Source organism: Pagrus pagrus, assembly GCF_965226575.1.
Source record: "Pagrus pagrus genome assembly, chromosome: 15".
Taxonomy (NCBI): Eukaryota; Metazoa; Chordata; class Actinopteri; order Spariformes; family Sparidae; genus Pagrus; species Pagrus pagrus.
The window spans coordinates 28,304,110-28,408,508 of record NC_140199.1 but is presented as its reverse complement, the minus strand read 5'-3'; the positions used below and the strand labels follow the sequence as shown (position 1 = coordinate 28,408,508).

At 42.2% G+C, this 104,399-nt stretch overlaps 3 protein-coding genes and 1 long non-coding RNA gene across 4 annotated transcripts; 2 read left to right on the top strand and 2 right to left on the bottom strand.

The window, feature by feature from the left end:
• Positions 1–20,612: 20,612 nt before the first annotated feature.
• Positions 20,613–47,382, top strand: LOC311270050 (B-cadherin-like). Its single transcript, XM_084374679.1, has 18 exons — positions 20,613–20,946; positions 23,089–23,203; positions 27,986–28,074; positions 28,544–28,759; positions 30,832–30,969; positions 33,358–33,513; positions 35,695–35,839; positions 36,206–36,378; positions 37,041–37,169; positions 37,613–37,798; positions 38,524–38,768; positions 40,826–40,968; positions 41,126–41,217; positions 41,443–41,575; positions 42,473–42,688; positions 43,360–43,490; positions 45,935–46,078; positions 46,366–47,382. Exons 1-18 carry the CDS (start codon positions 20,896–20,898, stop codon positions 46,576–46,578), a joined length of 2,715 nt encoding a protein of 904 aa, XP_084230805.1. The 5' UTR covers positions 20,613–20,895; the 3' UTR covers positions 46,579–47,382.
• Positions 47,383–66,805: 19,423 nt separating this feature from the next.
• On the top strand, positions 66,806–68,579 carry LOC311270055. Its single transcript, XR_014624177.1, has 4 exons — positions 66,806–66,887; positions 67,003–67,113; positions 67,240–67,516; positions 68,458–68,579. It is a non-coding gene; the product is annotated as an uncharacterized lncRNA (long non-coding RNA).
• A 481-nt stretch (positions 68,580–69,060) lies between these two features.
• On the bottom strand, positions 69,061–71,665 carry LOC311270052 (G2/M phase-specific E3 ubiquitin-protein ligase-like). Its single transcript, XM_084374681.1, has 7 exons — positions 71,481–71,665; positions 71,038–71,140; positions 70,748–70,910; positions 70,511–70,614; positions 70,084–70,228; positions 69,856–69,982; positions 69,061–69,371 (listed from the first exon to the last, which is right to left on the bottom strand). The coding sequence occupies exons 1-7, from the start codon at positions 71,590–71,592 to the stop codon at positions 69,076–69,078; spliced, it is 1,050 nt and encodes a 349-aa protein (XP_084230807.1). The 5' UTR covers positions 71,593–71,665; the 3' UTR covers positions 69,061–69,075.
• Positions 71,666–72,324: 659 nt separating this feature from the next.
• LOC311270221 (uncharacterized protein) lies at positions 72,325–73,120 on the bottom strand (the record flags this gene model as incomplete). The annotated part of the gene is made up of 4 exons (XM_084374965.1): positions 73,056–73,120; positions 72,667–72,950; positions 72,499–72,561; positions 72,325–72,405 (listed from the first exon to the last, which is right to left on the bottom strand). Exons 1-4 carry the CDS (start codon positions 73,072–73,074, stop codon positions 72,325–72,327), a joined length of 447 nt encoding a protein of 148 aa, XP_084231091.1. The 5' UTR covers positions 73,075–73,120.
• Positions 73,121–104,399: the final 31,279 nt, after the last annotated feature.

The window sequence follows — 104,399 nt, the reverse complement described above, 5'->3', positions numbered from 1 at the left end:
TGACACTGAGCAGGTACTGCAAGAAATTGCAAAGGCTCAGAGAACAAGGCTCAAGAAAGCTTCCCAGTGTGGGCTGTCACAGAAGTCAAAAAGTCTTTGATGCACTGCAAGAGGAGGTGTTGACTGGTTACTTGATTGAGGCAGCAGACTTGTACTGTACTATGGACTCTCATCCCTGACATGGTAACAGTGGTTCTTTCCTTATAATCATTCAAATCTATGAACAATACATTATTTACAAAATGGATGACTACATGTTGGACTTTAAATTGCAAAAAGAGATAAAAAAATCTAATTTGCTTATTCTTAATGTTTTATACCTCTACACAGTTGGGACCCGCTGTACTTGCAATTACAGTTGAAGTAAGGGCATGACTGTTATCATTTTCTCATGTATTCCTTCATGTCTAATGCTAGCAAACCACTAGTCAGGAGCTTTCCAGAGATAAACAGCAGACAGACCTTGTCTTGGGGCCGTCTTTACCTTTTCAGGTATTAGAGAGAATTCTTCTAGTGTGTAGAAGTTATATCATTTTCAGGTAGGGAGAAAATACTGCTCAATCACAACTTTGAAAATATTGCTTAACCCAAGACTGATTTTTGTCCCCAATAACCTTCTGCGAAGTAAACGTGTACCATCAGATGAAGATATGAATCATCGGCTGTGTCCAAATTCAGGGGCTGCAGCCTTCAAGGACGCGGCCTTTGCGGCCCACGGAGGCCGGGTCCTTCGGAGAGACCTTGAAGACCGCGTCCACCGTTGTTAAATGGGATGGTCTAGCCCTTGGAGTATTTTAGTGTTCATGCATTAAAGTCTGTTTTGGTTCAAATCTATCAAATGTGTACATTCATTTGCGTGTGTACAATGTGTTAAATCTAAATTGAATTATCAACATTACAAAATAAACATTAACCCTTTGGTGAATAACAACTATATTTACCATAGCATTACCAGCGTCACGTATTTTAACTGAAAGTTGAAATTTGGAGGTTTTATAGTCCCTTGAAGTTTAACATATCTGGTGTTGGATGTTCAAATGACTAAAAACCGAGTATAAACCCATTACTTAAATTTGAATGTCATGTCTGCGCCACTTGATGTCGCCATTTTCTCTTGCTTCCTCTTCTGTTTCGGGACTGAGCAGCAGTGCGCAAAGGATCTTGGGATATAGCAGGCTGCGAAGGATAGTAGCGGTGTGTCCTCCAAAAAGAGGGAAGTGCAGGCTGCATTTGTGGGCTGCATATGAAGGAGCCTTTGAATTTGGACAGCCTTCGCGCAGCAATGTGACGCAATTGGGCTTCAAATGCGCCCTTCGCGGGCTGCAGCCCCTGAATTTGGACACAGCCATAGACCCTTTCACAGCTAAAGAAAACATGACAGCAGAGGTTAAATTGAAAGCTCCCCGAGGTTTTAAATGGCAAGCCTTGTCATTTGAACCCCAGTGACACATTGGAAGTGAGAACATAAACTGACACAATATGCTGTTAGCACATGCAGCTTTCCAGCAGTACTGAGATAATGCTAAATGCCAGTGGAATCCTCACCCCAATTCTCAGACAAAGCAGAGGGGGACAATGTCTCTTCTCCAGTAAAGAGGAAACTGTCTCCCTTGTTTTGTGGCTCTTACCAGGGGCAGTTCAAGGCTCAGTGGAGAATCAGGACTTATCCCATAAATCTTGGAATAAGTCTGGGGTCACGATTCAATCAATAAATGCATTGCCTCTCAATGACACAATAAATCTAATAATTCAATAAGAGACAGCAACAATCATTTTAAAAAGCCACCAAGGCTCACATTAGAATAAGTATAATTAGGATTTGTAAAATTTTATGGCAAACATAACAAAATGCTCTAATCCAGGTTTGAACAAAAGCCTCCAAAATGTGTGTTTGGACACTGCGCAAAAGGGGTCAATGTGACTTCCTTTGTCCACTGTGTGGCTTTAGAGAACAGTCACTAATGACACGTTAATTCAAAGTATATCAAGACTAGAGCACACCATGAACATTTTATTTAAATCAAAGAATGATTGACACAAAAGGCATACTTCTTGTTGCCAGTAGATGGTGCAATGACTATACTGCCTAACTAGCATTTAGATGTGTAATGGGTGGGACTTGATCAAACATGTGACATTTAGGAAATATTGGACCATTTACACAGGAGTTAAATCCCTGTGTAGTGGCAAACTATAAGGACCTTAAGCAGTGATGGTAGAGGGACAGCTATGGCTTCGGCCAAACATTCCAACTGGTTGCCATAGTAGTGGAAAACAAATACCACCATTTGCTGCAAAACCACACCCACACCTTCAATGAAAACGCAAGCTGTTAATAACTTTTCATCCCAGAGATCTTAAGATTTCCTGTGAAAATGTAATTAAAATACAAGTGCAAACTGACAAAAATGAGCTCTAAATTAAAAATGGCTGACTTCCAGTTGGGTTTAGGTCATGGCACCAAGATACTTTTTTGTAGGTAGACATATGTACTGAATTTCATACATGTAGGTGAAAGTAGTCCTGAGGGCCATTTGGCCCCACCCATCATTGAAAGCCATAAAATGCATATATTTCCACCACTGTGCTAAGTTTGTACAAATCTTCATGAGTATTTGAGCATATTTAGGGCCTCAAAAAGCTATTTACTTTGACAGAAAGAAAGAATAACAATTCCCTACATTTCAATACGGAATATAAGTACAATGAAGAAGACCTACAAACTGACTTTTTGCCATTGTTGGGCCTGATACTGGCATATGGGTGAGCTATGGAGCAAGGTATTATAAATAAAATAGCAATAGCAAGGTATGATATTTTTCAGCTTGTTCCTGGAACATCATAATTAATGTTTCTCCTGGACCATTATTGCAACTCACTAGTTAAGTTTATGTTATGTGGAAAAATACTGAAAAATGTAAAAATGTTAATACTAAGTGAACGGTATTAGTTCATGTTTGTACACGTCTCAAACAGGATAGAAACCCCAGTCACCTGGATGAGAATCCTGTACTTAACCCATTCAGCCTTGCTCAATAGGTGGACTTTGTCATAACCTTAATGTCCAGGACTTCCTTTCATAGTCTTTACGTTCTATAATCCGTCCGCACATTTAACAATGACTGCACACACAAGAGATGCGGTGCCTGCAGTAGTAATGTAAAGATATACAATGATACCAATTTGATGAACAATTTTACAGCTACAACTATTTTTAGGTTTAACAGCTAATCTAAGCAAGCATAACTGTCTCTTGTCTTTGGTTTATTTTACTTGCTGAAAAGTTTCAGGGCTTAAACCCTTCAACTTCACCGCTGGCACTGCCTTTGCATCTTAAAAAAAGTATTCCAAGTCTAGCCTGAACGGTCTTATCGCTGCCACCTGTGGCCAATGAGGAAAAAAACACTGTTGACAACAATTGGTTGTTTTAATTCAACTTCAACTTCACCCCTGGCACTGCCTTTGCATCTTAAAAAAAGTATTCCAAGTCTAGCCTGAACGGTCTTATCGCTGCCACCTGTGGCCAATGAGGAAAAAAACACTGTTGACAACAATTGGTTGTTTTAATCCCATTGACCACAAGGGTACACTTATACCTGTTTTTCCATTATATCTGCTGGCCTGGCTCTACTCAGGTTGACTTTGGATGGCAGCCCGGGCAGCAGAGATTTGCATTTCCACCAGGGCAACCTGCTTGAAAGTGTCTTAAACCAATGACGCACCTGTCTTGATCCCTGCAGTACTATCGTTGAATCACTGCTAACAAGTGGCTCTGCTAATTCAGTTACAAACATGTTTCATTTACTATAACTTCTTCAGCTAAACATGACTCCTGAAACACCTGAAAGTGAACACGATGTTACAGTAAAACACAGCAGATGTTTGAAAGAACAAACAGGACGAGAGAAACTGAAGAGGTTCAGTTAAAAGCTACAAAAGTACTGAGAGCTGAACACAAAACATCTTTCTTCCAGGTGTCCTGCACAGACATGAGTTGAGTATCGATTTGCAACACACACTTGTTTGAGGGGGAGACAGATGTTTGTTACGGGTTGGTCACAGTTGGTAGACATCACTGCGGCCCGCTTGGAGGCGGTGGTTCAACTCGGTGCAGCCAAAAGTGCTGGTGGAAAATGGCATAAACCTATTCAAAATTGCTGCCCCAGAATTAGGTGAAAAAAATGGCACTCAGTAACTTACTTAATAATTACTTGGATGAGGAATAAAGGGCAAAGCACACGGAGAGTGTTTTTATAAGCATTTTTGATATTCCTATGAAACAATAAAAGCCAACAATACATGAGTCCTTCTCAAATACTGACTTTTTTGTTATACCAGGAACAGGAAATAACCCTACAACTTAAGGGTTTATAACCTGTGTGGGAATAGGCACAAAATAGGTATTTATATACTGTTTTTCTTAAGAGTCTTAAGACTACTCAAAGCACTCTACAACACAGGCCACGTTCACCCACTGATCGCAAAGGCTGCCATGCAAAGTGCTGTCCTGCTTATCAGGAGCAATACAGGGCCTTCCATTCAAAGCATCTCACTATTTTTTCTCAGCCAATCACAGCCGGATCTGGGGATCAAACTACAAACCTGTCACAAGCTGTGTCTCAATTCAGGGGCTGCATCCTTCGAAGGACGCGGCCTTTGCGGCCTCCGAAGACGAGGCCTTCGGCGGTACCTTTGAAAGCCGCGTCCACCGTTGTTAAATGGGACGGTCTAGCCTTCAGAGCATTTCCTAGTTGCGTCACCAGATGTTCCCGCCCCTTACCCTTACGTCACGATTTCTGCTGCCCAGGCCCGCGAAAGTGACGATCTACACCACTTGATGTCCTGATTTCCTTCTTTCTTTCTTCTGATTCGGGTGCGCAAAGGATCTTGGGATATGGGAGACCACGAAAGATAGTAGCGGTGCGTCCTCCAAAAAGAGGGAAAAGAAGGCCGCATTTGTGGGGTGCATTTGAAGGAACCTTCAAATTGGGACAGCCTTCGCGCATCGTTGTGATGCAATTGGCCTTCAAATGCGCCCTTCAAAGGATGTGGCCCCTGAATGGAGACACAGCCACAGTCTGCTAATTCAGTACTCTTCCTCTCACCTCACCTCTGCCCCTACCTGCCAGCCAGCCACACCCACCTCATTGCCTGACTCACCCCACCTGGAGTCTCAGCTGCAGCTTATCTGCAATCAGCCTATATAAAGACTCTTATGGCTCACTCATTCAGTGCTAGATTGTTCTTTGCCTTCATGACAGACTTTCCAGCGTATTTCCTCGGAGGGATTTCCTGGCTTCGACCCTGCTTTGTCCCGACTTCTCCGCCTCATCTCTGCCCTGGTAAAGATCTTCGCCTTCTGTTCCCGACCACAATTTTTGCCTGTGTCCTGCCAGTTTCCTGGTTGCCTTTTTCTGCCTCGGCTAAGCTACAGGAGGCTCCAGCTAAAGCTCCAGTGGGTTTCTTCTCCCTTGAGACTCAGTGATATTCCCTCCCCGCTCACTGGGTCTGCTCTGGAGTATCGATTCACTCGGCTGGTTTTTCTGCTAGCAGATTATTTCCTGAGTTGTTCCCGGTGTATCATGTTATTTGGTCCAAACCCGACAGATTACAAAACCAGACCTATTCAACCGGCAGCCCGTGGGCCATATGCGGTCCTTTAACAACCTCATTGGGTTGGGACTGATCCTTTTACGAGGGTCAGTGTCGAGGCAAAGCCAGCTTTGTACTGACCCTCGTTACTGAAGCAGTCCGATGTGAAGTGGTTAGCACACACAAACAGACTTACACGAACCGTAGCCGGCACGTTGTCAATAAAAATGAAACACAACCACTGTCTCTTAGGTTCTTCTGTAGCGGGGACAGAATATAGGCACTTATGTTGATTTTTACAACCAACAACAGAGCAATTTGCGTGGGGAACTGCCTGACATTCCGAAACACCTCCATTCCGAAACCCCTCCATCCCGAAAGACCCCACTCCGACACATCGCTGTTCTGAATCCGACTTTCAACTTCCAATTACTTCCCAATATGGTAAGGGTTAGGGGTTAGGGTCAGGGGTACCACAATAGCCTTTTCGGAATAGCGGGGTCTTTAGAAAAAATGACAAAACCACACCATTACGATGAATGGAAGTCTATTTTCGGAACAGCGGGGTTTCGGAAAGGCGGGGTGTAACCATTTGCGTGTCTAGCTCTGAGCGACGACATTGCGAAACACTGCTAGCTTACTGCTGGACACACCGAACTTCACCTCGGGGATGAACGTCGCCTCTCGGGTATCTCCAGGGAGAGGGGGGAGTGTTTTTCGCGCAGAGGAGCCTGGCCTATGAAAGTCACTCCTCCTTTTGTTACGTAACGAAAGGAGCTGAATCTGAACAGCCTGTAGGAGCCCTGTTTTACCAGTGGGTGGGCTGCAGAGACGATGCAGGACTCGTTTGCTTTGAGTTGGTAGGCTCAGGGAGGACCATTTTTTTATATGTAGACACCAGAGAAAACGTGTTTTTCATAATATGGGACCTTTTAAAAAGTTTGAACGTAGGATGTTTTTTTGAGCAGAGGGAATTTGCAAAAATCAAACTGACAACTTACTTCTAAGATTAAAAATGTGCATTGTTTTTTCCCTATAATATTTATTTCTTAATTGTGAAAACTAATAAACAAAAAGCAAAGAAATTTTTTTTAAATCAGGTCAGACATAGGGAATGTAAAACAACGGCCCCTTGGCACTTCACTTTTTTCAAATCTAACCCTTCAAAAAAGTTGAGGTTGAATAGGCGTGCCATAAACCTTATGATTAGAGGACAACCTACTCTGCCCCCTGTCTTCATCTGCTTATGTCATAGTGGCTGAATCAACATTTCCAGTACATCAACTGTTAGTCATGTGACTTTTGGCAGACAACCAAGCTATTGCAACTGGAAAGCGAAACAAACTAAATACAAAGATGCAGCTAATATGATTGATGATCAGATTGAATGGTAATTTTGTACCATGGCCATCAGGTCAATTCAAACATAGTTTTTAATAGTTTCTCGGTACAGAGCAGGGTTTCGTCAGTAAACAATGGAAAACAGATTATGTTTGTGGATGAAATGAGAGAAGTCCCCGCCTGCTACAAGAGGAGGTGGGAGAACTCTTTCAACAGTTTCAGTCTGAGTTCCCCCTATCACAGCATAACTGACAGACAGACTCATCACAGCATGACTTACAAGGCCTCAGGGGCATGACGCGCACACACACGCACACACACACACACACACACACACACACACACACACACACACACACACACACAATTGTGGGAAACCGGAAGTTGCACAATATCACCAATGTGAGAAAGCTCTCTTTACCATCATCCCAGTTTTTTTTTTACTACTCTTGACTATTTTGTACAGTATTCTATGAATCAGGTTTCTGTTATTATGATCATTTTAAACTTATCTACAAATAAAATAACATGGAGATAAGTGCTGCCTGGGCTTTGTGTTGGTTGCACCAACCAAACTTTAACCTAGTCAGTACCTAGTTAGAATAGGCCTGGTTGCAATTGGATAACTTTATTGGCTACAAAAATGCAGATGAAAGGTTTGAATACCAGGGTGGAAATCCCCCAGGAACCGATCGAGAGGCCGGCGGCAGACACTAAAGCCCTCTGGAGGCCAGGCAGGAGGCCAGTGGCGAAGGCGGAAGCCCTCTAGAGGCCAGGCAGGAGGCCAGCAGCGAAGGCAGAAGTCCTCTGGGTGTCGGCCAGACCGCCGACTGAGGAACAGGAACAGGAGTCGGCTGGGCTGCAGACCGAGGAACAGGAGTGATGTCTGCTGGGACCCCCGACACTGGAACAGGAGTGGCGTCAGGCCAGGTGGCTCCTGGGCTGAGAATCAAGCAGACAATCAAGGGGAGACAAGTCCCACCCACTTTTTAAAATTACTAGTTTTGCCCCGTCCACTTTTACCATGTTGAACATCAGTCAGTCTATCCACTCTGCTCTTTACAGAGCACTGCATCTGTGCTTCATTTGCTATTAAAATTCATTCCGCTTGCTCACAGAGAATTCCCAATTTAATGAAACTCCTTATCACATTTTCACTGCTACCTTTCGCCGAAGCAGACTGACCAGTTATTATGGATCTTACTCATCTTCTTTCAAGAGCCGCCCTACTCCGCCTCTCACTTAAGTTGATATATTGCAATCATAACTTCATTCTGTGGAGAGTTCAATTGGGAAGAGCTTTTATTTAAGTGTCTTGCAGTTCAATGCACCACCATTTTTATTTAGAAAAGCTATTTAAACAATTATAAATTAGTCATTGAATCAATTTACATACTTTAAGTTTTTTAATATCTTCAAATATGTGATCTGGGGCATTTCCAGTGGATGAAATTGTAAAATGTAGGCCTACCAATAATTTCTCAGGCCAAATCAGGCCAGGAAGCACTTGAGTGAGCAGTGGAATTTGGTTTGGTCATGAGGAGCAGCTGAGAGAACAGGTGAGAGGAGTTGGCCGATTAGGTGAGAATGGATGGTGACAGGGCAGGCAGAAATGAGCAGTTGACCAATACTGCAGAACTGACATTTATAAAGTGTTTTTTTTCTACATTTGTGGACTATGGTATTTTTATAATGGATAAAATGTAGTAATGTAAATAAATCACATTGATTCATGTTATGGTGTGGTAAGTGCGGTGCTCACAGTCCTGCCCCGTATCAGATTTAAGGTGTACTGTAATCTAGAGTTGTGTGAGTATGTAGTTTAATCAGTACATATGCACAACTGGATTTTTTCTGAAATTATTCCTGATACTACTGTCAATGAGCGAGAACAGAGGATAGTATTGCAAATGAGTGAAAAAGTGATAAGAAAGATCTACTGTGAATGAGAAAGTATTTCAGAACATTTACCATCATGACCTTACATGGACTCTGCAGACAGTGTTGATGAAATTAAGTTTTCGCTTCCCGTTTTGTCACAGCTTTATAAAATCTATTAGCAGATTCAAAAACCTATGTGTGCATAGTTCAGGTGGAAGTTCAGTTACCAGGAAACTCAAGCTTTCCCTTGATGGAGCAGTCCCTCACAGGTTTAGGAGACATTTGGACATTTCACTTTGAAGGAGAAACTCATCTATGTTCAACCTACGCCTCCATCCATGAATACTCACCAGTAATTTAATTTGTCTTTGTTTAGCGGTCAGGCAATTGAACAAGAATGTATTGCAGCAATTACTCAAGAGGAGGAGACAGGATGTGTCACCCCTCCTCTCCTCTGTCATTTACTCCACTGCATTAATGTGACTCTTCAGGTGAACCACAGTACAAAGACATTCCAGGAAAAAGAATCATGACTGTCCTGCTAACACACACACACACACACACACACACACACACTCTAAACCAATCCCTGCTATAATTTAAATTCTTGTCTATTGTGAAAGCTGAAGTTGTTTGTGTGAATGCATGCACTGTGATCATGTGACTGTGTTTATGTCAGTGTAGTGAAGCTCTAATCAGAAAGTGAAAGGCCTCCTTGCCATAAAGACCTGATGGGAACTAAAAGCTTATGATGGCCTGATGATGGGCTTTTAACAGGAAGTCCAGTATTACTGGATGATGGAAGTGCTTTTATGCTGTAGTCAGCTTCAGACTTAGTCAAGTCATAATAATAATAATAATAATAAGGTCTGAGGGAAGACTGAACCTGCCCTAACTATAAGCTTAAGCTAAAAAAACAAACAGTTTTAGCCCTCCCCATAAACATACATAGGCTGTCTGCCTTTTGTTCTGGATTTTATAGAGAGCCAGTGCAAGAAGCTAATGTGGGAGAAATATAATATGAGTTCTTGTCAGTACAAGTGCAGCAGCATTCTGGATCAGCTGGAGAATCTTTAGAGACTTGTTGGCAGTTTGATAATAGGGATTGGCAATAATCCTGCCTGGAAGAAACAACAGCAACATATTAACAAATAGATAAAGAACACTGGACTCCTCCACAGCTCCACCAACAGAGGGACACAGAGAGCCTGTGTTCTCTACTGCCTATGGAGCATTTCCTGTAGTCCGCCTTTGTTCATAATCACTGGAATGGAACTGTGAGCTGAGGTGCACACTGCTTCACACTATACAACCCTGATTCCCAAAAAGTTGTGACACTGTCTAGAATGTAAATAAAACAGGATGTCATTATTTTGCCATTTTTTGGGCCAGCAAGTCAGACTGTGATTGTACTGTGTTGAGTAGCTTCCAGGTGTAAACGTGTTACTGTTCCTAGCCCCGTGTAGTCATATCCTCCATGTTATCAGTGGGCCTTTACCGACTGTCCGAAGAGGTGATGAGAGATTCAGCAGATTGTACAATTGGTGAACTTTATTGATAATTTCAACATTTTCTGGGAACGCAGACACCTCTTTAAGGCAGATGGATTTTGCCTTAACAAGTCAGGAGTGAAACTGTTCACCTCCAACATATTTTACTTTGTGCATCACACATCAGTTCCTCCTGCCAAGGACAAAAGGCGAGACAAACCAAAACAACTGATAAGACAGCACTCTTGAGGAGAACTGCTACTGCCTGAGATAAGCTCTGAACATAGAAGACCACTGAGCATAGGCCTCCTGAGGAGGAGTCTCGCCGTGTTCATAATAAGAGCTACGCGATTTTTATTGTTGTCCGCTCCGCATCATGAGGAGATATGAGATTGAATTCAACCTGCAAGTCGAGTCGCTGTTTAAATAATTCAGGGAAGGGATTTGAAGAACACTTTTGGTCGAGCTGGAGTATCTTGGATGTGAGCTCACAAAGCCTAGTTTTGTGTTCTTTGTTTGCGTGTGCTGAAATGGAGATGATTTGCCCTCTAAGATATGCCTTTAGTGACTCCCATATTAAGGCACAGGACGTGGAATCATTCTGATTTAAAGTGAGAAAATCATCAATAGAATTTGAGATAAACTTACAGAAGTCACTATCAGATAGAAGTAGATGGTGGAATCTCCAAAGAGGAGGGTTTCTGATGTGACATTTGACATCAGAATTTGACATTTGACATTTGACAAGAATAAAGGGGCATGATCTGATTTAACGATGCTTAAATATTCAGAGGAAATTACACATGAATTCAAAGAATGGTCTCTGAAAAAATAATCAATCCTGGAATAATGATATACATGGGAGAAAAAAGAAAATTCTTTAGATGTGGGATTACGGAATCTCCAAGGATCGATAAATCCATTCTGATTCATAAAATCAGAAAAGGATTTAGACGTATTCGATTGAGAATAGTTGCAAGGGCTAGAATGATCTAAAGCAGGATTGATTATGCAATATAAATCGCCCTCAAATATCAGTAATTGAGTGTTTAGAAAAGGATGATTGCTCAGTTATGTGTGAGCAAAGGTGATGTCATCAAAATTCAGGGCACAAACATTAACAAATAACACAGGGGTTTGATAAAGACCTCTTGAGTGGGTTACCCATACCTTTAATGTTCCTGATTATAAACCTGACTGTACCTGTACCACCTGTGTTGTGATTTGAGATGTGACCTCCAAAACCCCCACCCTGCTTCCTACCCCACCCAGCCCTAACCACCCCCCACACCTATAAGCCCTTTTCAGACTCAGCATTATCGGGCGTAGCGAAGGCTCTGCATTTTTCCGCCTATGTTTGTTCACACTGAACCAAGCAGCGCCAGCGTAAAGCCGCACCAGTGTGTCAATTCATGCAGGGGCTGAAAAAAAGGCGTGATGATACACATCATGACGTTGAGATCCATGTGGTTTTTTCAACGCGTTTCCCCCGGTGTCCACCTGTTAATCTAAACATGTATCCACGGACTGTTTATAATCATATGGATGCTGTTATAATGTGTTGTGATTGAGATCCTGACCCACCATGCATCCTGGAAAGTGACAAAGTTACATTTTTTGCTCTAAATGACATAATTACATAATCACCATCAGTAAATAGAGGACCCTGTCTGACTCTCACTTGCGGGGAGGGATGCTGTTTTCTGGGGAAAGTTCACTGAAGTCTCGATCAGGAGGGCCGACCGTTGCTGTGATTTTTTTCTATATAAGTTTCCAGAGACATTAACTACAACAACACAATAGTGGAAGGAGACAGAGACATGGTGAGTTTTTTGCTCTAAATGATGTCACATAATCGCCACAATTCAAGTGCAGGAGCTGCCTGGCTCTGCTGCTGTAGACAAACGCTGTTTTTTCAGGCAGAAATGTGACGAAGAGTCGGTAGGAGAGACAGGACGACAGAGGCTTTGAAGTGTGGGTCATTTCTCTTTTATTTGATGAGTCTGATCAGTTATCAGACTGTGAACACCATCAGACCGACACACACCTGTTCCGTGCTGCCGACTTTTCCATTCACACAGACGCCGTCTCGCCTCTGCTGCGGCTCTGATACTACCTCCGGAGGCAGATCAGAGCTAGAGCGAAACTGTCCCCCCTCTCCGCATCTGAAACTTTCACACAGACGGCGATGCAGACAATCAGCGCATGATTCCTGGAATGGAAGGGCAGTGTGAAAGGGGCAATAGTCTCCCTGACCAGCACTGAAGACTGCAGTGTATGCTCCCTGGGAAGTCGTTTGCATACAAAAAATGCAAATGTCTTGAGACCAAGCTGAGCTAATGGAGACCCACAGACTACAATATATAAAGTGAACTGAACGCACAGGACCCAATTGTAAGCAAATAATTAAATCTAATATAGGATTAAAGAAGATAGTAACCACAATGAGCTGATCAACAAAAAGAAACAGCCCCTCTCTGACATCTCGGTCAGAACTGAGAATAAATTAACTGGAATAAACTGATGTTTATTTGTGACTCAGCTTATTGTTCTGAAAGTGAAGCTGTTAACATATGTACTGTTGCTTTAAATCCACCAGTTTCTGTGTTTCACTATTGCAGTCAGCAGATACTAGACCTTCTAAACAATGACCTGGTGGTTAATAATTGACATGGTCTCCCTTTAGCAGCCATCACTAATGGCCTTGGCAGAAAGTCTGCTGGGCAGTAAAACAGATAAAGGACCCCAGTGTTTATTCCTGTCAACTGAATCAGTTATTGTGGTCTTTGTTATCATTAGTGTGAGAGCTGGATCTATCTATCTATCTTAATTATGCAGAACTTTCATACAATTTAAACAAGATAGTAGTATAAAAATTCACCCCCTGTACAGTTGTCAAACTGTTTTTTGTATCAGGCTGTAAAAATGTTTATTTCTGCTGTAAAGTTGGGCATTTTAACATGGGCTGTCAGAGCCAGCTTTAGTTGACAGACTGTGAGCAGCACATTTGCTCCACGCCATGGACCAGGCTAGGGCCCCCTGCAAACAATCTGGGACACCACTCAAAGTAACAAAGATTGAGGCCGTTCAAACTGGTCGTAACAACATACATTCTTTCTGGACATTTTGCGTAAACAGTGAGAACAACAACTCATTAATTGGACAATAAAGACAGCATGTTAAACAGTACATTAACCATTTGGAGGCACTTTTATTTAGTAAAATAAACTCACTCATTAAATCCCACTCATTATGCTTTTGTTGTCACAGACAGAGTAAAGTACTGAAAAAAGGTACCATTTGTTATCAGTATCGAGTTCTTGGTGCTGGTATTGGAACCAGCGTAGGTTCAAATGTGAACGTACCCAACCCTAGATAAGAATACAGTGTAAAATTAAAAGGGAGGTTTTACTTCAAACAATCCTGTACACCTGTGCATCTACCTCTGAAAGGCACAGTCACATAACTCATCATAACTTGGTGTCCACTTGGTGTGAAACGTGCAGCAGGAACTTAACTTTAACCAAAAACAAAAATGTGACAATAATCAAACTATACACATAGACAGACTGTCTGCTGAGAACACTGATTGGTTCAAGATGGCCGCGAACAGCAAAAAGCCAGCGTCTCTGCGCTCTCAAAATAATAAAGAGGATTATTCTAATAAACATGATGACATCCTACACGCGATTGAGAGTATGGAAAGTAGAATTTCTAACAACATCAAAAGTTTGGAGGAGACGATTGCTGATAAAGTAGCGGCTGCTGTCCGTGAGAAAATGGAGATAATCCGGCAAGAATTCAAGGAAGACATTGTGGATCTCTACTGCCGGGTTAATAACTTGGAGGCGATCGTGAAGGATAACCCCCTCCTGGACCCTCAGTTGAGCTCAGAGGTGTGTGATTTTAGTGCACGTTTGAAAGTTTTGGAAGACGCCGCGGCCGCTACACCGGGCCCGAGCGCACCTGGAGTGAGGAGTGATTTAGCGCTTAACGTGGTGATTAGAAATCTTCCACACAGAGTGAATGAAGTCACGCTGAACTCTGTGAACTGTCTAATTAAAGAAGGACTTAAAATCAAGGACATTGAGTGCGTGTCTGCAGAAAGGAAACAATCACGTAACAACAAACCGGGGGTTATAATCGCCAAGTTTGGCTGTCATGAACACAAGAAATCTGTAATGAGTAAAAAAGCAACATTACAGAAACACCCGGAGTACAAGAAGGTGTATATTAATCATGACATTGCCTATGAACAGCGAGCTATTGAGTCCAGCTTCCATGCGATTTTAAAGGAAATCGGTACGGATAAACTCGCTATTCGAGGCGGGCGTGTTGTTAATACTACCCGGCCAACACGCAGCAACACCACAGCGGGGGAAGCAGCCCAGCGTTAGGTTTCGTGCGGGTTTTGGAATGTACAAAGCTGGAACATCGACACATCATCAGAAAATAATAAAACACGTTCACAGTGTATTAAGCATCTGGGTTTGGATCTAATGGGAGTGGCAGAAACTCATTTGACTGGTGTACAAGTTGCATCTGCTGCTGGATACAGGTGGTTTGGGCAGAACAGAACCAGACTGCATCATCGGGCTCGCTCTGGATCAGGGGGAGTGGGACTCTTTATTAGTGACAGAATGTGTACGGACTACAACTGTGAAATCCTTGATGACTCCGTGGAGGGTATATTGTGGCTGAAACTGACTGCTAAGCCCCACCTCAGTATAAACCAAGTGTTTTCTGTTGCTGTTTGCTATTTACCACCAACTAATTCCACCAGGCAGGTGGATGCAGCAGCCTTTTATGAGAGCCTTCTTTCAAATGTATTTAGATTTCAGAAACTTGGTCCCTTTTGCGTATTGGGTGATTTCAATAGCCGTTGTGAAAATGTACAAGATTACATCGAGGGGGTGGATGCAATAGATGAACGAAATATAGTGGATATTGTATCTAACTCATATGGGGAATTACTTATTCAGTTTCTTATCAGTGCAAATTGTTGTATTTTAAATGGGAGAAATTACCATAATAATGATTTTACATGTGTATCATCGAAGGGGCTGTCAGTGGTTGATTACATACTAGTGCCTTATGAAATTTTGCACTGGTTTAGTGACTTTAGTGTAATCAGGAGTAAGGACCTCTTTACACAGGCAGGTTGTGTCTCCACTATTGACACATTCAGAGCTATTCCTGACCACTCTTGTCTAACATGTTCTATGGCCCTTACTGCTGGACTAATATCTCCTTCCATGTCTACCAACCAGAGGAATGAGGATATGGTCTCGTTCACTGCTTTTGATTTATCCAGCATTCCTGATCATTTTCTATCAAGTGTCTCATGTCAAACAGCACTGAGGGACTGTGTAGCACAGTTGGGGGACCCTGCCGCCTGCCAGCTTGCTGTGGATGCTGTGTATACACAGTTCTGTGACATTTTAAAAAAGGAGATGCGAGAACAGATTCCTCACAGAGATGTCATTATTCAACATGGCTGTTCTAACAAAAAGAGGAGGAGTAAAAAAGTTTGGTGGACAGAGCAACATTCCTCATTATGGAAGGCTTTATGCTCAGCAGAGAAGGAATGGACATCTTGCCCCACTGGTCCAGTTAAGACACAGGCTAAAGCTGTAATGAAGGACATTCAGAAGCAGTTTGACCGTTCAGTCCAAGCTGCTAAAAGACGGTACTGGAGATTACAGCAGGAAAACATCCAAGAACTAGTGAGTAACGACCCAAGGGCCTTCTGGCAGCAGGTTAACCAGCTTGGTGTTGGTAGTGAACGTCACCCGGAGATTCCCTGGGAGGTCTTGAGGCCTGATGGGACCGTACAGACTGATAAATATGCTGTTTTAGAGACCTGGAGATGTGAGTTTGCCAGCCTGTTCCAACTTAACAATCACAGTGACCCTTCCAGCACAGTTAGAGTTACTGCATATGCACATAACCAGGGCTCCTTCATGAACCAGCAGATTACAGAGCATGAGATTATAAGGGTTCTACAAGCAGCTAAAAAAGGTAAAGCTTATGGATATGATGGGGTGCCAGTTGATGTATTGAAAAATGGTAACACACTGAATATTTTATATAGGCTTTTTAATTATTGTTTTTTAAATGGTGTGGTACCAGAGCTCTGGAAATATGGTATTATTAACCCTATCCCCAAAGCTGGGGGAAAAGATAACAGAATACCTCTTAATTACCGGGGAATCACTTTGACATCTTCTGTATACAAACTGTTTTGTTCTGTACTGTATAATCGTATTGCTGAATGGGCTGAGGCTAACAATATTATAGTAGACGAGCAAAATGGGTTTAGAAAGAAACGGAGCTGCCTTGACCATATTGCTACTTTAACTACAATCATAGACACAAGGAAAAAGTTGAAGAAAGCTAGTTTTTGTTCTTTTATTGATTTTTCTAAAGCTTTTGATCATATAGACCGAAACATGCTCTGGAATAAGCTGTCTGCACTAGGCCTACATGGTAATATTTTTAATAGTCTAATTGCTTTGTATGAAAATGTCAAATGTTGTGTTCGGGTTAATGGATGTCTCACAGATTGGTTCCCAGTTGAGATTGGAGTTAAACAAGGGTGCATCTTATCTCCCATTCTGTTTGCCATGTATATAAACGATCTGTCTTTAGCAATTAAGGCCTCAGGTAAAGGTGTCTCTATTGGTGATGAAAAAATATCCATACTGTTATATGCAGATGACATTGTTTTGATTTCTGAAACTGAGGAGGGGCTTCAGGAGATGCTCAATCTTGTCCATAGCTGGTGTCTGGACTGGAAATTGAACGTAAATCCCGATAAAACCAAAGTGGTGCACTTTAGAAATCCATCAATGCCCCTGTCTGAATTTAGTTTCTCCTGCGGCTTGTTCTCCTTGGAAACAGCTAAAGAGTATAAATACCTGGGTTTGATGTTAACAGAATTTCTAGATTATAATAAAACTGTCAAGAATTTAGCAATGCATGCGAATAGAGCTCTAGGTGCAATCATAGCAAAATGTAAATGTATGGGTGGTTTCCCCTTTAAATGTTATACTACATTGTTTGAATCCTTGGTCCTGCCTATTTTGACCTATGCTGCTGCTGTCTGGGGTTACAAAATGTATTCTGCTGTTAATGCTGTGTTTAATCGGGCATGTAGATTTTACCTACTGTAGGTGTGGGTAAATACACCCCAAATGCTGCTATACTGGGTGATATGGGTTGGAAAACTCCATGGCAACATCAGTGGTCTTGCATCTTTAAAAACTGGCAAAGACTCTGTGGTATGCCTGATAACCGATTATGTAAACGTGTTATTCAGTGGGCGGCTCATTTGACAAATGTAAAAAATTATGTGCAAACGGTAAAACGATTTTTTTGGTTCTATGAATTTATCTCATCTCGCTCGTACAGATATGGTTTACTCAAGTAACGACCTTAAATGTTTTGATATGGCAGTGTCAAAGGCAGACGAGGAATCATGGCTACAGTTAATAAACAAACCAGAAGGGAATAAATTACGCACTTACTGCCTATTTAAGGGTGCATTTGAGACAGAGCCGTATGTAAAAAATATATTATCAAGACAACTTAGAAGTGCCCTTTCTAAATTTAGATGTGGAGTTGCTCCTTTAGCAATAGAAACTGGTAGATATACGAACATCCCAGTGGAGAGACGCTACTGTACTTTATGTGATACTGGCTCCATTGAATCAGAAGCCCATGTTCTTTTACACTGTGTTATTTATATGGACATTCGCGCTGAACTATTTAGTACACTTTCTAAGTATGTTAACTTTAATGATCTTGATGATACAAATAAATTGTGTGTCATTTTAGCTGGTAAACATTGCATCAAGGAATGTGCCAAAGCCTGCCACCTCATCCTTCATAGAAGATTGTTTTTCATGAGCTCCAGTTTATAAAACAACTGCCTTGTGTTTTTGTCTGTATGGTACCATAATGAACGTTTTTACGTATCTTTTTCATGACTTTTTATTTTTAGTTGCTGTCTCACAACTCTTTTTTGAGTGGTCCCCAACATTTTTAATTTTGTCAAAGGGGGGGTTATCTATAAAATGAAAACTGTATTTTTATATTGCCTATGTATTTTTAATGTGTGTTGTGGAGTGACACCGAAATAAAGTTTATCTATCTATCTATCTAGACATTAAAGGCATGATTACAACTGAATCACTCACTCTTCAGACTCACGGTCTATCAATGTAATCTGACACTGCTCACTGCCTTCTTCCCACTCAGCCTCCTTCCTTCACTGCCTCCTCATTACATTCCTCTTTTTTCCTCTCTCCGTCCCTCATTGACCCTTTTTACTGGCTAAGTGGTGGCCACTGTAAATTGACCAATCTTTCTTCTGCCCCTGACATCTCTCTGTCTTTCTGTGGGAAGGATGAATGACTGATGGAGAGGAAGAGCAAAAGATTACATCATTTAATTGCTTTTTGAGAAGTCCCCTTCCTTCACACTTATACCCTCTCAAGCTGTAGAGGGTAAGATTATAGACTATGGTAGAACTCCCATGATCGAAGGGACAATTGAAGTGACTGTTAATCTTGAATGTTACTTATGACCTAAAATCTTGCACCCGTAAAGTTAAATGTGGCAGCTCTCCTTCTTGCTTTCGTTTTTACTTTCTTGGATTTATTCCTTGTGTTCAGACCAACCTTTTCCTATCCCTCTAGGACCCTGACAGTATTTCACAACAGTTACATTACTTGCCCTCCAAAATGACAAATTTGGCTCCTCCATGTGTTTGTGGCTTAGATTAATACTTAAAGCATCCAATTTTATAGTCAGTATAGCCTACTGTATGAACTTCTGGGATAATCGCCAAAATTAAGGTTTTTACTAAAATAGAATGAACACTCTTAGTAGCATACATACACCACAGGAATATTTAAAGGTACAGTTCCACATTCCTTAGATTTAAAGAGTCTATCATTTTTAATCTAATCAATAAACAAGATTTTATTTAAATAACCATGGCTGTGCTCACACTGGGAAAAATAAATTGCGATAAAAAATGTGGACTGATATGTTGATTATGGTTCTCAGTCATCCAGGTCATGGTAATTCTAAGTTACTGGACTCGACCAGTTCTCAGAACTGAAGAAGCCTCTTGGATGAGAGGTGAAATGTCTGATGTCCAGCAAAAGGGGTAAAAGTGGAGGGGGACACACCTGGAATGTCAGGTGTCACCATTGAACCTCTAAAGGTGTCGTGGGCCTATCCACAAAACACTGATGTAGGAGGGGGCCCACCTGATGACGCCGTTGAAGGGATTACCCCTCCCCCACTCAAGACACCAGACACCAGGCAAGTGCTGATTATTCTAAGGGATTGAAACAACAAGTCCTGTGAGCTCAATTTCCTAATTCATCAGCTAACATTTTGCTTGTTACCATGCTAATTTTATCATAGTAATACCTATCCAATATTGTCTTTCTTTAAACCTATAAATGAAAAAAATGTAAAAATGATGACAAATAAATCAAATCAACTTTATATATATAGCCCAAAAATCACAATCACATCGCCTCAGTGGGCTTTACAATCTGTACAGTGAACAATATCCTTCATCATTAGAACCTCGATTCAAGTGAGGAAAAACTTGCCCCATTCAGAAACCTCAGGAAGAGCCACAGAGGAGGGACGGACAGACATGCAATAGATATTGCCAGTATAGAACAGAACAACAAAATCACACGTTGACGGAAACGGACACACAAGATAATTAGCAATAAAATAGGAAACATCAGAGTGAAGAAACATAAAATAAACAGAATAAGTAAGGCACTCATGTAGTTGTACAGAAATTGGGAACTTGAAACCTCTACTGGCTTTTAGGAGCTGTTGGGTGGTTTTCATTCTGGTTTCACACTAATGACCAAACAAGCACTGTCATGTTGTTTTACAGTAAAGACTTTACAAATATAAAATCCTTTCCCAGTCCTCCTCAGCTACTTACATATCTTTAGATCGTCATTCTTGATGAACAACCACCATATCTCTAATCAAAACAGAGAACCTAAAACTGATCAGATATGTCGATATTAAAGGAATGTTTCGATTTTGAGAAAACAATTCCGGGATGTGAGTATGTGGGTGTGAGTGTGTGTGTGTGTGTGTGTGTGTGTGTGTTTGTGCGTGTATCTGTGTACGTGTGAATGTGCTTGTGTGTGTGTGTGTATGTGTGTGTATGTGTGTGTGGAAGACGTAAAGTTGTAGAATGCTGCTCTCTTAGCTCAGATAGAGCTCAGGAAGAACACTCAGCATACTGGTAATGATGTGCTGAAGAAATGAAAAGGAAGTAACAGAAACTACTGCTGTGTGTCTGCCAGGCGGGTTCAGCCTGATATGGTCACAGGAACACGGAAATCGCGCACCTGTAAACTGACGTCATTCGCTGAAAGTACCTGCAGTAACTCGTCTGAGCTCACTCAGTTACTGAAACTACCTTCAAGAGACAAGACGAGGAAGCCACCACGAAACGTCGCACAGGAATATATAAATAGTTCGTTTTCAAAGTTTTTTCACTTTCATAGCAGGAATATTGGAGACGTACAGACAGATGGGGACGGCTCGGTTCAAGCTTTGGGCAGTTTTAATCGTCGTTTTTCAGGTGAGACTTCCTGCTGTCGTTGTTAACTCTTGCCCAATCGGCTTCCGCCCATTTTTGTGCCATCTCATCTCATTTTCTTGTCCACTTTTCCCTGAGGGTTGTGGGGTGTTGCCGCTGTATCCCCCCTTTCGGGGGGTTGCGGGGCTACTGGAGCCAATCCCACTCTACATATGGGCGAAGGCCAAGGTATATCCCTGGACGAGTCGCCAGTTGGTCGCAGGGATCTCTCTGATGGCAGAGGCTGCCACACAGGGTGCCAACTGCACGTCAGGAGTAATTTCGGGGTTCAGCATCTTGCTCAAGGATGCTTTGGCATGTAGCTCAGTTCCGCCCAGGGGAGCCGGGGGTCACCTGCTCTACCCACTGAGCTACAGCCGCCCTCTTTTCTCATGTGTAACTTAAAATGATAGTAAATGTTGTCCCCCTACTTACTCACAACGAGTGAACCAGTTTAGTGTTTTTAGAAATCTTCGCTACTTCTGACAGTTTGTGAAGTGAATTTGTTTTTATGCAGCGAGCAGCTTGTCACCTCACAGAAACCTCTTTACTTTAATCAGTCGCACCACTTGCCGTGGCCCTGCCCAGTATTTAAGTGAGCGGGCACCGCAGGTTGGGGCCGATAGTAGGCTAATGGCGAAGTTGTTTGTTAATGAGGGCTCTTTCGTGCGTGTAACGAGGCTGAATCGAAGTGGAAGTGGTAAATCACATGTCATTTAAAAGTATTGTCGACCATAATTTGTCAAACTCCTAAAACACAAGACAGTTTCGATCGCCATTTTTTTAGAATTGGAGTCTTCCTCCCCTCGAGGAGTCTCTCCACGGGCCTCGCCCTGTTCTGTTGATGACGTTGTCGGCAGGTGAAATTCCACTTTTGATCGCTTGTGTAGCACGGTTGTCATTTAGCCACTTTATTTTTTTAATGTTTTTGAGCACATCATAGTTCTAGTTTTTACAGAATCAGACTGAATTGTGATTTAAGACCCCAGAGCTCCAGTGGTGGGACATACTGCTGAAGATGCAGGTTGAACTGAACTTAATTAAACAAATGTGCTAGTTGTAGATTTGCAACTGTGAATTTGCTGCTTTTTCTGCCTTTCTCTTTTTAAATTGACTGCCTGCCTTTTGTGTGTGGGTCGACAAAACTGACACATTTGAGGACAGGAGATCTCACTTAGTTATCACCTGTCTTGTATGTTTCACTGTTTTGTGATATTTCATGGACAAAACAAAAAATATCTTATCTCATTTTCTTTTGCCGCTTATCCGTGAGGGTCGCGGGAGATGTTGCCGCTATATACCCCCCCTTTCGGGGGGTTGCGGGGTTGCTGGAGCCAATCCCAGTTTCTTGTGGGCGGAGGCTAGGGTATGTTAAAGGCTAGGGACAAGTCGCCAGTTCATTGCAGGGCCCTTCTGGCATCAGAGGCTGCCCCACAGGGTGCCAGCTGCACGCCAGGAGCAGTTTTGGGGTTCAGTATCTTGCTCAAGGATACTTTGGCACGTAGCTCAGTTCCGCCCAGGGGAGCCGGACCTTCTGGTCGCTGGCCTGCTGCTCTACCCCCTGAGCTACAGCCGCCCCATAAAACAAAAAATATTGAGAGATAAATTGATCAAGACAACATTCGTTAGTTACAGACCCAGATGGCTCATTGTATTTTCAGTTTCTTCAGCAGTTGGGGATTAAATTTAAAGAAGAATAGAATGTTAATGAGCAGAGAAAGATCTTCATTGGCTGATCTTCTTCTGCCTAAACAAACTCTTTGTTTTCATGACTGAATAAACAAACTGACCTTAAAGAACAACACAATTTATACTGTTTTACTTAGTTTATATGTGGCGGACCCTGCCACCTTTCTAGCTTCGAACAGTGTTCTGGGACATTTTTTTCCTCTGAGAACAGCTTTTTGATTCACTTATGGAAAAAAATAATATTTCTGAGTTTGTACTTTCACCTCAGTAACGTTGTAAATATCCAAATTCTGAGTTTGAATTTCTTCTCAAACTACATAGACCCCCTTTAATGTTCATGAAATACTGTGTTTTGTTCACACAAACTGAATGCCACTGTGAGTTTCCTCAATAAAACCAGAAATTTGTCAGACATCTGGATTATGATTAATTTAAAAGCTATTTTTCCTCTCCTAGACCTCAACTTCAGCGACTGCTGAGGAACCAACATGTGTACCTGGATTCAAGTCAAACATGGTAACGTTCAAAGTGGACAAAAAGCACCTGAGGGAAAACATGACACTGGGCAAAGGTAAGCACATTCTCGGAAGCTGTTGACTCATTAATGCACACCCAGCCAGCTGAAATAAACTGTGTGGTTCATTTCCACTGTTCAGTATCATTATATGGACAATTGTTAGATTGTAAAATGTATTGAACACATTTCAGTTATGGAATGTAGACCTAAGTTGTAGTCATAAATGTAACATACTCCTCTGCCTCAGATGGCCTTCTACAGATAAGCGGTTCACATTGTTCTCACTTAGCCCAAACAATGTCAGGTCTCAGCTTGCACTCACTCCACACCTCATGTAATGCTGTAGGGCAAAACAAAGTCCTCAAGCCTGTTTTGCAGACCTCAACTTTTCAGATGTTGCCAAATACTCAAAGAAAGTCTTACTTGATTTTATTTTTGTGTCAGTTTGACTAGAATGGATTATGTATTTCCTATGTTTTCACTGGACTGTAACTTTGACAAATCGATTTTTAAAATGCTACTGTAGTTTTTGTGTCAGGTCAGGAAAGTTTTCCACCATTTTGTTTTTTTCAGCTGTCTCAGCAGAATGCTGTGCTGTGGTGTAGGTGTTTGTCTGATTGTCTCATCGTTGCTCATCTTTCACCAAGTTAAACTGCTGTAAGCCAGGCTTCTAGTTTGCTTTAGTTTGCTCGACGTAGCTTAAAGACTTTCAACAACAGTTAAGTTCTAACCTGTAGTCTTCTGAAAAGTATGCGTGTAGAGGAAGTGTCTTTTGTTATCAGAAGAGACGGACTGAAAAACAAATGCAGCGGTCAAGGTGAGCTTAAATATGACTTGACAGTGAACTTTGTGCCCGAGTATAACTTGCCTGTTTCTTGGAGGAGGAGCAAACGCAGGCACCCAGACTGAAAAAAAACTGTTCAAATGCAGACTGTCCTGTGCAGGGTCACCGGGGACTATCCCAGCATACATTTGTGGAGTCCACACTGACCATGCTGACATATACACTGTGGAAACTCATCTGGGACAACCAAATCAACAGTACAGTTGTCAGTTTGGTGCTTGGACTTGATCAGCTGTTTTACGTCGGCACAACCTGTTTTAGTGGCTGATGCATAATAATATCCTGTGTTTATCTTCAGCGTCTTTCTCAGCTGGAGAGTTCTAAGAAGGAAAGGGATGCCCCCTAGTGACCAAAGGACAACATCTAAAATCTACATCACAAACATAAATGTACAGTAATGTGTATTTTAAGGAGTAAATAAGGCCTGTCTTCTTCTTTTTATTGTAGTTGTAAAATTATAACTCAGGCTGATATGAATTCAGTTATTTTCATACTGTACAAATGAAGAACAAGAACTCAATCAACAGAACAGGAACACACAACACTGACTCCATGTCTGGGGACAAGCTACCATGTGCTCTTTCACTGAGCCTAGTCTTGGTCTTTCTTGAATACTGAAGACTACAGCTGCCGCAACGAATTTCGGAAGTCGCATATAATTTGAATAGTAAAAAAAAAAAATCCAAATCAAATCCTGAAATTACTATTTGTTTTTATAAGTATGTTGGCTTAAGTGAGGGAATCTTACTCTGCCGTGCCCAAAGGAGAGGAAGTGCTTGTGCAGTAAGAGGGGAAAAAATGTTGAATGTGGTTTTTGATTGACGTTAGCTAGATGGCTAACTTAACGCTAGGTAAACTCAATCCCATTTTCAGTTTTTACCCCCACCCATTGGTTTCATGTGACCCCCTTTGCTCCTCATAACAGAGTTGCAAGGGGTAGTGTTGTAAATCTTCTATCAAATGGGACAACCCTTCAAGACCCTCATATATCATTAGTTGACGTTGTTTCACCAAAATTGGCAAAATGGTATCTTCCACTGTGGTGATTTCTCACTGTTGCAATCCAGGTATTATCACAATGCCATTTTTAGGAGCCTTAATGCAGATGCAGATTTTATGCTTGTGTAATTGGCATTTAATAATTTCATTTGTTACACAGAAATTTACATAATTAAGAAGGAAGTGAAAAGAATATTCACATTACTTCCAGGTTGTTGTATTCACAGTTTATTTTTACAGTAAGTTAAAATGTCTTAAAATATGTGGATAATTTGTTTTTAAAATGTGTAAAATCCAATATTTATTGCATTTTTAATATTTGGAAGTAGGTAGCTACTGTATGATTCATTTCATTTCCTAGTAACTGAGCTAGTTTATTTTGAAAGTCTTGTGAGAACAGTTTGGTTTTCCAGGTGGTTATCCCCAGTGCAGTCAGGAAAGAGGGGAGGGGAGCCAGATAGTTGTTAGGCATCTATCTGTCCAACCATTCTTGCTTCAGTAATTAATAACTTTTTGTTTTTTTTGTGTTGAAGTAAAATGTGAATTCTTTTTGATGTGGATGATAATTTTTTGGAAACCTTCACCATTTGCCATTTACCTGATGCAGATAAAAAAGCTTTGATGCTCGCAACTCGTTCACAACTTCATGCTATCAATCAAGTCATCAAATTAAACAGAACTGCATTGTTTCCAGCCGCTGACGTTAAGTGCTTTATAGGCTAACGTTAGCAAACCATGCTCATAACCTGCTAGTCTGCACTGATATTAGAGGAGCGCTACCAACTGCAAAAACTTTGCTGCTGGACTTTCGTTAAATTTCCCCTCAAAGGGGGTGATGCAACATTGAAATGCGTCAAAATGTGGGACTGTCATGCACAAATCAGCAATAACAATGTAACTGTAAATATCTATTGAGTTGCAGGGAAATTTGCTGAAGATGGCATGCTAACCAGCTAGCTTCACACTGTACCTCAAGAGGTGGTAGTCTGACAGTAAACAATACCAACAATCCCCGGCGCTCCAAGATCCCAGTCCCAACATAGTCGGCTAATACGACTGCTAGATGTATGGTTAAATTAGCCAGCAGCAGCTACAGTTAGCAGTAGTTAGTGGTTACAATGGTCATATGCTGCCCCCTGTTTGTTTGGGGTATGAACTTGCAAGTAGCCAATTCTTACATACTGCATTTTTAAACACGTGGCGGGTGACGTCAGAGATGAGGACTCGAGGAGCACTTAAGTCGTACACTCAGACTTGAGACTCAACTCGGACTCAGGATTTGGGACTTGTGAACATTTTTTAATTTTTTGGCGCATCAACATTAAGAAAATGTCTGAGGAGCTGAAAGTCAGTCTCTCATGCGTAACCTTATTCATCTGGTGCGTGCTGCACCCGGCCAGAGATAACAACACTACAACAACACTATGGCAGCGAGCACAACTGCTGCTGCTCTCCTGTTTGTCATAAGCTTTGTCTATAGGACCTAAACACAAGGCGCAAACAAAAGAATCACCAAATGCAACATTTGTGGAATGAATATAAAGGATGCTGGATCGACCACGTCAAACTTGACGCATTAGTTGTTGCGTTAGGGCAAACCTGAATAGGTCAGTCATTTGGTAATGTAAAAGTTACTGCAGTGCCTGCTACATGCGTTTAGTACAGTGACCTAGAACTGATGGCTAGCAAAAAATCTTAGAGAAAAGCATGGTTTTGATGGGTTTCATTCCAAAACACAAACATTTCTTTCAGGAATAACAGTCAGCTGATGTTTACTGTTAAACAACACATACAGTTGTATCCACAAAAATGGTCTGTTGTGTAAGAAAAGTACTTTATAAACCAATAACTCCATTGATATCTCATCATGAGTTTTATATTCATGCAAGGAATCGTGTTTGTCACACAAAGAAAGGTGCCAAAAACTGTTCTTGTTTTAATATCAACAGTTTATGGAGTTGCAGTTTATTTCAGATCATTGGCAGCAATAGTTTTACATTATACATTTAGCTACTGTAGCTGTGTATTTATGTTGCAAAGCAAAATGCAGTTATTGATTTTGAAGGAAAGCTTTCATTTTTTCATATTGCATTGCAGTAGCCTATTTTAAAGTGATAATATACCAAACAACCAATCAGTGCTGATAATACTCTGTGCTAATAGATAAAGGAGTGATGATAATACATTACATGCTTTGAATTCCTTAGATATAACTGTGCAGTGTCCTAAGCAGACCGGGTGGCATGCAGCAGATGATAGAACGCTCACTACAACCATAAGAGACTTGAGACTTGACTTGAACTTGCAAAAAATAACTTTTGAGCATCTCTGGGTGACGTTCAAGTCCCTGAGGGCTCAGGGTTTAAGACTTTAGGTGTGACACTGGGATTGGGCCTAACGTTTAATCCAGGTGTTTGATTTTGACTGATTGAGCTGCTTGGGAGAAAAAAGCTTGAGCCCACTTATTACCGCCTGCGACTATATTCTTTATGTTTTATTGTTGTGGCAGTTCAGAGTGAAAACACAACTTCAGGTATTTCACATGATAAACAATCATGGGGGGTATATTTGCAAGTCACACAAGTCCTCCTAGTTATAAAATTTAGTCACACTGTGTACAAAAATGGTAGCAAAACCCATGTAAATTGTCAGTCAGGAACCCTGATAAACAACACACAAAAAGCTGAATGACAAAACTTGCTTAAGAGGTCCATTAGGGACTACAACCATTGGATCAGGTCATACTAATCTTGAAACCATGCTGATGTGTTGAAGATGTTTGTCCACATTTTAGGATTTGTAGCTTCCTGATGTTCTATCTATGAATATGTATATGATGTAGGTGCACATGTAATCTGTTGCTGTTTGCCTGGAAGAAGTAATGACACATTTGTGCAGGATGTGTGGTTATGTACTGAAGACTTTCAAACTCTTGTCTTGTCTCTGTATGTCCTGCATTTCTAATGGATAAATATTTTTCTGTCCTATCCTAGTGGGCTTCACTGACTGCACAGACCACACAAGATTTCTTTTCAGCAGTGACGACAGCTATTTCAGCATACAGACAGACGGTACATTGATGGTCAGTAAAATTTAACACTTGATAGTTAAACTAATTCTCGTCTCTCCCAAATCGTCACACATAAAGCCAGCCTTAAAGCCTGTATGATTTTAAAAATGATTTGGTAGACTGCTTGGGTAATACAAAGTAAAAGGAGTGGAGAATTTTCTTATAGTACTATGAAGGATGTAATACTTGCATGTCATCGTGGTTTTCTTATTGGGAAACCAAGGTGATTTTAAATATGAATTCTTGACAACAATTCAGAAGATTTCTGAAGATTTCTGAATTGTTGCTGAACCCATCACAATTTTTTATGAGATTAAGCTGAACAGCATAACACTATTGTTGTCCACCGTTTTCAATCTACCCCAAACTGCCCCAGCAGTTCAGTTTGCCCAAGTTAGATTGTGACATAGAGAGCTTTCTTAAATCTAGAACTGTTACTAGCATGTTCGCCTTTTCTGATAAGTGTATTTAATTCCTCCAGGTAAGGAGACCGGTTTTTCTTCATGAAGGACAGCAGGACTTCACCATCCACTCCTGGGACTCACAAGGTTCCAAAAGGACTCTTACTGTCAGGGTACTGCACCATGTGAATAAGCATGTGAACCACCACAAAAATGTTGAGCTTCACCATGGACAAAACAAACACCACAAACATCAGTACCACCCTACTGAAGAGGACCTTGCTAATAACGCTGAGGTAAGATTAGAGACACTGCTGAAAGGGCTTGAGAGAAACTTCTAACCCCATTTGTAGTCTTAATAAAGCCTCTCTATGGCATGTCTTTATGAACAGGGAAAAACTCATTGCTTTCATAAACTTGCCATGTCTTTTTCATGGCTATAACAATATTATATGATGTGAACACTAGTGAGATGTCAATTTTCAAAGATTTTCTTGCACAGTGTCATTATTTTAGTATTAAAATGTGACTTGATTATTTATGACAGCGTCTATGTAAAACTTTACAGCACCTACGTATTTTGTTAAAGCCAGAGTAGATGATATGAAGGCTGCAATAGTTTTCTTCTGGTTCTGCAGGGCTCTTTGGAATAACATTATTGTTCATAAATATTATGGACAAATAATTAGTGTATGTAGTTATTAACTTTTTCACAATTATCTTGGCCTTATATAAATGACAAGTATTTCTCACCCAGTCTCAGTGCCGGCCCAAGCCTTTTGGGGACCCTAAGCAGAATTTGATTTGGGGCCCCCCTCCACCACCGCGGAGTCACTTGTGCTTGACAATTATTGACACAAATGTCACACTATAATGTTACTTTATAAATTGTATTAATACAGGGACGGATTATCAACTACTGTCCTCCTGGGCACAGATGTGATTTCCTGTATTCTGGTGCATTTTTGGGATGGCCAGCTGGAGAAAGGCAATACCTAAATTCGTTCAGATTCATAGCCTTTTGCTTTTTGACTTATTGAGGTAGTTACTTCACGCAACGACTTGGGCTTCAGGGCCCCTTGACCTCTTGGGCCCGGTAGGCTCATTCAGTAATCCATTGCTCACATGCCACAAATGTTTTGGGGCTCCTGGCCCCTCTAGACCTCTGGCCCCTGGGCTTGGTAGACCCCTGTATTAATATAGTTGTTATTTACACCAAATCAGTCACCTTTTAACCTTAGAGGGTGCAATTTTGAGGATTTGAGGTAATCAGTATTAAACAAACAAAATATTTTTCCTCACGGTACGTCACACTGACGGTAAACCTCAGTTAGCTTATGAACTTCAAACACTTGTCACTGTGTCTTAGACGTTTGCTCTAGTTAAAAGTGACTCTAGACTTGACTAGACAACTGTAGTGGCTCTTTCTGAATAAATAAATTAAAAAACAGAAAAAACAAATCATCATCTTATTTGCTGATTCTCGCAACCATTCTTGTGCTTTATCTATGGGGATATTTTTCACACGTGTAACTAACTCTGCACGGGAACGCCGTGAATTCCCATCTGCTCCCGCGATCTCGTGCAACGTACTGCTGCGCCGCTCTTAAAGTGACAGTGTCACCTAAACAAAAAGAAACTGCTAACGCAGTAATAATTCCCTAAAGAATAATAAAACACTGTCTTAACAGTCTGAAACAGTATTGGTCTCTTGTTTACCAGGCTACACAAGTAAAAAATACATACATTTTTTTCTCATAGGGACAAACAACATCCATTATCCAACCATTACCCATTATCTATCCATCCATTATCTATACCTGTTTGGGAGCAGGGTTACTTAGGGTGGTGTCTATTCCAGCTGACATGATTGGGAGACGGGGATGATGCCTAGTGGAACATGTTGGACAGTTGCACGGCTGTGATGAGCAAATAAAGCTTTTTAAGCTTATACCTGAAATAATATTGGTGAATTACTTTGCAGTTGGTTTATTTCTAGAGGTGTTCTGTACTTAAACTATCTTGTTTTGGAGAACAAATTCAAACTCAGAATTGACATTTTTACAATATAAATGAGTATATGTATGTTTTTCATAGGTGAATAAACGAGCTGTTCTCAGAGGAAAATAAGGTCCCAGAACACTATTTGAAGCTAGAAAGGTGGCAGGGTCCGCCACATATAAACAGTGTAAAACAGTATAAACTGTGTTGTCCTTTTTAAGGTTTGTTTGTTTATTCAGTCATGAAAACAAAGAGAGTTTGATTGAGTTTGGGCAGAAAAAAAAGCAGCCAATGAAGAACCCTCTCTTCTCGTTAACATTTCTTCCTAGCAAAGTGCACCTTTTAATAAGTGTTTGTGTTTTCCCAGAGTGCAACCGATGCCGTGCCCATACTGCATTTTCCCAAGTCTGGTGAAGGGCTGAGGCGGAGGAAGAGGGAATGGGTTATTCCAGATATCAGTTGTCCTGAGAATGACAGAGGACCCTTCCCCATCAAAATATCTCAAGTAAGAGGAATTAAAATCCCTTTTGGATTTGGTGTGAACTGAATTTTGAATATGTGTTTGTCAGTGTTCGTTTCCACTGCTGTCATTAAGCTGATTTATCTATGTTTGAGCTTTATCTGATTATTTTTTTTCAAAACTTCTACAGTATGTTCAAATGGAGCTACTAATTGTCTTGTCTCTCTCCCCTCTCGCCCCTAAGGAAAGCATAGTTACAATGATTTAACTTGATATAAAAAGTTAACTTCCTTGTTTTCTTGGATTAACAAAGGAGATTTCTTATGGCAATAATTTAATTATCTTGTTATGGGAAATCCAATTGTTTTTTCTTTCCAATAATGAGGGCGCAAGTTGTTTTGAGGCATGCCATCGCTGACATGATGAAACAGCACTGTTATCCAGACATCCCACAAGCACCGACTTGAGAGATCAGAGGATGTAGAATAGTAGGCCAGTCAATCTAGCCCAAAAAAACTAAACATTTGCAAAAGAAATGTCTCATAGTTTTTATTGGTCCTAATACCCTCCTGAATAAGATACTAAAAGTCTACCACCGTAGATGGAGTGGAACATATATATGCAAATTAGGCATTTCTTCATAAACTGTACCATCATTTGCATATATTACAAAACACAAAATTTGAAAATCGGATTAAGCCAAATTAAAAATTATGTTTCATTGTTGACACATTAGCAAAAAAACAAAATTAAAGAAGGGACTGTGTCTATGTTTCTCTATCATCCCATACATTAGAAAATACTATTTAGAGTCATCAAAAAAATCTATTTTCGCCATGTTTTTGATATAAAATGTAGAAAATATCAGGCTATTGAAAATATATCAACAGAACTCCTCCCTAATCAAACACAAAGTATAGATAGGAAGAAATCTGTAAAGAATAGTTTATGTAGGTGTTACTGAAGTGGAGATTTCTCCTCCACAGTGTACGAAAACCTAATTTTGAGAAAACACCCTTTAATGATTATAGTGAAAGGGAATCAATTTTTCAGAGGAAACTACTATTAACAGACAAATCATTGATATTGAAATCTATAAATGGACAATACGTACCCAAAACCACAACTCAAGAGACAGATGTAGAAGAGAAAGCCCAGTAGGCACTTTAATATACAAGATAGGAGGTAGGCCATAACACTTATAGATTTGACTCTGTGGCAACAACAAAAAAAGTTCAATCCATGTTCTCATCCAAGTTTGCCGACATATTTGCACACATGCCTCTGCACTCTGTGCAAGCTAGGGAGCAGTCGAGGCCTTGACGACGGCAAATGCAGCGCATTGTGCTGCAATTGTCAGACTCCCATCAGATCAGGAATTGTAGCCTACTGTGTGTGGGTGGGCAGTGTTTAAAACTAGGTGGACTATTTTTCTTTGTTTCGTTTTTAACCAGTTTAGATGCAGATACAACCATAGGACCATTACTTTTGCAATTTATTCTGGTTTTTAGTCAAAAAACTTTTGTACCAAAAACATGACAAACAGATTTTTTTGATGACTCTAAATAGTATTTTCTAATGTATGGGATGATAGAGAAACATAGCCACAGTCCCTTCTTCAAATGTGTTTTTTTGCTAATGTGTCAACAATGAAACAATAATTTTTAATCTGGCTTCGTCCATTTTTCAAATTTTGTGTTTTGTAATAGGCTATATGCAAATGATGGTACATTTTATGAAGAAATGCCTAATTTGCATATATAAACACAAATTCTCAAAAACTTGCAATACATTTTTTCTTTGGTATGATGTCACTAATCGAGACGTTACATAGTGATAGCTATTTATTGAAAATGTTCTCCTATTCTACTCAATTTACTTAGAGTATTGTGCACAACTTTGGCTTTTTAATCTCGAAAAAAAATATGTTCCACTCCATCTACGGTGGTAGACTTTTAGTATATCATTCAGGAGGGTATTAGGACCAATAAAAACTATGAGACATTTCTTTTGCAAATGTTTTGTTTTTTTGGGCTAGATTGACTGGCCTAGCAGTAGAATGAGTCTCCCTGTGATAAACCTTTCTCTTGCTCTGATTAGGAATTTCTCTCGTGGATCTCCTGATTTCCTAGTGATGATTGCACTTTGAGCTATTAATTAAGGACTAATTAAAAATAATTGTACTTTCCCGTCCTGGTATTAATCTGTGGCGTAATATTATATTGGGATGGGGGCCATTTGCCATTTTCCGAAACCCCCGAAAATGTTTCTCTTTTCTCACATCTTCATTAATGTTGCAGGTATGGCTTCTGTACCTCAGAAATTTAAATAAATGACCTCTGCACTATTTTCTAAATGAAATAGTTGAATTTGCAGTATTGAAATGATTGTTCTGGTCAGAAATTGTTGTATAATCTGGTGTGTTTTGTCCAGATCCGTTCTAGTGAAGATAAAGTAAAGAAGATCTACTACAGCATCACTGGCCCAGGAGCCGATCAGGATCCTGTCGGTCTTTTCACCATGGACAAAGACAATGGTAATCTGTATATTACTCAACCACTGGACAGAGAGGAAAGAGACAAGTATGTGGTGCGTATCCTTTCTGCTGATAGTTTTATACATATTCTCTTTGTCCACTTGTCAGGATCAGACAGGAAGTTGTGGAAAAAATGAAACACTTTGTACCCCCTTTCCAACACTGAGTTACCAGTTTGTGGCCAGGGGAGAATGTGACTATTCTTCACAATTGGTCGGATATGAATTGGTGACTAGACTGTGGTTATTTTATTGTTGCAGCACAAAACAAGTGAGGGTTAGGGTTAAAAACAACAGTAAAAACACCATGTGAGAAACGGACATTAAGTGCAATCAATGAGGAGGGCAAAAAAATCAAGACATAACAAATGTACAAACAAACACGCAGACTCATGACATGTTAGGATTTTGTATGTTTCACCTCCTCACCTGAGTTTGTTTTTTTCCTTTTTCTCTTTTTGCCCCTATTTGTCAGGTTTTGTTGCATCGCTAACATCTTATTTTTAATGTCTTAAAACTATCTTGGATGGAACAACAGTAATTTTAGGTGGAACAAACTGTAACTGCAGTTCCATCAGTAGAAAAATAAATGAAAAGAAACCTGGCCTTCCCCACTGTACCGAACCTGTGCTGAATAGTGACCGCTGTACTGAAGTATGCGATGAACTGTGACTTTTGTCCCGTTACATCCCTACAGGTGATGGCTTAAAGAAAAAATATATATTCATACCTTTTTAATTAGATTCCTTCAAAGTCTTAACTAAGTATATTAAAAGACTAGACAGACATTGATGTAAACTTCAGTTTATTGAAAATTCTGCTGCTACAAATATTATTGTCATATTACATAAGAGTGCCTGTCTCTGTAAATGCCTGCTAGTCTGAGCAGAATGCGAGTTCAGCCTCCATAAAATAAAACGCAACAAAAACTACATCAGAACTACATGACACGGTGACGCAAACTTAAATGCTTTGGCAAATAAAAAATTATTGAATCAGTATAAGGGATGTCCCGCTCAGGTTTTTTTTACCCTGATCTCGATCCGAGTCATTTAATATTTAGTATCTGCCGATACCGAGTCCCGATCCGATACTCAGCCCTAACTAATATTTTCCTATATAATACAGCTGCATTAAGAAAAATATATATTCCTTAATAGGATTTTTTAGAATTAAATACCTTCATATGGCTCTTTCTTATTCTGCATATGCTATTGCAACATTGGTTTTCATTTGTTTTTTTAACAAAAACAACCAAGTAAACAAAGTCAGTAACTAAAAAATGTCTTTGGCTCTTTTCAAATTAACTTAGTGCAGCTTTGTAGTAAAACGCTCATCTGTTAAATCACCTCGTAGGTGGTCACGAACTTTGCTGTACATCTCCTGTAAGGCGGTATCAGAAATGTAATGCCGAGATGGTAGGGCATACCGGGGATTCAAAAACTCCAGAAGACGGCGAAAACCCTGATCCTCTACCACGGAAATGGGCTGGTTATCCAGAGCGATGAATTCAATGACCCTCTCTGTAATATTTTTGGCCATGTCACTGTCTCGAGGATATTTCTCTTTCCTTTTGAAAGTATCCGAGTGTTTGTTACTTCCGAGCCTTTGCCTGTATTGCTTGAGTGAACTCGTTGTATTCCTTTGAGTGTTTGTTTTTTATGTGCCGTATAGAATGTAGTATTAAATGCAGCTCTTTTGTTACCCCCTCGCAAAACGGTCGTATTGCACATGTTACATGTCGCCATTGGACTGCTTTCGCTTTCTAATTTAAAATATTTCCACACTGCAGACATTTTATCCACAGGGTTGCCAGTAACACTATGTTCGCGTCTGCGTTCTGCCACAAATTGTGCTCCTTTACGACAGCTGACGTTAAAGTAATCGGGCTTGTGGCAAAATGCCGATCCCGATCAGTGAAACAATGCCCATATCGGCCCCGATCCCGCAGATCGGCTCGGGACATCCCTAATCAGTATTTATCTTTCTGTTTGACCCATGCTCAATTCTGCAGATAGTTTTGTTAAAAATGCATTCTCAGGAAACTGAATGCCCACTGAATTAAAAACTGACAAGAGATTTCACCAGGATCCTTTAAGACATTGATTAATGCAGGCTGTAATCTCAGTATGGCATAGCTCTCTGCTGTAGTGATATGGAATGAAAGCATCTATTCTGTGTGTGTGTGTGTGTGTGTGTGTGTGTGTGTGTGTGTGTGTGTGTGTTTGTATGCAGTTTCAAGCGTATGCTGTGGCAGATGGTTCAGGAAATGCTGAGTCTCCTATGGAAGTTAAAGTCTTTGTAATTGACCAGAACGACAACAACCCTATTTTCTCTCAGTCAACATACCTGGGAGAAGTTGCTGAGGCCTCACCAGAAGGTACTGTCATTGGATCTAAGCCTGAAAAAGATGTCCACTCTTGTTAAAAAAAAATAATAAAAATGTCCACTACTAAGTGGATGTGCCAGTCCTGAATGAGACGCCACTAGGTCCAGTGCAGTCACAGCAGTGTGCAGAGTGGCGTACTCAATCTGTGCTCAACGTAGGGATAAACCGCCATGGCATGGTGCAAGCCAGTGGAAATTATGAGTTTCAGAGGACAGTGGCGAGATTGTGTTGTGTCTGAAAGGGGCTATAAGGTTGGAATGAAAACTAGCATACTCTTGTCTTTGTATGCCTCTATCTTGTAAAAGACTTCAAGAATGTTCTGAACTTAACTTCCACTTCTTACTTCTTTTTATCCAGGTTTTGAGGTGATACAGGTCGTGGCGACAGATGCTGATGCACCAAATAATGATAACTCGGAACTCCGTTACCGTATTAAAAGTCAGGACCCAAAGTTTCCCAGTGACAAACTGTTTGCCATCAACCCAAACACTGGAGCCATCAGGGTCAATATGGGTGGGCTAGACAGAGAGGTAAGGGCTTTGAAAACATATATTGCCTGTCTTGGCAGACTTTCAATGTTTATTTTAACTGTTCAAATGATCTGCGTTTGAGCCAGACTCCTGTTTTCCCAGTTTGAAACAAATGTGTAAAGACGGACTGATAAGGTGGTCTTTTCTTGAGTGTATGATTACGCCCACTGCTGTTTAAATGGAACAATACAATGACTAGGAGAGAGAGAGAGAGAGTACACTGCATTCTCTTTCCCTTGTTAGATCCATGAACTTTACAGGCAAAACAATCACGTGATATGTTGGTACATATCATCACAGTCTCACAATGGTATCGCGGCATGTTTTCAGCACGATAAAATTGTGTGTATCGTAACTTCTCTGGCTATTATTCAACGCCATTAATCCAGAATAGAAGCATAGATTGTGACCATATTTAACATTTGGTTGAGTACTGAATTAGTGACAATAATCTTGGGTTTCTACCTTGAAACTGTAGTGATTGTATTGATTGACTATGATGCTGCGTTGAAAATGTGTGTGAAACATACATGTTTTGGAAATTGGCCGTTTAGTGAGAAATGTCTTCAGGGATTCTGCTCCAACTAAATCTGTGAAATTAAGGCAACATATTTAAGCCTTTCAGTCGGTGTGCTAAACTCACTGTGTGTCTCTTCCAACAGAGATACCCTAAATACACTTTGGAGGTTGAAGCAGCAGACATGGTGGGAAGAGGGTTGACTGGGTTGACACAAGTAATCCTTACAGTCACCGATAGCAACGACAATGCTCCATCCTTCACCCAGAGTTCCGTAAGTATAATATATGTCCTAACATATTTACTGTCAGAATTTACGGCACAGTCCCCTGTGGTTTAGCAACCGCAATGAGGCACAGCAGATCTATCTAGCTAGCTAGATAGCTAGCTAGATAGATAGATAGCCTTTGGAAGCTGCTTTTGTTTACTTTGTGTAATATAATTGACTCAAATGACTTTGTATTCCAATTGTAAATCTGCCATTACTATCCATGTAAACTGCATGCATGTAGCACAAGAATGAAAAGATTGACAGACAACAGTAACTTGGGGAGGAATGGCTGAGAAAACTCAGCTCCTATGTGATAAACTTCGAGGCTTTTTTTGTAATATAATTATTCTTATATCAAGCAAGGAACAACAACATCCTTTTATGTAATCCTTGTTTCCCTGTATGTTTTACTCCCACACTTCCAAACATCCCATGCATTGTCCCAGTATGAGGCAACAGTTGCAGAAAATAAAGTGGACGCTCGGGTGGCCATGATGTCTGTAGAAGATGGCGATGACCCACATACGTCAGCCTGGAATGCAAAGTTCAAGATTGTCGATGGTGATCCTGGAGGATTTTTCACCGTGAAAACAGGAATAAACAAACAGGAAGGAATCATTTCTACAGCCAAGGTAGGAAGTAAACCAAGAATTCTTAAATTAGCCACTAGGGGCGGGCGATATGGCCAAAATCTGTCACAGTATATGTCATTTTATATCCAGGTAATAGTTATTAAGAAATGTTTAAATGTCCATGCCATAACAACAACTGCCTCACATACTAATAATAATACTCAATCTCCTGTTGTGAGAGGGCAACTCTGGACTCAGTGTTTATCTGGTCAGACATGTTCTCACCCACTGGGAATACTCTATTTGATTTAGTAAGGGGTGGCGTCAGGGTAGAGTGTACAGGAGGAGGACTTGTAATGATGACTGTTTTTATGTTATCTGTACTAAATGTATTTGGACGTAGGCGCAATATCGACGATAGAGAGGAAAGCAATATTCAGGCTAGTGGAATACCAAGAAGATACACTCTGAAACTTCATCAACTTGCCCAGTGCTTGCTATTGATTCTGACAGTGTTTGTATGAAAGGTACTCAAGGGATAGCTCCTGTGGTGCAAACAGAATTACCAAATCTCTACAGGTGGACAAAATTCGCCCCAACCCTACAAGCCATAATGTTGAAGTTGTGACATTTGTGATAAATATTTGTTTTAATATCCTATTACAGTTTTTCAAAGAACAATCACTGTTATGCAAATAATTCAAGTAAATACATTTTGGAAGGAATCTGGGTTTTATTTTAGTCTGATAAATTGTGTTGCTGTGCTTTTCCCTCCATTCATCCAGGGTCTTGACTTTGAGAGGAACAGCAAGTACACTCTGTTGGTTGCAGTGGAGAATGAGGTTCCTTTTGCTATTCCCTTGCCCACTGCCACCGCCACAGTGGTGGTAAATGTGCAGGACGTCAATGAAGCTCCAGTCTTTGATCCAATTGAGAAGCTTGTGTCAAAACTGGAGGACCTTCCTGTCGACAGTGATGTAGTGCAGTACACTGCTTATGACCCAGACACTGCACGTAAACAAAAAGTCATGTAAGCTCCGAATCTGTTGTGCCTTTTTACTTTTTATTTTTTTTGTTCATGGTATGTCTATTTAAAGTTTTTTTTGTTTGTTTTTTTTCCTCTTATACAAACAAAATAGAAGATACAAGATAGGGCCATGAGGAAAATTAACAAGGATGACAACAGCACATATATACAAACAAAAGAGAAAGAAATGTATATAAAATAAAATAATAATAATACTAATAAATAAATAGACAATACTGACAAGTATACATCAAAGCACATACCACAGCAGTTACATGAGGAAGTGCCTTTTAACTTTTTAATGTGTTGAAGCAGAAGATTATCAATGCTAGAAACCAGGAAAAAGAAAATCATTAAATAAGCATTAGGTGACCCTCCCTCAATTATTTAACCTTAGAAGTGCATGTTAAACAGAGAGTTTAGAGAGCATGAGAAAACTTATGTAGAGCCTCCAATCTGTAATTCCCAGCACATCCTATGCACAGTATTTATATTTCTGCACCATATAAGCAATCATGTAGTTATAGTCAGGCAGAAAACCTCTTGAGGCAATGGGACAGTAACGTACACTATGTAATTTCTGCTGCTAGGAGCCTCTCTTAAAACCAAAAAAACAAAACATTTGCCAAGTGTTGTGAGAGGGGGAGCTAGCAGCTAGCTCTTGGGGAGAGAATCTGGTGCAAAGCCTGACCTCGGGAGGAATAAACATCTTGAATCACATCAGATTCTGTTGTGATCCAGAGACATTATAGATAGCTAAACAGCTTTTGGGATCAAAAAGGGTATTTATATTCACTCCTGTTTATTAACCTGACTGCAGCAGCAATCTGCTAATGTGAGAAGGGGGAAACAGGTGTTCAGTGTGACTTTAGCCTTATTCGTAACAAACTTTATCAGGGGACCTCATGTGATTTAGAAATTACCAGCCCTCGTTTGTGTTTTGTGTGGCGCATTGGCGTCTTGAAGTCTGTATTTTGCTTGTATTTACAGACATTGTCTCCTGGATATTGTGTCAACTTTATTAAATTTGGAATGATGTTCACAGATCTGAACTTCCAGGATCAGTGACTAAGAAAAACGTTGTAAAAACACAAACAAACCTCATTTATTCGAGCTACAACCTAATTTTCATGCGAACCAGCTGGACAAATAACATTGGTAGCTTTCACCACAATGACTTCACACATCCATGGTCTCCCCTTGGTTTGACAACAGAAGGGGGGGTTAGAACTTTGTCTTACAGCATAGTTGTTGACTGTTGTTATAAGCAGAGATCAAATGTAATAATTGTCTAGTTGTCTGACGGCAGAAAACAGTGGTTTAAAAAGAAATACAAATTATTTTCAAAGACATGACTATTTGCACGGGACTAATATCACAGGACCTCTATGTTCATATTGTAGGCAATATTCTGTGGAATTTACAGATTACAGACATGGCAGATATGCGTGGGATTAAGATCACAATTATTACAAATTCCCAGAGGTCAACAAGTAATGCTAGTCCTGTGCAAATAGGCTTTTATCCTGGATTTAAACACACAAACATCGCTGTCTGAAAACGGCTCATGACTCAAGGATGAACTGGTTAGAATTTGGTGGTCAGAGCTGAAGGTCACTGTGAGCTCACAAAATACATTTTTGGCCATCTCTCAAGAATTCCTACAATAAGTACAATACATTTGACATACAAATGTCTAATGGGACAAAATAATGCAACTATGGCTCTTGATATCCAAAAGGTCAGAGGTTAAATGCACTGTGACTCCATAATATTCTGCAAAAAAGGTTCTGGCTATTATTCAATGCCACATCTCAGGAGCAGCAACTTGACTAATGCGGGGACACATACAACTGTGATGCGATAATATTAGTTTAGTTAGTTTTATGTGCAGCTTCCAAAAAGATTCTGGAGCACTTAGCAAAAACTAAGAACACATTCAGTATATATAATAAATAACAGCTGCATGTCACTCAAATGATCTGGTGAATCTGTGAATGCACGAGTGAGAAGCTTGTTAGTTGAACTCATCTCGCTTTGATTGTCTTGTTTATATCCAGGTATAGAATCATTAGAGACCCTGCTGGCTGGCTTAATGTGGGAAAGGACACGGGCCTGATCAAGGTGAAAAGTCAGATGGACAGAGAGTCCTCCTTTGTCAAGGACAACAAATACACAGCACTTATTGGTGCATTTGACAATGGTAGGTTGAAGGCAAAACTTACATTTGTAAAAACTCATCTTGTTTTCAGTACTGTTTTAGGGCCAAAATAAGTTATCGAAATAGGGATTTCCCTTGAACTAACTGTTCTTTGCTCTCCTGATGTGTGTTTGTGTGTGTATGTCTGTCACATGTACAGATGAAGTCCCAGCCACAGGAACTGGTACTCTGGTGATCCAGCTTGAAGATGTCAATGACAATGCACCCACCATTGAGAAACGTTCAGTCATGGTGTGTCTCCTTTCCCAAACATTTTAACAGTTGTCATGTTTTTGACTAATTTTAATCCAGATAAAATATAAGATTGACATTGACTGGGTTTTGTGTGGTTCAAAGAAATGCTGTTTAAGACTAAATAAATAAATTCAAATCAGTAATTAAATACTAACCTAAGAAGTTATTGTAACCAAAAGCTAATGTGAGATAAATAGTTGCTTGAATCTGTTGTTTTCTCAGCTGTGTAACAAGGAGCCGGCTCCTCAGCTGCTGCTAGTAACGGATAAAGACGGAGCAGGCTTTGCCGCTCCATACAGCGTCTCCTTACAGGGCACGTCGAAGACCAACTGGACGGCTAGGATGAACGAGTCTAGTAAGTCAAATTTTACAATTTTACAACTGGAAATTAAACCTTTTGTGCTACTTGGTGAAGTTATTTTTGCATATAGCGAGCCACAAACTAATGCCATGCAATCACATAGTAAGTCCCAGACGAAACTCAGAGGTCCTTAATGGAAAAAAGAACCCATTCTTTTAGGGGGTGGATTGGCTCAGGAGGTAGAGAGGGACATCCCTGATGGAAAGGTTGGTGGTTTTGATCCCTGGATCCCCAGGCTGCATGTCCAAGTATCCTTGAGTAAGATACTGAACCCCAAGAGAGAGAGAGAGAGTAGACATATTGTGAGGCACTTTGGTTAGCGCTGTATCACTCCTGATGAGCAGGCTGGCACCTTGCATGGCAGCCTCTACCATCAGTATATGTGTAAATGTTATGTGAAGTATTGTAAAGCAGTTTGAGTAGTTGGTATAGAAAAGTGCCATATAAATGCACGTCCCATTATCAAGTGCAGAAGATTTAAAAAGTCAGCAGGAGAAACCACACTATGTAAGTGGGTGAAGAGAGGAAAATGATTTTCAATTCTTTGTGTTATGAAAGTTTTCCTCATGGTCTGTTGCTGGTACTCTGCTCTGATAAACATAAAGTTTCCAGAGATGCTTCAGTTTAGAAGTAAGAAGTTAATTGCTGAGATTTGAATGACTGGAGTGAATTGGAGAGGCAATGCACAGCATGGGAGGAAGCCATGCCCCTCATGGAACAGAATGCTATTTTATTTCGGCGATGATGCGTTTTTAAACCATTTGTGGGAACTAGAGGCACTCAGAAAATGTGTCCTCCACTTTGAGCATTTATGTAAATATGTTTATTTATGTACTCAAAACTCAAACAACGGAGGGGTTATAAATAAAAGTTCCTTTCTCTTTGTTGCAGAAACGAGCATCATTCTGAATTTAGCCACTGAGCTGGAGAGAGGAGTGTACACTGTGGTCCTGATGGTTTCAGACAACCGGGGCCTCGGGCAGACCAGCACCGTCCAGGCCGAAGTGTGTGACTGCAAAGGGGAACAAGTGAGCTGCATCATACGTGAGGCAGGCCCCGGACTGCCTGTAATCCTGGGAGTGCTGGGAGCAATCCTTTTGCTGCTCAGTAAGTCTTATAATTGATCGAGCTTAAACATGGAAGAATGTTTATAATAATTCCTCAGACTGGAGATGTGAACTATAACTTGTGATGCAAATGAATTCTCTCTTTGGCTCCCAGCTATGGTCGCAATCCTGTAAGATATTTCACTCATAGTTCAGCAATACCAAATAAAAATCCTAACCTGCAACTGGATGATTACGATGCAGTTAGAATGCAATCAACCTGGGTCTGTATGACACTGCCCAGCTGTGGGCAGTGACAAAAGCTCTGAATGCTCCAGCGATCTCAAAACTGCTGTACAGTTTTTGCCAAATAACATGAGCCGTACATTTCAGTATTATGATTATGTAATGTTAATTTGTGCTTCATACACCTACGTTGTTGTGATGAGTTAATGTAGGCAGACAGTATATACCTACACTGACAGGTTTGAAGAATAAGGCTGGTTAATTGTTGAGCCCTATGGCGGACAGGAATATGACATGGCGGGCTTTGATACCAACACTATACCTGTTAGAAGATGATAACTATGGTTAACTCTTCTGCTAATGGGCTCAGTTCTCACCATTTGACCTTAGCTTTTGTTTTTCTGCTTGGTAGAAACGGGTTGACTTGTGGAGACTGAATCATGTGGGTGTGTTGTCATATGCTTTGTTTGCTCCCTGTATGTTCAGTGGTGGTGTTGCTGCTGCTGTTGTTCGCGAGACGGAGAAGAGGGGAGAAGAAGGAGCCTCTACTGCAGGATGATGATCTCAGAGACAACATCTATTACTATGACGAAGAGGGAGGTGGAGAGGACGATCAGGTACTTATGTCCTAAGAGTAAAAACTGACCCACCATTATGTGTAGTAATGTCTTGATACTAGGGCCGGACTCAGACTACAGGCGTATGGGGCCGATTTGCCCCTCCAGACAATTGGAGGACAAATCTGGGTGGAGAGCTTGGTTGGTCCTGGAGGTCGGCCCAGATTATCTGGTAATGTGAGGGGTGCACAGATCCAGTCTTAAACCTCCTGAACTGCTCCAGACTCAATGGAGGCCGCCTCAATAAATTTCAGACGTGATTGATATCAAGAAATCAACAACGTAATGGTAAATAACCCTAGCGGCTAACGTTAGCTAGCACACTTCTGTTGACTGGTTGGAAAATAACGCCTCCTGTTCTCACCGGAGAATGGACAGCTATGTTGACCGCCTCTCCCCGACCATTTATTCAACCAGACTTGTTTCTCCTTTTTTTTCTCAGGTGAAAGTATTAACGTTACTACAGCGAGTTGTCTCCATTTGTTTTTTACATTTGAGATGACATGACTGTAGTGTGAGCATTGAGCAGTGACTGAACATAATGGGAAGACTGCAACTTATGTGGATTTTTTATTTACATCGCTCTCTTGCATTGAATCGTTTGTGAACACTAGGCTAACATCAAGAGTATCGTGGAGAGAGGCAGAGATCAGCAGGAAGTCGTTAAAAAAATGCATCCTGTAGTTTGCAAGCAGAAATTTGGGCAAATGTTTGATTTTATGAACATGCTGAGAAGCATGTGCTTTCGCTCTGCAGGTGACACCGTCTGATATGCTAACACATATCAGACAGCATCATTCAGACGTTCTCCAGACACTAACTAAATAAATAAATAAACACAAGTCCAACAACGTCCCTGCTTTTTTTAGCAGCTTCTAGATGTGAAAGCAGACGGGGCAAAAGACATTGACATGTTCACTGTTAGCTGCAAACAAGGTGATGCAGCTTTTAATTTCTAGTGTATGCTCCCCACCTGTGGAATAGACTTACTGAATACCTGAGGTCTGCTAAAACGGTCAGCTCATTAAAATCGGGGCTTAAAACATTACTGCTTTCTGTGGCTTTACAATAAGTTGAATACATTACCTCTTAATAAAATGCAATTATTTATTTGCTTGCTTTTTTAAATTGTCTTCAAAGGCAGTTTCTTTCATCTTAAAGGAGCATTTTGTAATTCCCAGCCACCTGCTCCAAACGAATAGGGGGAGTATGCAATGTTTATTTCAAACCCTTTTTGTTACGTATTTGATATATGTTGGGACATATATATGGGACATGTCCCTTGTATCTAGTTAAAAAAAAAAACAACAAAGTTGCTCACAAAACAACATTGACTTGAATTAAAGGGGCACTATGTAGAAATTCAGACTCAGAATTTTAATATTTACAATATTAATGAGGTAATTATACAGAAATATTTATTTTTTCCATAACTGAATAAACGAGCTGTTCTCAGATTTAAATAAGGTCCCAGAACACTTTTTGAAGATAGAAAGGTGGCAGGGTCCGCCACATATAAACAAAGTAAAACAGTATAAATTGTGTTGTTCTTTAAGGTCAGTTTGTTTGATTATTTTGTTTTGTTTTAAAAAATCAGTCTAAGAGGCTCTTTCTCTTCTGATTTAAAAATTCTTCCCCAAAACTACAAAGTGCTCCTTTAAGTGAAATTACAACACAATTCTTAGTAATACTGAAAATAAGACCAACCAGATCATGAAGCTAAATACAAGATTGTTATACTTGGTTTTGGTTGGATCTTTAGTTTTTGCATTGTACCTGTCATAAAAATATTCTTCTTATTGAGTGATTTCAGCTCATTTACCAAATTCTGGAAGAATGGCCTGTGGACCACTGGTGGTCTGTAAGTAAATTTGCTGAAATGGCTCATTTCAGATTTAATTAAAGTATAGTGAGTAGAACAGATGGGTTTTATGTTAAATTAACTCAGATGTAAATTCAACTTTTTCTTTTTTAATTGGCTGTTTTGCTGTGTTTTTATACTTCAGCAATGTAGCCAGACCGTTTTTGCGACATTTGCCTGCGTGACACAAGTATGGCGGTGATGCAATATTTTTCAAAAAATGTTGGTTTTGTGAAACTGAAATTCTCCAATTTGGAGCCAGACATTGCCTCACTGATGTCTCAGAAAAAACAGCACAATTTTTCCCATTAACATGGCAACAGAGACAATGATGAGTGAGTAGGCTATGTTATTTTGTTGGACATTCATCTAATCAGGCTGTCATGTGTAATATACTGTGGAACTAGGCCACTTGATTTGGGGAAAATTTTGAAGTTAGGTGGTCTGTGAAGTTTTTTTTATTGGTTAAGTGGCCCTTGGTTTGAAAAAGTTTGAGAAACACTGTACTAAATGCACTAACAGATGTTTTCGTTCAAATGAAAATGCAGAAGCTTTTGCTCAACCCCAACATGTTCTCCCTCAGGACTATGATCTGAGTGTTCTCCACCGTGGTCTGGATAACCGCCCTGAGGTGTTCAGGAACGATGTGGTGCCAAACTTCATGCCGGCTCCTCAGTACCGTCCTCGCCCTGCCAATCCGGAGGAAATTGGCAACTTCATTGATGATGTGAGTCAAAGACTCAATATCTGATACAAATTAAAACATAAAAAGTGTGTGCTTTGCCGTATGCATGTGAATGACTGCAGTATTGTTTACAGCTGCAACTTTAAAGTGACAAGATGACAACTTGAACCACGCCAGGGTACATTAAGCCCTGTTTTAATTTGATTTGGTTTGATACTTGATGCATCATCCTCTCTATCTGCACCTCTCCTGACTTGATTCTGCAGCATATAAGAGAAGACAGGTTCTATGAAATGATAACATCGAGTATATACTCTGCTCCTCTGCAGAACCTGAAGGCAGCTGACAATGACCCGACAGCGCCCCCCTACGACTCCCTGCTGGTGTTTGACTATGAAGGAGGTGGCTCTGATGCAGGAAGCCTCTCCTCTCTGAACTCGTCGAGCAGCGGAGACCAGGACTACAACTGCCTCAATGAGTGGGGACCCCGCTTCAAGAAACTGGCAGACATGTACGGAGGAGGAGAAGATGACATGCTGTAAATGTACCAAAGAACAAACAATAGGGATGGGTGGATGCACTATGGCTGTGTATGTTTTGATTGATGTAAGCATGAACTGATAAATTAATGTATCCCAAGGAAACAGCTGTCAGCTAAACATCAGTAGGCCCACAGATGTTTGCTTTTTCTGTATGTGGGCACTGTGCTTTATACCTTTCAGTCCAGTTCTATGAGCAGTTAACAGCCACTGCTCAAAAGCCAAAGGATGAGTTTGTTTTTTTATACATTAGTTACCCATTTTGAATGACTAAACTCTGCCTGCCCATCTTTTAGATCCCTGTTTGACTTCTAGGCTAAAGAATAATTGTGCCTTTTGGTTATTTTCTGCTCATTTGGTTCTGGTGCCACAAAGTATGTCTCAGTGTTGATTTTTGGATTTTGTGCAGGTAGTTTAGCCCTTCTTGTAGCTTACTGGGTGACACTGGATATGCACACAGATGCTTGCAGTTGCACTGGTAACATTTGTCATTTTGGCATTGTATGGTACATTCATATTTTCCATTTTTTTTGTACTACTGTGTCAGTTAAATTGCTTTGTTTTTGTGTTTCTGTTTAAAATGACAAATGATGAAGATGAAATCTAGGTAGCCAGTCAGCATCACACTGAGGATGTGGTCAGTAAGTGTCAAGTGTCAATCAATGCTTTTTTTAAAAAAATACTGTCTGTTCAGTTGACGTCTTTAAGTGATAATGTCAACACTTTTTTGCAGTTACCTCCAAAGGTGAATTATTACAAATGCTTTGTTAATTTTGAATTTTTTATAAAGTTATCCTAATACAATGATGGATTTGTTAATGGTCTTTTATTTCATGAGCAGAAATTAATCTTACATAACATACACATAAAACCAGTTTCTCTGCCCCATTTAGGTTGCAGTCAAACAGACACGAATGCAGGCAAATGAAAATCACCTAGCAGGACTGAATCTGGACTGTGTAGGGACATGGCTGCAATTTCGCCAGTCAAAGTTCCCCAAAGTTGGATTTGCTTCGCAACCGCATGCAAATGTTTGTTTTTTGTCCTTTCTCCTAGATAGAATAGGAGGCGAACGTTACATCCACATGTCTGTGAACACAGCCTTATACTGTCCTGGCAATGAGTGGCCATATTCAAAGCATTTCATTCATCAGATCATTTTTCAGATCAACAAAAATAAAAAGGATTGGCGTTAAATTAATTTCTCACTTGTAAAACTGTGACAACAGAAACAGAATAGAGCTTTCAGTTCCAGTGTAAAAATATACATTTCACATTCAAAACTATTGCAATGTGTAACATAACCAATTTCCGTTCTTAACATTAGCAACAGATCCTGTATTGAATAGCGACCAAAAGGCTAAATCATAACACGTAGCTTTTGCTGATTTGAATAGCATATCGGCTGTAATAACACGAAATCAAAGCATCAATACACGTCTATAATCAAGCATCTTTGCACTGAATTTACAGATTATGACCTTCTCAAGCGCAACAGGTGAGGAAAACAACAGACTTCACACAGGAACGACATGTTAGGAGGGCTCGGCTATACGCAATCTCCCGATACACACTCACTTCCTGCTTTACGCCACTAGATGGCAGTGATTGTCAACAAACTCAAAATCCACTTCTCTTAAAGGCACAGTTACTGGATTAAAACAACAGCAAAATAGCTGGAATGTGTCACAAAATAAACCTCAAGTGCAGAATATACTAACAAAACAAGACTGAGAGACAGAACAACATTTATTTTCAATCCGTGATTCGTTCGTTCATTCGTTTTTCAAAATAAAAAAACAAAAAAACGACTCATATTTTCAGTTTTCATTTTCATTTTCAGTCTCCTGTTTCCAAAACCAAAATGAAAATTATAGCTGCTACGCAGCGATGGGTCGGTCCGGACTATGTTTGGCAATTCTTAGCAACAAACAGGAGAATAGGAAGACAAGACAGTTGACAACAATGTTCATTTTGGACCACTTGAGGCTTGAACCCACAACTTCTGGAACCAAAGACTGTCATCTATCACTCTGAGCTGACTGGCAAGTGGCAATACAACAGTGGCTTCACAAGTTGAGTAAGCCATTCACTGTTGTGCAGGCAGATTTGAAACCACTGTAAAAAATTCAGTTATCAAGACAAAAATCTGAAAATACACATATTGCAGCATGGAGATGTTGGTTATTTTGAAAATGATTGATTTGCTCCATAAGTGAATACCTGATGTTTAGCTATGTCATCATTGCATTAACTCCAATTGTTCACATGAAAGAAAAAATTTAAATGCTGTGAAAAATTCAGTTTTTGAGGCTCAATTTGTGATAAATCAAAGGAGGAGAGAGGAAATAGGTTTAAGAAGTTTTACAGTTTTTGAAAAAAAACAGTGATGTACTTCATAATTGTTTCTATCATATCAACATATATATATATACACACATATATACTGTATATATATATATATATATATATAATTTACAAATTTTTCTATTACATGAAAGCAGTTGCCAACAATGGAATGTGGGACCAAATCAGAGTGGATCATGGCAGGGAGTTTTATCTGACCCTGTACATGCAAGAAAAGCTGTCTCAACACAGACATAACGTCAACAGGCTACCTTATGTGCAGACAACTTCTTCAAGGGTGAATTTTGTCCTAATGATTACATATAAAGATAATAAGTATTTTCCATTTCATTTCATTTGTTTATGAAACAAGCACCATGCACAAATACATTAATCTCAAAATTCTCCGATTCCAGCTTCTTATATAATATTTTCTGGTTTCTCTAGTCTATGACAGGAAAGTGAAGATCTTTGGGTTGTGGACTGTTGATTTGGACAAAACAAGACATTTGAGGACATCTTATTGGACTTTGGCGAACAGTGATCAACATTTTTCAACATTTTATAGACCAAAAGCCGAACACATGAATTGTTTTTATTTACTTTCTGCATCAGTAGCAGCAAAATATCAGCAGCAAAGTTGATTAAAAGATGCAATTTTCAATTAGGTATCATCTTTCTTGTGTTTATTATTGATTTGGACATAATCAAAGCGACCTTGTACTAAATTAAAAAGCTTATAGCTAAATAAGAGTAATTTAATAATTATGCGATTCATAATCTGATTAGTCGACTAATCATGTCAATAGTCGGTGACTGGTTGACTATCAAAATAGTCATTAGTTGCAGCCCTATTCAGCAATAACTGGGTTTCCATCCAAATGTATCGAATTTAAGAGCGGATTTTGTGAAAATGTGCAAAAAGCGAATGCGAATTTATGCCCGTTTCCACTCGTTATTGTTTTGCGATTATTGGGAGAGGATGAATGCGTCGCGAGATTACGTCATAGGAGAGCGTGAATGTATCCATGACAACAGTTGACACTCAGCTGACATTTGACACTCAGCTGATACTCAACATCATGGACAATTTAGTGGTGAACCTGTCGGCTCTTGGGAGAACATTAGCTACAATCTTGTCAGTGTTCACTGAGTGCTGTCGGAGTTTGCTGGGGAGACCGCGTCGCAGCACTTCACCCACAAACTCTGGCTCAAACATTTTCGGGTGTCAAGGGCCACATTTGAAGATCTGTGTGCTATAATCGGGCCATTTGTGGGACCACTTCTCCCGAGCAGTGTGCGAAATTAACCCATGAGAAAGCCTCAAAAGCAAAATTTGAAGGGGGTCTCACATTGTGTCAAAAAAATATATATATATATATTTTACTGTCACTAATGGTCACTAAAATGTGTTTAAGCTCACCATGTCCAGTATTCAGAATTCAAAACATGTATTCACAGATAGCCTATGTTGTATTTGTTGACAAGCGGAGCAGCCGGTCCTGCGCACATATGCAAATTAGCCATGTGCGCCAAACAGAAGAAAGACGTAACTTTGAGAAGTCATACTGAAAATAGCTAGCAAGCGAAAGCTAAACCAGAGTGTATCACTCACACACTTTGGGTTCACATCCAAAAAGGTGCCAGTCTCCGACAGACTATACCTGGCGTTTATTCAGTTGATTGCTCTTGTAAGTGGCCAGATTGGTGCTAATTATTGTCGTGTCTGCATTGTAGGTGGAGTGAGTATAGTTGAGACGTGTACAGTTGAAACACCCTTAATATCTTGCCCATACTGCAAGGCTGAGCTGCCATTTTTACTCAGCACATGCATATTAGCATCCTCTTTGGTGGTGGAAAATTTGAGGAATGTTAGCATCTCCAATCAAAAGATATCTGCAAAAGTCTTTTTACTGAGGTAAGAATTTGACTTTACCTGTCCCTTCGACAATGAGTAGCTTATTGTCCTTTTGTGACCATCAGACATAACTTAAATCATTGCAAACGTTATTTTGTGACCTAAAATCTCACATACTTCATGCTATCCTAGCATGTTAGCTCACTGCACAATCTAGAGAAATACACAAAGTGGTTAGCAGGGTACAGTTGAGACACACCGTCTCAACTGTACCCGTGGTAGAGTTCTATTACATCACATGCTGTTAAGTTGTGCAGCGTAACGATAACATGTTATAAGTCATAATAAGACCACAAACAAAGAAAATGAAAATAAAATGTAATATTTGTGATACTTGAACAGTATTATATTAATGGACAATTTTTTAACCATGAAAGATAGAAGGATAAGTTAGCATGTGGTGTAATAGACAAGGTGGTAGAAGGGGTACAGTTGATACAGCCTTAATGGGATGTGTAGCCCAGCCTACTTCAGAGTTAAGAAATAAAAAGGCATGCAGTGTGTGTGTGTGTGTGTGTGTTAGCTATGTTGTGTAGCTTGTATGGACTTTTTATTTATGTCTATATTCTTGTGCTATACCTATTGCAGGATGCCCCGCTTCAGAGCTAGGACCACAAATAGGGGAGTGCCAGCACAGGGCTTAGAGAGGGCCTCAGAAGTGGTGCAGGAAGGGAGGTCAATTAGGAGTGTAGCGAAGGAATTTTGCATTCCTGTTCCTTCACTTGCCCGATATGTCAAAAGGAAGAGAGTATGGCTGAACGGGGCTCAAGCATGTTGCCCTCAGTAGGGTACAGGAGCTGCAATGCAGTTTTTACTGCTGAACAGGAGCTCAGCCTGGTAGCCTATATCAGAAATGCAGCAGCCCTATACTACGGGCTACCCCCGAAAGAGGTAGGATTGTACTAAAAACACCTGTAGGGAGAGACAAGGTCAAATACAATGACAGATAAAACAGTATCATAATACATAAAGTTGTTTCGTTGCACAAAACAACCCTCTAATTTTTCTAACCCTAACCCTAATTTCAATAAAAGAGGAATGAATTTATATTGAAATATCTTGTCAAATTGTCATTTTTTAAAAAAGTTTATTGCATTTGCAATTGATGTTCAGTCATTATTAATGGGTTTCAATGGGTGTCTCAACTGTACCATGGTACCGTCTCAACTGTACACCTATGGGGTATGGTTGAGACGGTACCATGGTAAAAATGCACCTCATGTTTATAACCTGATTGTGGAAAAAATAAACAAATAACAAATAATATTCATCAATAATAACTTAGTATACAAACTAATTAAACAGCATATGAAAAATCACTTATTTTCTGTGTATAGTTTTTGTGCAATATCTGTTCAAAAATTGAGAAGCAAAAAGTGTCTCAAACGTACTCGGTCTACCCATGCACAACTTTGCCTCTCCTTGTTATAAAACAACGTGCATCCAAACAACTTCAGCCAATGCAGCCTCCTACTGTATGTCAGTGTTGCTTTACGAATAGTTCGGATTAATTAGAAGTGTGTGCGTGTGTGTTGTCATGTAGGCTATAGACTGATTGGCTTGCATCCATGACATATTGTAATGTTATAGGCCTACTGCATAATGAGAAAATTTAGATCGGTATTGCGCAACAATCGGGAGATGGGGACCCCCCCGAATATTGACGGGTACTTCGCACACTGCTCCCGAGCCACCGACCACCTGTGCCGACAGAAAAAAGGATTGCCATAGCTCTGTATAAAGCTTAGTTTATGCTTCTGCGTCGCGGCGACGGCGGAGCTACGTCGTCGACCCTACGCCGTCATTGAGCATTCGAAGTTCTGCGTCGAGGGAACGCGTTGGTCTGCAATTCACCGCCAAGCCGATGGGGGGGTTCGGGGGGTTCTTGCTCTCTTGCACTGCAGTTGCGGTCAGAGCGGATATGCTGTGTAGCATTCTTGTCAAAGTGTGGGGCTTACAAGCTACATGCTGCACAACACCAATACTCCTCCTGCCCTGCTGGGATCTCACAAAGCATGGAGTTCACAAGCAATAGGAGACAAGCATGCAGGCAGCAGAAGTAACTGGCGGTGTTGTTATACTGTTGACCGGAAAAGCAACTACCGGAAATTACGGTCTGAGCGGACCAATCCCAGTCCTTGCCGTTCGCGTCTCGACGCGTCGACGTGACGTGTAGTCAGGATTTTTTGGAGGCGCACGTCAGGCTACGGCGCAGGGTCCACGTAGGGGTCTGCGTCGACGACGTAGCTCCGCCGTCGCCGCGACGCAGAAGCATAAATCAAGCTTAAGCCTGCTTCATGCGCGGAGTACCGGGTCGTCGGGAAACTTTCAGCGTGAATAAGTCCACGGTCCATCGTTGCGTGTAGGCCTACGCGAAATGTGACACAACAGGGTTAGTCATGATTTATTCGCAAAACCTGTTTCCATAACAAAAAGTCGCATTTTCCTTTTATCGATAGGCTGACAAATCCAAAATGACAAATGAAGCCACACAGCAGGTCTCACTTCCAGCCAATTAGCTCAGTGAGTTAGGAGCTGGTGCTTGGTGTCAGGGGTTGTGGGTTCAAGACCTAGCAAGGATGATGATGATGACAACAGATCAAAATATCAGATGTCCTCAACATGAATCAATTGTCCTGACGGTGGCATCACAGCAAGCCTCTAAATTAAATAAAAACAAATAGCTTGGACTGGACCATGGATGAAAGCTGACCAAATTTCCAGTCTCATGCCAGAATACCTCAGCTGTAAACCCAAGCCAATAGTCCTGATGGTGGTGCTACAGCAAGCATCTAAAGTTCAAAACTTTGAAAAATCATAACAAATCAACCATACTTGCTACAGCTTCAGAACTTTCATCAAACTGTAGCCTCAGTATTGAAGAAACTTTTGTACATTTAAACCTATTAAAAATTATGAAGTACATCACTGTTTTTTTTCAAAAACTGTAAAACTTCTCAAGCCTATCTCCTCTCTCCTCCTTTGATTTATCAAAAATTGAGCCTCAAAAACTGAATTTTTCACAGCATTTTACATTTTTCTTTCATGTGAACAATTGGAGTCAATGCAATAATGACATAGCTAAACATCAGTTATTCACTTATGGAGCAAATCAATCATTTTTAAAATTACCAACATCTCCATGCTGCAATATGTGTATTTTCAGATTTTTGTCTTGATAACTGAATTTTTTACAGTGGTTTCAAATCTGCCTGCACAACAGTGAATGGCTTACTCAATTTGTGAAGCCACTGTTGTATTGCCACTTGCCAGTTAGCTCAGAGCGATAGATGACAGTCTTTAATTCCAAAAGTTGTGGGTTCAAGCCTCAAGTGGTCCAAAATGAACATTGTTGTCAACTGTCTTGTCTTCCTATTCTCCTGTTTGTTGCTAAGAATTGCCTAAATTTGCCAAAAATAGCCCGGACCCGGCCCATCGCTGCGCAGCAGCTATAATTTTCATTGTGTTAGAAGAGGGGAAGAAGGAAAGGAAAAAAAAGGGAGGAACGAAGGAAGGAAGGGAAGAAAGAAGGAAGGAAAGGAGGGAGGAAGGAGGAAAGAGGGACGGAGGAGAAGAAGGAAGGAAGGAAGAAAGGAGGATGGAGCAAGGAAGGTAGGAAGGAGGGACAGAGGAAAGAGGGACGGAGGGGAGGGAGGAGGGAGAGAGGAAAGAAGGAAGGAAGAGGGACAGGGGAAGAAGGAAGGAGGAAAGGAGGATTGAGGAAGGAAGGATGGAAACGAGGGGGGAAGGAGGAAAGGGGGACAGTGGGGAAGAAGGAAGTAGTAAAACAGTGCCAACCTTTGCAGACAAGACAGGCGAAGACCATTCTTAAAGAAGCTACTTCAGCCTCTGAAAGAGACAGGGTCGTTGTCATTGTGGAATGTGCAGATCCACTTAAATCCCTGATGATCTTCGATACTTCTCGTAGTCCCTGGGCTGCTTCAACAACCTCCTCAATGTCGGCTATAACCTCTTGAAGGCCAGTATCTTCTTTTTGACTGAAAAACATTTACATTTTTTTACAATGTAACATTTAATTAGATTTTAATAATTAGTTCACACACTATGCATACAGTAGTAAGAACCACTGTAGCTTTGCTGACATGTTGTCCAAAAAAAACCACAAGGTGTGCAAAAATTTAAAAAGTGATAAAATAATAATATTCAGTTCAGTTACCTCAGCCTCCTTCTTTTGTTGGCTTGTAGCAGCTCCATCTGTGGTTCGGGCACTGCAAATACCTTTCTGGAGTTTTGCTTCCAGTATGCTGACCCTGCCATTTGAAAATTGGACAAGATGACTTTCTTATCTTTCAACCAAATATTTTCTGTATTGTTGAAAACTTATATCCTATAGGTTGTTTAAGAACTTAAAAACAGGACACTAAAAACAGATTTGAAGTGCCCAAGCTAGCTATGAATGCAAAATGTACTTTAATGTGAGAATTACTCTTTTTAAGTGTTAAGTTTGTGAGCTCTTTGTCCAGAAAATAGCATTTACACAGAACTCATTTCCCCTGGTTCCATCAGAATCAACTATTTTGTTGCCCTGACTATCGGTCAAAATAATTGACTCCTGCTGTCCAAGGGCTTCTGTCACTTTATTGATGATTGATTGCACACAAGCCTCAAACTCTGAGAAGCGGACTGTCACCATCTTGTTGGTCTCCAGCTTTCCATTCACGACTTCAGCAATGAAGAAATTCCTGAATATTGATGAGCACATACTTTTTTTTAGAGATGGTGCCGATCGATCGGTAACTGATCGGATCGGGCCGATATGGTAAAAAAACAATCGATCGGAAATCCGATAAAAGGTTAAAATCACCGATCCGATCGCATTATATATATATATATATTATACATGTGCTTGTGTTTGTTACATTCCGGATCCAAAGGGGGCGGTAGTGCGCCAAACCGCTGCCACTTCAAAACAAAGAAGAAGTGTTGTGTTGTGGTCACACTGCCTGCGTGCACTGCTAACATGTCAGCTATATGGAAGTTCTTTGAAATATGTGAGACAGATGTCACACACGCCAGCTGTAACGCATGCAAGCGTTTAGTGCCTCATGGGGGAAACAAACCAAGTAGTTTTAATACTACAAATTTAATTCGGCACTTGAAGTCGTTTCACAGCAAAGAACATAACGATTTCCTGCAACTAACTAGCGAAAAGAAAAAGACAACGCCGACCCCACAGGCACTGCTGCAAACAACATTGGAGAGCATGCAGCCCTACAACCCTTTTTTATACTTTTTTATGCAACAATACAGCTATTTAAAATTTAAATAGCTGTTTAAATTTTAAATGGCCAATATCAATAAATGATTGAACTTTCAACCTTCAGCTCTTCTTGACTGCCCTCTAGAGGCCATTTTGGCGTATTGTTTTCCACAGTGCCACTGCTGCTATGAAGGAATATTGAAGTTACTGTTATGCAATAAATAAAGGTAATCTAGTATAAATAAATAATTACAAGGTTAACATAAATGAAAGACTATAGGCCTTTGCATGAGTGGATGAATTAATGGGGAAAAAAAGAGTAAAATAATATAAATATTAATAATATCGTTCCACGTGATCGATCGGTTCTGATCGGTAATCGGATCGGTGAGGCTTTAGGTGATCGGTGATCGGTATCGGTCCCAAAAAACCTGATCGTACCATCTCTACTTTTTTTATACATACACAGCCAAGTATATAACAAATAACCAATATGAAAAATATGAAACAATATGTCATCTGATGCCAGGTTCAATGTCACATGCTGTTTTCATACTAGGAAAGGCTATGTATTACAAGTAATTAATCTGTATAATGAAGCATGGTTAGGCTTTTATTTATTTACTGATGTTATTTTTATTATTACTCTGTCAGAGGGTGTACAATCCTGCTCGCTGACATCATCCCACTGAAAATAGCCATGATTTTAGAATGTTAAATTCATGATGGTAATTGAAATGAAATGTCATTTTTACATTTATTTTTACTGACTGAAATACAAAACTGATGATTATGATGTTGTTGGCCTCATGTTCCTTCATATCTTTAGGATAATCATCTCCAAAGCAGTGTAATGCTTCACTTAGAATGTGATGCTGTGACACATTTTACCTTCATCCAAAAACTGCAGCTCCTGTGATTTGGATATTGCACTTAGCCATATTACAACTACGATAATATTTGGATTAACTATTGAACCATAATGTACAGCAGTTGTAAGTGGAGCAGTGAGAGATATTAATAATGCAGGAGATTACCAGCAAACAGAATTGGACACACCTCTGCAAATAATGTAGCACAAAAAAGTAAAAGCAAGAAGTAAAAGTTTTCTTTCATCACCTCACAAAAGTTTTAGTGGTGGTGCTCCTCGGAATTGGACAGGAGGAGCTTGTGGCTGTGCTGGGTGGGCAGTGAAAAGAAAAGCAGGCAGGCTGGCCAGTGGGAAGTGCCCCAGCCAATTTCTCAACAGCGGTGCTGTCACCATGCACTTCATAGTGACTTCTGGCGATGAGGTCAAAGGAGCAGAAGTCACCATCAGGTCGGGGAAATATGGCCACGTTGGTGTCGTCTGTCAAATAGACAGTTTCCTTTTGGACCTATGACAGGTGTTTAGGTTAGAAGAGGCACTGTTCTTATTCATATGAACACACATGCAACCACACCAAACATTGATATTGCCAGTTTCTAAGTTATATAAGGTCACAATGTAACTTTTTAAATACATCATCAAAGTCATGTAACCTCGCTCTGCAGATTCCCCACAAGGAGGGATCAAACGGCGCTAAAACTCATGACTTTTAAGGTTCATAAACTATAGCCTTCGGATAATTAACATTATTATTACTATTTGTAAAGACTAGGCTACTGGATCGCTTGCAAGCAGTAACTTATTTTGCTTTAGAAGTAAGAATAATGTTAGCTGTTGGTAGTTAGTTATAGTTTCTGTTAGTAATAGTTTCTGTTTGGCAAGTTTGCTAACGTTACCTACACAAGCATTGTTTTAATGTAACTTAAATACCACAAGTCCAGTCTATCATCACTTTATTGTTTTAAATAAAATAAAGATTATACAACACGTAGATCTGACTGAGAAATCTGATTTGTCTGTCTATCAGACATTTAGACTGTGCTCAAATGAGCATGACAGCACAGCTAGCCATGCTGAAATGAAAAATGTCTCATCACTGAAAATATTTCTGCGCCTGTATATTCTTTATATTATCACTTTGTACTCTGCTCACGCAGTACCTCTTTGTCTCAACCCTCGCCTAAATACCACCCTCACCGTATACGACCAGTGTGATTTGCTCACCTGCCAATCCAAGCTTCTCTGCTGCTTGGTGAGTGATATAATGGGTATCGGAGGCTAAATCGATTAGGGCTCCAACCCAGTCTCCTTTCTTGGTCATGACCTCCACCAACATCATGAGGACCGGGTGCTCCTTCGGTCCACTCTCGTCCACCAGATCTTTGCCAGCACATATTGTCTAGGACACCTTATTTGTGCAGGCCTTACAAACAGGGTCAGACCTAGACTAGCAAACAAAGCCTCTTGTTCTTTGGTTGGACCACGGGATTCTCTCCTCTTTTCCCCCTTGGTCTCTCCCCTAGTGGTGTCCTTTTTGGCTGGTGATTTGAGGCACAGGAAGAAGTGGTGATCTGGAGGGGCGTCACCTCTTTTACATTCGTCATTGCGACACAGAAAGTTTTTATTACACGTACCTTCCTTCCCATGGAGACCCAAGCATTTGGGACAGGCTTTTGTCCTTTTTACTTGAGCCCTCCGCTCTGATGGTTTGGCTTTCTTAAATGTCTGACAGTGGTATAAACGTCCAGTATGCCCCTCTTCGTCACACATACCGCAAGGATCTTGCGATGATTCTCCTCTCGCCTCACTTGCCGTGGCCTTGGTCAATGAACGTCTCTCCTGCCTTCGGTCCCCAGGGGCCTCATGTATCAATGTTGCGTACGCACAAAAATGTAGCGTACATCATTTTCCACGGCAACGTTCAGATGTATTAAAAGTGAAATGACCGTGGAAATGTGCGTTGCCCCACGCCAGCTTCATGGCTGTTGTACGCACGTTTCTACAGCTATTGTTCCTTTGGCGACACTTTGAGGTGATGCTAGGAAACTGTTAATTATGTGAAAACAATTAGTCCTCAGAGTAATGTGCAATCAGAGACATGGACAATTAACACACACGTTTGCAATCATATGGATCATAAATCATAAAAGCATGCGCAAAGTGATGAAAAAATGCCATTAACAATGGCAGCCTTGGCCTTGTTAGAAGACATCGCAAATGGTAATATCAGACGTGAGAGGGTGTTTAGAGAACGGGAAGATCTGTTGGCAAATGACGACAACTGGCTCATGAGTCGTTTTAGGTCGCCGAGGCCAGTGTTACGGGAGCTGTGTGCAGAGCTGCGGCCGGCCCTAGAACAAAACACAGCCAGGAGCCAGGGGTTGTCCGTGCCCACACAGGTGCTGACCACTCTGGGGTTCCAGGCCACAGGAGCCTTCCAGAGGGAACTTGCTGACCGGTCAGGAGTGTGCCAGTCCACTCTGAGCCGAGCCATGCCAGCTGTGTGGGACGGGATCATAAGAATGTCATCCAGGTACATCAAATTCCCATACAATGCTGTTGAACAGGCCAACATTAAAGCGCAATTTGCAGCAAGAGCCAGTTTCCCTAATGTAATCGGAGCTATTGACTGCACACATGTTGCTATAAAAGCGCCATCACAGGATGAATTGTTTTTGTCAACAGGAAACATTTTCATTCAATTAATGTTCAAATAATATGTGATGTGCAAATGCAGCTCACCAACATCGTGGCAAGGTGGCCTCGTTCAACGCATGACTTGTTCATTCTTACCAATAGTATGGTTGGCAACAGGCTGGAGGCTGGCACGGTTTAATTGCGCCCCGAATGTAAACCAGCACAATGCCCATTTGGGCACGTGCATTCAAATATGTGCATTTGTTTTTCCCTGGTGAAAATAGAGTGGCAGAGCTATCTAAGAAGCCCTATATTGTCTCCTTGTGTTCAGTATTTGTGTCATTAAACGCGTGCCTAAAGTTGGAAATGTCACACTGCAGTAGCCACGGCGCACTTCTGCAGTCATTAATATAAGTGTGATCAGTCTTGTCAATCCTTGTAATGAAGTTGTTTTGTCCTTCTGTTTGTTTCCCACTAACGGTAGCACGTATATATATTATTCCTTTTGAAAAAAGTAATAGTGATTCGATCAAGTGGTGCATGAACAAAGGAAACTAAATCTATTTCATGTTATTGGGCAGAAATCCTCCACTTCACCTCCACCTTCACGTCGGACCATTTTTTATTTTTAATTTCAGTGAGTGTGCGCTGCTCCGACCCCACAGCGTTCACTGCCTCACACACACACTCCCACTCACATTTCTTTTTTTTGGTGTTTATCCCTGGCGAGAGGCTACCAAATAATACAGATCTTCGCGTCTCGACTTTATTTAATAGCGTTTCGAGCTCAGACTCAGTGAAGTTGCGCTTCTTCCCTTTACTCATTTTGTAAATCTGATGGTGCAGAGAGGGGAATCCCCGGTGTAGGCCCTATTTAAATTATTTTGCATATTTAAATGAGGGCGTGGACAGGGAGGAGTTTAGCACTTCTACATGTGCGCTCAATTCCACGTTGATTGGGATGTACAAAGAAAAAGTGCTTGGATCAATGCGTACGCACACTTTGATACATCTGATTATTTGTGTGCGTACAACAGTTTCTGGATTCTAGCGTACGCCATGTTTCAGTAGAAAATCCATGCAAGTCTTAGTACATGAGGCCCCAGGTCTTTCCTTTGGCTTTTCGTGAGGGCTCGGTTCACCTGCTCTGGCAGAGTTTGGTCGTCTGGTGATCTGTAAATGCTCCAGTTGCACCAGAACCGTCTTCTGGCCGCGTCGCACCGGTACAAAAGCCACCTTTCCTTCATACTGTCCGGCAGCTTACTTTCAAGTGACCGGATCACCAACTGTTTTTTTATGGCGTCCTCACAACCCAAGCTCATAAGGTCCAACAGTGCCCTTTCCACCGCTTGGATCAACTGCAAAGCCTCCCTTGGTTGGTTGTTGCGCACAGCTGGTAAATCCTGTTGCTCCAGTACGATGTTGTCCACTATTTGCGACATGTCCCCATTACAGTCCTCCAAAACCCGGAAGACCTCCTCTGCAGTACGGCAATGGGACAGCCTGAGTTCGCGTTTTACTGCATCAACGATGCTGTCCAGCAGGTGAAAGAGCCTACACTCCGGGGAGCCTGTGAGTTCAGCTAATGCCGGGAGGGTCCCCCAGTTACTCTTTCATCGCCAATAGCTTCTCCAGTCTCCAGCGAACTTTGGTAGGCATAGGGGTGCAAGCACAATCCTGGGCCCGATTAACCAATGAAAAGTGGCAGACATTCTCTGTCCTGCTCCAACACTATCCGGTAGCACAGCGTGGGCCCCTCGCTGCTGCCACGGTGTGCTATAGAAGCCGGGGTCAAATGTTGGGCTCATGGACCACTGTGGTGGATGCCTCTGCGGTGGCGCTTGGGGAGACCCTGATGGGGGACCCGTGCCTTGTGCCCCATCAGGACGGTCCACATTATCATCCAGAGCACTGCCAGTCACAGCAGCGGTTGGTTTGGTGGCTGGGCCTGCACCTGCACTTTGCATCCCATTCTCCTGTGCCATGCCACTGTCCCCACCATCGTCCGAAGGCCCACTCGGTTTATCAGCAGTGGTCGTTCCTCCACTGTCCACACCGCCTTGTCCATCGTCTCTGCTTTCAACATCCCCCTCGTCCTCTTCATCGCTTGCCAGGACACCAAGGTTGCCATGCGCTGACCTTTTGCTTTGGTGCATGTAGTTAGTCAGTGCAACTATAGTCATTCTTCTCTTCTCCCTGTAGTCTTTGAGGCAAGCCCGCATGTCATCCACCTCTTTTTCCGGGACGTAGCAGTCCTAGCCCTGCATGAACTCCTCCAGTGCTTCGACTCTGCTCCCTAATGCTGTGTGCACCAAATCATACTGCTCGTGGGTCAAGTGGCCAAACTGGAGCGCTTCAGCCTGACCAAACACGTCTTTGAGATCCGCCTTCAGACTGCCAAATTGACTCGATGCACAGCGGGACCACAATGTCTTTTTTACCTTCATCTCTGTGTCTTGATACTTTGTGCGACAATCACGCAGCCTTTTCTTCACATCAGCTACATCCATTTTGTATCCACTTGCGTCTTCCTCTTACATAACAGCAATGTAATCAAAACTGCTATCACAGATCTCTTCATAACTGCCCTTGAGTGCCCTCAGTTCAAGTTTGAGGTCATGTTCATTTAAAAGGTCCATGTTAAAATCAATGGCATTTGCCCTATTAAAAACCCCTTGTGCAAAGGTTTTTTTTGTGCAAGGCTTTTTCTTTAATTCTCCACACTCTGCCATGCTGACTTTTTGCTGTCCCTCTCTCTTTCACTCTTTGTTTTGATGACGTACTTCCGGTCCCCGTACAGTACCTGTACCAAGATGGCGGCGACCCACTTCCGTTAGCTTAGCGGCTAGCTACCGTGCTAACACAGCAAATTTGCGACGATCGGCTTATCCTATGCCGTTGCGCTAAACAGTCACAATGAAAGTCACTCAAGCACAGTCACAGACCAAGCAATACCCTCTCTGTCGAGGGCTTAATTTGAGTCCGAGGAGTTGTCGATCGGCCGGGACGCTCCCCCGGGTTTTCGTCTGCACGTCAGCCTCCTGCAGTTTGTTGTAGTTGACACTGTCCGACCTCCGCTTCTTCGTCACGGGGCTGGCTTAGTGTTAATTACTGTACGGTTTTATTAAACTAACTACCTTAATCTACAGGCATGCAAACAGGTCAGGGCTGAAAAAGGTGAGAAGGATATTGGTGTGTGTGTGTGTGTGTGTGTGTGTGTGTGTGTGTGTGTGTGTGTTCTTGCACAGTGTGCGGTCCACCTCCCTGTACTCCATAGCTGACTTTTTCCTGGACTGGAGGGTGTACTTGACAGTTTGAATGGCATTGAATGTTGAAATGTTCATGTTTCCACTTCTATGGTCAATGACGTCATTCATCAAGCTAAAAGAAGACTCGACTCTGGGTCCATGAAAGATGCTGTATACATACTGTATCCAACGTCACCATTTTAGTTGACGAAAAGTCTGTGCATTTTAGTCTAGTTTTAGTCAAAGAAAATCCAAAGTATTTTAGTCTAGTTTTAGTCAATAGTCTTTTTTTAGTCTTTGAAAGCAAATTGACAGTAATGTTTATCACAATTAATCTAGTCAAACCACTAGATTCATTTTAGTCTTTTCCTCACTCATCTCACAAGATTTATGTCATTACTACCTGATGAAGTAGCTCCACATGTTGAATGATTAGGAATGCTACGTTGCTAGAGGAGCAGCTGCAAAGACACGTGTTGCTGCTTTCTGTCGGCCACACCGACGTGAACCAAAAACACTGCTGACCTGATGTCTGAAGTAAGATAGGTAATAGGTTGCTAAAGATCCCACCAAATTGTATTTTTTTAAGCAGGTAAATCGACCCAGCTACGACATCTCAGGAATAATGAGTTTTATCAGGCAGGAATACATTTATTGAAACACGGGTTAACACATGAAATTACTCTGTAGCTTGTTTCACCAGAGAAGCTCTCTTTGTACTCGCCGCACTTGGCACAGAGCACCGGTGTTGTGTGTGCTCCTCACTCAGGCACACACACACACACACACACACACACACAGGCACCCTGGCAGCAGTGCAGGAGGAGAAAAAAGCTGACGCGCATCCAGTGAAGGCACTTTTTGGATTGTAATTTAAAAGTCTGTGACGAAAAAAGAGACACATTGTATTAAGTTTTTATTTGATTAAGTAGATTTCGTCTTGTCTTTTTTCGTCAACAAAAAATGCGTGTTAATTTCGTCACAGTCAGTGTTTAAGGGCATTGATTTCGTCTCGTCATAAACCATTGTTGACGAATATTTTTCGTCTCGTCTGACGAAATTAACCCGACAAGACTGGAGGAGTACCGGGCAGGCACTCCTCTATGGAGTAAGATAGCTATCAAAACGATGTGTGCATGATTCTAACCATTCGTATTTGTAATGTTAAACATTTGTATGTCAATAAAATTGTTGTACACAAAATTCTGCTGTCATATACGCAAGTCTGAGAAATTGTTTGGGTTAGGATTGTTTTTATGTGAGTATGAATCTAAAAGCTGTAGTTACAAAGTCTAGTGAATACAACTCTAATTTCTATGACTACGAAGTCTTCACTGTGAACACGAATTCAAGTTTGTGGGTACGAGTAGAAAAGTGTTGAAATGACGTCACGTAGGTCACAGGCAGGTCACGGGAAAATAATCGAACCCCGATTCCTCCAAATGTGCATGCGCCAAAGGCAAAGATGGCTGACAGCAGTGGACCGTGTGGAGGTGCCAGCTCAGGTGAAGCATCGCAGGTAAAGTCAATAACGTGTATATCCAATATTTATTTCATGAAATTGTACTATTTAAAATAATATACAGTCCATGGACTTACAGACTTACTGCATTAGCTTGCAAGCTAACGACATGGCGGTGACGCAGTTAGTGCTAGTATTACTAGCATAAGAAGTTGGCTTGTGCTAGTTAATTAGCACTGACCTGCAAAATATGAAATAATTAATTTGTGACATAATGTTGATCAAAATACGACTTTTATCGATTTATAAATTGTGTCAATTGGCGTACAAATCTGTCCTTCGTATAAGTCCGGTTTCTTTTCCTCTTTGCTAACCCTCCTCTCGGTCATGTGCATTTGTTTACAACGAAGCCGGCGGAAAATCAATCAGTGGATCGATGGATTATCGTGCACTCATTATGACGTGTATATTTGTGTAGTCTTATCTGTCATAAACAAGAGGTTACGGGTTACGGGGTGCGTTTGTGTTGCGGTGCTGCAGAGACGAGAGCTGGGACACCGGGTCGGAGGCTCCATTCTCCATGTAACAAGTTACAAGTCGTTTATTTAACCAGCACTTTAACTCTGAAGCTGTTTAATTAAGGTAAAAATGAACCATAAGGCAAATATCCCGCATAGTTCCTTTTTAGCCTCTTTCCATCTGTGCTCCTCTGATCAGAGCGGCGTCCCTAGCAACGGTCTGTTATACAGAAATAACAGACCGTAAAATGCAGCGATTGACAACATTCAATAGAGCCCTATAATAATTAAGAGTTATTGTTTTAACCTGCAAGCTAATGATTGGCATATTCATTTTGCCTAAAAATACAAAAGTATTTTGAATGTCTGTCCAGCCTATGTGGAATTGATAGAGTACTGTATGTTGTTAAACGACTAAGTTAACAGTGGCATTTAATGCATCAAACTTGTATTTTGTCGTTTACAGGGACCAGTGGCTACTCAGTTATTGGAACGTCTGAAATCGAGGATTACAGATGTGTTAAATCAACCGCACTTGAATTTGGACTATTTGCAGTACATTGTAAATCAAGAAGCATTTATTCTGACGGCTGCCTCCAGTACTTTAAACATCCCAGGTGAAATTGTGGAGTGTCTTTTATCCCTGCAAAGTAAGATCCACGCAGCTGTTTCCCAAGAGAGTCCCTGTGCTTTTATTAGAGCTGGAGGACGAGGCCGACCAAAGTTCATTTTTTCTGAGGAGCTTCTGTCCCGGCTCATCAACTTCCCCTTACCAGTGTCTTGCATCGCAAATCTGTTGGGTGTCAGCCAAAGCACAATCTTCCGGCGTATGCGTGAACTTGGGTTGTCCACAAGGTCTACATACAGCAGCTTAACTGATAGTGAATTGGATGATGCTGTGCAGTCCATAAAAAGCAGGATCCCAAATGCAGGATATAGAATGGTTAAAGGCTGTCTGCAAGCAGATGGGCATAGAGTTCAATGGGATCGCATCAAGGAGTCCATGCACAGAGTTGATGCTCCAGGAGTTTTGGAAAGGATGACACGGCTGGGGTGCATAGTAAGGAGGACATACTTTGTGCAGGGGCCTTTGTCATTAGTCCATGTGGACACAAACCATAAGCTTATACGGTAAGACTTATTTAAGATTTATTTACGTATTTATTCATGGGGGGGGAGGGGTGACTGCTCATTGTCATTTCATATTTTGTTTTCAAGGTACAACATCGTCATATTTGGTGCAATAGATGGGTACTCGAGAAAGGTTTGTCACCTTTTATTACAGTGCTTTATTATCTCTGTACATGTTTGTGTTCATGTATTCACTGTTCATAAACTGCATGTTACCCACATGGTTCACACACATTATTAACAATGAATTTTCAAAACTTTTCATAATGTTTATCATATTTTACTCCATCACTTTAAGTAGATACACCCAGATGGCAATCATAGGGAGCAGTACTGACTGGCCAATCATATGGAGAAAAAATATGACGGGAGGAGGGAGGGGAGGAGGAGAAGATAATGAGAAGAAAGGGAGGAGTTTAAAGAGAGGTCAAGAGTAGCAGGAGGATGAAGAAGGCAGGTGGGAGGAGACAAAGGAGGAGGTACAGGAGGAGAAGAGCAGGGAATAAACATTTTAAAACATTGTATATTCAGAACTTTACTAAACATTTTTTTTAATTCCAATGAATTTCCATGTCTGTCATGACTGTAGAAACCCTGTACCCAGAGAATACATATGCCAATCCAGAAATTTAGGGACATAGTGCAGATGTAATTTGTCAGAAAGCTTATTTCAATTACTATCAATTTTTTTATTTTATGCTTATGCTTGCTTATGGTTCCTGACTTTTATCTATTGCTGTTCCTGCTTTTACTGCTGTTGCTATAATAACTCCTGAAATTTCCCCTGGGGATCAATGAAGATTATTTATTTTATGTGTTGTAGGCCTTAATATTTTGCTTCTGCAGATTCAAACACTGTCTTTCTATACAGATTTTCTATCTGGAACCTGCAACAAATAACCGCTCAAACACTGCTCATTCATTTTTTCTGAAGGCAGTGGAAAACTTTGGCTGGCCGTCCAGGTAAACAATGATATAAACTTGGGCTATTGTTTCCATGCCCTAATTACTCATTTCAATAATATTCAGTTTGTTGTAATGAATATGGCTGAACATTTCTTTCATGTATTTTTTCAAGGGTCAGGGGCGATGAAGGCGTTGAAAACGTCTCAATTGCTGAAACCATGTTCACTGTTAAAGGCGCTGGAAGAGGGAGCTTCATAGCTGGGCGGAGTGTACATAATCAGAGGTAACAATAAAAAAATCACATAATTTACAGTATATCAATAGTAAGATGTAAAATGGGAAATTATTGTTGTAAAGTAGTAATTTAAATTATTACTTTTCAGCTGAATAAGTCTTGTTTCTGATCTAGAATAGAGCGCCTGTGGCGAGACGTCTGGACCAGCGTGACACACCTTTACTATGAAGTTCTTCACAGTCTCGAGGAAGATGGCCTGTTGCATTTGGCAGATGTTGTTCATCTGTTTTGTGCCCACTATGTCTTCCTTCCACGTCTGGCAGAGGCCCTTCACACCTTCACAGAAGGCTGGGACAACCATCCTTTACGGTCTGAAGGTGGACTCTCCCCAAACCAGCTCTGGGTTTTGGGTCACATGAAGAACTCTTGTGACCCGAACGAAGATTTGCAGGTTTGTTGAAGCTTAAACTCGAGGCGCTGTTTACAAAGGCAAAGTGCAGTTGACAAGTTTTGAACCTGAATATGTGGAGGCTTAGGTTTAAATAAAAATGTTATTGTTATTTGAATGAGGTCAATATCTTCAACCGTGAAGAAGGAGTAGAAGGTTAAAATTCAGGAGTGATCACACAAATAAAGTAGGTCAGCAAAGCAAAATTTATGATAGATGTACTCCATGTTCTGATTGCTTGAACATTATACACATTTTATTCTCTGGTTAAATGTTTTCTGTTGTCACTGCACTATGCCTGTGTATGTCAGTGTGTGCTTTGGTATGTTTTTAAAATATTTATAAATCATTAACCTTATAACTTAAAGTTGTAGTTAGCAATGTGGGAGAAAACCAGTAGAGGTTGTTGATATTTCAAGTGTAAACGAATACAGACCCACCCCTCCCTTCATACTCCACCCCGGGCTCCACCCCCGAAGTTCATGGACGCGCATTGTCATGGAAACGGCTGTAGAAACAGCATAGCTGACCAACATGGTGGAGGCCGGACTGTCCAATGCTCGAGGGGGTGGACCCATGTTTTGCTGGCTCGGTCCGAGCCACATATTTATAAGATGAAATTCAGAGCCCAGGCTGTGTATTGAAACTGGATTTTTTTTTCAGCATGCTCTTAGAAGTGACAGCTTGCAGATAGTGAGGAGAAATATGGTGATTTTGACAAAAAGTGCATCGGATTATGATCGCTAACTATACCTTTAATTGCCTAAGTCATATTTTGGCTAAATTATGATATCTACCTAGTTCCCCTACCACTGCTGATTCACTGTGCATTATGGAGCTAAAATCTTAAAATATGACTCAGGCAGTTATTCTGTCAGGCTAACAAATGCTGTTTCGTACAAAATAATATTAAAAAGATTTTTTTTTTTTTTTTTTTCCCCCAGAACATGGAGCTATTTGGAACTGACTGGGAGATGTTTGATGCTGTGCATGAGGAACCATATGGAGTTCAAGTCCAGGAAATTGAGTGCCCTCTGACTCTGTACATTATGGAAACTGTACAGTCCATGATAAATCCCTTGGCCTCATCAGAATCATTTGGCAGAGACATTTACATAACAATGGTTCAGTGTGTTGAAAGTCTAATGGTAACAAGAAATACCTGAGATGTAACACGACCTTGCAAAAGATTTAATGGTATAAAGTTAAACATTTGCAGACAGTCTACTTGTTTCAAAAAAGGCTTGCTCTGACATCTGTTCAATTTAATGAGACAGGAGTCCCCAAAATTTTTATGAAAACTTTCCCATGAAATTTGCATTACAGTCATCAGAATTAAATTTGTGACTTTTCCAAAACTTGACTCCAAAACAAAAAATTACTGTGGGTATTCTGAAGAGTAACATGGAGGTAAAAACTAACTTTGGAGTAAACCATCATTAACAGAACAGCAATGGTTTTGTAACAGTGAAAACAGGAAGTTGTCACAGAAAAATGACAAAAGAATAAAACATGATCTGACATGTCGCAGTTACCTGGTTGTTTTCCTTTACACTGAGTGGTTACACCCTGTCAAAAGTTTGCCCGTGGCATATGGCTAGTGTCAAAATTTTTTTGAATTCACTGTATGTTTTCAGGTGAGCTGAAGGGAATGTGACTGTACGACTGCAGGCGCTTACAGTTGGAAAACAAACAGTGTGTTGTGTGTCACAGTCATGATGGAATTTCATATTTATGACAAAGTCCTTCTTTTCGCTTGGCAGAACAGGCTTGTGTCGTTGTCCAGTCATCCACTGCATGATGCGTCCTACAGTCAAGCCTTCTGGAGTAACGCTGTTGTTGCTGGGGCCCTCTTGTTCTTAATGAAGAGATTAACACAATGTTAGTCTGAATTGAAATAATACATTTTAGTTTTCAAGTTGATAAAATCCCTTACATATACACAAATCATATTGACCTTTTTGAGTATAAGAACATTTGATAAATCAAAGCAGAAACTACATAGATATTTTAACAAAAGCTGCATTTGTTGTGACTGGATGACAGACATTCTGTTGTGGCAATTGTTCAGACACCCTGTTACTGTCAATATAACTATGCAAGTCATCCATCTGTTAGCCCTCCATGTCTAGTTTAATGAAACTGTTATCCTAGAGGTCACAATATTACATTTAATCAATTACATTCATTTTAAATAGTGACATCAAGTTTCCAGAAACGCTTAGATTTAATGGGTTGTATAGTTTGAATCAATTAACCATTTACACTGCACTATATAAAATATACAGCAGGATAGCAGAAAAAGTTAATCTCTTTATTACCCTATCTTGGCTAAAACATACCAGAATCCTCAATTTCCTGAAGGTAGTCCTGGAGAAAGTTCATGATGTTTACTTCCTTTTGGTGCTTGGCAGAACCAATCTCACTGAAGACAGGACGGCTCCTCTCCAGAAGGAAGGCTGCATCTGCCTTTAAGAAGAAGGAAGTGCATTTCAGTCTGCATAAACATTGTAATTCTTGCAAAAGACATTTATGCTCAATTAAAAGCAGTCTAAAACGTAACAATATACCTCATCATCTTCCCCTGGAACAAACAGTGGTAGGCAGAGGTCTTGATGAGTCTTCATGATTTTTGGTAGGTCATACAGCTGCAGGCCTTTTCTGAGCTGGTCGAGCATTGGGATGACTCTCATGGTGGAGTGAAGTACGACAGTTCTAATGGACAAAATGTTTCATCAGGAGAATATACTTTAGTGGTAAACCTGTTGGGTGTAGGGGGGAAAAAAGCCAAAACTACTATTTAAAAAAAGAAAATATATATTATTATTATTTGGTGACATGTAAAGAAGTTTAACAACACAGCTTTGCATGAAACCAATGCCATGTTACTTGTAATCCATGTTTTAGACATGGCCAAACAAGTAGCCTAATTCAAGTCACAAATTCTTGTACAATACACCCTTGCCTAAATGAAACCCAAAAATGTCACCAACATACCTTATCATGATGTCTCTTTTTTCCATAGACACGATTCCAGTGTATCCGCAGGTCACAATATCGTCTACCAGGTCACTGATGTTGTCATTACTGGCGCTGTTTATCTGAAAACAGAGTAGTGAAATTAAGTTGCATTGTATCATTGTTCCCTAAAGGCAACAAACCAAAAAAGTAATTGTGCACGCCATATCATAATGCGGTTAATGCAATTACTAACTTTGTTAAAGTTGTATTTACCCTCTCAATAAGCTGTGACAGTTCGAAATCTGTTACATCACTGGCAGACACTTGTATGCTGTCAGAGTCACCGGAGCAGAGATATCTGAAGCACCACTCGCGCATTAAGTTAGGACAAGGTCCGCCTTGTGCCAGGCTAGCTGCCATGACCTCTCCTGCACTCCTAACCAAAACAAAACAACACAGCATATAAACTGCCTGAATATATTTACAATGATATAAAACAGGGTTAAGAAGTGTTGCAATTAATATGCTAAAAGAAAACACACAAGAGGAATTTAACTACACACCTGAAGTAGTTAGAGTCCAAACTGTTGAGACAATAAACAGGATTCTTCCCTTTCTTATCTGACCCTCCAACAAAGAGTCTGTTTTCGATCTCTGCCAGCATTTCTGCAAAACAGCAAATACAGGAAATTCAAAAGGTCTCTTCTGTCTCTCCCCCCCCCCCCCCATTTAATTAGCATTTGAGCCCACTACACCACCAGAGGCCCCCTGTTGATGTTGACAGTGTGTCAAGTGTGTCTGATTTGACAAATATGGACAAACAGGAAAGAGAAGAAATTATACGCACATCAGTCCAATAAAAATTCTCGGAACTATATCCAGTGTGCGGATAATTCCTTTCCTTTTTGTTCTCGATTTATCTTTTATTCTGCACCTGGCCTTGTAAGAATTTGATGTGCACAAATTTTCTCTTATTGTGAAATGAAATATAGACAAACATTTGTACCTGTGAGGAATTCTCTGCTAAGGGCCCCAGTATCGATGCCTGCCTCGCCAAAGAATGTGACCTTAAGTCTACATTTGGGCGATGTCTTCTTCTGCCGTTGCCACTGTTGCATGCCTCTGCTGAAGAGGTCAGTTCGCGACACACAGATGGAAAATGTGTTTGTTTCATTAACTTGACAAGCGAGCCAATCCAAGATTTCCTCAGAACTGGAATTAAAAATAAAAGACAAAAATTAAACATTAAAATAGACACCAACATGTCTTTATTGCTTTATTTACTTATTTATTTCTTGCTCAACACTGAGCATTTGAATAAAAAATAAAATTAGACATGGTTATACTGTCTGTATAATTTTATAGCTGTTTGCTACAATTATTCCAGGTGGTTGTTAGGGTGTGGCATGGTACAACAATTGCCACACCTCCTATACTGGTGAAATTCTAAGGGGTGAGAGCAGGCCTCATGTAAGTCAAGATAAGAGCAAAATATGTCACAAAAATCACACTCCACACATATTACAAAGCTTTTCAACAGGAAAAAGATGACTGATACTGCAGTATCTATTTAAAGCGTATATTATCCAGATGAAATAATTTGCCACCATAATTACCTGATGTACAATATTACCTTTGAAAGGTACTGATTTGACTGACTGGTACTAATCCACTTGACTCACGGCCGTAATTATCTGAAGGTCTGCACACATAAAGAAAACAGCTTGTCCTAAATTATCTTGACATAAACAATTGCATACATATAACATTTTGCAAGGTAATCTCCTTATATGTAATTTGTCAAATGAACGTAGGTATACATTAAAAAAGTTACACTAAAATCATTAATATTACCGTAATCCGCATGTGGCTGCATGGATCTCAATTACGTCAACTTGAAATGCATTGTTGCACACAGGACACTCTGCTGTCTTAAAATAGAATTCACAAGGCATGTGAATAAAGCCTTACATTATTCCAGAGATTAATATCTTAATTTACCAGGAAGGCACAAACAATTTCACCTTGTCTGTCAGGTTGCAAATAGAATCTGGGAATTCATCTTCATGTTCTTCATTGCAGCTTTCCTGGGGGGGGACAAATAATAATAATAGGCAAGTGTTTAGAGCATAATACAGAATAACATCTCATTTTTCAATATAAACAGCTGTGAAGCTGTGACTTTGACATACCTCTTCAGCAGAATAGGACAAATCTACAAGTTCTGTCTTGCATTCCTTGATGTGTACTGGAAGAATCTGAAGTGGAACCATTTTCTTGCAGGTTGTACACTGGGCTTTGGGCATGTTCTCAAACTCCTTTGCTTCAGGTGGTAATGGAATTGTATCAAGTTCTTCTTGTAAAGGAGAAATGTACAATGTGTATTTTCCATTCCCGCTCACTGCTTTTAGCTGCTGGCCAGTGTATCCATGTAGATCTGGAGGTATAACAACCAAGCTCCGCCGCCCACCCCCACCTAAAATTGAAAAATTAGAGATACTAAACAAACCTGAATATACAGTAACTACTCATATAGAGAGTATTTTGAAACAACATTAATCCAGTGTATACGCCTACATACCTGTGGACTTGTGCAGCATCCAGCCACCACAGATATTTGCCAGTCTTGGATATGCACTTACAAGCAAATCTGAAAACTTAAGAAACAAAAGCATAGTTAAAGCTTTATTGCAATGACTTATATTCATGAACTGCTGTGTATTTCATCATGCAAATATTAATTAAATCATGCGTCAAGATGAATTCTAAGATGGGTGTTTTTCCCTTGAGACATGACTTGACACAAGGCAGTAAATGAATGGTAGCGTACCTCTGAATGTGTCATGTTTTCATATATGGATAGTGAACGTTTTCCAAGGCCAGCCAGCATGAGTGGCAGTTCCTCTTCTCCTTTTGGTGTTTTTTCATACTGTTTTTCAAGAAGAAAAAACCTCACCGAAAAGCTCTTCCCAGATTCTTTTGCCCTAAATGGTGCAAAACGCCTTTTGCCTCTTGCCTCCTTTTGAAAGAATCCTGGAAAAGACCTAAAAAGATAGCATACTATTATTCTTATCTTTTATATTCCATCAACAAAACCAACCTAACTCAGAAGACATCTACATTCTAAATGATTCTGTTAGCTTATGTAAATTTGTTTTATGCAATAGTTTACATGGTGATGGTCTGAAGCTCCAGAAAATATTCTAAGGTAAATAACAGAATTTAAAACATCTGCAGCTGTTTCTCTGCCTTCTGCCTGAATCAGAATCAGGGACCTAGTTTGTCCAAATGTGCCTGAAATGGGAGTGCAATAAATGACCCATGTACCCTACCGCGCCATTTCTTGTTTCACTGACAGTCCAGGGCCATTGTTCTGAGATCTTATAAGTTGTTGCACTGCCTGCTGAGGCCTCAGTGTTGGAACTGACTGCGCTTCCTGTCTGACAGCAGCTTCTCCTGTATTTTCCTGTCTGACTGGCCTGACATTCGCTGGTACACTGTTACTTAACATCAACACCAGATTTTGTGCTGTGTTGATGATGTCTCTTAATTGGACCTGAGTGAGAAGAAAGACATAATTGAATAGCAAATGTTACAGACATGGGTATTTTTCACGATTGTACAGAATGCCTGCAAACTAACTTCTTCTTAAAGTCTGAGCTTGGGTCAGCATCCACACCAAACAGCAAGCCAGTCTGTACCCATGCAAACCACACTTGTGCGCCTGATCTCAAGCAACTGACTGCAGGCAAATAATAATTATTATTATAGGGCTCTATTGAATGTTGTCAATCGCTGCATTTTACGGTCTGTTATTTCTGTATAACAGACCGTTGCTAGGGACGCCGCTCTGATCAGAGGAGCACAGATGGAAAGAGGCTAAAAAGGAACTATGCGGGATATTTGCCTTATGGTTCATTTTTACCTTAATTAAACAGCTTCAGAGTTAAAGTGCTGGTTAAATAAACGACTTGTAACTTGTTACATGGAGAATGGAGCCTCCGACCCGGTGTCCCAGCTCTCGTCTCTGCAGCACCGCAACACAAACGCACCCCGTAACCCGTAACCTCTTGTTTATGACAGATAAGACTACACAAATATACACGTCATAATGAGTGCACGATAATCCATCGATCCACTGATTGATTTTCCGCCGGCTTCGTTGTAAACAAATGCACATGACCGAGAGGAGGGTTAGCAAAGAGGAAAAGAAACCGGACTTATACGAAGGACAGATTTGTACGCCAATTGACACAATTTATAAATCGATAAAAGTCGTATTTTGATCAACATTATGTCACAAATTAATTATTTCATATTTTGCAGGTCAGTGCTAATTAACTAGCACAAGCCAACTTCTTATGCTAGTAATACTAGCACTAACTGCGTCACCGCCATGTCGTTAGCTTGCAAGCTAATGCAGTAAGTCTGTAAGTCCATGGACTGTATATTATTTTAAATAGTACAATTTCATGAAATAAATATTGGATATACACGTTATTGACTTTACCTGCGATGCTTCACCTGAGCTGGCACCTCCACACGGTCCACTGCTGTCAGCCATCTTTGCCTTTGGCGCATGCACATTTGGAGGAATCGGGGTTCGATTATTGTCCCGTGACCTGCCTGTGACCTACGTGACGTCATTTCAACACTTTTCTACTCGTACCCACAAACTTGAATTCGTGTTCACAGTGAAGACTTCGTAGTCATAGAAATTAGAGTTGTATTCACTAGACTTTGTAACTACAGCTTTTAGATTCATACTCACATAAAAACAATCCTAACCCAAACAATTTCTCAGACTTGCGTATATGACAGCAGAATTTTGTGTACAACAATTTTATTGACATACAAATGTTTAACATTACAAATACGAATGGTTAGAATCATGCACACATCGTTTTGATAGCTATCTTACTCCATACTCCTCCACCACGTCGATTCACCACGCGAAAAGCTCCTTCTTCTTCTTCTTCTTCTTCTTGGGAGACTCCGGATGGGAGTTTCCCCTTGCTCAAAGTTGCATTCTCTCTCTCGGACGCTCCATCCAATCCCCTCGCTCACTCCCCTGCTCCTGGTGTAACGTGGGGCTGGAGGAAGGCCTAGCCACGGATGCTATTTAGCATAGCTCCAGTAGAGAATAAAGTTGAGGCTGGAAACAAAGTGGAGGGATTTCCACACTGTACGTTTATTTTCACAGACAGACCATACAAGCCAGGTCTCATGGCATAAACTACAGTCATCAATGAAAGAATAAAGAGAGGACAGAAAAGTTCGTTGTCCTGCAGCCTTCAGCAGCGTCCACATTACTTGGGTCAAAAGGATTGACTGAGGGAGAAAGGTGATATCAAGTGACCTAACAAAAAGGAGGCGCCACCGTGTGGCGTCAACTGGTAGTGCTCCGTTATACTCTGACTGTTACACTGGTCACGCCTCGTCCCAACCCACTTCCGCATTTGAAACTACAAGTGGGCAAGAGGTTTGTTTGGCCCTGAGCAGGTAATCTTTCGTCTTTATTGTGGATGTTGTGACACAGATAACTTTTATGCCGATGCTGGCTTATGACTGTGAAAGCTGCCGTTAGTTTTTTTCTGTTATTAGACGGCGTCGAAACAATTTCTGTCTCTGCAGTATTGTCAACACTTGTTTAGTTGTTCGACAGAGACGTTAGCCTCTATGTTAGCATTGTAAGCTAAAATTGCTATCATGTTTACACCTAATCTGCCTATTTATTTGCTCATGGCAGCTAAATGAAGCAGCAAGTAATGCAAGTAAGATGAATGAATGGATGAATGAAACCCTCCGCTTCGCATTGGGGTTTCATTCATCCTGTCCGGATTTATTTCTCCATAACAACCTCTTGCTCGGTCTCTTGCCCGGTCTTGTCCATTTGTTTTTAACGAAGCCTTTGCTAAATCAATGTGATGGATTATCATATACGCGTTACGATATGTGTATTTGTGTGTCTTATCTGTCATAAACAAGAGATTACGGTTTACGGGGAACATTTGTGTAGTGGTCTGGTGCTTCTCAGACAACAGCTGGGACACAGCTGGTCCGAGGCTCATGTAGGTTTAGTTTTCAGCCACAATGTGGAAGCGATCGTTGTGATTAAAGCTAACGGCAGCATCTGTTAGTCTCTTGGCTCCAGTGTTGCCAGGTGTACCATAATTATCGTATTTGTACGATAATTTTGCCCTAATCCTAATCCTATAATTTGACCATTCCGTGAATGTGTGGTTGTAATCGGTTGTAATTAGCCTGCCACAACTGTCTGTCGTAGTTTTTTTGTGAACCCTGAAGGCATCTGTTTCCGTGTGACAAGTTTCCAGCCAATCGCGCTTTTCTAAATGTGAGCTACGGGTGACGTTCATGCGTTTGCCTCAGAACAACTGTCATGATTGGCTGAATGGTCTGCTGCGCCCGCCCCATGAGACGCTCCACTCGGTCCGGAAATCGAGTGAGGAAAAGTAAAAAAAAAAAAGAAAGAAAAGAAGAAGAAGCAGAGTCTGTCTGGAAGAAGCGCAGAAAAATGAGAGAACCTGGGGGGGCAGAGTCGAGGTAAGCAGCATCGCCTACAGACATAGAAAAGAGTGGGAAAGCCAATTTGAAGGGAAATTGAGACCTGTTGCAGGCTGGGAGAGCAAAGCTTTCTGCCGGTGTTGCAAGACAGAGCTGGTGGTCGAAATAACAGTATTAAAAAACCATAGCAAATCCAAAAAACACAATAAGAAAGAAAAAAAGGGGCAGGGTTTTTAGCAGAGCACAACATCGCAATGAGGGCCACAGACCATCTGGTGGATGTTATCAAGGACATATTTAATGACTCAAAAATGGCACAAAACATGTCACTTGGCCGCACAAAGCCATAGCAAAGCATGTTATTGGTGACTGCTATTTTGAGAGTCTGTCAGAAATCCTGATGAGAAAAAAATTCAGCATCCTGATTGATGAATCAACCGACATTGGAAATGTCAAAACGCTCTGTGTTGTCATTCGTTTTTTTGATGAGGGCACAAACAGGGTTCAGACCCACTTTTGGAAGCTGGTGCAGATCTTTTCAGAAGAAAACAGACATCTTGTCAGAGAAGGAGCCACCGCAGAAAGGCTATTCAAAGAAATTATGAAATCATTCACAGAGGCAGGCGTCCCACTTCAAAACGTTGTGGGGTTTGGGTCGGATGGCTGTAATACCATGATGGGACGACACAACTCTGTCTCCAGTCGTCTAAGAAACAATTTGCCGGGGATCACCATACATCGCTGCATCTGTCACTCCTTACACCTGTGTGCCAGTGAGGCATGCAAGCAGCTTCCTCGCCAGTGCGAAGATTTAGCCAGAGACATTTATGAATATTTTAACAACAGTGCTAAACGTGTGGCTGAACTTTGTGAATTTCAGGATTTTTGCCACGTTAAACCCCACAAAATACTGAAGCCCTCCTAGACACGATGGCTGTCACTGACTGAAGTTGTCAAAAGGATATCCGCCCAGTGGGAAGCCCTCTGGGGTTTTTTCACTGACCAGTGGATTGATGCCAGATTGAATGCTGCTGAGAATATTTATCATGCACTCAACAATGAGTCTCTCCGGCTGTATTACCACTTTCTGGAGTGGGCTCTGCCCAAATTCACAGACCTCAATCAATATTTCCAGAGTGAAGGCGTGATTATTACATCACTGAGGAGCAAGATGTGTGAGACCTACAAAGATCTCCTACTGACCTTCATGCAACGGGACTACGTTTTACACACAGCCCTGAGTCAGATCAATTTCAATGATGACTCAAAGTTTTTACCACTCAACACAATGTACCTGGGTGTAAAAGTGATGCAGAAGGTCCAGCAGTCAAAATTCACACCAGCCACCCTGACAGATTTCTATATGCGCTGTCAAAAATTTCTCTGGGTTGCCTGCGGAGAAATGAAGAAACGCTTTGACTTTGATGATGCCCTCTTGGTCCACATTGCATGCCTCTCTCCTGCCACAGCACCCAATGCAAGAGCACGAGCTGGGTATCCCTCTCTGTTTCCACTCATGAGAGTATTGCCACGTCTGATTGACTCAACAGATGCTGACCGTCTCCAAGCCATCGATAACCAGTGGAGGAGATTGCATCTTGTGACCCTTAATGAAGACACTAAAACAATGACTGTGGATGAATTCTGGCACCATCTCTCCACTTTGGAGGACCTTGGGGCAAGAAGGGTGTTCAGGGAACTGGGAGAGTTTGCCCTTGATGCACTAGTGTTTCCTCATTCAAATGCATCCTGTGAACGTGTGTTTTCCAAGGTAAATCTAATCAAAATAAAACCACGAAACCGACTTATCACTGTCACGCTTAATGGGTTCATGCACACATCAGAGTGTGTGAAGATGGCAGGTGGATGTACCAATTTTAAGCCAACAACCACAATGCTGCGCTCCATGACAACATCAAATCTATACCGTAAAAGGACTGCCCCCACCCAGCATGATGCAGCAGACTCAGACAGTGACTCAGAGCTGGAGATTGAACCTTAAGGTAAGCATAATGAATTATTTAATTAGCCTAGCTGATGGCCTAAACTGTTTCTTGCACATTATGAACAGGGTTCTAGTCATCTATGTCATTACATCATGTAATGTAAGATGTAATTAATCTAAACAATAGTCTCCTCTCTGCTCTTCTTCATTTCATTCAGAAAATTGCGGAAGGCGGAAGTGACGTGACATGACTGACGCAGACCAGACAGCTTATGAAGACCGAGGCGATTAGGGCTACACACCACTTAGTTTTTTGTCAACATTACTCTGGGGAGGTTGGGGTTTTGGTGAACTGGAAAAAACAAAACATGTACCCTTGGCCTATTGTTTTTTTCATTTATTTATTTTTTATTATTAATTTGTTATTTTGGACAGACCTACCTCTTTTACAAGATTGTTATATGCACATTATTTTAAGTTATAACCTGGCAAAAGGCACTTTTAAGTTTGTCAACATTACTCTGGGGAGATTGGGGTTTTGGTGAACTCTAGAGGCTCTAGAGGCTCAGCCAGCTGCTGCAGCGGCTAGTAGCTGTTAACTGTTAGCACGTCGTCCCCTGCAGCGTCAGAGCTCCGGACTTCTGTGAGCCGAGCTGCTTTCACCAGATGTGAAAATGACCCAGTGTTTCATTTTTCAGCTCGTACGGTTCGCGTTTACACACGTTTGTTTTCTCCGGTCCAAACAGTAGATTACAGAGTATCTTTGGTAGATCCGTGATTGTCACGTTTCCATGACGACTTCCATCAGTCAATGGTCAGGGTCAGGCCCCTGGCACCGGTGGGCCGCTGGTGGGCCACCCTACCACCGGGCTTAACAAGTTTTCTGGGGGAAACCCTGGTCACTGTTTATTTTCTGGTCGATCAGCTTGTGTTCTTACACAAGAACCTTGAAATTCCCAAATGCTGAACAGTGAGAAGTTATGGCTTAGGTCAAACTATATATTTCCTCACTCTGAAGCTGATTGTTGATGATGGTGATGTTGAACTCAGACGGAAGAAGTTGTTTGCACAAATTTGGTAGTAGGCTAAGCCTACACACTTTATTTTTGGTTTACATTACAATGTTTTTCACATCTTGATATTTTGTTGTATGCAGCCGACGTGATTGCCAGATAGGAATCTCATCTCAGGTATATAATTGTCATTGTCTTAAAGCTGCTAAGCTGCTGTTTTGTTGAGAATAGTTGCACTTGACTTTACTAGTTGCACTTGACTTTACGGGGTCAAACTAGCAGTAGCTGCTACAGGTAAACAAGCCGGCTGTCGCGGGTGCGCGCGCAGCTCAGAGACGACATCTTCCAGGTCAGAGGTAGTAGGTCAACCTACAGACCCTGGATGTTGACAATAGACGAGCCCGGACTCAGAGGGGAATAGCACGAGCGTATCGTAACAAAATATTGGTGTAATGAACTAGTTTTGTGGCAGATAATGTGTTATATAGAGGCTGTGTGTCGATGCCCCGTTACTCGCATTATATGGATATATCGGTGCTACACTGGATCTAATTTCGTCCGAACGACGCCGAATGACACCAAAGTTATCTGGGTGAGTAAATGACCATATATTTTGCTAGAAAAAAGGTCCAGGTTGTAAAAAACGGTTGTTATCCTTTAAAGTTGTGTGTTGTAGTTCAAGTGTGGTCAGCCCCAATCAGACTCGTTGGCGGGGGGTTAGTACAGCAGTTATAGAGGAGGACCTGCTTAAACCAAACTTATGCATGTTTTCTTTTTGTTTTCTTCCGTTTTGGTTTGAGTTTGCAGTTGATTTGTATATAGATATATTGTTTGGTTTCGTTTTGAATATTTGAGTGTGCAGTGACCTCTGCTACAGCTAGCTACTTAAATGCCTCTCTTCCTAACTGAACCGCTGTGGGTTTTTGTGTTGGCTGAACATAATCTTTGGAAATAAAAAGAACTTTATAAATGTTTTTTTTAGAGAAACTTAATTAAGAAATTATTTTATTGTGAGTAATAATATTTATAATATAGTCAATATTTTATTGAGGACAAACTGTAATTCATATAAAGCGTTAGCAGAAACTGAAATATGTTACTGTGACATTAAAGAAAAGCAAGTCAACAAGTCCTTTAGTTTTATGGCAAAAATAAGTGCTACCAGGATAGATAATGAAAAAACAGTTCAGATCTCTCAGGATCGTCTCATCAATTATCTTGGCTCGCTACAACTGCTGGACTCTACCACCATGGTTGAAACTCCTGGTTTCTGTACATTTTTCCTGCAGATCCACCATGCACGATAGCTATTTTTAGATCAACGTACTGCCAAAGAAAGGTGACTTTCTCCACCACACTCTTCATTTAACCACAGTATCTTCACTAAACTAAAGTAAAATAACTTCTCCAGCGTAATCCACCACATAATCTTTGGAGTAATCCAACGTGTGTCTGCTCTGGTCTCGTTTGCGCGGAGGAGAATCAACTGAGAATGGGAGTGATTTTATTGACGCAGCAAGTAGCATTCTGATTGGATGGTGAAGTATATCAGCCCAGTATCACGCATATATCACAAAGTCACCCATTTTAGTGCTATCCTACTCCATGTCACCTGAATCTTTAGAAATGTTGCAAATTAAGCACATTCACCTCACTTTAAATTACATAAAAGATCTAAGAGCCTTTTTCAGTGTATTTATTTATTAATGCACTAAGTGTGTCTTTTTCAACTCTTCTAACTTATTTCTGGCATGAAAAATGTTCTTTTGACCATAATAATTTATTTGCTGACTCTTCCTTCACTACAGTCTCATGGACTAACAACATGGGTTACACCTGCTCATTCTATTCACACACTGGCAGGATCTGAGACTCTTTAGATTCATCCATTCAGAACGAGTTATTCGTTAATAGTTTCTCTCTCTTAAGGAGGGAAAGAAATAAACATGGCAGTGGTTAGCAATTTTTGTGCAATGGCATCTGCTTGTTAAACATTCTGCATTATGCTGAATGATGCAGAAGCACTGTGGGTTCAAGTGCAACTACCCCACCTGAAACCAATAGTAGTGAGTTGCTGCTACAGAACTGACTACCTAACCCAACTATGTGAAATGTTGACAGACCCTATGTTTCAATACCCATACTACCATACTATTTAGTATTATGAAGAATGTGAAATGCAGTATGCCAGAAATACCCAGATGTCCTTCTACATCCAGGCGCATTTTGCAGTATGCAAGCCAGCATGCTTTTCTGGTTATTCTGACCCATAATCCTCTGTGCAGTGAAGGATATGTCACATATGTCATGGTGTATCATGCAAATATAAGCATTGCCGAGAGAACACAAACTATTGGATAGCTCACTAACAGATGACAGCTCATTTGACTATTTAGTCATTCATCACACCCCAATGAGAGATGAAAGCACATTTAAGTGTAAGTCCTACAGTACGTTCTTTGCACTCCATAATTTTGTGCCAAGGCTGCAATGGATATAGGAGCAAGAGGGTCAAAGTTCAAGGCGTACTGTCATGTCAAAGTAGTATGTCCCAATTGTATGCATACTGCCTGCAGATTGTTAAAACGTATTAATTCTTTCATTATCAGTAAACCCACTTATCCTTTACAGGGTCACAAGGGGCTAGCACCACTCCATGCTGACATTGCGCGAAAATGTATTAACTGAATAAATAAAACGTCACTCCCACGCTTCTGGGGCAACATTTATTTTTCTTGTAAACATTTTTTAATTTGCTATTCTTAATCTGATTAGGTCTTTTGTTTTTGCCACAGTCACTGAGATGGCACAACACAAGCAATTAGGTCAATTCAAATCGTGGAATAATGGAATGCTTTTCAACATACAATGAGACCTCTAATTCTATCATGTGTGCATGAAAAAAGTCAATCAAATGTCTGCTTGAGGGGGTTCCCCAGAAGCTCAGTTGGTAGAGCGCGGATCACATGTACAGAGGCCCCTTTCCTCACTGCAGTGGCCCAGGGCTTAAGTCCGACCCCCAGCACCTTGCCACATGCCTCACAGAGGATTCAGGCAAATCAAATAATTTCCTTATTTGATACCAGATTCTTGAAGAACCATAAAGTTATTTCCTGTAATGATACACTGCAAATTTGAAAAGTGTTAAATCAACACTTAAAGTGTGGAATTTTACTCTGTCAAAGATAACATAATCTACACAGAGTAAAAAGTACACTGACCATGGTGTTACAATTTAGAGTAGATTTTAGAGTAGATTTAACACTAGTGTTAAAAATGAACACTTCCAGTGTCGATAAGAATTAACACTGAACACTTTGAGAGTTATGACACTCAGTGATAAACTGTGTGACTCCTGTTAGTGTTAAATGTTCTCAACTCTGTTCAGTGCTACATTAGCACTCGTAGGGTGACTCTTATTTGTGTTGAAAATTTTCTTTACTCCATCTAGTGTGATATATCGACACTCACTAGTGTTGAAATTAATTATTGTTAAAATTAAAAAAATTATTAATGTTAAAACTTGTTAACTCTGTCCAGTGTTATCAACACGTACAAAGCCACAAACCACAGTAAATGTATTGCATAAAAAGTTACTTACAATAAATTCACAACACATTAAAGATTATGCTTAATCTGTTTATTTCCCCACTTGGCAAATTATAGAACAGCCAAATATCCTCTGAACATTTAAGGGACACGCAAGTTTTAACAACAGAACAGAGAAAAAAAAAAAACTTCCATCAGTCACAGTGAAAAAAAAAAAAGAATACAACCAAAAAAAAAAAGCCAGAAAATCAAAATAAATCAATTTTAGTGGTTTGGGTGTGACGTGTGTGTGTGTGTCGTGACTGTATGGTGTGACGTGTGACTGGTGTGTGTGTGTGTGTGGTGGGACTAGCTGGCACAGACCAGTCATCAACTCTCATTTGATTCCTGCAGTCGGGTCTGGGGTTGCAACCATAGGGTCTCATTTGCAAACTGGGCAAATGACTGAATTTTAAAGAAATCGCCCTACAACGGCCTACTAGTTGTAGGGCGGTTTCTTTAGAATTCAGACATTTGATTGGCAGTTGAGGGAAACTCAGAAAATAAGTTTGCAAATGAGACCCTATGGGCGCGACCCCAGACCGACTGCAAGAATCAAATGAGAATTTGACAGGTCTGGATGGCTGTTCAAGGCTAATGTGACTATGGTGTGACTGGTGTGAGTGTGTGTGTTCAAACCACATTCACGTCAATCAAATTACAGTAGGGGACTATGTAATAAAAAGAGTCCCTTGCTCCATATGACATGAGCAAACCAAAAGGTTTGTAGTACACAATGTCTGTCAAATATAAAACCTTGCCTGGTGGATTTCTCTTTCTCAGAACTTTGAATGCATGTAAATGATCATCAAAACAAATTGTTTCGAGAGCATAACCAACCAAATAAACAGTCTCCTCTTTAACAAAAATATCCTTAATTTGGTAAAATACTGGCATTTCACTGGCAAACTCACTACATACGACCATATCAAGGCGGTATTCTGTACCGTGGTGCTTGACCCATTTCACTGACAAAACCTGCATGTCCACTGAAACTCCTAGCTTGGCTGAAATCTGTTCACTGACATCTGACATCTTTCCTGGACCAATCGTGTTACGGGGCGGTAGTATGAGGACCCAATTGCGGACAGACGGAGAGGTACAGGTGGAGTTTCACAAGTCTTTATTTTGAAGTGAAAAGCAAGCTGAGGGTCCGGGGCATATGTGGAGGAGGCAGGCTGAGGAGGGAGCAGGCTGGGGTGTTGCAAGGCGGAGACTGGTGGAGCAGAGTGGGGGCCGGAGAGCAGAGCAGGCAGGCGGGTACTGAAAACAGAGGAAAAAGGTCAAAAAACGTGTTTCTTATCTCAAGTACAGGTTTAGTGAGCTAGAGTCAAGCTGTATACTGACTGAACAGTGGCTACGATCTGGCAGCGAGCGTGTGGCAGGACTGAGTAGAAGTAGGCTGAGGTGATTGCAGGATGAGATGCAGCTGATGGGGCTCTGCTCTGTCTTGGCACACCTGAAACCACTCTGCCCACCACACACACACACACACACACACAGCAGATGTAACAGTACCCCCCCTCCTATGGGCGCCTCCTGGCGCTCGACTGGGCCTGTCAGGGTGGCGGGCGTGGAAGTCCTGAATGAGGGAGGGGTCCAAGATGAGCCGTCGAGGAATCCAGGCACGCTCCTCGGGCCCGTAGATGTTCCGAGATGACAGCCATACCTTCTGACTCGGGGTGTAAACTGGAGCCACAGCACGGCGACGGTCGGCATAGGTCCGGGCCCTATTGGATGCACGGAGAAGTGCCGCCCGAGCCATCCTCCATGTGCGGCGGCAGCGGCGCAGATGGTTCTGGACCGAGGGCACGGCCACCTCCTCCTCCTGACTTGGAAACAAGGGGGGTTGGTATCCAAGACAGCATTCAAATGGTGTCATACCTAGAGAGGCATTGGTGAGGGAGTTATGGGCATACTCCACCCATGGCAGCTCAGAACTCCACCGGGAGGGGTTAGTAGAGACCACACAGCGAAGGGCGGCTTCCAGCTCCTGGTTAACTCGCTCGGTCTGGCCATTGGTCTGTGGATGAAACCCAGAGGAAAGACTAACGGAGCACCCAAGAGCAGAGCAGAAAGCTTTCCATACCCGCGAAATGAATTGGGGACCTCTGTCTGATACAACATCAACAGGAATACCATGTAAACGAAACACATGTGAGACCAGAAGGTCTGCAGTCTCTCTGGAGGATGGGAGTTTTGGCAGAGGAATGAAATGGGCTGATTTGGAAAATCTGTCAACAATAGTCAAGATGACCGTGTTACCATTTGATGGGGGCAGACCGGTCACAAAATCCAAGGCGATGTGTGACCAGGGACGACTAGGTACATGCAGGGGCGGAGTAGGCCAGAGGGGGGTTGAGTTGAAGTCTTGTTTGCGGCGCAGACCGAACAAGCAGTAACAAAGCCCCTGGTGTCCTTGTGCATGGTCGGCCACCAAAAGCGCCGTCGAAGGAAGGCCAAGGTACGACCCACCCCGGGATGGCAGGTAAGTCTGGTTGAATGGGCCCACTGGAGGACTTCGGAGCTGACTGACTCTGGAACAAAAAGAGAGTTAGGGGGGCCATTACCTGGATCAGGTTGAGTCTGCTGGGCCTGGCACACACGTGACTCAATGTCCCAGGTCACAGAGGCCACAATGCAGGATGGGGGCAGAATGGGATCTGATTCAGGAGGTGCATCAGCCGTGAACTGGCGGGACAAGGCATCTGGCTTGGTGTTCCTGGAACCGGGGCGATAAGTCAAGGTAAAATTGAATCTTCCAAAAAACAAGGCCCACCTGGCTTGTCGTGGGTTGAGACGTTTAGCTGTCTGGATGTAGGCCAGGTTCTTGTGATCCGTCCACACAATGAAAGGCTGGTTGGCTCCCTCCAACCAATGACGCCACTCCTCCAGTGCAAGTTTGACTGCCAGAAGTTCCCGGTTTCCAACATCATAGTTTCGTTCTGCGGGGGACAGCTTGTGGGAGTAGAAAGCACAAGGATGCATCTTATGGTCAGTGGGAGAACGTTGAGAAAGAATAGCTCCTACCCCAGTCTCTGAAGCATCCACCTCGACAACAAACTGAAGCTCTGGATCCACCTGGGTGAGAACGGGAGCTGAGGTGAAGCGGCCCTTAAGTTCCTGAAACGCGGTCTCCACACTTGCAGTCCAGTGGAACGGGTGAGAGGTTGAGGTCAGAGCTGTGAGAGGGGCTGCCAGGCGACTATAGTTCTTGATGAAACGCTGGTAGAAATTGGCAAACCCCAAAAACCTCTGCAACTGCTTTCGGGTTGTGGGGGCGGGTCACACTGCCTCAACCTTAGCTGGATCCATCCTCACCTGCACCTGTGAGATGACATAGCCCAAAAAAGACACTGTGGAAGCGTGGAATTCACATTTGACAGGTTTGACAAATAACTTGTTCTCCAACAGGCGTTGGAGTACCTGACGGACGTGCTGCCGGTGGGTGTCAAGGTCAGGTGAAAAAATGAGAATATCATCCAGATAGACGAAGACAAACCGTCTGATCATGTCTCGAAGCACATCATTGATGAAGGCCTGAAAAACAGCTGGAGCATTTGTTAGACCGAATGGCATCACCAGATATTCAAAGTGGCCCAGGGAGGTGTTAAAGGCGGTCTTCCACTCATCCCCCTCCCTGATACGGATGAGATGGTAAGCGTTTCGCAGGTCCAGCTTGGTAAAGATCTTAGCTCCATGAAGAGGGGAAAAAGCAGAATCGATTAAAGGCAGAGGATAGGTATTCCTGATGGTTATGTTGTTTAATCCCCGGAAATCAATACAAGGTCGGAGTGTGCCATCTTTCTTTCCCACAAAAAAAACCCCTGCACCCACCGGGGAAGAGGTTGGTCTGATGATGCCTGCAGCCAGGGAGTCCCGGATGTATTCTTCCAAAGCCTCCTGCTCAGGACGAGAGAGGTTGTACAGGCGACTGCGGGGATGCGGTGCTCCAGGCTGCAGGGCAATAGCACAGTCATATGGCCAGTGAGGTGGTAATGACAGTGCATGATGTTTACTGAAAACCGGGGCCAGGTCATGATAAACTGGAGGTACAGAAGTCAGGTCAGCTGGCTCAGGAACAGAAGGAGGTAAAGACAGGGCAGGAGCAGGGGCTGAATGCAGACAGTTAGCATGACAAAAATTACTCCAGGAAATTACCTTACCAGCTGACCAGTCCAGTTGGGGGTTGTGTACCCTCATCCAGGGATAGCCGAGAACCAGGGGAGAGCTGGGGCAGTCAATTACATGAAAACTCATCATCTCCTGATGATTACCTAAGACTCTGAAGAGGATGGGCACAGTCTTGTTAGTCACACAGGCGAGAAATTTACCATTAAGGGCTCTGGCAGTTTTAGGTGAATCCAGTGGTACTGTGTCTATAGCCAACTGTGCAACAATCTTACTGTCTAAGAAACTCTCCTCAGCCCCTGAGTCAAGGAGAGCACACAAGGGTAATGTCTGGTTCTGCCACATGAGGGAGGCATTGAGCAGGGGTCTGGAAGGAGACTGGCAACTACTATGACTCAACAGTATCTCCCTCACTACTGCTGAGCCGGCCCTTCCCCCGGGCGCAGAGGACAGGTGAGGAGGAAATGACCGGACTGACCACAGTACAGGCAGCTCCTGGAATTGAACCGGCGCTGCCTCTCCTCTGGCGAGAGTTTGGCTCGGCCCAGTTGCATGGGCTCGGGATCTAGAGGACGAGGAACAGAGGCAGTCGGGGGAGAAAAACGAGGTAAGGTAGGTGGTGGAATGGGAGGAGCTACCTTACCTGTCTTCTCCCTCCGACGCTCACGGATGCGGTTGTCAATCCGGATGGACAAAGCAATCAGATTCTCCAGTCCCTCGGCCTCCGGGTGAGACACCAGCTCATCCTTAATGCTCTCATTGAGGCCGTTCTGAAAAGCCCCCTGGAGCGCCTCCTCGTTCCAGCCACTCTCCGCGGCCAGGCAGCGAAACCGGATGGCGAATTCAGCGACAGAGCTTGTACCTTGACGGATGGATATCAGCCTCTTGCCGGCATCTCTCCCACGGACGGGATGATCAAAAATTCTCCTCATTTCAGCTGTGAAGTCGGGGTAGGAGGCAACAAGTAGAGACTGCTGTTCCCACACCGCCGTGGCCCAGCTGCGTGCAGACCCCCGGAGACAACCCATCAGGTAAGCCACCTTGGCTCGGTCGGAAGCATAGGAACTGGGCTGTTGGTCAAAAACAATTCCACATTGCATCAGGAAATCCCTACAAGTGCCTAGGTTACCGTAATAGGGTTCAGGAGGTGGCACATGGGGCTCCCGGGTTTGAGGCTGGTTGCTGCCGGCTGCCACGGGAGCTGGGGGAGGGTCTTGGGCTGCGAGTTGCAGTTGGAGATTTGCCAGGGTCTGTGCCATCTCGGCTACCCGAGCCGTGAGTGCTTGCAATACCTCACTGTGTTGTCCAAGGACTGCGCCCTGTCCCGTGAGTGCTTGGCGGACGGCGGAATCCTGGTCCGCTGGATCCATATGGCCAGATCGTACTGTTACGGGGCGGTAGTATGAGGACCCAATTGTGGACAGACGGAGAGGTACAGGTGGAGTTTCACAAGTCTTTATTTTGAAGTGAAAAGCAAGCTGAGGGTCCGGGGCATATGTGGAGGAGGCAGGCTGAGGAGGGAGCAGGCTGGGGTGTTGCAAGGCGGAGACTGGTGGAGCAGAGTGGGGGCCGGAGAGCAGAGCAGGCAGGCGGGTACTGAAAAAAGAGGAAAAAGGTCAAAAAACGTGTTTCTTATCTCAAGTACAGGTTTAGTGAGCTAGAGTCGAGCTGTATACTGACTGAACAGTGGCTACGATCTGGCAGCGAGCGTGTGGCAGGACTGAGTAGAAGTAGGCTGAGGTGATTGCAGGATGAGATGCAGCTGATGGGGCTCTGCTCTGTCTTGGCACACCTGAAACCACTCTGCCCACCACACACACACACACACACACACACTCAAACAGCAGATGTAACAAAGAGTTAATCTATCTTGGCTGAACATTTCCCAATTATATGCTACATGATGTTGTTCTTGGCTAAAGTCATAGTAACATTCTTAAAACTTTTCAGTTGCTTTTTAAAGAAGTTGTGTTTAGCCTCATAGCGCATACATCATGAGTGAAGTATAGGTCCAATATTTCTGATGCATCGTGGATAATGTGTCATGAAGTGGTGCTTTGGTAGGAGATTCCTATCAGGAAACAAATACTTGAAAAGCTTATGATGTTCAGCAATTAAGAAAAAGCTTATGATGTTCAGCAATTAAGAACAGGAGAAAAGACAATATTTACAATTTGTAGAAGTAGGAGAAGGAGCTGCCAGTATGAATTACCTTTCTGTACAAGATCACCAAATATCAATGGAAAATGGCGGAGAAAACACCAAGACCGTTGTTGGGACCCACAGATGAAGTCATTCATTGTGGATTTCAAAATGGACTCTGAACTGAACTCAGTGTCCCAGAATTCCCCATTCTTCACACCTAGGTGCAAAATTCAGCTTTGAGCTACTATTGGTCAGGGTGACAGACCCCCCTCTGATCAGAGAGTCAAAACTCCAGCGCATTCCTTTGTTCTCTCTCTTCTCCACAAGCTCTCTTCTCCACAAGCTCTTCTCCTCAAGCCTCTCTTATCCTCAAGGGCTCCTAAGCACGGCTAAGGCTACGCACGGGACTCTGGTTGATGTAATGCATATGTGTTCAATTTATGTGTGTCCACTGTTTGAGTGTTATTGTGATCTCAGGTCAGGTTATTGGTAGTTTGCTTTCCTAGACGGCTAATTTGACATTAGTCGAATGATGCTTCACACAGACTCAGGGTCTTTGCATGCAACTAACCATCTTCTATAATCTGGCATCACGTCACACCCACACACACACACACACACACACACACACACACACACACTCAAGCCTGGAGCATATCACACCCACATGTGATATCAGTGACCACCATTGTTTCTTTGTTCTGCCTGACACACACTCACACACACACATACACATACACACACACCTGTATAAAGTACATGTTAGTTAGTGTGTTTTCATGTTTGTGTTGAATAAAATACTTTTCAACCCACATGTTGTCTATTTAATATTGTACAAGAGTGAATGTTGCCAACCTCTACTCTGTCAAGAGCTCCAAAATCCTTCGACCATTACTAGCTGTTATGGTAATATTGGTTGTAGTTATTACATTAATTATTAATCAGAGTTACAAACAATTTAGTACCTTTTCTGAGACTGATTTGGTGAATTGGCTATATTTTCCCTTCTTCAAGGGTGGTGCCCCAAGGTGATCTAATGTAAATTGGATCTTATTAGTAATCAGAATTAATAATTATCCCTGATAATCATTAATTATTATTGATAGCCAAATTTAACCCAAAACTCTTGCATGAAGCACTACATTATGGTGCCTCGTGTGATGTGAGCACAACACCGTGAAGCATTTAGTCCCAAATCATTGCTCCCATCATCTAATTTGATTGCAGGTGGACGATTGCTCCTTTGTGTGTAGCCATAGTTAAATGCATGAACTCTATAGGACACATCTTTTGCAGTCATAAGCTTGGCGTGTACATAGTACTGTAACAAAAGTTTTAGCTCAAATTGTGCAACTCCTTCTAAAATGTTGTGCATTACATCAACAGAAAAATTGTCGGTAGTATTGAAGTACTGCAGAGAGTTCAATAAGCAAGCATCTTTCACACCGTACACATGGTGTTGTGGGCTTTGACTGCATAGATTCACAATGCTGTGAGTGCATGTGTTTTGTTCTCAAAATCACTCTTGGATCATCTTCAGAAAACACTGTTTGGAAATCCCCTTTCTCAGTGATACAAAACCGGCAACAATAACGAGCACTAAATGATTCCACGAATCCAAATAAGCCATGTATGCCCAGATTGTCTCCAGTTACTTGGACAATACTGCCATGTATATGGCCAAGGGAAGGTATTTCAATACCCTCAGTTTCAAGTGCTTTCAAATCTCTCACTATTGGCTCCAGAATGGAAGCAAACCCATAACTTTTAAGATCCTGGGTATTGAAAAGGGCAACTAGGTGTATGTTTACCAACATTGAGTTAAACTTGGGTGGGAAATTTCTCAAAGTATAGTATACACCCCCAAGCTTATGAATACCCTTTTTTGATCCCAAGGGATTACAAGCCTCAAAGTCGTCATAAAAAAGTTGGATTTGTAGTGCATTTTTCTCTTTAGAAAATAGAGGATGTCCCTTTATATACAGCCCATCTGCCAAATCATAGTAAACTCCATCTTTAGAATTGTGCTCTGACTTAAACATGTCACCAGCGTTTAGGTTCTTCAAAATTGACTGCAATGTCTCAAGAATTGGAACATAAGAGAAGGTATCAGTGATCGTGACTTGATCATAAGTTCCACTTGTTTTGTTTTTTCTACTGTCAAGTCAAACACCAAGGACTTTCTGAACTGGTTCGACTGTTCCCCATTTACAACTAAAATAAGCACTCCGTTCAGATTCTGAGTTCAATGAAGTGAAAGGATTTTCCATATTCTCAAAAGACTGTTACATTTTTTTTACAGTTTCTGGGTCTTTTGAATATGTACATGTCGCTATGTCTTTAGCTTGACTCTGTATTTCTTGAACAACTTCTTCCATTGAAGATACAAAAGTATTCACAGTTGTCCGACCTACACCTGCAGCCTGCAATTGTGCAATAGCAGACGCACACATATCACTTATGTTCTTGTTAGATATTGGTACAGCAGGGGTACAACTCAGCCCCGGCTCCAGAACCATATTGTAAGGGGGGCATGTGATGATCACAGAGGGGCAGCGTTGCATACATATATACATAAACACATACATGCGTAATAGACAAATGGCAATGGTCTATTATTACCGGGACAAGAACAAATTTCACTCCATATGCACATGAAAACCAGTTGTACAATCACAATATCACACCCCCTTTAGCTAAATAGCTTAGACTACTCACCACTTAGTAGAGCTGCAGTCGGCGTCTCCCAGAGTTGAACCTCTTCATTACTGCCTCCTTCCATTCAGTAGCAAATCTTTTAGTTAAGTCTCTTTCAAAGGCCAGCTGCACTAAATGTGCTTTTCGTTGGTGCAGCATGCTGAGTCTTTTGTCTGTGAGAGCACTTTTTAAAGTGGAGGAGTTCTCACACATGGCTGTTGACGCTCCAAATGTCAGAGCGTGTTTAAAGGCCGTCATCACACTTGGCATAGCCTCCAGTGCGCTGTGGAATGTCTTGACAATCCATGATATTGTCCAGGTTTCATCGTCGACAGTTTGTTTTGAGGAAGTGGCGAGCAACTACAAATTCTGCTTCAATGATTTCAGTGCTTGATAAAGACAGAATGGACTTTACATGTTTTACATCGAGGAACGTTTCACTGTTTGGGTCCAGAGATTGAAGTGCGGTAATTAGCTCACTGTTGCGTTCACTGAAACGCTTGCTAATTTCTTCCGCCACCCGACCAAGGTGCTGTAGAATAATCTCCGCAGTTCAGTGTCCCCGTCGTCAGTATCACCCTGCTGCTGACCAACGGTCTCTTCAACAAGATATTCTTGGAGACTTTTGTTAACCATCCTCTTCCTCTTTTGTTGCCTGTCTGTCTCCCTACACTGTCCCATGATGTTGTTAAACTCACTTTCTGAGCGCTGTTGCGCAACACATTCAGATGCACTTTTCACTAACTGCATCCCAGAGAGCAAATCCATTTGTTCTGACTGAAGCATTTTGTTGGGGGCATCAAGCAGCTGCAAGATCCTCTGCACAAAGCGTCCAATGAATTCAAAGCTTGGCTCTGAAATAGCCCGAATCAGACCTGCTGCCTCAATTCGTAAATCAGTTCCAAAGGCACGATTTCTGTCAATCTCTGACAACAGAGAGAAAATGTCATCAAATGACTTGAGCACAACTGTGACGGTAGCTAGATGGCCAGTCCACCGCTGTTCGAGCAGACGTTTTAGTGTCTCCTTTATAGTGGACTGCAACAGTGGGTTTCTTAATTTGTAGAGAGACCCACAAACTCCAAAAAAGTCCTCAATTGCTCCCTCGCTTGACATTGCATTTATCACAACTAGGTGGAGCTGATGATTAAAACAATGAACATAGGGTATCTCTCTGGCGAGCGTGTCCTGCAGTATCTTCTGAACACCCCCATGTTTCCCAGACATGACCGATGCTCCGTCATACACCTGACTGAGAATTTTAGATGTACTTAAACCAACTCTGCACAACTCTGATTATAGTGTTTGCAAGAGTTTTGGCATCTCCCACATCTGCAGTAGCAATAGTTAGCAAACGCTCCCTAACTTCCAAATCTTCTGCTACAAAGCGGATCACGATAGAAATGTTTTCACAGCCAGTGAGGTCTCGGGTGCCGTCAACTTTAATGGTAAACCATGAATCACTGACTTCACATACAATTTCTTCAGTTAAAATATCACTCATTATCTTAAGTAGTTAATTTTGTTTATCATGTGATGTATATCTGGCATTTTGTGGGATGTTTGCAGTATCTTCTCAAGCTCTGGGTCTTTTCTCACTGAGTACTCAAACAATGACAAATAAAGTCCACAGCTTGCATCACCTTGAGAATCAAATGCTTCCACACTCCCTCTGAGAGGCAATTGGTTTATGGCCAAAAATTGTAGCATGTCGATAATAGCACCAATGTAATACCGATTTCTAGCTAGTTGGCCTTCATTCACAAGAGTGGAAATCTCCTGTCCTAAACCAGCCCTCTTCTCTCTCTCCCGCCACTTTGCCGCACTTTCCATGTGTTCTTTACGGTCTGCATGCCTGCGCAACCCTCTCTCTGCTGCGTGTTTCCAGTCACAATAGCCAGTTTTCGTGAACACAGAATCTACAGTCCCAAACTTTCGGCATGCAAAACAAAATGCCGCTTCGGCTTTAACACTGTATTCTAACCAGTCTCTACGGTTGTACCACAGGGCAACAAATGAGCGTTTCTGACCCTTGAAAAGGCGAGAGGGAAACTTATTCAAAAGGGGGCTGGAGGTCCCGGCAAAAAAGAACAAACAGATGAGAGACGGTGGACCAGCCGCGCAGTGGGCCGTCGTTCCCCGCGTCTCCCCCTTCCCCTGCCTTCATGGAAAATAATCCCTAACAAAGAAAAAGCAAAAACAGGACCACCGGCAACCTCCAACCCAAACCTAACGGCCTCCGCCAACATACACCCCGCACAAAGCCCCCACACCCAGGCGTGTGTGAAAGCTTAGGGAATAAACCTCTATGACAATGCGTTCAAAACAACCTCCTCACCCGTGCGCTGCCGCTCTCTCGTGTCACGTGTGTGCCGAGGCTCACCTTTCCCTGCGCCCTCTTATCCCCTCCCCCACTCCACTCACCGATCACACTCAGGTGTGCTCAGGTGGAGTCGGGGAGGGGGAGAATGACAATCGGGGAGAGAGAGGGAGAGAGAGCAACACACACAGAGGCACACATAACACCCCCACCCTAAAATAGTGAATGTGGGGGAGCGACGCGAACCTCATTCACGCCTCAAAGACCATGACAGCGCGACAGAGCGTCGGCAAAGACATTCTCCCGCCCCTTAACGTGCCGGATCATGATGTTAAAGGACTGCAAAAACAGAGCCCAGCGCATCAACCTCTGGTTGGTGTTATGCATCTGATTGATAAATACCAGAGGATTGTGATCTGTGTAAATGATGATTGGTGCACTAGCAGAGCCGACATAAACCTCAAAGTGCTTGAGGGCCAAAACAAGCGCGAGAGCCTCCTTCTCGACCATGGAATACACACGCTGATGTTGATTAAACTTTCTGGAGAAATATGAGACAGGGTGCTCAACGCCATCATCTCCATCCTGGAGGAGGACAGCACCCAGCCCCGCATCACTGGCGTCCACAGCCAATTTGAACGGACGGTCAAATGCAGGCGCAGCCAGGACCGGCGCATGCGTCAGGTCCTCTTGGGGCTTAACAGATCGGTAAGCGGGGCCGCAACAGCAGAAAAGTTCCTACAGAAGCTTCTGTAGTACCCCGCCATCCCTAAAAAACGGCGCAGCTCACGACGGGTACCTGGTGCAGGGAAAGACAGGATGGCCTCCACCTTTGAATGCACCGGCCTAACCTGCCCGTGACCCACAACTTTCCCCAAATACTCTACAGTGGCTCGACCAAATTCACATTTCGCCAAATTGAGCGTAAGGTTGGCATCACGCAGCCTCCCGAAGACCGCACGTAGCTGCTGGATATGGTCATCCCACGAACACGAATAAACTACGATGTCATCTAAATATGCCTCGCACCCCGACAGACCCGACAAGACCACGTTCACTAGGCGTTGGAAGGTCGCAGGTGCATTTCGCACGCCAAATGGCATCACCGTACACTGCAAAAAAGCGTCAGGGGTCACAAACGCAGAGATCTCCCTCGCCCGAGGAGTCAGCGGCACCTGCCAATACCCTTTTAACAGGTCAAGTTTAGTTACATAAGTGGCACCGCCGACATGGTCTACACAGTCCTCAACACGAGGAAGAGGATAACAGTCGGGCTTTGTGACCCCATTCACCTTACGGAAATCCGTGCAGAACTGGTCAGAGCCATCCGACTTATTAGCAAGGAGACACGGCGAACTCCACGAGGTAGAGCTGGGCTCCGCAATGCCATTCTCCAGCATATAGGTCACCTGCTGCTGTAAACGGAGGCGCTTGCCGGGATTGACCCGGTGGGGATTCTGTTTTATTGGTGGCGCACCGCCCACGTCAATGTCGTGCTGCAGTACATGGGTCCTAGTCGGCACATCTGAAAACAGAGAGATGTGAGATTTTATCAAACTGACCACATCTTCATGCTGAACCTGAGCCAAATGCAGAAAACACTCATCAAGTTTGGACAACATTTCAGCATTATTTAACCGTCCTTGGACAACAGCACTGGACGGGCCAGGGATATCCTCAACATCAACCTCTGAAGCCGCCAGGGCCACCGTGGGATCAGCACCGGACAGCGCCTCATCAATCACTTCAGTACTGGACAGCGCCGCAACCGCCTTGCTCTCCACACTGACAGGGAGCTGAGGGACAGACTGTCGGTCCAGGTATGGCTTTAACATGTTTACGTGACACAATCTACTCCGCCTTCGGCGCTCGGGAGTGGCAACTATGTAGTTCCGGTCACTCACCCTTTTTTCAACCACATACGGACCGCTGTAGCGAGCCTGCAGAGCGGAACCGGGAATGGGCAATATCACTAACACCTTATCACCTGGACCGAATGACCTACTTTTAGCATCCCCATCATACCATTTTTTCATTTTAGTTTGAGCAACTGACACGCGCGGTACAGCTTGAAGTGAAAATTACTGACGTAGTCAAACAGGTTCTGTGGCCCGCTGTCACCCAACCACTTTTCCTGCAACAATTTCAGAGGGCCACGCACCGTGTGTGCAAACACTAACTCTGCCGGACTAAAGCCTAGGGACTCCTGAACCACCTCACGGGCAGCAAAAAGGAGGAGATGGACACCCTCATCCCAGTCCTTATTAGACTCCAGGCAGTAAGTGCGGAGCATAGATTTTAAGGTCTGATGGAAACGCTCAATTGCCCCTTGACTCTCTGGATGGTATGCACTAGAGCAGCAGTGAGTGATGTCCGGTTGTATCATTACCTGAGCAAAAATACACGACATGAAATTAGACCCCTGGTCAGTTTGCATGACTTTCGGCAAACCAAAAACGGAGAAGAACTTCACTAGCGCCCCCACAACAGTTTTCGCAGTAAACTTACGCATGGGAATGGCCTCAGGAAACCGAGTGGCCGAACACATGATGGTCAGAAGAAACTTGTTGCCCGCCTTCGTGCGCGGCAACGGACCAACGCAGTCAACAATAACCCGCTCAAACGGTTCGGTCACCACCGGAATTGGATAAAATGGGATATGGTGGAATGCCCTGATTCGGTTTACCCGAGATTTGACAGACATGACATGTCTTGCAGTATTGCCTCACATCCCTTTTCAACCCTGGCCAGACAAAACAACGCAAAATGCGATCATACGTTTTATTCACTCCTAAATGGCCAGCAAGCGGGTTATCATGAGCCAGTTTTAGGATTTCACCCCGATGAGATTTCGGAACCACAAGCTGAACCACCACACCCCAATCATCCCGTGCGGGCACGTGCCGTGGCATCCATTTACGCACGAGCACACCGTCCCGTAAGAAGTAACAGGAGGACAGCTTCTCAACCTCCTCCGCTGGGACCACAGCATCAAAACAAGGAGCTAGTGACAGATCGTGCTTCTGTTCCATAACAAGCTGTCCCCGTGACACACACACTTTAGCGCTTAGCTCTTCACCAAAAGACGAAGCAACGGGAGCTAGCGGAGTGACAGGTGAAAGCGGAGCGGGAGGAGCGACTACTGGCGTGACAGGTGAAAGCGGAGCGGGGGGAGAGACTACAGGAGACGGAACCAAACCGTCAGAATCAGCCATGAAACTGTCAGCTAAGTCCACCCCGTCATCCTCACCAGACAAATCCTGCTTTCTCTTCGCAGACATCGCACGAGTGACGGCGCACACTGAAAAGACGTCCGGAAACCTCGCTTCCAGGTCATCCGAGCGCGCAGAGAGAGGAACAGCAGTAACTTCGGGAGTTAGCAACACCTTTCCCCCAGCCAAATCGTTACCCAAAATGAAGGACACTCCGTCAATGGGAAATTGTGAACTCACACCCACCACTACACGCCCCTTTACCAGCTCAGAGTCGAGGTGAACAGCATGTAACGGCACACCAACAAACTGCATGCCAAAACCTCGAACCAGAGCCACAGAGTTAAAGGAGACATATTATGCTCATTTCTGCTTGTTGACATGGGTCCTTGATGTCTAAATGGACTGATAGTAACATGCTTTGGTCGAAAAAACCGAAGGATCGAGCACAGCAGGGTTGTTTACACACCAGTTTCACAGCCCTGCTCTCAGCGGCCGGATTATGACTTTTTTTTCATTATGTTAATGAGCTACTGCGTGCGCCGCCCACTTCTTCCTGCCGACCGGATGACGTGAGGACGGCATCGCGGGACCATGGCAACGAGCGACACACAGCAACTTTCAATAAAGTTGAGAGAAAAAAAAACGAAAAAAAAAAAACAACAACAACAACAACAACGAGCAATACACAGCGCGGCGCAGCTTTTCAGTGTCCGTGCCTGCATATAACTGATAGTAGCACAGCAGACATGTAGCAGGTAGCCCCTGTCTCCGGCTCCAAAACAAAGTAGTGATTGCTTTACTGCAGATAACGTTTTGGTGCTCTCAGGTCTCTCATGCCAGCAGCTAACGCTACAGGCTGTAGCATTAGCTGTACCGTTAGCTGTAGCCTACAGCTAACGCTACGGCTAGCGCTACACACGTATTACATGTATACCAACACACAGAAAAACGGTCAGAGGACAGTCTCCCAGAGCCATGACATCTGCCAAACTACAGCAGCTCCTCGGGCTGTCACACAGTCAGCAGTGCATTCAGACAAGACACTCTTCTAGAAGTTTGCTTACACACTGTCCTTTAGCACAACATGCTAATGAATGAACGTAGCTCACTAGCTGTGAATAACAGACCAGTTCATACCGTTTCCTCTGCGTGTTCACCGCGGAACAGCAGCTAAACGTCCGCGAACAACTGACACACACAACTGAGACGATGTCACACCGTCTCCTCTGTTTGTTCACCGCCGAGCAGCAGCTCACTGTCCGCGAACAACTGAGACATTTCACCCCGTCTCCTCCCCATGTTCACGGCCGAGCAGTGGTTCACCGGCCGGTTAGAAGCGATAAAATTTCAATATCCTAATTCATTGTCTCAATTCACCGTCATGTTTTAAAAGAGTGCTGATATGACAAATAAACGTTTCGTATCATTAACATTATCGTGAATCCTACGGCCAGTAAGCCCAACGTTGATAATTTCACATGTAATGTTGGCTCAGCCTCATATTTACACCCACGGTTAGCGTTAGCTCATGTGCTAAACGGCCAAAGTAACACAAACTACACTGTTTTTTAAATACTTACAGTTCCATCACTGACAGCGGGTATGGATCCATCTTTCAAGGGACAATCTCGTTGCCAGTCCAGCGTTGTACTGACCCTGGCTGCTGAAACAGTCCGGGGTGAAGTGACTGGCACAGACCATAACGCTTCTGCTCACTGAAGCTGGGACCCTGATAAATAAAAAGTAGCCTCTTCGCTCTGATATCCTCTTTGGTAGGAGCGATGTAGCGAAACATGAGGATCCGTGCATCCGACGACAGAGCAGCAGTGCTTGGCTTTCGGGTTGTACATGGTAGCGGTCAGGCTGTCGCGTACAAGTTAGCGAGGGGAAAAAAATGGTGGATCCTCGTTCAGGTAGCTGGCGTAATGTGGGAGGAGATACGCAAAGAGTATGCAAATCACCCGGACTGTTACGTCACAATCCGGGTGAAATCCAAACGGCTCGTTTAGAGACTCAATTCCTGACTCTGCCAGGTACAAAATATTGACTTAGTTGTCAAAACTCATGCTTAGGGGGTGGGGAGGCACTCCGGATACGCAAATATACATACTAAAGCAAGGAAAAAGTCAGTTTTGCATAATATGTCCCCTTTAACGGAGGATTTATCAGAAAATGGCAGCACTCCGTCGAGAATGACCGACTGCGAGGCTGCACTATCCCGCAGGATGGTAATAGGGATCCTCGGAGCCTCCCCTGACAGGGACACAAAGCCTTTCATAATGAATGGAGCATACACATCAAGATCAGGAGTAACAGACATGGACTGTACAGGCCGGCACCGCCATTTCGGCACCGCCTCTGTTTTCAACAGATTAACTGCTTTTGAAGCCTTATTTTTTTTCTCTAAAGCAAAACATTGGTTCAGGGTGTGGCCGGGCTTCCTACAGTAAAAGCAGACTGGCTTGTCTTTAGCATCAACACCTTCCCTGTTGCCGGTTTTACCTTCGCCACGAAAGTTTGCTTTCATGGGAAAAGAAAAAGACTTCGCTACAGGAGCACCACGCGCAGAGGACAGGTGAGACCTGTCAAAGGTCTCCCTGTGCGTGAGGATGTACTCGTCAGCCAGGACAGCGGCATCAGAGACTGTAGACGCCTTCTGCTCGTTAACATAAGTGGCGATTCTGTCTGGTAAGCAGTTCTTAAATTCTTCTAACAATTTTAGATTACGCAGACCATCAAAATCAGTGACATTTCTAGACTGACACCAACGATCAAACAAAACTTCCTTGTCGCAGCCAAATTCAACGTAACTAAGGCAGTCAGTTTTCCTGGACCTGCGAAACTTTTGACGATATGCCTCAACTCATAAGCCCTCAGTACAGCTGTTTTGACCCTGTCATAATCCAAACTCACGTCGGGCGACAACGATGTATAGGTGTCTTGAGCCTTGCCACGAAACACACTTTGCAACAGCAACGGCCAAGTGGTCCTAGGCCACTTTAACGTCTCTGCAACACGCTCAAACAAAGTGAAGTACTTATCAACATCTCTCTCATGAAAGGGAGGAACCAGGCGAATACATTTATAATGTCAAAGTCCGACTGAGAGCCCACAGGCGGCGGGGAATGTTCCCTCAATTCCAGCTCTTTTAAACGAACCTGTCTCTCAAGCTCAAGCTTGCGTGCTTGCAATTCGAAGTCAAGCTCCTTCTCCTTTATTTCCAAGCGACGCATCTCAACCTGTAACTCCTTCAAACGAACCTGTACCACCGGGTCTTCCACCCCCGCAGGTGTACTCACTGCGCCTGTGCCGGGGTCACAAGGCAAAACCCCCTTATCAACCAAAGCAGTCACTAACTCAGATTTAACCACCTGCTTCTTCGCTTGTTTAGGCACGGCAATACCGAAATGATCGGCGACAATGAATAAATGCTCCTTCGTGCAGGGACGCAATTTATCCAGGCTCGGTTGCTCTACAAAATCGTCAAGATCAAACTCCATATTTTCCTAAAGCAACGAGCAACACACCCGACCAACAGATCACCTAAAATAAAAGAATTCCCTGAACGGGAAAGGGCCGTGAAAAAAAAAAACACACACAGAGGCGCACATAACAGCCACCATGACCTTGTGTTTCGGGAAGTCCGCTGCAGCTTGGGCCTGGTGATGGCAAAGGACACCTGTCATTATCACTGGGTTTGGCGCTATAATCAGCTTGCTCCGGCTCCGCTGAGGGGGCTTGTGCCTGTGTGTCGCTACTAGCTAGTGGCGGCTCACTAGCTAGTGGCGGCTCACTAGCTGCTTGCTCTGCGGGGAAAAGGTGCTTCTGCTCCGCTGTCGCTTGTTCCTCAGCTTGCTCTGCTCTACTGGAGGCAGTTTTAGGTCGCGGTGGTCGGAAGAATCTCCTTATATCCATAGTGAGTTCCGTTTTCAATTACACGTCTCCTCTCGCTCAATAGACGGTAGAAAAATGTGAACGTAAACACACTAACGTCAGCGCGTCACTTGCAGCAGCAAGCATGCGTCACGTGACACAAGCATATCTTCCGTAACGAATTAAATTAAAATATTTTTTGTATTTTAAATGTTGCTGTTACTGTAAATGTTACCAGGCTCGAGAGGTCCTCCTCACTGCCTCAGAGTCCCTGTGATCAGCTGCTGATGGACAGGAGAGAAATTTTTGGCATTTTTGAGATGTCATTTTTTTCAGTGACCACAGACTGAACTCAAATTACCTCCACTGTGTTTGGCTGAGGGCAGAAATCTCAGAGACGGATCTCTTTACTCTCTTTACTTGGACAAATGAAAACAAAAACTGCCTATGCAGAGATAATGTACCACTTGAGAGGAAGTGAGATTTTATGAACTGTTGTAATTTTGCTGAACTGACCCGTTAAGAGCGTATTAGCCCAAAATATGAACATTCATCAAATAATTTAACTGTAAATACCTGTCTGAGCAGCACTCATCTCCTCTCTGCCAATCTTATCTTTTCCTTCACGTGTGTCTTGACTGTTGCCCTCTGACTCTTTGACTCCAGCTTCCTGTTTCTCAGGCAGGGTGATGGAGGAGTGGATGATGGAGGTGGTGACTGGCCCCAGAGACCCCAAACTGGCTGTGACAGTCTGGCTCAGCTGGGCTGTCACCTCCCTCATCTGCACACAGGGACCAAATACTTGCTAAGACAGCCAAACACCACCGTCTAACATTTACAGTAGGTTTCAGAGTCTTTTCTGCTAGAAAAGCAACTTCATGACGGATGCAGAATTTGCTAAATGAAGAACACGAGACAAAAGCACTGTCAAAAGAAGTGTGCCTTGTGGTGGTCTCCGAGGACCAGTAGCAGTTTGTAAACCAGAGAAAACAAGGCCAAACATTTGAGTTGGGCTAAGAAATACCAGAATTTACAGTGGATGACTGAAAAAGTCCAATTACTGATGAATCCGAGTTAGAGATTTATGACAGTAGGGTGTATGTAAGGAGATTATGCTGCATTATCTCTGCAGTGAAGGCTCGCCAATTCTCCACTTTTGTTTGTTCCCACAGAACCAAGCAGCTCCGGTGTAAAGACGCACCAGAGTGTCAATTCATACAGCATGCCGGCCCTGAGGATCCATAAGAGGCGTGACAGTACACGTCATGATGTTGACGTCTGTGTGTTTTTTTCAACATGTTTCCCCTGGTGTCCTCCTGTTAATCTAAACATGTACCGCTGACTGTTTAAAATCATATGATGCTGTTATAATATGTTGTGATTGAGATCCTGACCCATCATGCATCCTGGCAAAGTTACGTTTTTCATTCTAAATTACATAATTACATAATCTCCATCAGTAACAGGACGCTGTCTGACTCTCTCACTTGTGGGGAGGGATGCTGTTTTCTGGGGGAAAGTTCACTGAAGTCTCGGTCAGGAGGGCTGACCGTCGCAGTGATTTTTTTCAAGACAGTACCTACAACAACACAATAGTGAAGTAGACAAACACTTGGTGAGTTAAGGTTTTTTGCCGGGGGCATATGCTGTTTTTCGGGCAGAAATGTTGAAAGAGTCGGTAGGACAGACAGGAGGATATACAGGAGGACAGAGGCTTTTCCACATATAACTCATATAAGTTGCCAAAGACACTACCAGTTACTACGTTACTGTTGTTTGGTCCTGTAAACGTTGCTTTGGGGACATTTCTCTTTATTTTGTTGAATGATGGATCTGTGTAGTTATCAGACAGTGAAAACCATCAGATCGACACGCCCCCGCTCCGTCGGATTATCCATTCACACAGACGCCAGTTTGCCTCTGCTGCGCCTCTGATACTACCTCTGATACTACCTCTGACACTACCTCTGACACTACCTCTGATACGACCTCTGATACTACCTCTGACACTACCTCTGACACTACCTCTGATACTACCTCTGACACTACCTCGGATACTGATACTACCTCTGACACTACCTCTGATACTACCTCTGATACTACCTCTGACACTACCTCTGATACTACCTCTGATACTACCTCTGACACTACCTCTGACACTACCTCTGATACTGATACTACCTCTGATACTACCTCTGATACTACCTCTGACACTACCTCTGATACTACCTCTGACACTACCTCTGACACTACCTCTGATACTGATACTACCTCTGATACTACCTCTGATACTACCTCTGACACTACCTCTGACACCACCTCTGACACTACCTCTGATACTGATACTACCTCTGATACTACCTCTGATACTACCTCTGACACTACCTCTGACACTACCTCTGATACTACCTCTGATACTACCTCTGACACTACCTCTGATACTGATACTACCTCTGACACTACCTCTGATACT

What these genes read in the sequence shown, in the direction of transcription:
- LOC311270050 (XM_084374679.1), top strand. Translation starts at nt 20,896, where the DNA reads ATGGGGACGGCTCGGTTCAAGCTTTGGGCAGTTTTAATCGTCGTTTTT. An exon ending in ACCTTGCTAATAACGCTGAG is followed by an intron (nt 28,760 to 30,831) that starts GTAAGATTAGAG and finishes GTGTTTTCCCAG; the next exon opens with AGTGCAACCGATGCCGTGCC. An exon ending in TATTGGTGCATTTGACAATG is followed by an intron (nt 40,969 to 41,125) that starts GTAGGTTGAAGG and finishes TCACATGTACAG; the next exon opens with ATGAAGTCCCAGCCACAGGA.
- LOC311270052 (XM_084374681.1), bottom strand. Translation starts at nt 71,592, where the DNA reads ATGCAACAGTGGCAACGGCAGAAGAAGACATCGCCCAAATGTAGACTT. An exon ending in TGTCACAGCTTATTGAGAGG is followed by an intron (nt 70,615 to 70,747) that starts GTAAATACAACT and finishes CTCTGTTTTCAG; the next exon opens with ATAAACAGCGCCAGTAATGA. An exon ending in TTCCAGGGGAAGATGATGAG is followed by an intron (nt 69,983 to 70,083) that starts GTATATTGTTAC and finishes TTCTTCTTAAAG; the next exon opens with GCAGATGCAGCCTTCCTTCT.